The following is a 120,433-nucleotide window of genomic DNA, read 5'->3' as shown; positions in this document are numbered from 1 at the left end:
TGCTACTGATATCATTAAGTGTGAAGTAGTTTCCTGTGTGGTTGCAGTCATTTCTATTCATTTGAATATTGGCTTCAATGCTGTGTGTCATTTGCTTAGAGGATTTCTTTATTGTGTCATTGTGGTATAATAGTTTGTATCTAGTTTGCATATATATTGTGGTATTTATAATATTGCTATCAGGGATGATGTATTTTGACCTTTAATGAGGTCCAAGTTGCTTCAAAAGTTTCGTAATTTTTTTTCATCTAGAAATTCATAAGGGCTTCTTGATATTAGAATTACACATAGAGAATAAAAATAAAGCTACTAGAAGGAATTGAAAGGAAAGGTCAAAGATTTGGAAGATTGCAAATAATTCAGAGAGAGAAAATCAAATTGATTCTGATTCCACTTCGTAATCGATTCTATTCTGTATCACTTTCAGTATGGTGTAAAATTTCCTAAGCCATATTTCTTTGTTTCTGAGTTAAATTCAAAAGTTTAGCTTTCTTCTCTGAGCTTAGTTGTCCCATAAATCACCTTAATTCAAAGAAACATATTACCTCTACACATCTTACTGCCCATGCACAATTAAGGGAGATCTGTTATCTGGCTAAAGTCTTGTAAGATGCAGATGGACACCAGGAAGTCTATTATCTCTGCAATGCTGGCTGTCCATCAAGAAAGTCTAGACCAGGGGTGGGAAACCTTCAGCCTTCCATGTTTTACAGAATAAATCCTTTTATTAAGGGAATTTGTTCTGTGAAGTTTGGATTCAGTCAAAGGACTGCACCCAAGGACCTAGAGGGCCACATGTGGCCTGGAGGTCAAAGGTTCCCCACTCCTGGTCTGGACTATTGTCTCTATGACTCTAACCAACCATGCAGATAGATAGCACTAATGGATTTTCCATAGCAACAAGATAGAAGGCGAGGTTGCTAATAGTTTTGCATTCCTGACTTCCACGCAATCATATCATTTTCCATCATCTATAATGCTTCAGACTTTGTTTTATGCTTCCTATTCTTTGTTGCCTTGGACTTCTCAGAACTATAGGAAGGTAATAAGCCCTACCTCATGGTCTTTTAGCTGACTGAGGAGACAAGGGAAATGTTTTATTGGTAATTGCTAGCCTTACCAATAAATTGAATGTGTTCAGAACTTTGTGCTTCAGTTTACCCTATTTTGACCATAATAGTATCAAGGTTAGAGCTGGGGAAAACAAACATTCAGCTAGTACTCAGTGATAGAGAGAGGTGAAAGGCCTGAAATAGCAAAAACAGGAAGACCAGACTGAGTACACAGTGGCTTGATGCCCCACAAAATGAAAACATAATTGGATAGCCAAGAACTTTGACAGCATGCACCGGATTTTGAAGTTGATAAAATCAGGGCATGTAACAGAGGGCAATTTCTAAAGCTGCTAAGAAGGATTTTCTGTGGGAAGTCCTATCAACAACCAGCTTGAGAACATATTGGGCTATGGGGGAAAAAAAGCAATATACTAGAGATGCAGGGTCAAAAGAAGAAACTTTCTGGAAACCTCATGAAAGAAGGAATCTCAAACAAAACCTCTCTAATGGGAAAGGTCATCTCAAGGGAATGGAGACCAGGACAGCCTGATACACGAACATCACTATCAGGAGACAAACAGAAAGTTGTTCTGTAACAATGGTGGGTAAGATGGCCACATGAGGGGTGGATGCCCTCGTGAGGAGCATGCAGCTTTGGTGCTGCAGAAGCAAAGGTCTCTAGGAGTGGCATTGGGAAAAGGAAACAGAACCAGAAAAGGTTACCCAGACTGCATAGGTACGGTAGTAAGCATGACCTAATCATCAGCTCCTTATGGGTTTATTCTATCTAGACTCATAGTACCTTTCTGAGAGGTGCTGGTGAAGACTGAAGATGTGGAATGCACTGATTACAAGTCGTGATCATATTCTAATGCTTCATCAAAGATATCTTGGGGAAAAAACCAACCTTTTTTAGCTTGAAAAGACAGACTTAGAAGAAAGAGTAACAAAAAATAGTCATATCTGGGATACACACAGCAGAGTAATCCTGAAACTTTCTGCAGGTTGTTGTTGTCAACAGGACAAAGAAGAGACTGACAAAGTGTTGGGTTGGCTAAGAGGAAAAAGGCCTGAAGCTTTCGAAAGAAAGTCCCAGTACTGCAGAGACTCTGTTAAATATGTGATTCATGCAGTGTATTTCTTGGCTGAGATAACAACAGAAAGAAACTGACCATCCAGCCACAACTTCATCTCAGAACTCCGACAGAAACAAATGATGGTGGGGTGCCAGAGTTCATTGTCAAGGCGACAGGAATCTGCTGAGGAATCCTGGCGTTCAAGAGCTGGGCACTCAAATGAGCAAAGTCTTGGAAAGCTACTCCATACCTGATGAGAAGAGCCTGGACAATGTGCTCGTTAACTGAATAAGCTGAGCTGAGGGGGCGGGGCGGAAGGAGGGCCGGGCCTTGCCCTCCCCAAAGGGCAATCCCTGCCCCCTCCCCCTCCCCCTCCTCCCACCCTTCACCCTTTCCTTTTTGTCCCCCCCTTCCCTCTCCCCCATTCCCATCCTTCCCTCCATCCTTTCTCCTTCTTCCCTGCCTCAGCCTAGAAGATGCCGTGGTGGAGCCGGCGGGCTGTGTCGGGACGAGCTCTCCAAAATGGCCCGGAACCTGACGGGCTTAAAGTATCTAGAGATAAAGGATATTGCAGTAAACATTCGCAGAAACCTAAAGGACTTAAGCCAGAAATAGGCAGCGCTTCAGCCTCATCTGGATCAGATCACTTTAACTGAGGAGCGGGTAGCAGCTCTTGAGAGGGCAGCCTCAAAGAAACTAGAAGCAAAGTACAAGAAGTTGGAGAGGCTATGAAAGAATTCTTTAGTACAAAGACTTTCACTACAAGAATGTTTCCTAAGAGCTGAGATAAGTGGGATGGAACTTACCACCATGCTTCAATTTCTAAAAGGCAGCGGTGCTGCTCATCCAAGGAGAATCCCAGCTCCCACCTCTGGTTGGACGTGTAACTTTGGCCGTCCCTTGATGTTTCCTAAACCTGTAGCCCCTGGAACCTCATCTTATCGTGGGCTTCATTGTGTGCCCTGGACCAAGGCTCAGAGATCAGGATCAGCCCGGTCTAGAGCAGACACAGAGGAGAGGCTCTCCTCTCCCTGTCTCCTCCCTTCTCCCCTCTCCCCTAGGGCTCCACCTTGGACTCTCTGTCATGAATGTGCCCCCCACCCCCTTCATAACCAGTTCTTCAACTTAAATAATAAATGTCGACTTATGACTCTCAAAAAAAAAAAAAATACCACCAGAGACCAATGGGGGCCCAGGAAAGACAATTCACTGCAACCACCTATTGCCCATAGGTGAATGGACTGCCTAATGAACGAGAAGATCAGTGACTACCAGCAAAAGTGACCGCCTTCCAGTTGTGCAAACACTCTCTGAACTAGGCAATGGCTCAAAAAAAAAAAAGATATTTTAAAATTTTTAGTTATTTATTTTTATAAACATTTCTATCTTTCCTACTTTTCTTCCCATCCTCTCACTGAACAATAAAAAGAAAGAAAGAAAGAAGGAAGGAAGGAAAGAAAGAAAGAGACTCTCATAATCAATATGCATAGGCCAGCAAGACAAATTTTCACTTTGGTCATGTCCAAAAATGTATGTCTCTGTCCCCTAAGTCTATCGCCTCTCTTTCAGGAGCTCAGTGGCATGCTTCAGCTATGGACTCATGGCTTACCATTGCATTGAACAGTCCTAATGTCTTTCAAAGTTGCTTTTAAAAATGATGTTGTTCTATGCCCAAAGGGCTATACAAATGTCTATATCCTTTGACCCAGCAATAACACTTCTAGGGCTATATCCCAGAGAAATCATACAAATGGGGAAAGGACTCACATATACAAAAATATTTATAGCAGCTCTTTTTGTGGTGGCAAAGAATTGGAAATTGAAGGGATACCCATCAATTGGGGAATGGCTGCACAAGGTGTGGTATATGAATGTAATGGAATACTATTGTGCTCTAAGAAATGATGAACAGGCTGACTTCAGAAAAACCTGGAAAGACTTGTATGGTCTGATGCTGAGTGAAGTGAGCAGAATCAGGAGAACACTGTACACAGTAACAGCCATGTTGTGCAATGACTAATATTGATAGACTTAATCCTTCTCAGCAATACAAGGATCTAAGACATCTCCAAAGGCCTCATGATGGAAAATGCTATCCACATCCAGAGAAAGAACTATGGAGTTTGAATGCAGATTGAAGCATACTATTTGCTATTTTTTTTTCATCTGTTGTGTTTTGTTTCCTCTTTCTGGTGGTTCCTCCTACTGGTTCTAATTCTTACTAACAACATCACTAATGTGAAAATATGTTGAATAGGAATGTATATGGATAGCCTGTGTTAAATTGCACACCATCTTGGGGAGGGAGGTTGGGAGGGAAGGGGAGAAAAATTTAAAACTCAAAAGCTTATGGAAGTGATTGTTGATAATTCAAAATAAATTAATTTAAAAAATTTTTTAAAAATAATGTTGTTGTCATTGCATAAATTGAGAGACATTTCAATTAAAGAAAAAGTACACCGTAGTAACCCAACAACCAGTTCTGATAGATTGTTGTTGTTGTTGTTTGTCCTTCAATCTCAAAGAAGACCATGACATCAGGGAGGTGATGCAGTGAATGCATGACATGCAATGAACTGGATTTAAGTAAGGCAGGGCTGTGTGAAGTCACCAGCCTCACATTCTCCTCCAGAGCCATTGGGGTCCAGTGGCCAGATATAGATCAGGACAACTAGAGATGGCCCAGGATGCAGTAGGGGACGTTGACTTTTTCAAGCTAAGGTCTTCTGACTGAACCCCTAGACAATGCTTTGCCTGCCTAGAACATCAGCTGTACTGACTCCAAAGATGAAAAAACACTTACACAGAGCATAGGAACACTGCTGGCCAGCCCAGTTCTCCCCATGCTCAAATTTAAGAGTAAGATCGCAGTTCTCAGGAGGACTCTGTTCAACCCATACTAAAAATGAATTTGGGTATAGAGAAGGTGATGAATGATGAGCCTTGGATCTCTATCCTTAGGTGAGCTCAGAAAAAACAGGATCTTCTCAAACATACTTCATGACCTCAGAGTCCAGCTCTGGTGAAATCCTTGTAGCTGCAGTCACTTCCTTGATTCCCTAAGGGGCTGCTTTAAATCTATGATTTACAGGGACTAGACTTTGCCTAATTAGCTAACCCGTCCTAAGGGAGGAGGAAGAAGACAGAAGCCACACACCTGGGAATGTGCACCAAAGTGAGCAGGAGTATATGAGAGAAGTCACAGAGGATGTGACATACCAGGTACAGCCCCACAAGTAACAGACTAGGAGCCTAGGAAGATAGAAACTTCGTAGAGCAATCATCTTGGAAGCAGGAGCAGAATTACAAGGAAGTCATTATAGCTGGATTTCTAGGTTACAAGCAATTCCTAGTTTTGCTAAGTTCACTCAAAAGGACAGATGCAGGGCTGGTGATTCTTCACTCCCCTTCTCCTTTTCTTCCTGCCTCTCCATTCTCTTATAATTTATTTCTTTAAAGTTTGTTCCCTCTCACCTTGTCTTTAAAGATGGTTTTACGATATATGCAACCATTATATTATTTATGTGTTTCATTACTCAAAAGAGAGAGAGAGAGAAAGAGAGAGAGAGAGAGAATGCCTAGAAAGAATGCAAAATAGATTTTACAACTGTGATATACATTCACCTGGACAGTTTTCCTGGATGAAGTCTCAGAATTGTAAAAAGAAGAATGATCGCTTCTGTTTCCAGCTTTCCAGAGTAAACAGAGAAACTTAAACCCAGAGCTTTCCAGCAAATGAGTCATCAGCTCTGGTTGAAGAAGGTTATGATGACCTTGGCCCTTGTTCATTTGTTTTCCCATTGCTCACCCATTTCTTTTTTTTTTTTTTTAGGCAACTGGGGTTAAGTGACTTGCCCAGGGTCACACAGCTAGTAAGTGTCAAGTGTCTGTTCTGAGGCCGGATTTGAACTCAGGTCCTCCTGACTTCAGGGCCCATGCTCTATCTGCTGCACCACCTAGCTGCCCCAAAACTATGATTCTTTTTTTTTTTCCTTTTCAGGCAGTTGGGGTTAAGTGACTTGCCCAGGGTCACACAGCTAGTAAGTGTCAAGTGTTTGGTCTGAGGTTGGATTTGAACTCAGGTCCTCCTGACTCCAGGGCCAGTATTCTATCCACTGCGCCACCTAGCTGCCCCCAAATTATAATCTCCAAGTAGCCATGCTACTTTGTAGATTTTTATTTTTTTTTGGTTAGGCAATGGCATTAAGTGACTTGCCCAGGGTCACACAGCTAAGTGGGTGTTATGTGTCTGAGGCCGGATTTGAACTCAGGTCCTCCTGACTTCAGGGCTGGTGCTCTATCCACTGTGCCACCTAGCTGCACCCTGCTTACCCCTTTTTTAAGTGTCTTCCCCATTCCTCCCTGCCCACCCTACCCCTCCATGGTCATTTTGAAAGAAAAATAAATTTCTCCCAGAAGGGAAGGGTTAAGGGAGTGGCTAGAGAGAAAGTCATTCTTGAGGAGAGAAGCCAAGGAAGTAGCTACGAAGGAGTAGCACCACCTTATCACTACCAATATTGCTAGAACTAAAGACCGTAATTAAGAAAATGTTCTTCTTAGAGCATATATGCTTTTAGGATGGAATGAAGCTTATTCCGCCACTCAAGAAGACTCTGAAGAGTCACAAAGACTTTGTAACCAGGTACCATTAACCACCAATATTCCACGAGGTGCCAAACTCACTATATAAGAGAACTTCTCCTAGCTGTGTGACCCTGGGCAAGTCACTTAACCCCAGTTGCCTCACTTTAAAAAAAAAAAGGTTAAGAGAACTTCTCCTATGGAATTTGAAGCAAAAGAGTGAGATAACCTTTCCCCTGCCAAAGAAGTGGGTTGGTTACTCCAGAGTGATGAAGCCATTCTTTATGATAGGTGTCTATCACCTCTGAAATAGAAAGTCTGTACGTTAAGTTCTTATGAGTGCCTTTCTGGAGCAAGCGTAAAAGACTTGGCTAGGAATCTAGTGGAATCTAGGTTCATTTTACAGTGTGGTTGGTATTGGGAAGTCTATGGGATGTGGAGGAGAGCAATTCTTGAGGGAATATAGTCTATGCTTACATATTAAGAGCACAGGAGGACTAGTCGGGTGCTCCTTTTGAGTCTTACATTCCCCCCTCCCCATTAGACTGTAAGCTCCTTGACTGCAGGGTCTATCCTTTTTATTAATTTGTATAGCACTTAGCACCATGCCTGGCACACGGTAGGTGCTTAATATATGTCTATTGGATTGGATAGGATTGGCAGTCAACTGACATACCCTCTCCATGGTAACATTGACTTACTCTTTCTAGAGTTAGAAGTGGAAAGGGGGAAGATGGCCAGAGTGAAACCTGATGGATCTAGGCCACAGGGGTCGCCTAGGTCCTCAAGTGAAGCCCTTTGACTGAATCCAAACTTCACAACAAATTCCCTTAATAAAAGGATTTGTTCTGTAAAACTTGGAGTCAGTCAAAAGGCCACACCCAAGGACCTAGAAGGCCACACTTGGCCTCCAGGCCGCAGGTTCCCCACCCCTGATAGGATCAGTCAGAAATGGTGAACCAGTCAGAATGTCCAAGGGAATAAATTAGAGAACTGGATCCTAAGCTCTGGTTGGGATTTCCTGTCAGGAATTTGAAGGACTAGAGACTGGAATATATCACAATATGGAGAATCCAGTCAGTTATTCTAGGAGACACCCAACCCCATTTTATAATTTAAAAAGCAAAGATCAATTGAGCTTAGCTAGTTCTTTTATTAACCTAATCACAGAGAGAGGATGTGTGTCTGTTATTTACCTCTGGGAAGACTGACTTTTTTCAAGTATATGTCAACATTACTGTACTATTCACCTGGCAGAATAAAAAAGAAACCCTAAACTGATCTAAACAAGCAGTTAGGTGGCTCAGTGGATAGAGCACTAAGCCTAGAATCAGGAAGACCTGAGTTCAAATCTAGCTACAGACACTTATTAGCTGTGTGACCCTGAGCAAGTAAGTCACTTAATCTCTATTTGCCTTGTTGTTTGTCCTTTATTTCAAAGAGGACAAGTATGTCACTGGATGATATCTTGACTCATGTGTGTGTGTGTGAATTGGATATAAGAGAAGCAGACTTGCAAAAAAGTCATCATCTCTTCCAGTGCCATCAAAGTCCAGTGGCAAGACAAAAGTGAGGACAACTGTCAATGGCCCAGGATGCAGCAGATGACCTTGACATCTTCGATGTCTGACCAAGCTCTAAACGCTCCACAGCACCTGCTTCAGCCCCCTTCATGGGCTTGGGAACAAATTGTTCCCATCCTCCTACTCCACCAGGGAAAGTCTTTACATTCTTGAGTTAGACATGTCCCCATCTCACTGAGGTGTTTGAAGCCTATAGATTAACCTCACCCTGGTTTAGCCGGTCTTAGCCTGGTTTACTGGGGTGTGGACACTGTGCGTGCTACAGCTTCTTGGAGCCACATGTGAGAGCTGGGTGAGGTGAACACCAAGAATGGATGAGTAAAGCCTTCATATCAGAGGCTAATTCTCCCTGACTATCCACATCTATTTGCCTTAATCCACTGGAGAAGGAAATGGCAAACCATTCCAGTATCTCTGCCAAGAAAAACCTATAATTATGGGACTTGACTGGACATGACAGAATTGGACAGAATTGGACATGACAATAACAACAAAACTGATCTGTGTACATTTGTGACTGAGAGTTTCTGCTATTTCACAGTTACTATAAAATGTGAGATGTAAATTATTTGGTCAGAAAATTATCCATTACATTTTCCCTCCAAGTTGAAACATAAATATTATTGAATGTCTATGACAGATGTTAGTTTAAAAAAACTCTTAGTGGCTTCCTTTCTCCACACCCACTAGGCTATTCCAATTGAAACCTGGAAGACTCCAAAAAGCTAGTAGAATGGGTGGTTAAGCTCTGATTATACAAAGATGATGCCTGTCAGAGGAGAAGAGCAGGGATGAGTGTATCATAAACTAATCAAATAACACCACAAAAGAAAAGCAAAATGTCAAAAAGTAAGCTTCTGTGCATAGGAACACAAGATTTACAGTATCAGATCCAATCCCCTTCATTTTCAAATGGGGGAAACTAAGACCTAATAGGTGGGAGAAATGACTTGTCCAAGGTCATACAGGTTATCATTGATAGTGCTAAAAGTAGAATTCATGTCTTCCTGAATGTGGAGCTTAAAGATGTGAGTTGTTCCCACTAATACACCTGGTTCTCTGCTCAGTAGGTCAAGAAAATCTTTTACATCTTTAAAAGCCTAAATATAGAAAAAAAAACCTTTGAAACCCAATTTATTCCAACAAGCACTGAATAGCTACCATAAGAAAGGCCTCCCACACAGTGCTAATTAGAGTGATTAAAAGACACTCCCTCTTTTCAACAAAGGTCCACTGATAGTGAGGGGGAAAGGAGGGAAGAAGTGTTATGAACATTAATAATAATGATAATGATGTTATCTCACAGTTCTCTATCACATTAAGGTTGATTTAGTACATTCCTCACAACTCTTTGAGGGAGGTTATATAAGTTAGCCCGTCCCTGGTTGCAGATTTAGAAAAAAAAAACAAACAAACAACAACCTAAAACTTAAAAATTAAGTGACTGGGCCATGGTTACACAGTTACTAAGTGGATTTGAACCCAAATCTCTATTAACTTCCATTCCAATGTGGTTTTCTTTACGTCGCTAGCTATATAAGAGTTTTTTTATTACTGACATAATAGAGATCAAAATAATTTGGGGGATAGAGGTTGGCTCTCACAAAATATCTCTGTGGGCCATAAAAGAGACCCTGGAAACCTTGCATTTGACTCACTTTGCTCCCTTCAAAGGTCTTCAGATCTCCCTATAAATGCCAATATTTTAAAAGGGCATTAAATACAGAAGAAGTTTTATTTGACCTGGTAATTGATCCAGACAGCACTGGCTTTCAAGCCTTTAGTAAAGCAGTTCAGAGTTCCTGCCAATGGGCATCCTCCCCCTAAACACTCCCCTCCCTTAATCTGCCCACCACAGTCTCTACAACGCTGGATTGGCTGAAGTCCAGCTACATGGAAGATTTCAGGCTATATCTCTTTTCTGTGACTCTGGGATAGATGGGACTGGACCTGCTGCTTTCCTCTTCTGGCTTTTGCATTTGTCCCTGAGCCCATTTCCTTTTTAAGAGGTTTTGCCCAAAAAGAAAGGAAGAGGAAGGATAGAAAGAAGGGGGAGGAGACAGGTGAAAGGGTGCTCTTGTAATAGACAATTTTCTGAGCAACAATTTACACCTTACATTTTACAATAACTGTGAAGCAACAGAAACACTCAGCCACAAATGTACATAGATCAGTTTAGGATTTCTTTTTTATTCTCCCAAGTGAACAGCACAGTAATGTTGACGTTTTCCTGAACAAGATCAGAATTCCCTGAAGAATTGCAGAATCGGGGTCTTATCTAACACTATTCTTTCCCTTTGCGATGTGCATGGATCTGGTGATCTGTGGAACTGGAGGCCGCCGGGGGGGGGGGGGGGGCACAGGTGCAGAGAAATACATGCAAATAGCTTTCTCAGGGCACCTGAAGGTTACCTGGCCCCACTGCAGGAAAGCACAAGTCGGCCAGGCTCCTCCTTAACAGACAGAAATTGGAAAGGCCAGGAAGATCTCAATCTTAGTCGGAGCTGTTTGTGTGGATTTGTTCTCCACTCAGCAAGACGTTTGTTATTGGAGATTGATGGCCAGGACTCTGGAGGAGAGCCCATGGGAAAAATCTGTATCAAAGAACATGAAATATCTGTTCGGGCCCTCCATCTTCCAGGGTTCATCATGAGGTTTACCTTAGACATATGCAGAATTCATACTTTTCCTCTTCCCATTTCTGTCCTTCTCTTCTCTCTGTTCCCTCCAGCTCCCTTCCCCATTGTCTCCTCTCTCTACCTTCCTCTATCTTCCTCCTTTCTCCTCTCTTCACCTCCCTGCCTCTCCACCCTTCTCCCTCCTCCTCTCTACCTACCCTCTCTTCCTTTCCAACCCTCCCCCTCCCTCTTTTCTTTGGCTCCCCCCCCCACCTTTCTTTCTCCTTCTCTTCCTCCTTGATTGTTCCCTCTTGCCCTCACTTCTCCACTACCTTACTGGTCCCCTCCATGAACCCAGAACCAAGGGTCTGCCCAGGTTGCGTACTCTGACAGACTATCAAGTCTGCGGCCACCCACTGAAAACCTGGCAGAGTAGGGGGAGGAGGTGGACAGCAATTGTTTTCTTTTCAGACAAAATCTCTCAGCAGGGGAGTCGGCTGAAGGACAGATGCAAAGGTCAGAAGGGGAAAATAACAAGGTGTGGTCCTATCTATCTTGGAGTCACAGGGCAGAAATAGAGAAAAAAATGAGAAGGAAGAGAACAAAGGGCTGCCAAGAGCAGATGCCCTCGATAAGGGTGCAGACACAGCCAAATCGAGGGAGCAAGGGACTTGGGCTCTGCGGGGTTCCCAGGCTGAGGGAAGTGTCCAGCCCCGCAAGCCTCCCTCCCTCCAACGTTAGCAGCTGCCAGTCAGACTTACACAGGAACTCAGAGCTTTCCTTTACCTCCACTGAAATTGTCAGTGGGCAGATCTGATGCCAGGCTTGAACTGTAAGACTCTGTCAGAGTCCTTACCTTACCTACTCTAAAATGAGGAGGTGGGTCAGATGATTCCTAAGGTTCCCTCTAGATTTGCCACTCTGCTGAATGCCATGATCCCAAAAGGCCAGCTTCCTAAAGCCTGGGAATAGACAGAGGGGAATACACTCCCACTCTCCCTCCAGAGATGACTGCTTTTCCCCTAGCTGTCCATCATGAAGGTCCCGATTAAGCCCAGAGCCAGGAACTTTGGGTGCTCAGTATCCTGGCTGAATTGGGTAGGAGAGGAACACCTTGCACCTTGCAACCCAGCCCTGCTCCGCTCACCTTTAAAAGCTGCCAATTCCAGCATATTCCAAACCTTTGGAGGACTCATCCTAAGACGTCTCTGCTTTAGCAGCTGAGGGCCAGTGGCTTAGATCAGCCTCTGTGTTCTGAAGTTGTAAAGAAAGGAAGACCTGCTTATGAAGACCTTTGCCTTACATTCACCACCTGGCTGCCTAAGGAGACAGCTGACAGGCAGGTGGCAGGCTTGCTTCTGATTTGCCAAAGACAGAATTAGCCAGCCCTCCAGAATCAATCTGGGAGCTAAGATACCTGGATTCTTTTTTCATTTCTGCCCTGGTGCTTCCGAGGATCCTGAACCAGTCTTTCATCTCTTGGTGCTTGTTTTCTCCTCAGTGGAACACTTAATGGCCCATTCACTAGCAATGAACAGCAGGACAAGCTGCTGGACAGGACCAGAGTAGCTGTGTGACCAGGAGCACATTACTTAACTTTCTGACTCCTAATCTGTTCATTTGTAATATAGCAACAATACCTATAGTACCTACAGTGCTGGGCTTTTGTGAGGCTGAAACGAAATCACATATTTTCTGAAGTCTAAGTAATGAGTGCCAGGTTTTTTCAAGGACCTCTGGCACGTCCAGCCAGTGTAATCAGCCAGGACACTCTGTGCAAGGCAACATATCTAGCTCATTTCTAATCACTGCCCTTCCAGGCCTTAAGTCCCAGATCATGGTCAGAGAAGCACTTCTGAAGGCTCCAGGAATCTTTTTTTTTTTTTTTTAATATCATTAATTTATTTATTTTTAGTTTTCAACACTCACTTCCACAATATTTTGAGCTCCAAATTTCCTCCCCATCTCATCCCTCCCCCCTCCCCAAGATGGCATGCATTCTGAATACCCCTTCCCCTAATCTGCCCTCCCTTCTTTCTCCTCCCCTCTTCTCTTATTCCTTTCCCCTTCAATTTTCCTGTGGGGCAGGATAGATTTCTATACCTCATTTCCTATATGCCTTATTTCCCAGTTGCATGTGAAAACAATTTTTTTTTAATATTTGTTTTTAAAACTTTGGGTTCCAAATTTTCTCCCTTCTTCCCTCCCCACCTACCCTCATTGAGAAGGCAAACAACTCAATACAGGTTATACATGTGTAGTCATGCAAAACACTTTTATAGTAGTCATGTTGTGAAAAACTAACTCTATTTCCCTTAATCCTATCCCACCCCCATTTATTCTATTCTCTCTTTTGACCCTGTCACTCCTCAGAAGTGTTTGTTTTTGATTACCCCCTCCCCAATCTGCCCTCCCCTCTATCATCCCCTTTCTCTCTTGTCCTCTTCTTCCCCCGCCCCCGCCTCATTTTCCTGTAGAGTAAGATAGATTTCCATACCCAATTGAGTGTGTATTTTATTCCCTCCTTAAGCCAAATCCAATGAGAATAAAATTCACTCATTCCCTCTCACCTTCCCCTGTTTCCCCTCCACTGTAAAAGCCTTTTCTTGTCTGTTTTATGTGAGATAATTTGCCCCATTCTACCTCTCCCTTTCTCCTCCCAGTATAATTCTCTTTCACCCTTTAATTTTCTTCTTCAGATATCACCCCTTCAACTTCAACTCACCCTGTGCCTTCTATTTATCTATCTATCTATCTATCCATATAGATAGATACATACATACATACATATAATTTTTTCCCTCCAACTACTCTAATACTGACAAAAATCTCATGAGTTACAAATATCACCTTTCCATGCAGGAATATAAACAGTTCAACCTTAATAAGTCCCTTATGATTTCTCTTTCCTGTTTACCTCTTCATGTTTCTCTTGGGTCGTATTTAAAAGTCAAATTTTCTAATCAGCTCTGGTCTTTTCATCAAGAATGCTTAAAAGTCTTCTATTTTACTGAATATCCATTTTTCCCCTGAAGGATTACACTCAATTTTGCTTGCTAGGTAATTCTTGGCTCTAATCCTATCTCCTTTGTCCTCCAGAATATTATATTCCAAGCCCTCTGGTCCCTTAATGTAGAAGCTGCTAAATCTTGTGTTATCCTGATTGTGTTTCCACGATACTGAATTGTTTCTTTCTGGCTGCTTGCAATATTTTCTCCTTGACCCGGGAACTCTGGAGTTTGGCTACAATATTCTTAGGAGTTTTCCTTTGGGGAGCTCTTTCAGGAGGGCTCTTTTTTTGATCATGGCTTTCAGATAGTCCAATAATTTTAAAATTATCTCTCCTGGATCTATTTTCCAGGTCAGTGGTTTTTCCAATGAGATATTTCACATTGTCTTCTATTTTTTGATTCTTTTGATTTTGTTTTGCAATGTCTTGATTTCTCATAAAGTCACTAGCTTCCATTTGCTCCATACTAATTTTTAAGGAAGTATTTTCTTTTTTTTTTTCAAATTTTTAAAAGATTTTATTTTTTTTGAGGGCAGATCAAGAAAGGAATGATACATGAGAAAAAAAATTTAAATAAATTTATTTTTAGTTAATGGATTATGTGAGTTTTACTTTTCTTGGATTCATGATAAACTAAATCTCATATGTATTTAAACTTTCCTGGTTCTAATAGTTTACATTTCTTTAGTTTTTGGAATCAAGAAATTATCCCACAGACTCTGATGCTGTTCTAAATTAAACAAATTTTTCCTGACTTCCTGACTCTCACACTTTCTGTCTAACCTTACAATGGTATCGATACACATAAAAGAAGGGGGAAGAAAAAAAAGTAAGTATGCTCTGTCTTTTTATTGTTCCTTTTGGAACAATATGGGCCTAATCAAGTAATTAACATTTATTAAGTGGCTAATACATGCCAGGAACCATGCTAAGCACTGAGGATACAAAAAGAACAAAAAAAAAAATCCTTACCTGTGAGGGACTGTCTGATGTTGGCTACTGCCAAGTGGAGGCTGTGGCAAGATGGGGTAGGAACTGGGTATTAGGAAGTAACCAGAGCTCACGCTCCTAAGGCAGTGGGCAGTGCTATGTGGAGCTGTGATAAGCTGGGGAAGGAACAGAATACAAGGAAGTAGCCGGAGCATGTGCTCCTGAGGCAGGGGGCTGTGCCACGTGGGAGTGGGACGGCAGAGAACAAGTTCCTTTGTCTAGCCCCCTCCCTAGGTACAACGTCAACCCTGGACACCTCCTTCCTGTGTCCTTCCTGACTTCCTGGGTCACGTACTTTCCCTTTGTGTAGCACTGACCCCAGACGCTTCCTCCCAGTATCTGGGCCTGACTTCCTAGGTCACGTACTCTCTCTTTGTCTATGCACTAATCCCAGAAACCTCCTTCCTGTATCCGGTCCTAGCCTCCTGCGTCACTTCCTCTCCCTTGGTGCACTAAACTCAGACATCCCCTTCCGGTATCTGACCCTACAATCATTGACTAGTACGCGGGCTGAGGAGGAGGGGCGAAGTAGGTACTTAAGGAACGGGGTCGTGGTCGGAGCTCACTCTCTCTTTGCTCCTGCTCTCTTGCTATGGCCTTCCTGCTTGGCCTTGCTGTGATGGTCTCTGAATAAAGCTCGGGTGTTGGCACCTCCTGGTTGGCTCGTCTCTGTGTGTTTATCTGGGTAGGCTCCGAAGACTGGTAAGTATGACTCTGGCAGCCTGCTCCTTATAGGAGGAGAGTGCACGGTGAGGCCAGCACACTTACCCTCAAGGCACTTAAACCTAATGGCCATGCAAACAAATATATGCAGAGCAATCTATATGCAGGATAAATAATCAAGAGGGAAGGCACTGGGATTAACAGGGTTTGGTAAAGGCTTCCTATAAAAGATGGGATTTTATTTGGGACATAAAGGAAGCCAGTAAAGTCAGTAGGGAGAATTGAGGAGGTAGAGCATTACAGGCATGGGGGACAGCTACAGAAAAAGCCAAAAGCCAAGGGACAGAGTGTCTTGTTCGTGAAACAATCAGGAAGCCAGATTACTGAATTGAAGAGTACTTGGGGTGAGGGGCAGGGGGGGAAAGGAGGTGTAAAGTATAAGAAGATCAGAAAGGTAGGAGAGGGTTGGGTTACAAAGGGCTTCAAATGCCACTTTGTATTTGAACCTGAAAGAGATATGGAACCACTGGAGTTCACTGATTAGGGGAATGATGGTTAGGCCTGTATTAGGAAATCACTTTAGTGGCTAAATGGAGAATGGACTTGAAGGGGAAGGAAGTATTTTCTTCAGTGAGCTTTTGGACTTCCTTTTCCATCTGGCCAATTCTTCTTTTTAAGGCATTCTTCTCTTCAGTGGCTTTTTGGACCCCTTTTACCATTTGAGTTAGGCTATTTTAGTGTTATTTTCTTCAGTATTTTTTTGGGGGGGGTCTCCTTTAGCAAGCTGTTGACTTGTTTTTCATGATTTTCTTGCATCACTCTCATTTCTCTTCCCAGTTTTTCCTCTACTTCTCTTACTTGCTTCTCAAAATCCTTTTTGAGCTCTTCCATGGCCTGGGATCAATTCATATTTTTCTTGGAGGCTTTGGATGAGGAGCTTTGACTTTGTTGTCTTCTTCTGGTTGTATGTTTTTATCTTCTTTGTCACCAAAGAAAGATTCTATGGTCTGACTCTTTTTGTGCTGCTTGCTCATGATCCCAGCCAATTTCTTGAGTTATAAACTCTTTGTTAAGGTAGGGGTCTGCTTCCAGTGTGGAGAATGTACTGTCCCAAGCTTCAGGGGTTTTGTGCAGTTGTTTTCAGAGATATTTCTAGGGACCCGTAAATTTTCAGTTCTTCCAAGGTGGTATGATCAAGGGGCAAGGTGTTTACTTCTTTGCTGGCCTGTGCTCTGGTCTATGAGTGACCACAAGCACTCTTTTCTGCCTTGGAACTGTGAGGAGGATTCCCTATCTACCACCACTACAAGCTCCACCATGCCAGCACTCCTCCTTGCCCCAGGACCACCACCCAGATTTGACCCAGATCCAAGCATGGGCAAAGCAAGAGAATTCTGCCTCAGCACCAGCAAAGAGATCTCTGCAAACCCCCTCTGATCAGCCACTCAATTCCCCCTCAGTCTGTGGGCCAGAAACTCAGGAAGCAGCCACCACCCTGGGGCTGCGCACATGGGGACTGATGCTGGGACTTATCTTCTCTCTTACCGCAGAAACAGACTTTTCCTACTGACTTTCTAAGTTGTCTGTGGCATTTGTGGGTTGAGAAGTCTGGAAACTGCCACAGCTTCCCATGATTCATTCCTCTAAGGGCTGCTCCAGGTTCATTGAGGCCTGGTCTTTGCCTGCGTGCCCATGCCAAACTGCGTTCCTCTCCCAGCCCAGCACAATAGACCTTTCCAATCAGCTATCCAGGTTGTCTTGGACTAGAAATTTGTTTCATTCTGTCTTTTTGTGAGTTCTGCTGCTATAGAATTTGTTTAGAGCCATTTTTTACAGGTTTTGGAAGGGTTTGGGGGACAGCTCAAGCAAGTCTCTGCTTTCACTCCTTCATCTTGGCTCGGCCCCCTGCATTCCACATTCTTAACATCAGGAAGGTGATGCCATAACTTGCAAGCAAATTGGATTTAAGTGAGGGAGGGCTATGCAAAGTCACCAGCAATCACTTTTAGGATTTCAGTAAATTATGTTTAAAATATATATTACCATTGTAAAAGCTATTTGTATAAATAATGTTGGTCAATCAGTCATTAACCAGCTTTAGTCCAAGAGTAAGGTCAGATAAGCATTTGGTTAGTCATTTCCACCCACCTTTCAGGATTATCTATAGGAAGCCATATTAAATCTAACACTTTATAAATATTGGATATGGTAAGAAAAAAATTTGCTATTGTGATCTGTGACTATTGTATAGGACCTTAAATGTTTCCTTGTACTGTTCAAATTGAGAATTACTTAACTCCTTCTGTGAAAGCTCTGGAGAAACTGGCCACACCTTGCCAGAAACCCCATAGAGCCATCTGCCTGAGCCAAGACCAGCCTAGAATTTTATATTTTAGCCTAGCATACTTTAAGCTAACCTAATGATAACAGGTGTGAATTCAAACTGTTTGTAAAACTTTATATGTATTTCTAAAATATATATTATATATGTAAGAATTTATGGATAATAATCTTTTTTCTTTTGAATTGTTAACAGTAGCTGGACCTTGGAGATTTAAATGTTACCATTAGTGATTATAAATCTGGATTTGATTTGATTTAAGCCAAAATCTGTCCTGAAGTAAATCAGAATGTGGTCTGAGTGTGTTCTCCTATCAGAATAACTATGGTAAACCAGAACCTAATATAAAAGACATTTTCTATTTGGCATTAAGAAATTTATTAGCTGTATGACCTCAAGTAAGTTACCTTATGTCTGTTTACCTAAGTTTACTATTCTGTAAGGGGATAATATAGCACCCACCTCCCAGGATGCTTGTTGAGATCACATGATTATAACATGCTTAACACAATGCCTAGTATAAAACAAGTACCACATTGATGTTAACTGTTTTTTTTTAAATTATTATTTCCTTCATTAGATGTAATTGCTTTATATTCGATAATTTTATATGGGTTTTTAGATGTGATCAGCATACAATGCCAATGGTGATGAGATGAATGATTTTCTGTGTAAGGTAATTTGGAGATGTAGTCAACTGAATTGAGGCCCCTTAATTGGTAATGGGGTTTGTTTCAAGTTTCAAATATTGTTTATGGTATTGTTATATTTCTAAATTTTCTTATATTTGGTAAAAATTGTACCAACTATGCTCTTAGGAAAGTAACTTTTCATAATTTAGATGTTGTTAAATTATGAATTATACTCTTAAAAGAAGGTAGGAAAAAATGTCTGAAAACTGTTATGTTATTTTATTAGCCCTGCTGACTCTGTGTTGTAATATTCTGAAGTACTGGTAATTAAGAATTTATGAGCTTCCAGATTTGCTTATATTTAAGAGAAAGTTTCATCTAAAATTATTTGGCTCTTATCTAAATTATGAGATTGTTAATTGAGTTATTTAGAGGTTTACAGCAACTGGCCAGCATTTTTCTAGGTGTTTAAGTGAACCAGCATATATTCACTATCTATGTGGGATTCCAGAATGTAATTGTTTTCTTGATTTCTAGTAATATGTTTTATACCAGGATGAGTTTCTATTCTACGAAAAGATGAAAGGAAGAAAAGGATATTAAGCAAATTTTTAAAAGCCTGATAAACTTTGTTATCACAATAAGGCTAATTTAATTGGGTATATTTTTGTCATTGCTTGCTTCACTTAGAAAAACTGAATCTCCTCCCTATTGCAAACACTTTTTTTACTAGAGGGGGCTGGTAATTAGGAATTTGTGGTAATTAAAATTTTATTTTTGTTTTTATGATACTTTGGAGATTTGTTCATGATATTTAAAAACATTTTGTACCAACTTAGTTTTGATAAATTCCAATTTTAAGAATTTATTTTTGCTTTAAGGTTGAATAAGAGACATGTAAGTTTGAAGGTTTCCAACTAATTTACTTCATGAGGTTCTAATGACTGCCTTTTAGCATCGAGGTAAATTTTAAGCTGTTTTTAAGAAAGAGAAATACCTGTAGGAAAGAATGTTTAAGTAAAAAAAAATTTTCTGTAAATGTTTAAGTAAAAAACTTGTGTGTGATTTTAGAAGGCCTGACAAATTATATTTGTAAGTTACTTTATTGCAATAATTTGATGGTATTGGTAACAATTGCGTCCAATCCTACTGTGATTACTGAGACTTTACTGTTTGAGGAGAAAGCTTTTTTGGGACCCTGAATATTCTGAGAGGTTGAGACCCCTCAAAGACTGGAGTACTGGACGGGGTTGTCTGGAATGAATTCACAGACTCAAGCATTCTTTAAGTCAAGGTGGCAAAGATTTATTGTTACGCTTTTCGGCGGGTAAGGATTCTTAAGGAACCTGCAAGAGACTGAGGATAGAGCTAGGGTTTATATGGAAAAGGGCATGGGAAAGGAATGCCAGAGACACTGATGAAGTAATCTAAAGTTCCAGGTGTCTTTGGGAGCTTTGGATGAGAAAGTACAGGGATTATACCGGACAGGGAGGGAGATGACAGAGGTATGGATCTTGGGAGTCTGGCAGGAGGAAGAGTCCTTGGGCTGGCCAAGGACAAAACTCCTTGGGCTGGGCAAGGCACCCCTCTCCTTCTGTCTTGATGAGAGAATGCTCTGCAACAAGGGAAACTTTCTCACAAGACGGGAACTTACTAAGAAATTTGGAGGCTTCCAAAGACAGGATCTGAGGGCTGGAGCCTGAGCAGCCCAGCACTCTCTCACCCACCCAGCTTTGTGTGTGTAGCTGCACCAGGGAGAGAGATAAGGGTCAAGCTGGGGCCCACGCATGAATAACTGCTAGGCACAGTGTCCCTGGGCTGGGGAGTGGTTGTCAGAGACAGAGTTTCTGAGACTAACGAGAAATTGGGGTCCAAGTACAAGCACAAGCACCCAAGCACCCCATCAGCTTCTCTGGTTCAGGTCACTTGTAGAGAACTTCTATGCTACTAAAAAATCTCGTATAAAATTGGACTTAACACAATTTTAAATTTACTTTGCCAATGATCAAATAGTAAAAGTTAGCACAAACCTTGTGTCTCTACTATTAGAAAATCAAATTTGGAGCCTTTTGGATCAGAGAATTTACATTTTTAGGTTAGCCAGTTGTCATGTTGATATATCCAAGAAACTCAGACACAAATCGAAAAATCAGAAAACTCTGAACCTGATTTTTATACTTGGCATTATTCATTCCCCCATTAGGAGAATGAGATTTTGCTAAGAACTAATAACAGAATACTTTCTATAAGAAAATGAAGTCTAATGAATTCTCTGAAAAGTTGCCATATTACCTCCAATTATAACAAAAGATGTTGGGATGGGATGTATAAATATATAATTTAAGAACAGCACTTATTAAATAAGTAGTTTATAATAAAACGTTTTCCATTTCTAGCCATGTTCAAATGAATAACCCTTAATATAAGTGGCTAGATAGACCAAAAGCTATTTTTCACTAATTGTGCTATTATTTTTTTTAGTAACACAGAAATGAGACAGTTATGATATTAACTTCACTAAATAACAGAATTATATCCTGGTTTCACAAATCTTTACATCATTGTCTAATTGTCCTCATACCACTATAAGAAATTAAAGGACTTTATCTTATACCTCAATATGTAATTAATAACAGCAGATGACAAAGCTAAATACTTATTTACTTAGTTGTTAGGAATATAGAAAGGACTAAAATTCTAGGCCAAATAGCTCAAATCTCCTACCTGCATCTGTGCCTCAGTTTCCCCATTAGTAAAATGAGGGGGTAGGATTAGATGCTAAGACATTTTCCAGTGCTAGCAATCTAAGAATCTAGATGATCTCTCTAAGATTTTAATATTTTATATTTTAATAATATTTTTTAAAAAAATCTGAAAATCTGTTATTAGGTCCTTGTCATCTCAGGTCACAGAATATTAAGACTAGAAGGAACCTTCATTTTATGTTTCAAAAATGTGTGTGTGCCCCTTCACATGTTGTACTATGAAAGTCCCTTACCAGTTCTAATTATTTGTATAATTTATTTAATGAATGGTTAATGGTTAATCCCAGGCTTTCAGGTAGGATCTGCTCCTGGTATGCTCAGGCCCTGTAAAGTCAACTAATGCTTAACATGATTGATGATTTTATCATTGTATCTGGGGAATGGCTTCCCTACCTCAGGTGGGGAGTGGCAGGAAGAGGAGGGGTGGCATTGTCTAGTTCCAATGCCAACTCCTCTATGAAGCCCAGAGAAATAAAAGAGAAGGAAATATAAACAAGACTCTGCCTTAAACATGGGTGGAGAGAGGGAGGACACCAGCTGGGAAGACTTTCAACCCTAATGTGGGTGACAATAGTTACCCAGCCAGGGAACAAAAAATAGAGAGCCCAGAATAGATTTAAGAGATGCTGTGAAGACAGACTTAGTAAGACTTGGCAGCTGGATGGATGAGTATGATGTCAGCATCCATACTTCCTGCTTCAGAGGACTGTTCTAAGGAAAGTAAACCTTGAAACAGTTTATAAATGGGAGTGGCCCGACTATTTCCCAGAGGAGATAGCTAAGCTCCTGACCAGGGGTACTGAACCCTTTGGTCAATCATTCCCCCATGTCTAAGAGCTTTTAGCAATAGATCCCAAAGCCAAATTGTGAACTGAGGGAAATAGAAGATCATGAGAATCTTAGAATGAGAAGAAACCAGTTGCTATTTTGTCTCAGCAAGACTGTGAGAGAATCACTGAGTCAGTTAGTAGGTTCTAGGAGTACTGGATCTCATCAATTTTTCTCCGTCTTCTCCTACCCATGCTGCTACGGCCTCACCATATCACAGTAGCAGATTTTGGAAGACTTCGCCAATCCCATGAAAGCAGGTGTATTTCTCAAATATAGGCACTCAAATGGGAATCTGTGTATCAAAGTGACAAATGATTTATTTTGTCTGGTATACAGGACAGACCAAGCTAAAGATGTTGAAAAAGAAAAAAAGACTGAGAAATTCCATAGTCAGATAATGCAATTTATAGTAGCTAAAGAACCCCAAAGTGTAGCTATTGAAACAGACTGAAAGGCGTGAAATGAAAGCGTTTCCTTTTAAGGAAGAACATATTATTTGAATTCCAGAAAAAGTTGAGACAGAAAAGGCTTTATATAACTCAGTAGGCTTTTAAAAGGCCCAGGGGCCTTTTCCTTTCCATGTAGCTTTAAAAAAAAAATCTGACTTTAGATAGCTATAAATGTATAAGCTTACCATTGAAAGCTTCTATTAATTTTTTAAATTTAAAATAATGCATCTACCATGAAAAGTTTTTATAGGTTATTATTTGATGTTGGGTGAAATGTGTAATATTATGTCTTATAAAAAGGATAACTATAATTTGAAAAGGAGAGATATGCTGTTTATTCTTTTGCAAAATTGATCTAGCCTTAAAAGAAAATTAAATACTGTTTTGTTTTGCTTTTAAACTCTTAAGTTAAACTTTAAGGTCATTTCTTAAATTGAATATTTTTTCTAGGTATATATTTTTCTGACAAAACAAAACACATTTCTGACCAATAAATATAAGATACAGTAACTGAAATTAGTTTTGTACCGTAACGGTCATTCTTCATAGAAATGTTACATGCCTTCTTTGAAGCCATACCTCAAATATAGGTGTGCTTTCCAGATTTTTTTTAACTCCGTATTTTTAACCCTAATGTATTCTAATTGAACTATAATAACTTGTCAGTGATCAGAAACTATCAGGCTGGTTTGTTTTTTTTTTCACAGCAAACACTGGCATTTAATAGACCATGTGATTGTAAGGAGAAGAGATAGACAGAATATGAGAGTGATAAAGGCAACATGCCGTGCAGAGTGCTAGATTGATCACACACATCCTCTCCAAATTAAATATTCACATTCAACAAAAGCCATAGCTCCAAGGCAAAATGACTACCAGAAGAATCAATGTCGACATATTAGAACACTTCTCTAAGCAGGAACAGTTTGTTGCTAAGTTGGAGGGAAAGTTGAGCCAACACACTGTTGGCAACAGAAGAGCAGAGAAAAGGAGTGGGCAGCTTTTAGAGATCTGGTGCATAGCACTGCATTTACTCATCTGGGTCAGAACACTCACAAACATCGAGACTGGTGTGACAAAAATGATGGGAAAATTCAGAAGCTGCTAAATGAAAAATAAGAACTCCACCGGGTTCTGTCTCCTTTTACTTCTGGTATACACTTCTTGATGACAATTTCTGGGCTCTCTTTCTTTCTTTCTTCCTTCCTTCCTTTCTTTTCTTTCTTTCTTCCTTTCCTTCTTTCTTTCTTTTTTTCTTTCTTTCTTTCAGGCAATTGGGGTTAAGTGACTATTCCAGGGTCACACAGCTAGTAAGTGTCAAGTGTTTGGTCTGAGGCTGGATTTGACTTCCTGACTTCAGGGCTGGTGCTCTATCCACTCCGCCACCTAAGCCAAGGAAGATTTAAGTTGTATAGCTTTCTCACAAGTATCTCTTGTTATCACTATCACCCCCATCAACCCTGAAACATGATCTTCACTGTTCTCTGATCTTGCCTCCAAGCTAGGTTTTTAAAATCTTTTTGTAGCATTTATCACCAGAACAAATTCTATCAGGCTTTGTTGTTTCTCCATTACTCTTTTTTATATTGCTCTGTTTCTTTTTTTATTCATCCTCAATTAATGGTAATTAAAACCTTTTTATTCTTATGATTATTTATGCTTCAAGTCAATTGGCTATTAAAAATCATATAAATCTCAAATGCAAGTCTTCTGATACACAACCTAGTCTTCTTTTCTTTGTACTTTCCTGTCTCTTAACTCTCTAGTTTAATTCACTTTAACACAGCATATACGCTCAAAAAGCAGTTACAAAACAAGAACTTGAGTCTTAAACTCTTACTATACATTAGACAAAAAGATATGATGTATCAGGGTAGCAGGAGGAAGAAACATTCATACCAAAAGGGATTCTTTTTATCCTTCCTCCTCCAGTCTAAGGAAGGAGGGCCACCCTTTAAATAGAAAAATCTATTTTCTAGCACTCCCACTTCTCCCTCCACACTGGGGGGGAAAAAGATAGGCAAAATTCTTGTAGTAACAATTCACAGACAAACAAAACAAATTCTCACATTGGCCACATCCAAAATATGAGGAAAGCTGAGTGCCACAGAATGGATGCTTTCGAATCGTGGTGATGGAGAATTCTTTTAAGAGTTCCTTGGGGGGGCAGCTAGGTGGTGCAGTGGATAGAGCATGGGCCCTGAACTCAGGAGGACCTGAGTTCAAATCCAGCCTCAGACCCAACACCTGACACGTACTAGTGTGACCTTGGGCAAGTCACTTAACCCCAATTGCCTCACTCAAAAAAAAAAAAGAGTTCCTTGGAAAGCAAAGAAGTCAAATCTGTCAATATTTAAAGAAATTATTCAGATTATTCACTGGAAGTCCAAATGTAAAAGTCAATCACATAAATGTCAGAAGTTGGGTAGCATATTTCATCATGAATCCTCTTGAAAAAAAATTGTTGGTTTTTAAATCTTTCAAAGTTGTTTGTCTTTACAATATTGCCATTGGATAAATTTTTCTCCTGCTCTGCTTACTTCATTCTGCAGTGATTCATACGAGTCTTCCTTGGATTCTATGAAAAAATTCCTTTTGTGATTTCTTATATTGCAATATTTTTCTATCACCTTTGTATACCATAACATGTTCAGCCATTCTACAAATGATGGGAATCTTCTCAGTTTCCAATTCTTTGCCACCACAAAAAGAGCGGCTATCAATATTTTCGTACATATGGGTCATTCCTCTTTCTTTGATCCCTTTGCCCCTAGTAGTAGTATTGCTGGGCCAAAGAGTAGGTGCACAGTTTAGTAATTTTCTCAGCGTTATTCCAAATTGCTTTCAAGAATGGCTGGTCCAAGTTGTAGCTCCATCAATAGCAGGGGCCATTTCCAGTCTTCCTGATCTATATCTTGCCACTGGATTCAAATGGCTCCTTTTGGGGCCTGGTTGTCAGTACAGGAGCCATTCCCTCTTCCTCAAGACTCCCATTTATTGGGGCAGAGCAGAGGTCATAGAAGATATAGCATGTCACACTTCAGTTCAGGACAGAGAAGGGGAAGCTGCCACCAGTAAGCACAGAAAAGGCTGAGACTCAGGCTGCTTTTTAAGAAACAAATGAATAAGATTTTATTTTTTCCTCAATTACGTGTTAACACAATTTTTAATATTTTTTAAAAAAGTTTTGAGTTCCATGGGAAAACTGGAAAACAGTATGGCAGAAACTGGGTATAGACCAACATTTCATACCATATACCAAGACAGGGTTGAAATGGGTACATAATTTACATATAAAAGGTAATACCATAAGCATATTAGGAGAGCATGGAATAGTTTGCTATCAGATCTATGGATAAGAAAAGAATTTAGGACCAAACAAGATAGAGGTATAGAGATCATTACAAAATGTAAAATAGATAATTTTGATTATATAACATTAAAAAGGTTTTGCACAAACAAAACCAATGTGCCCCAAATTAGAAGGAAAGCAGAAAACTGCGGAAAATTTTTGCAGCAAGTATCTCTGATAAAGGCCTTATTTCTCAATTATATAGAGAACTGAGTCAAATTTATAAGAATACAAGTCATACCCCAATTAATAAATGGTCCAAGGATATGAACAGACTGTTTTCAGATGAAGAAATCAAAACTATCTATAGTCATTTGAAGAAATGCTCTAAATCACTATAGATGAATATGAATAACAAATATCCACTCTGGGCTCTTTATCCCAGCTCCCAATCACACTGTGAATTGGGTTCCCAGAGCACAGCTGACTATACCTCTTGACACCTCATGGTTCCAGAAGTAGCCATAATGGTTTGGAGGGAGGTGTCTTTCTAATGCTATTGGCTTGAGCTCCTATTCTAGTATATTTCCTCAAAATCATTTGCCAGTTATTTCTTCAATATTGCTGATACTATTGATTAGTGCCCCAGTACCATTTAACTAATTAATATCAATTAGCATTTACAAAAGGGATATTTACTTCAAAGATTTATTAAGAAGAGGTTACAAACACATCATTCCAGAACCAGAGGGCATAGTCTCCCTTAAAGTACCTTGATTCCTCAGAACAATACACTTATATTTAAGGTGGTAACTATAAAGTAATTGTCCCCACTAAGTTCATTTCTGAATGTGGCATAAGTCAATTGACAGAGCCATTCCTTTGCTCACTAAAACCAGCATCTTGGTGTACACCCATTCCTTGGCTAGAGTAAGCATGTCACTCAGAGCTTCATTCCTCACTGGGTTCATATACTTGTAAACTCTGTCTAGCACTCCATTTTCCAGAACTTGGGTACTGTCCTAGCCTTTATGAGCTCACTAGGTCACAGCCTAATCCATTCTGTCTCCTATACTCCTTCATCTAAGAACAGGAAAGAGGCAAAGAAAAAGAGGCACTACCACATTCATGACTACTTGAGGCCTTCAGCAATTATTTCCATCTCAAAGACAGCCTGGGAGGAAAGAGAACAAGGTCCAGTTTTGGGAGGCCTTTGATATGCGTGTTTAGTTCTGGCCCAGAAGCCAAATTAAAAGTTTTTCCTCAGGTACAGCTAGGTGGTGCAGTGGATAGAGCACCAGCCCTGGAGTCAGGAGGACCTGAGCTCAAATTCATCCTCAGACACTAGTTGGGCCCTGGGCAAGTCACTTAACCTGAACTGCCTCAAAAAGAAAAAAAGTTTTTCCTCCATCATTCAGTAAACAGTTCTAGAATGTCTTCCCAGGCTCTAAATCAAAAAGCTCAGCCCCTCAATTCCAAGTCATCAGGCACTTCCAGAAATGGGCTCAGCAAATGTTCCAAGGAAAGGGCCCTCATTGACCAAACCCCAGTTGCACTTAGAAGAATCTTAAATTTGTCTCTTTGCAACTTCTACCCAATGTTCATAGTTCTCCCTCTGGGGACAAAAAAGAAAATTTCAAATACTTCCCTTCTATGAATCAGACCTTCAAATACTTGAAAACAGCTTTCATGTTCCTGCTGTCTTCTCATTCAAGAAAGAATAGCTCTGAGAGGCAGAGCCAAGGTGGCAGAGTAAAGGGAACATTTTTACCAAGCTCTCTCAACATTCCCCTCTAAAGTAATTTTTTTAAAAAACATGTCAAGTTGAATTCTAAGTAGTGTAACCAACAAGAAGTCAGAGTGAATCACTTTTCTGGCCCAGAACAGCTGAGAGGGACAGAAAGAGAAGTCTGTGGCACTAAAGTGAGAGCTGGCTAGGACTGATACAGAAGAGAGACCAGCTGCGGGCTTTGAATGTGGTAGCTATGGTACCAGAAGCTGTCAGTGCTCAGAAATCATAAGGGGATTGAACAACTGACCAGAAAGAGATTACAGGGGGCACCTGTGCTAGCACTGGGTACAGAACTGGGTGCCATTTAGCAATTCTATTGCCCATTACCCAATTCCCTGTCACAATTCCAGGGCACAGAGGAGTTGTGGTCTTAGAGAGCAGGGTTCTACCAGGGTAAAGACCAGAGCACAAATCAGGAGAATAGTGAGCACACTTCTCCTGAGATCATATCACCCCTTGGAAATACTGACAACCTACAGAACTAGCTGTGAAAACAGCTATGATATAAAAGCGTGAAGCCCAGGACAGTTCCCTGACCCTTCTCTGCCTAAGGTAAGTAGATCTCAACTCTAAAATAAAGTGTCCCCCCCAAGAGGTAAGAATGAAAAAAGTGGAAGAAAATATGAAATATCTTCTAGGAAAAAACAACTGACCTGGAAAATAGATCAAAGAGAGATAATTTAAGAATTACTGAACTAGTAAGGATATCAACTGTGAAAGACTTAGCTACTGTGATCAAGGGCCTTTGATGAAAAACACTATCCATCTCCAAAGAGAAAACTGGTGAATTCTGAGAGCAGATTGAAGCATAGTTGTTTTTTTTTAGTTTCTTTATTTTTCTTGGGGTATGTGTGTGTGTGTATGTGTGTATGTATGTGTTTTCTTTAGAAACATGGTTAATATGGAAATATGTTTTGCATGACTTCATATGTATAATCAATATCATATTGCTTCCTTCTCAAGGATGAAGGAGGGAAAAGTGGGAGGGAGAGAATCTGGAATTCAAAAATTTTTAAATGAGTGTTAAAAATTTTTACATGTAATTAGAAATATTTAAAGAAATAAATAAAAGGTGTTTTAAAAAAAGAATTATTAGAAGATGGCACAGTAGGTCAGAAAACTTTTGACTCTCCAAATTTCCTCCACAGAAAAAGACAGAACATTGCCTCAGAGGGAATGTAGAGGAGGGAAATAAACAAAAATCAGGGTAAAGCAGTTGTTCTCCTAAGACAGCCTAGAAGATCTCAGCCTAAAAGATCTGAACTCCTGGGGCAAAGGTTCAGCCAGAATGAAATGCACACACCTCCAAGCCAACTCTGCAGAATCAACAAACGACAAGCCCTGGGGGGCAGCTGGGGTTGAGAGGCAGCCTCAGCCTTAGAAACTTTCATCCCACTGACAGTGTGGGGGTCTGATGGCTGAACAGAAGACTGAAGGACCTTCCACTGTCAAAGGATGCCAAGCACAGCCATGCTGACCAGACACATCCCAGGCTGTGGCTACAGGGAGAAGGGGCTAGCACGCACCTGGTGAGTGTAGTAGCAGAGGGGTGGGGACCCTGCCGGTTGTGGGCACTTGCAGGAGAGCAGAGTCCTTGGTTTCAGTTCCAGGACAGAGAGGTCAGCTGTAGTTTGCAGCCACCAGAGGGACCGCAGGGAGCAAGATCATTTGAGGGACAGTGTGGCTGGGGACCCTCTCTGTGGCTTAGGAGTAGAGAGGAAAGCCCAAGATTGGGCCCCAAGACAGACCTCAGAAAACAACAGCAAGAAGGACCTGAGGCTACCTGGGGACTACAACTTGATTACATTAATAGCTGCTAAAAACAAAACAAAACAAAAATAAATAAAAGTGCATAAGCAAAGGCAGAAGAACCCAACCATAGATAGTTACTATGGGGATAGAGAAGATCTGGGTTCATATTCAGAGGAAGATAATGGAGCCAAAAAAAAAAAAACAACCCACTCCTTTTTCAATGAAAAACATCAAATGGTCCCAAGCACAAAAAGAGTTCTTGGAAGAACTTAAAAAGCACTTTAAAAATCAAATAAGAGAGATCAAGGAAAAACTAGAAAAAAAATCAGAGCAATCCAAGAAAATTAAGAAAATTATGAAAAGAAAGCCAACCAACTTGAAATAGAGAATCAAAAACTTGAAGAAGAAAAAAATTCCTTGAAAACTAGAATTGGGCAAAGGGAAGCTAATGACATTCTAAGACACCAAGAAATAATAAAACAAAACAAAAGAATGAAACAAATTGAAGATAATGTGAAACATCTCATCAGAAAAACAATTGATCTGGAGAACAGATCGAGGAGAAATAATATAAGAATAGTCAGACTACCTGAAAATTATGATTTAAAAAAAATTGATACAATATTACAAGAAATTATCAAGGAAAAATTGCCCTGAAGTTCTAGAACAAGAAAGCAAAACCTAATGGATTTGCAAGCAAATTCTACCAAACATTTAAAGAATAATTCCAATACTGCATAAACTGTTTGAGGGAAAAAGGTAAAGAAGAAGTCCTACCAAATTCTTTCTATAATACAAACATGGTTTTGATACCTAAACCAGGGAGAGCAAAAACAGAAAAAGAAAATTATAGATCAATTTCCCTAATGAATGTTGATGAAAATTTTTAAAGTAAAATACCAGCAAGAAGACTACAGCAATATATCACAAAGATTAGATACCAGGCTAGATTTATGTAATAAAGGGCCAGTTCAATATTAGCAAAACTATAAACATATTAATAATAAAACAAAACTATATCAGTAACAAAAACAACAAAATGGTGATTATAAAATACAGGAAAAGCTTTTTTTTTTCTTGGTGAGGCAATTGGGGTTAAGTGACTTGCCCAGGGTCACACAGCTAGTAAGTGTCAAGCATTTGGTCTGAGGTCAGATTTGAACTCAGGTCCTCCTGACTTCAGGGTTGGTGCTCTATCCATTGTGCCACCTAGCTGCCCCAAGGAAAAGCTTTTGACAAGATATGACATCCATTCCTGTCAAAAATACTAGAAAGCTTAAGAAAAATTATAACCTTTCTTAAAATGATAAGTAGTATCTATGTAAAACCAGGAGCAAGCATTATCTGTAATAGGGATACACTAGAAGCTTTTCCATCAAGAACAGATGTAAAGCAAAGATATCCATTATCCTCATTATTATTCAATATTGTTGTACTTAAAATTGTATCTATAGCAAAAATACAAGAAAAAAATTGAAGGAATAAGAATAGAAAATGAGGAAACAAAACTATTATTTTTGTACAGATGATATGATGGTATACTTAGAGAACCCAAGAAAATCAACTGAAAAACAAGTTGAAACAACAGCTTTAGCACAGTTGCAGGATATAAAATAAACTCACACAAATCATCAGCATTTTTACATATTACCAGCAAAACTCAACAGGAAGAGAGAGAGGAATTCCATTTAAAAAACTATAGATAGTATAAAATACTCGAGAGTCTACCTGCCAACATGTAGGAACTATCTGAACATGATTACAAGATATTCTTCATGCACATAAATACATCTCAATAACTGGAGAAATATTAATTGCTCATAGGAACTCTGAGTCAATATAATAAAAATGGCAATACTACCTATATTAATTGATTTGTTCAATGCTATATCAATCAAACTACCAAAAGATTATTTTATAGATCTAGGGAAAAAATAATACAAAAATTCATCAGGAGAAACAAAAGGTCAAGAATATCAAGGAAATCAATGAAAAAAAGTGAAGAAAGGTGACCTAGCAGATCTCAAATTATACTATAAAGTGGTAATCATTAAAACAATATGGCACTGGATAAAAAAATAGAGTGGTTGATCAATGAAAGAGATTAGATACACAATACACAGAAATAAATGATCACAGTAGCCTAGTGTTTGATAAACCCAAAGATCCAAGCTATTGGGAAAAGAACTCACTATTCAACGAAAACTGGAAAGCAGCCTGGCAGAAACTAGACATAGACCAACACCTCACATTGCATACCAACATAACTTCAAAATGGGTACGTGATTTAGACATAAGCAAATTCACAGAACATGGAGAAAATTACTTGTCAGATCTATGGATAATTGAAGAGTTCACAATCACACAAGAGATAAAGAGGATCATGAGAGGTAAAATTGGTATTTTTTATTACATTAGTTTTTGCTCAAACAAAACCAATGCAGCCAAAATCAGAAGGAAAGCAGCAAAATGATGGAAAGTTTTTACAGCTAGTTTTTCTGATAAAAGTCTTATTTCTCAAATATATAGGGAAAAGAGCCAAACTTGTAAGAATAAGAGCCATTTCCCAAATGGTAAATGGTCAAAGTAGATGAACAGGCAGTTTTCAGAGGAAGAAATAAAAGTTATCCATAGTCATATGAAAAAAATGCTCTAAATCACTGGTAATTAGAGAAATGCAAATTAAAACAACTCTGAGGTAGCACCTCATACCCCTCAGATTGGCTAACATGATAGAAAAGGAAATTAAAGGGGCAGCTAGGTAGCACAGTGGATAGAGCTCCAGCCTTGGAGTCAGAGGACCTGAATTCAAATGCAGCCTCAAACACTTGACACTTATTAGCTGTGTGACCCTGGGCAAGTCACTTAACCCCAACTGTCTCACCAAAAAAGAAAAAAAGAAAATTAACATATGCTAGAGGAGATATAGAAAAATAGGTACACTAATATACTACTGGTGGAGCTGTGAAGTGATCCAACCATTCTGGAGGATAATTTGGAACTACACCTAAAGGGCTAGAAAACTGTGCACATATCTTTTGACCCAGCAATTCCACTACTAGGTCTGAATCCCAAAGAGATCAAAGAAAAGAGAAAAAGACATATCTCTTTTTGTTGTGCCAAAGATCTGGAAATCAAGGTGATACCCATCACTTGAGGTATGGCTGAACAACTTGTACATGATTACAATGGAATACTATTGTGTATAAAAAATGATGAAGGGGTTGGTTTTAGAAAAACCTAGAAAGACTTATAGGAACTGATGCAAAGTAAAGTGAGCAGAACTAGGAGAATACTATATACAATAACAGCAATATTGTCATGACGATCAGCTGTGCTACTACGTGCTACTACGATCAATACAATGATCCATAAGAATTCCAAAGGCTTCATGATGAAAAATGCTATATGCTTCCAGAGAGAGAACTGATGAATTCAGAGGGCAGATTGAAGCTTATTTTTTCGCTTTTTTTTCCTACAACATGGCTAACGTGGAAATATATTTTGCATGACTTCATATGTATAATGGATATGATATTTCTTGCCTTCTCAATGACAGAGGAATTGGCAGAGGGATGAAGAAAATTTGGAATTCAAAATTTAAAAACAAAAATCTTAAATTAAAAAAAATTAACTTCATTTTTCATTTATAGTATACTTTGTGCTTACAAAATCCAAAATGTTAGAAATGGAAGAGATCTTAAAGACCACCTAGCCTAATCTCTTCATTTTGTAGATGATAAAACTAAGGCCCAGAGAGAGGAAATGACTTCCACAAAGTTGCAGAACTAGTTAGTGGCAGAACAAGCAGTAAAACCCACATATAATTTCTAACTCAATTCCCTACCACACCAAGCTGTCTCTGTATTATTAGGTATATGGTGATCTTCTATCCTTGCATCCCACATCTCTCTTTCCTTCAAGGGTTCTTAACTTTCAGTCTTCATCTCTCCCAAAATTATGAATCCACCTATTTTTTGCTCTTTCTTCACAAGTTAGCCTATTCTATACCCTCATTACTTCAGATGCCCATCCCCACCTTAGTCCCAACTTAGCCAAGATTCATCAGGAAAAACAAAATTAAACTAAAACTCCATGAAATTCTAGATACAGAAATACTATAGGTTTTAGAGAGTTAGAGTTGAACCCTGTTCCACTAAGTTCCCCTCCAATGCCACCATTGAAGCATGCTACAGCAAAGTAGTTTAGTGCTGCAGAAAGAACACTAGCTCTAGAGTCAGAAGAATTGGGTTCAGATCCTATAGCTGTTGCTTACTGTCTTTGTGATTTTGGGTAAATCCATCATCAACCTCCCTGGGGCTCAGTTTCCTGTAAAATGAGGAAGTTGGATTAAATTGTCTTTGAAGTCCCTCATATCTCTAGATTTTTGACCCTAATGACCCTCACCAAGGTGTGGTGATGAACTCAGCTTCCTGAAGACTATATTGGTGGGACAAAGCTCTAACAGGTCCTATATTAAGGTGGAAAGAAGCAACCATATGACCTGCCATGTGAGAGACCATAGTGGATAAAAGTGCTGGCTGGTAATTTCATAGGTAGAATTCAAATTATGCAGCTTGGCTAGTCTGTGAATCATGCCATTTGAGACCCAAGCTAAGCAGATAATCCTATACTCAGAATCATGGGACTACAGCCATACAAAATGGTATGAGAAATTGAAGGTACAAGGATGGACTATCCAAGAGCAACTACTATGAAGCCAAGACCAATGGTGGAATTTGGAAGTGGTGGCCAATAAAATCCCTACTAGGGTAGGCCATGTTAATGCAAATCACTCAGAAGAAAGCCCATGAGCACCATGAAATTTGAGAGTAAATGTCCTTATCAAGTTGGAAACAGTTTCAAAGCAGTTCTATATTGATTCAAGCCATGGCAGAGGGAATTCCATGATCCACTGGGCACATGAACATGTTTCCCTTGCCTAAAGATGGTACCACCATAGTAGCTACTGCCTGAATGTAACAACAAGTTTTAAAACCATTACAGATATATATCCAGAGAATATTATCATCCAGGATTGGCAAATGGATTGCATCAGTCTCCTTCTCATGACTTATGGAAAATGATACACCCTAACAGTTGTCCAACCTACTCCAGTTACAGAATAGACATACTGAGTAAAGTGGTTATAGCAGTTACTGCCATCACTACCCTCACCAATCGCACTATCCCCTCATACATACAACCATACTTGTTGGCTTCAGATCAAGGTATGTTTCCATTCCATAAATGTGAAAATTGGGCAAAGTCTTACTGTATAACTTGGATCTATCATTTCCCATATCACCTGTGTGGTTTGGGCCTGACTCAGGTCAATCTTCTGGTAGTTTAGGTTCAATACTGAAACAAAATGAGATACTTCTAGGTCATTCAACAGTTAACAAAAGGAGATTTTTCTTTGTCATAGTGGGAAGACATTCAACAAGGACAGGCACAGAAGACCCCCAGCGTTAATTCAGCTGAGTGAGGTTCCCTAATCTGAGTTGTCCATTGTCATCCACCAGTCTGTGAGGGCACTTGGCGTTCCTTATGGCTGTTTTATACTCAAACAGGAAGAAATGTCAAAACTCGAGCCTTTAGTCCTCCAGTGGCAACCCATGATTGGTTTTAAGATGTTTTTAAAGACAAACTATCTGAATCTGCATTAGGGTGAACATTAGGAGTGGTCTTAATGATAACCCTCTGTGACTTCACATTCAATTTTGGGACAAAATGGGGCACTGAAAAGTCAGTTAACAGTTAATAAAAAAAAAAATTCAATTTGCTTTTATGCAGCAAGAGTACACAACAAAAATACCGAGGCATTTAGCTTCTGGAGTTTCTGTCCCTCTAAACTCCACATAGAAATGCATCTGGTTAGCAGGGAAAGGGTATAACAGTCTTCAGACATCCACCAAGTCAGAGGGACTGGAACACCAGGGGGGTGGAACTTTTAATGACTAAGGTGACCAGAAAGCTGTGTCAAGGGTGGTAGGGTCCAATCAGGTCCTGGGGACAGCTTTGTTGCCTTTTAGGGAAAACTAATCCCTATCGTGGGATAAACTAAAACCAAAACATAGCCAAAAAATAAACAATGTAAACAGTTCCCTAAAGGAATGATTGAATCAGGAAGGACCAAGTTCAAGAACAAAACTGTCAACCTGGAAAAATTCAAACCAATTAAGTGATCAGTAAATAAAATGAGGTATTTATTCAGGGTCAAAGAATTGCAATTCATGACAACATGCTGCCGTATTCAGACAGGGATGCTTGGAGAGAAAGGACAGAAGAGGATTATTATGGGACGTGATCAAGAGAATGAGAAGAAGGCACATAGTCTGGATACACAGAACAGCTGAGCTGCAGGAAAGGCGTGTTGAAGGTGTTGAGGGGTTAGAAAGACAAGGTCATAGATATGTCCTTGCAATTATCTCTGCCAGGGAACAGAGGCAGTTAGGAACTGCTGGGGCATGTGGAGGTCTTCTTGAGGGCAGTTAGAAACTGTTGGACAGAGCAGGGTAGGGGCCCAAGTTTCCTAGGGATTGACAAAACAATCAGGTCCATGAAGTGGGTGACAAATCTTTACAATTCACAGTGGGTTTCTCAATGTAAAAAGGTACCTATAAGCAGGAGTGGTAACAGGATCATCAGGGCTTCGGGAAAAATGTGATACTTTCTGCATTCCCTGACTTCACCATAGGTCAGGAAGCATTGCCCTGGACCACCACCCACTTAGTGTTCCCTAGTCCACCAGCCAAAGCCATCCACTGCCTGGGAACCCTATGAGAATAGAGGGAAAAGTACAAAATCTTCGCCCCATGTGAGATCTACAAGGGGCTGCCTCTCTTCTTTTGTGGGGACTGGTTTTGATGGCATTGGGATCTGGGCCCCAGAAAGGAAAAACCCTGGACTTTCCCCACATGGCCAAATCTCTGGCATTAGCCTGAGGCTATAATCCCATCAACTGGCCTTTCATTGTGGCTACACCCAATCTCTCCTCCATTGTCTTACCCCCAGGCCCCAGGCCATTTCCCACCTTTAATCCTAGCTAGGTTCCACTCTCCCTTGGCCACATGGACCAGGTCCCAGATATTCTGTTCACCCCAGCCTACTGGCCACTCCCATTCAGATGTTCCTTAAATCCCTCTTCCAGTCACCCCAAACTACTTGGCCCCTCCTAGATCCCTCCCACAGTCTTTCTGTATATAAGGTCCATCATGTCTTCATTAAGGTGCTCAGATTCCTAAAATGTAGCCACTGCTCTGATTCTTAGAACCTAGCCAATACCTCACAGACTCAGATTTCTCAAGAGTCTGGCTAACATGGCTAATCTTTAATAAGCCTTGTCTTTGGCCGAAAGAAGGGTTGGGTCAAATTCTTTTGGGCAGGAACCGTGTATCGTGATCTCAGGGTCCCAGTACCCCTCAACCTCTAGACCTCATCAAGCTCCTTGAGTGCAGGGACTGGTTCTTTACTGGGGTGTTTTGTTTTGTTTTTGGCCTTTTTCTGAATTCCCAGTACTTAGTATAGAAGCTGCCACCTAGTAGGGACTTAGAACCAGTGTGAGCTAACAGCTTGGTGACCCTGTATCATTCTTCAGTGTCCACAGTTCTGAGAATATACCAAGGACTTCTTCGTAGTAAAAATGTCCCTATATAGCCAATTTACTAGGAACATGCTGGCTATACTTCTCTTTCTAAAATTTTACCTCTTTTTTTTTGTTGTTGTTGGGAGGCAATCAGGATTAAGTGACTTGCCCAGGGTCATATAGCTAGTAAGTGTCTAAGGCCACATTTGAACTCAGATCCTCCTGATTCCAGGGCCAGTACTTTATCCACTGCACCACCTAGCTGCCCCTAATTTTACTTTTTTTTTTTCCTAATTTTACTTTTAAGAAAATTAACAAAGAAATGATAATCAATAACCAATGATTTGGGAAGATCCAGAGTTCTCCCCATTTTTCTGAAGTCCTGATTTCAAGGCTTAGCCTCTGAAAGACAGGACTGAACATAGCAGATAGTATTAACATTCTCTTTAATGTAAGTATTGCTATCCCACCCAACCTCACTAGGAATTTAACCTAAGGTGAAACTCCTGGTCCATTGTGTTCTGTTCTGGCATGGGTGGGAGATATAGATCCTTTGTCTAGACTTCCTCAAGGCTGAGGGTGATTTGGAAGTAAATGGCTAGTAAATGATCAAAGTTACATCCTGCCCCCCCCCCCCAGCCCCTTATTGGAATAGGTCCACCTCTCATTGTAATATCCATTCTCTCATTAATTGTTAACCAATCAGAGCTGATTGCTACACTCGAGGCCACCCACTCTTCCAAGGGCATTTAAGCTGTGAGCTCACTACCATGATTCCTCTTTGGTATTTGAGTGTCATTGACTGACCCATTTTATTGGTAATATGATAGCATTATTAATGAAATGATTAACTCCCCAGAAATTATGTTTCTCAAACCTTTTAAATGTCACAATTCTTTAGGCACTTGAATCAGTTTCTGAAAATATTTTGGAAGTCCCACTCATTTCTGCTTCTCTTCTTCCACCTAGCTCTCCTCTCTTACCCTCCCCACTTCTTCTCTACTCTCCATGCTCAACTATCTACATGAAATTCCACTCTCTCCTAGCCACATAAGAACTACAAATCTCAGGATCCCACGGATGAATAAGGACTTCCAGTTTCCACACCTCCTGCCTGGCCTATCTCATACTACTCAAAGTGGCGTAATTCCCTATTATATTCTCAGGTCTCTATACGGACCAATTTTCAGCCTTTATAGTCTTAATTTTGGCTGCCTAGGAATGTCTCTCCCATTTATAAAATTGTTGCTATGGAAACAACTGGCCCCCTATGATGACTTTGATTTTTCTCAAGTTGTGTTTTATGGAAACAGCATCTTTTGCAGTCTTTATTCTTTGCATCCTTCAGGGGTCTCTTCACAGAATCTGATAGCATACAGAAGCCTCCATGAATATTGATAAATTTCTTTTTTTTTCATCAGAAAAGATGCTTGTCACCTGGTTACAGATTTGAACAGGTTTGTATCATAGGTTGATAGCTATATGTAACTGTCATTAGCACTTTGAAACTGTATCACAGGGACTTCAACAGATAACTATTTTGCTTAAAATCTAATTGTTCTACAACAGCAGTTCTCAAACTATGCTCTGAACCTCAGGATGCCAAAGGGCAATGTAAAGAGTTCTATGATGAGAAATGTTGTGATGAAGGAACAGCATAGCAAAGCCATAGCAAACTCACAGTAAACCCATCTACTTTGCCTTCTCTGTTTTCAGCCCCTGGTGAGAACTATCAAAGACTGGTCAAAATCAATCATGTGATAGAAGTTGGCTTTTTGTTGTCCTGAAATCAATCATCAAACACACACAAAAAAATGTCTGAAGCACAATAACGTAGTTGTCTCTCCTCCTCTCATATATATAAAATAATCAGGTCTATTTATTTTCTTAGCGTTCAGAGGTTGGGGTATAGGGGTGGAAGGCTGAGTTACTATCAATTTTTGTGCCAATGCCCATTATTCATAACTGGGAAAACTGTACGTATAGAAAAGTATTCATAACCATGCCACTGATGAGAAAACAGACATTGATGAACCTAGTTTGGATATCAATAGCAGAAGAAATGCAAATTTGAAAATGGTTATCATTACTGTTCATTCCGTTCTCATGATCCTGAAACAATTAGGTTACCACACACTGAAAATGACAATAATAATAATAATCCATGATTCTGGGAAAATTACAGAGGCATTTATTTCTAAACAAAACAGATCAAATTTTAAAATGAAATGCTTGAATTTTTTAACCACAAAAGTGTAGAATGAAAATAATCACTCCAAAGTATGGCTAATGTAAAAAAGAAAATGACAATTGTCATAAACACATTACAAGGTGACATACTACATCAATTCCTGTTCCCAATTATAAAATACCCAATGAGAGCAAATAATCACATCTTTACCAAGTAGTTTATAATACTGCTAGTATTAGAATAAAAAGGTTATGAAAATACAAAAAACAAAGAAAATTAACATTCTTTTTTTAGTAGTTCCAAATTCTCTTCCTCTCTCCTTCTTCTCACCCGTCCACTGAGAAGGCAAACAATACATCAATTATACATGTGAGATCACAAAAAACATATTTCCATATTAGCTACCTTGGAAAAAAAGCAAGAAAAATAAAGAAAGTGAAAAAAGTTTCATTCTGCCAGAGAGTTCATCAGTTCTCTCTCTAGAGGTGGACAGCATTTTTCATTAGGGGTCCTTTGGGATTGTCCTGGATCATCTTGATCAGAGCTGGCTACACTTCCCATAGGATCTTACTGGGCAATGGATTTTGTATGCAGTGACAGAGATAACAAATTTCACAACCTGCTTGGCCCTGGGCTGATTCATCATAGGTGATGTAGAAGAGGACCTCTCTCGGGGGTCCATTGCTGCACTCTTTTCTCATTACCACGACCTGTCTGAACATCAATCTACTGGGCAATAGAGACTATTTGAGCTGTACAGGTCCAGTCAGCTTGCTTATTCCAACATGATTCTTCTGGGAAAAGCCCTTTGTTGTTGAACTTGGGGTGATATTTCTCCACAGTGAGGCTCCCTAGACAGGGGATGACTTGATAATAGATTGCCCTCACATCAAAAGGAAGCTTAAATTTGGCCACAGTCAATCTCATCCCCAGGAGGCAAATTGCAGGGCTATTAAATATCCCTGTGGGAGGACCTTAAAGTGTATTGATGCCTAGCCAAGTAAAGGTCTTGGTCCTCTATCCAAACAGGAATCCAGAAGGATGCATTAGCCAAACTGGCCACTGCAGACTAATCTCTGGGAATGGCTACAAATTTCTCTGTAATGGTCACCATATCAAGGACTGATGGAGCGATAAAGTCAACTTCCCTATTCAGGTGCCAGTAATCTCTGATCAGACTCTGTGTCACTGACCTTGTATACCAGCCAGACAAGGCTCTTGGAATTGAGAAATGGTACCCTTGAGGACTCCAGGGTCCAGCAGTTACTGAGTTAGCACAGTTGTTATCTCCTTCAGCAGCCCCACATTTGATATTATGAAAATGTATCACCCACTGGGATGGGGACAACACATGAACAGTCACCCACTCATTAAGGCTAACATGTGGGCTGTTTCATAGGAGCAGAGCCATCCCAGGTACTTATCTGATCTATTAAGCTTGTGCAACAAGTCATTTCTTATAATTAACTCATCTTTGGGTGATGCCACTATTGTCCCATTTCATTGATTGGAAAGGGCCAACAGCAATGTGTGTAGTGACCTGAGCTAGCCACAGTGTGGCACCAGATCCAAACCTGGACAGTGGAATAAAAGGCAGTGTTGTGGGTTGGAGTTTCCCAGAAATCAGATACCTGGAACTCCAGTGTCTAAAAGTACCAAATAGTAGCAAGTCTCTCCATGTGGTCACCTTATAGTTACAGGGGCATAAAACCTTTGGTGCCCTAGTAAGACAGGTGGATGGACCATCCCCACCCCCAATATATCTCAGTCTCCTTAAAAGGGGTGAGGAGGTCAGGGTAGAAGGTGGAGACCTTGGCATTAGCATCCCCACTTCGTGAACAGGGTAGATGACGTGAAGGCTGTACTCCACCCAGCAGATTAGCTCCTCTGCCTCACCCATTTTCTCAGAGGAACTGCAATGGATAGTATGATCTACTCTAAAAGATACCACCCTATCCACCTTCTCAGGGATTTGTTGTGATTGTTCAGTCGTTTCAGTTGCGTCCAACTCTTAGTAATCCCCCATTTGCGGTTTTCTTGGCAAAGATACTGGAGTGGTTACCCAATATTGCCAGTTCCTGTTCTTAAACTTTGGGGTGATATCCCAGGAATTTCTGTATTTCTGGCACATCATCGAATTTGGAACCCCATCAATATTTTCCCTACGGACTCCATGATATAATAAGAGGAACATCATCTGATCAGGTTGGACCTCGGGTGGAATCCCCAGTCTCTTGTCCTTAGGTTTCCTAGTACATTCTGACTAGGAGAGTAGGCCCCCCTACCCATAGCCATTTCTCTTGTTGATGCCTCCCCCCAGGACCTCCCCCAGTACTTTTTCCTACACTTTTCCTGTCTTCTAACAGAGCCCATTCGGAGCTGCAGACATTTTGTTCCCTGTTTTGAACCCAAGAGTCCAATCTGACCACACACTGGAAAACATCCCCTTCCAGCTATAGCAGAAGGATGAAGGAGTGGCCCACTGAGGGGAACCAGCCAACACCTAGGAGGCTAGTATGTTCCAGGTGATTGGCATATCATCAGGGGAGGTGTTTCCTTCTGTGTTATCTACCCTATAACCATGGAGAACAGCCAGAGCATAGATATTGTCTCCATGAAAATATGACCTCTCAGGGTTAACAGGAAAATTTCTCAGGGTAGGGGAAAGGGGGGTATCAGAGAGGGAGGGAATAGGTGATAATAGCTCCATTTAACCATTGTAGGATGGGTACAACCTCAGTATCTCAGTATTTGAGACCAAGTATCAAAATAGCAACAATGGGAACCCCAATTCTAGCCTAATAAGAGGGACTTTCTTGTTTCTCTGTCAAGCTAGGTAAGTCACTCCTCATTATATTGGTTCCTTTCAATCTGAACCCAGCTACCCTGAGTCTTATTTTCTATAATCACAGGGTAAAGGTACCCAAGGGTCTCTCCTATCAGCTATCTGACCTGGTGGAGTGCTTGTATTTCTGCTAAGAGGCACCCCTTGGGCAATTATCCTTCTCCCTGCCAATCCAAATCCTATGATTCTAAGTCTCCTCTGAGGTAGGTTATTAAAGCAACACATAATATAGAGAAGGATGACAAGAGAATTTCTGGCTCAAGCTTCTTGCTACTATTGTGATAAGAGAAAGACTGTGAGGGGAAAGAAACTCTGGCTCGGACTTCTTGCCACCACTACAATAAGAAGACACTTCACTAGACTCTGTTTTGACCTTCCAGATAGTTACTGGAAGCTAGAACACAAGGTTGGGAAACAAGTTACAACTCCTGTTTTGATCGTCTGACAGGTGTCCTTATCTTCACCTCCCCCTTTCTGGTAATTGTTCCCAGATGTGTCTACCCTTATTTTCCCCTCCTACTTCCTGTGAAATTCCATTTTTCTATACTGCTTATGTATTAGTATTCTTTGTGAGGTTGTTAAGCTGATTCTCTGGGCTCTCTGACTCTGTATACAGAAGAGCCTGTATTCTGAACATAATAAAACCCTGCAGATAAGTATCTTTGCATCACTGATTTGATGAAAAATGCTATCCACCTCCAGAGAGAGATCTGATGAACTCTGAGTGTAGATTGAAGCATACTTTTTTCACTCTATTTTTTTCTTGTTTTTGAAACATGTCTAATATTGAAATATGTTTCACATGACTTTACATGTATAATCAATATCATATTGCTTGCTTTCTCAACGAACAAATTTTTTTACACTATCTTAGATAACTTTAACTTGTCTAACATTTGCTGACCTTCACAGGTTCAGGTGGAGAGAGACGGGGTGGGGGTAGGCGGGAAAAAGAGAGAGAAGAGAGAGAAGGAAGACAGAGAGAGACAGAGAGAGACAAAGAAAGAGAGACAGAAACACAGAGCGACAGACTCAAGGGAATTTAACTGTTTATTCTAAAACCCCCAAACTCAATTATTTCCGTCCTATTTGAGTTCCAAGCAGGTTGGTCCAGCAACTCCTGTGATAACTGGGAGAGGGAAAGGTAGATAAAAGACCTAATGGAATTCTCCATTTGGTTTTCCAATGGGACTATTCAATCCAATTGATGGCCAACATGTCCCCTGGAGGGAAATACTGGAGAAGTTTCCCTCATTCTTAAATCAGTCCTGCATCATGTAACCACCGTTTGTTTTAAAACTTAACCACTACAACTCTAAGTATAACAGAGATTCATGGTTTCATATACGATCCTCTTTTCCTGTTGTTGGTTTTTTTTACATGGAAAATGTTTGTTTGCTGATGCTTGTCCAGTTCACAAAAAAAAGAAAATTTAAAAAAAAAATTTTTTTTTCTAAACCTGTTGGCTTCTCTGGAGTCCAAGAAGTTTAAGACATCCATGAGCTGCCCTATACTCCTGAACCAGCTATGTGAACTTCCTATGGGACTGAAGAACCTACAAGCAGCCCACATACACCATTCAGGGTACTACGTCCTGCTGGGATAGATGTCAGGCTCTTGTGTCACATGGCTCGGGTCCCTAGAGATGGGCTGAGGATTATTGGGAAATGGGGAATGGGGAAGGGATGGAAGGGAGGGAAAACAGGTACCAGAGGCAATCCCACACATAGAAAGCTAGGAGGCTAGCTCTAAGCCAAAGGTTTTATGAAAGACCTGAGCTGTGTCTTAAGAAAGTCCTCGAGGACGGACTGCTTTTTAGTTTCTGTCACTCAATCTCCACTTCCCGGCAGGCGCTTAACACATGCGACTCTCTCCCCGCTGCGTGGGGCAGCCACAGGCGGGAATCCAGAGCCAGGAGAAAAGGCGGTTAGGGAGATGGGTGTCCGGAGTGCTGGGAGAGTCTGCCCGCCCCTCAGTGGAGCCCGGCCTTCTCTAGGTCCTCAGGCAGGATGCGGCCCTTCTTGCGAGCCTTGGCCTTGCGGCGCTCTATCTTGGCCACCTTCTTCTTGCGCAGGTTCCGGCGCCGCTTGTCCTGCCGCTGCTGCATCTTCTCCACCACGTGGGCCGTGCGCTTCTCCCACTGCCGCTTCCTCTGGGCCCGGCGCTTCTCCTTGCGTTTCAGGGCTGCCTTCAGAAGCTCCTCGTTGTCACGGATCTTCACGCCTTCGGCCTTGTACAGAAGGTTCGTCCACTTCATTTTGGTCTCCATCTCCCTCGCCTTCTCCTCATCCTGCTCCTTCAGCTCCTCCAGCCTGTCCTTGCGGGCCTGCACACGCTCCAACAACTGTTTGTAGTTCTTTCCCGTCAGGGGGGTCAGGTTCCCCTTCACACGCTGCCTCTTCTCCTTCTTCTTCTGGGCCTTACTGACTGGCCCCTCGTTTACTTCCAACTTGTTGAACACCAGTTCGGTCAGGCCCTGGGGATCCCCCTTGGGGGGCTCTGGGTTAGCCTCCTGGACTTCAGCTTTGGCTTCCGCTTTGGCTGCCTTCTCCTTGGCCCTGAGTTCCTTGCGTTTCCGCTTCTTCCTCTCCCGTTCCTGTTTCCTCCGCTGCCTCTTCTCCAGCGCTGCAGGAGAGAGGTCTTTGGGGTGGCCCTGGAGGGGTCAAATGAAGATGAGAATTCCAAAAGGGGCAGCAGGAGAGGACCAGGGCCTTACTGATCACCTCTTCTAATCCCTTCCACCCCCCACCTGTATTTTACAGATGGGACAATAAAGCCTAGAGATAAGAAGAGGCTTGCTCAAGCTCACACAGAAAGAGCTGGGTCGAGAATCTAGGTCTCCTGACGCCTAAGTCGGTACTCTTTTCTCCTATATCATGCTGCCTCAGTAAGAGATAGAGGAGAATGAAGAGAACTCTACATATCACATTTACTCACTTTTAAAATTGTCTCCCCCTCCCTTACCCATGAAGCAAAGGAGTATAATCCTGCCTGCCCTGTTGGGTTGCTGTATGCCAATCTCATGTGCAGCCTCTAAAGGCCTAATTAGAGCAGCTAAAGAAAAGTGAATCTACATAGATGCAGAAACATGAACTTACAACTAGTATAGTTAAAGATCTTTTTATTTATGCCAACAAACTATTCCTATTAATCATAATGGCTTACACTTATGAGGACCTGGGTTCCTCTGTCTTTTCATCTCTGTCATTTACTATCTGTGTGACCTTGAGCAAGTCCCCTAAACTGTCTGGACTTCAGTTACCTTATCTGCAAAATGAAAGAAATGGACCCACCCTCCAGCTCTGAATCTGAACTAATACTGCACTTTAAGGTTTGCAAAGTACTTTCCCTACACTGTGTCATTTAATTCTTACTACAACTCTATGAGGCAGAAGCTACTATTATCTCCATTTTACAGATGAGATAGACAGAAAGGGTTAAGTAATTTGCCCAGGATCATAGTCAGTAAGTGTCTGAGATGGGTTCTGAATCTGGCTCTTCCTTGCTCTAAGTCTAGTGCTCTATTCGCTAAGCTAGGCTGCCTTTTGAAACAATGCTAAACACAGTTTACACCTCTTCATCTGCTCTAGTCTAGACTTTTAAAATTCAGGACTGTTGGTATTAACAACTAGCCAAGAGACCTCCTCTTCAGCATCTGAACTGTAAGCTCCTTGACTAGACTCTAAGCTCCCTGAGGGCAAGGAGCTTTCCTATCTTGCATCCCCCTTAGCACCTACATGATACATAGCACAAGAAGTGTTTAATAAATATTAGTTGAAATGTTAAGCAGAAGGAATAAAGACTGAAACAGAATTCTGGATAATTATATTGCCCAAACTTGGCCCTAGAGAAGAGGTGAGAATATGAAAGTCCTTCCCTTCTTCAAGGTGGGAGGTGGGGGGACATCCTATGGGTGTAGAACACTGCATCCAGTCAGACACAGAGGACATGTTGGTTGGTTTTGCCAAAGTGCTTTTCTCTCTCCTTTTTCTCAATCTGTTACAAGGTTGAGGGTGGGTTGGGGGGAGTAAATGAATGTAATAACAAAATATAGCAATAAAAATAAGACCAAAATAATAAAGAACTATTTGTTGAATGAATAAATGAAAGAAAACATAAAAGAAAGGAATACTCAATAAAGATAGCAGTTCTATTTGTAAGACCTGAAGAAGCCCATATTTGATTAGATGAGAGGGTCTGCAGATGATAAACCTACCTGACCACTGGCTTCCTGTATTTTCTCGTGCAGCCGCTGGCGCAGAATGTCCATGGCTAGCAAGGAACCTGGCTTGTTTGCAGCAACGACTGTCAGAAGAATTTGGGTCAAGAATTACTTTAGAAAGAGCGTGCACAACGAGACACACGTTTTTGAACGTGGCCAACATGGGAATTTGTTTTGCCTGATTATGCATATTTGTGACAAGGTTTGGTCCTTCTTCTTCCCCTGGTGCTGGGGAAAGAGAAGGGGAAGGAAAGGAAGAAGCAGCAGCAGATGTGTTGATAATTGGAAAATGTTTAAATTTAATTTAAAATCCTAAAAAAAAAAAAAGTAAGATGTAAGGCTTAACAGTAATGAAAAGAGGCCTGGAGACATGGGTCCTTCCTAGTCTTGGCTTTGCTACTTAATTCCCTGGCTGATGCTGGGCAAGTCACTTCTCTCTGAAGAATATTTTCCCTGGTCTGCAAAGTAAGGGAACTGAACTAGATGCCCACTGAGGCCCCCCCAGCTCAGACATTCTAGGATACTCATCTGAGAGCTAGGTCAGTCTCTGCTTTCCCTAAAGGGTGTCTCTGTTGCCACCTTGTGTTCTAACCGTAATTAGAGAATCCCAGACTTGGAGGGCAACTACTCTAACCCACACTAGAGCCCAAATCCCCTTCACATGATGCCCAACAAGTTGGCATCCAGTCTTTCCTTGCACATCTCTAGTAAAGGGGAACCCACAGTCTCCAGCGATGGCCCACTCCACTTTCTGATAGCTCTAAATATCAGGAAATTGCACGAAGCCTAAACTTGCCTCTCTGAAACTTCGACCCCTAAGCTCTTAGCTTTGTTTGTGGAAGCCAAGAAGACTATGTCTAACCCTCTCTTCAAATACTTGAAGACTGTTCTCATGTACCCATTAGGTCTTCTCAATCAAGAATCACTGCTCAATCTTTCATTTATAAGGCACCCTATACACACAGAATCACAAAATCTAGAATGTGAGTGCTAAAAGGCTCCTTAAAGACCTAGTCCAGGGGTGGGGAGCCTTCAGTTTCAAGGCCACATGTGGCCCTCTAGGTCTTCAAGTGCAGCCCTTTGACTGAATCCAAACTTCTCAGAACAAACCCCCTTAATAAAAGAATCTGTTCTGTAAAAGTTGGACTCAGTCAAAGGGCTGCACCCAAAGACGTAGAAGTCCACATGTGGCCTCGAGGCTGCAGGTTCCCCATCCCTGGCTAGTCCAACCCTTCCATTCTACACACGGGAAAAGAGACCTAGAGAGAGGAAGTGACGTCCACAAAGTTGAACAACGATCAGAACTCACATATCCTGATTCCTAGTTCCGTGCTGTATCACACCAAGCTGTCTCTGAAATCAAGGGGGTTTGGTGAACAAGTCCACACTTCCCTCCCCTCTCCTTTTCCTTCAAGGGTTCACAACCTGCAACCCTCATTTTCCCTAAAATGAAGACTTCACCTCTTTTGGGTCTATCCTCACAAGTCACCCTCTCCCAAATCCTTGTCATTTCAGGTCCCCTTATCCACCTTGTGACCATCTTGGACAAAGTTCTTCAGCCAAATATCCATGGCATTCTAGATTGAGACACGCTATCAGTTTTAGGCCCTGTTCCACTAAAATCCTCCTCCAATGCCAGTGTGGCAACTTGGTAGAGCAAGGAAAGCTGCTAGAACAGAAAGAACAGTGATTCTGGAGTCAGAGGTTCAAGCCCACCATTGACACTCACTCCTTGGGTAGGTCGCTTCCCTGCTCTGGGTCCTCAGCTTTCACATCTGTAAAGTTAGAGAGCTGGTCTCTAAGCTCACTTTGATCTCTAGACCTATCCTACGATCCTTACCATGGCAAGATGACAATTCCGGGTCCCTGAAGACTATTATGAGGGAGAACAAGCTTCGGCAGGTTCTCCATCAAGCTGAAAAGGTGCGGACGTGTGTCTGGTGAGGGACTAGAATCCTTGTCTTCTGCCTCCCAGTAGAATATGCTGCCATGGCTCTAACACATAATGTAGGCTTGGTACAAGGACAAGAGAATGTTTTCACTTCTGTTTCCTAAATCCTCCTCACCTACCATCACCCTGGAGCCTCTCACCTGTGAAGCCTCCACCGGAGCCGGAACCTGCCTTCCCCGCTGCAACTGCAGGCTTCTTGGCACTAGGAGCTTCAGACTGCTCGCTGTCAGGGGGCTTATTCTGGACCCTCTTGGCCTTTTCATCCTGCTTCTGGGATTTCTTTTTCTGCTCCTTCTTCTCCTTCTTCTTCTTCTTCTTTGGGGGTCCACTGGTTGCTAGATCAGCAGGTTTGGGAGCTAAAACAAAGAAGAGGGAGAAAGGTCATTCTAGTTCCTGTGACATAGCAGGAAACCTAAGACTCCTGGGCCATCCTTAGACAGTAGAAGAGATTGGGTGATGCAGCAGAAAGGACCCTGGGTTTGGAGTAAAAAGACCCAGGCCAATGGGGCAGCTAGGTGGTGCAGTGGATAGAGCACCGGCCCTAAAATCAGGAGGACCCGAGTTCAAATCTGACCTCAGACCAAACACTTGACGCTTATTAGCTGTGTGACCCTGGGCAAGTCACTTAACCCCAAATGCCTAAAAATAATAAAAAAAAAAAAAGACCCAGGCCTGAATTCCAGTTTCATTCCTGGAGACTCTGGTCAAAGCATTTCCCCCCTTTGAGGTGCAACGAGATGAACTCTTCTCTTTCTTTCCATTCAAAATTCTGTGATTAGGATAGAAGGACTCTGAAGGAGTTGGTATACAAATCTCAGCTCTAACCTCCATACTTTTTCACTCCTTCTTTGAATTCCTATAGTACATACTATTTGTACCACACAATTTTAGTTGCTTAATCATTTTCAGCAGTGTCTGACTCTTCATGATCCCATTTGGGGTTTTCTTGGCAAAGATACTGGAGTGATTTACCATTTCCTTCTCCAGCTCATTTTACAGATGAGGAAACTGAGGCAGAGTTAAGTGACTTGCCCAGGGTCACACAGCTAGTAAATGTCTGAGGCCAGATTTGAACTCAGAAGAGGATTCTTTCTGACTCCAGGACTATTGCCTGATAGCAGCAGAACTTCAACACCATGCTTCAGTCCCCGTCTCACCCTGGAGCCTACCTCTACCATCTCAGCTCCCTTCTCCCACTGGATGTCTCTGCCTCACTCCATTTTGGGGAGGGGTCCAGGTTGGCCATCTTTTATTCCCCTGTTGGCCCTTCTTCTGACTCTTCAGGTTTCAACACAAGAACCCAATAACGACTTTTCCCTCTCCTGCCTCCCACTTCAAGTCCTTTTTCTGTGTTGTCTTTCTCCCATTAAAGTGTAAGCTTCTTAAAGGCAGAGACTATCTTCCTTTTTGTTTTCATTCCTATCCCCAGCTTAGCACAGTGCCTGGCACATTCTATAATAAATGCTTGTTATTGGGCAAAGAGCTGGGCTGAGACCAAGTGCCCAATAAATAATACCTGTTGACTGATTATTCTTACAACCTCCCTCTAATTTGTCTGTAGGATCTTGTTGGATGACAAAAAAAAAGACTTCAGATGATGAAAGAATCCATTTGGTAGATAATTGTGCTTTGATTGTAAGTAATAATAATAATAATAATAATAATCCATCACCACCACACTTTTTTGAACTTATGATTACTCTGGTATCAAGAACTCTCAGGTGAAGAAATTCCCCTACTTACTCTGTTCCACAACAAAAGAGTAAACCCTTAGGTGATTTGCAAATAGATTTAAAATACATTTTCTCACTTGACTTTCATAATAGCCCTGTAAAGGAGGTGAGGCAAGGTGTAAACTGAAAGTTAGAAACAAGAAATGTTGTGCCAAGTAAATGACAGACCTGGTCCTAGAACCCAGATCTTCTGTCACTCCAGTGTTCTTTCATTTGGACCACTGTGCCTCTTAACCTAAGAGGAAGGTCAGGGTGATCTAGTGATGAGGCCAGTGCCTGAGGATGGGAAAGAAGAACCACACTGATTTTTTAAAAAATTATTCCAAGAACTATATGAATTACCCCATTTTCGTTTCTGTGGCTCCACAGTCTGCTGGGAACAGATTTTCTTGGCTAGATTCTGCAGATAAGAATCTTTGGCCACCAGTGACGCCATTGGGAAAGGGAAGGAATCACTGAATCCTGTTGGAAAACCTCCGCTGCTCCTTCAGAGGCATATGGTGTCTCTGGAAGAGTTTTTCCACTGTTCCTGGACTGAGGAAAAAAAAAAAAAGAGCTGGTTGAGAAGAAGTCGGGTGCCCAAGAAAACAATTTGTTGTTTCACGAGGATCCCCTTGTATCTAGAGTAGAAGATGCCCTATCCAGCAGTAGAGCACTACTCCTCCCACTCCCAATTACCCTTACCTCTTCCCTACCCCCCTAAAAAAATCTCTAAAAAACAGCTTAACCCACACGTGGGGCAATATATTCTGAAGAACAAAATCCTTTTTTTGGGGGGGAGGGAGGGGCCAGGTTGGGCAGTATTTTTTCTACACAGAAAAGGGCCTCCACACAAACATGCTTGTTTTTGTGTAAATGTCTGTCTGTGTGCATCTGTGTCTACTGATCTGTGTGGCTAAATGTGTATTTGTCTATTTCTGTTTGGGATTGTCTAGACGAATATCTTTGCCTATTGTGTCTACTTTCTTAGACATCTGCATGTCAGTGTCAACCAGTCAATAATCATTTGTTAAGCCCTACTCTGTCAGGCACTGGGCTAAGCTAAGGATACGAAAGGCAAAAAGAGAGTCCCTGCTCTTGAGGACCTCACAGTCTAGGTGTCTGTACCTGTTTATGTCACTCACTATTCCAAGTACATGAAGCAGCATGGAAAGAACTGGTCCTAACAGTAAAACCTCTCTTACCTGGTTTAAAAACAGGGAAGGGGGGAAAGGGTTGGACCAGATCAGGAGTTGTTAACCGTTTCTGTATAATGGAACTCTTCTCAAAATAATGTTTTTAAAAGTATAAAACAAAATAGGATTACAAAGGAAACCAATCTTACGGAAATACAATCATCAAAATATTCTTTAAAAACAAGTCCATGGACCCCAGGCTAGCAATCCCTGGACTAGATACTCTCAAAGGTGGCATCTCTGAATGCTCTGGGTATCTTGTCAGCATCCGTGGGCATGGCTGAGTGAGTGTGTGTGAGTATGTGTGTGTGTGTGTGACAGAAAGAGACACACAGAGACAGAAATCTCCGAAGACGTGTACGTACGTCCCGATCCCTGCGTCTTTGTAGGTCCGCGAGGGCACCCACTGGTGACAGGGATCCTCGTGGGGAGGGCTAGGAGTAAGAGAAGGGAAGATGAGGCGGTCGGGAGAAAGGAGGGCAAGAAGCTGGGAAAGAAGGTAGCGGAGGAGAAGGGCCGGGGCGCGCAGCAGAGAGTCCGGGTGAGCCGGTACCACCCACCGAGTCTGAACACTCTCGGCTACTTACCTGGCCTCGGACAGGCGCACGGTCACTTCTCTCCTGGGAAACCCACATGGGTAGGCAGAACTAGACGACTGCCGAGTCATGGGAGAGCTGTGTTCTATTGGCCGTGTCTAGTAGGCCAGCGACAAAGTGGGAGGGGTGAGGCCTCAAAGGATTGTGGGCTGCTGGACGACTGCCGGAAGGCTCTGAGAGAGGGTATCCAGTCAGAGCCCCTCCCTGGTCGGGGAGGTGGGAGGGGTTTAGAACGTTGGGCGTCTGCGCAGGAAGGAGTGAAGAGCTTAGAGTTGCCTTCAGTCAGCCAGGCAGTCCTCCAGCGTTTATTTAACGCCTTTTAGGTGCTTAGCACAGAACTGATTGGGCACTGAGAATAAAAAGAGGCAAGAGGCCCTGTCCTCAAGGAGCTTAAATTCTAATGGTAGAAAACAAGACAACTATGAACGTTTCAGAGATGAATGTCTCTTAAAATATAAATATATAATATAAAATATAAAACACGTGTACATTTAAAACATCTCTTAAATGTATATTTATCATACATGCACACATATATACAAATATACATTGTGTATATCTCTTAAATGTACGTGTCTATCTTAAAGGTACATAGTTGTCTTCATGTTCTGGAGTTTGAATGTAAACTCCTTGAGGGCAGGGACTGTGTGTACACACACACACACACACACACACACACACACACACACACACGAAGAGCAGATAGATGGAATATTAAATCCCTGATTAATGCCTACATGAAAACTTACTCTTTCCTGAGCCTCCCCACTCTGGTTTTAATATGTCTCCACCACCACACCAACCTCATTATCCTGTGTCTATTTTGTTCATACGTTTTTGGAGGGTACTGAACCTGTAATTACATAGGTATAGGAAAGCTCCTGGTGAGGAACTTTCTTAACTAATGAATTATCTACACTTGCTCTGCAATTTATAACCTAGAATTACCTAGGGGCACAGAGAGAATGACTTGCTTAAGGTCACAGAGCTAGTATGTGTGAGAGACAGGATTAGAAATCCAGGTCTTCCTTCTCTAAGTAACTACCTCTACTTTGTATGCGCCTATATGTTTTGTGTATGATTGAACAGAGTGAGGAGCAACCAGACAGGTGGAGACCTCAGTCACAGAAGGGAGGAGATATTATCTATTAAAAGTGGGTGATCAACAGTATCAAATCCTGCTGGGAGGTTGAGAAGGATATGGATTGAAAAAAGAATGTTTTGGCAAATAAGTGATCAACTGGAAACTCTGGAGAGGACAGTTTTAATTGACTGCCTAGGTCAGAAGTTAGCTGGCAAAGGGTTGAGGAGTGAGAGGAACCAAAATATATTACTAGATAGTTAATAAATTACTTAAGTCAACAAATCAACTAGCAATTATTATATTCCATACACTGGAATATCCTTGACACTTATATCCTTGGGGGTATGTTGTTTTTGGTCCTTCTTTCTGGAAAAGAACCAATGACATCACCAGCATATCATGACTTGCTAATGGATTGAATGAGTGAGGCAGAGCTTAGAAAAGTCATCATCAGTCTCAATCTCTCCTCAAGAGTCATGGAGTCCAGTGGCAAGGTCAAGACAACAGTCGATGGTCCATGAAGCAGAGGATGACCTTGGCCTTTCTAAATTAAGGTATTTCCCAGGTCTCCACAGGACACATAAAACAAACAAACAAACAAAAAAAAACAACAACACAGTTCTCAGGGGAAACAGAATTTCTCTCATCAGTCCTTGCTTTCTAAAGCTGTGGGTTCACAGCATTGTTGAAACAATTATGGAGTCAAAATTAGGGAATCAAATTGTTTAACAATTTGGGTGTTAAATTGTCCAAATTAGGGAGTCAAGACTACTGAAACTGCCAAAATTAAAAAGTCAAAATTGGGAAGCTAAAATTAGGGACTCAATCTGTCTAAATTGAAAAGTCAAAATTTCAATTTTAGGGAGTCAAAATTACAGAGTCAAATTGTCAAAATTAGAAAGTCAAAATTATGATCTCATTGTAATGGGGATTAAAAATTAGGGAATCAAAATGTTAAAAATTAGGAAAAAACTAGGGAGTCAAATTGTCAAAATTAGAAAAACCATTTGTCAAAAAATAGGAAATCAAAATAAGAGAGTCAAATTGTCAAAATTAGAGTAGAATTGTCCAACCCTTTCCAGAGGGGCCAGGTGACTTAGCCTGAGTGGGAAACTATCAATAAATCCCAATTACGTGGGTGGGATGCCCTCTCAGAATTAAAGGTACAGGACACTAATAAACCTTTCAGGGGAAACAATTTCCCCCATCCATTCTTGTAATGGGGACCACTGGCCTGCAATGTGATGGGTAGGTATGGTTGTGTTGAAGAAAAGCCTCATGATTTGCTCTATCATGGAAGGTGGTGGTTCACATACCCCTTAGAAGCAAGGTATGGTCACCACTTGGGAGCCCATTGCCTTCAAGACTCCTTAGCCTGGTTATGTATGTGTCAAATGATTAATACTCTTTCTCCTTTATTGTCAGACTAACAGAATGTAAGCTTGAGGAGACTGAAAACCTTGATTTTGTATTTGTATCCCCAGTGCCTAACAGTGTCTGGCACACAGGTGGTACTTCATAAATGCTTGTTAAATACCTAAGAGGTAGATCACAGACCTGATTTTCCCTAAGTCTAACATGTTGATTATCTAGGTATTCCTTTTTTTCCTAATTTGAGTATTGGTTAACTTCTTTTAATCAAGCACAAAATTCTTTGTTTATAGTGGTCTGTAGACTGGCTAGTGAGACAAGTCTCATCCACAGAATAAGGGAAACCAATATTGTTCCTTCTTAGAAATTCTAAGATTGCTAGAGCTAGATTCTAGCTGCTACTCACTCAGACAAGTTGTCTGGGTCTCAGTTTGTAAAATAAGGGGTGTGGACCAAATTTAATCACTAGATGAGATCAAGGCTCCTTCTAGTTCAGACGTTTTGTGTTCAATGTTGTTTTTCTTTAGAATCACCTTCTGCTTTACGTTATCCAGTATGTAAGCTCCATGAGACCAGGGACCTTTTAACTTTTGTCTCTGAACCCCGTCCCTCTCAGCATCTGGCACATAGTAGGCACTTATTTATAATGCTTGTTGATTGAGCCTCATCCCTGCAGATGACTAAATTGTGCACTCTTTCTCCACCAGGTGATACAATAGAAAGGAGTTATTTTCTTTTCTGTCCCCCTCCCACGGTCTGGGCCTTGGCTGCATATCCCAATTCCCCAATTGCATCTCTGTTGTTAGGGGACCAGCAGGCTTCCTCTTCAACCTGTGAGTTCATGCATAAGTGGGGACTGAGAAGAGAAATAAATCACCAAAGATTCATGATTTATTTATTTAACAGTCTAGTTACAAAAATAAAGAGAATCACTGTGGGAAATGAATGGTAACAGCGTAATCCAGTCCCTCTGTCCACCTGAGCTCCAAGCAACAGCAACATTTCAAGGAGCCACCTTTAATACAGAAATTCCCATGAAAAAGTGACTCTATGTCAAGTTATTTCTCTTGTGAGATGAAGCTGAACCACGTATGGTTTTGCTCACTTACAGTAGCTAAATCTGCCCCACAAATGCCAGTTTTTAATGTGGCCTCTATGTGTGCTGCTTAAGTTAATACACATTCTTTCTATATCTACTTACACATCCAAGTGTTTATGGCTCCCTCCCCCATCTCTCCACCCACCCACAGTTTTGAGTATAGGATGAAATCCAGAGCTATCTTCCTCCTAGCTCTATTGTCCTCAAATGGGCCAGGGTGGAAGAAGACTTCATGAATAGCAGTTCCCTGGGACAGCTGAGGACGTAGCCTACAGTTTTCCCAACTCCAAGTGTTTGGCTCTGCCTAACAAATTCCCCAATCCCCTCCCATTCTAATTTCAGGAACAGTGACTTTCATCAAAGAAAGGTTAGGCCCAGGAAAAGGAAATGTAGTTTAATGGATGGCCTGGGCACCTGAACTTTATCCCTGAGGCTGAAAGAGAGGGGAACAAGGGGAGGGAAGACCCAGATTGAAATACTAACGTTTGCTCTCCAAGTGATACCCTGTGCCCAAAGGGGCAGCTGTTGGCTGTGGTAGCTGGAGTCAGCAGCAAGCACCTTTGACAGCATCAGAACTGGATCCTGGTCAGGCATGCTCCGTGGGACCTGAGCCAGGCCCGTTGATGTGAGGGAGCACTGGTGTGGTCCCCTGCACCGGGGCCATACCAGGCTCTGCAGGAGACACTAGCAGAGGTGCTGAGAGGCCATCAGGGGAGAATGAAGTGAGGTCCTGCCTCCAGTAGGCTTCACACAGGGGCAGATCAATTGTGTCGCAAAAACTGTAGCTTTTCCATAGCCAAAAAAACCCCAGGAAGAAAGACAGCAGGAGCAGGGAGAGGTGTGAAGGCAGGGGAAAAGGGAATATAAGAAAAAAAAAAAGCAAGACAGAAGCAGAGCATTTAGAAAACAGTACCAATCCTTAAAGAAATCCCTACCCACCCAAACCTAACTGATTGCTTCCTAATTCCCAGCTCTTGGCCTTCGTGAAATTATAAGACATTTAGGATCAGTGCAAAACAGGGCAATTACTTGCTAATAAGAAAAGATTTATTGCAGGATCCTTTAAAGTGACTAGTTCTCCTATGGCCTTGAAAGTAGGAACCCCCTCACAAAGTCAAGTATACACATGCATTCACTCCCTCGAGTCTATCTATCCATTGTTCTGCATGTGTTTGTCAGTTATTTTTAAATATGAGTTTCTGGGTCCTGCAAGGTGAGAAGCAGTGTGATACGATGGAAAGCGCTCCAGGCCCTAGGTTCACGTCCTAACTGGGATACTCACTACCTGTGTAACTTTAAGGGCAAGTCACTGGGCCTCCGTTTCCTCCTCTGTAAAAGGAGGGGGCTGGACTAGGTAGCTTCTTGGGACCCCTTCCTGATCTAGATCTAACACCCTACAATTAAGAGATTCTAATAAGGTTTCTGACTCTAAATCAATGCTCCTATTATTTCTCTGAAAGCAAGGATCACATGGGAGAGGGGGGAGCGTTGTTTTTAAAGACAAGCTCAGCACAGCACAAGACCATTAATGTTACCACAAAAGCAGCTAAAACAATGCCTGTGGTCAACCCCATTGCAAGAAGCCAACAGTTCCACTACAGTTTTGAAGCAGCAAAAACCTGGGTGAGGACAGATGGGAGATTTCAGTGGCACCTCAAAAGGTCCAGTCACAATCCGACACATCCCTCAGGGTTCTTACATCCAAGTACTTGTACCAAACACCTGGGGCAGGTCTGTCAGCCAGATGGCTCAGTGAATAGAGGGCTGGGCCTGGAGTCAGAAAGACCTAAGTCCAAATCTGGCCTTACATACTTACTATCTGTGAGACTGAGCAAGTCACTTAACCTCTGTTTGCCTCTGGAGAAGGAAATGGCAAAGCACTCCAGTATCCTTGCCAAGAAAACCCCATGGATAGAATAGATGTGCTATGTATGGTCCAAGGGGTCAGAAAGAGCAGATACAACTGAACAACAACAACAACAAAGGTCTGTTTGACTTTAGGCAAGTAAAAAACAAAAATAAAAAAAAAAACTTCTCTGGGTCTGTTTCTTTATCTGTTAAATGGGAGGAGAGGGAGCTGAATGATCTCAAGGCCCCTTTCAGCTCTAGGTTCTAGTACTTGCTCCTTTTACCTCAGTTGAGCGAAAGCAGTTTCTTGGTCCTAGTTTTATGATGAGACAGCTCAGTCTATCTCCAAACGATCAATGACTATCATTCACTCAGTTTTGAGAAAATTTTTTATTTTAATTGGCTGTTTTATTGCCCTAAACTCTTAGTCTCCCAGGCATGTCTGGGTGTCTTCACATCGAGCCCTCCAACCTCCGCAAACCTGGTAATTTCTACCAGGTTCTGTCTGACATAACCTTACAATCAGCTAACTGGTAGGAGAAATGAAAGAGGGTGGGGTGTGGGCCAAACCAGGTGCTGCTTCTGAAAAGGTAAATAGCTCATCCCTTTCCCAACCCTGCTTAACTCTTGGATGCTGCTTTCCCTTCCTCTAGACCTCATCTGGCTCCCCAACCCTAGAAGTCCATCACAGACATGGAGCAGTAGGACACTCCAAAGAAAAAAAAGCAGGAGAGTTGGGCTAGGGAAAAAAGCAAACAATAGGGAGAGACGGCAAAGTGGGTGCAAGAGAGCAGGAGGGAAACAGGGAACACAGCAGGGGTGACAGAAACAGCAGTTCATATGGAGAAAAACATTTGGAGAGGTGCTTGGTGTCCCAGTTTGCTTACAGCAAAAACTTTTATTTACATGGGAACAGGGTCAGGGGAATAGAATTGGATAGAGAAGGATAAATTTCAAATACTTAACAGGATGAAGACACAACTGACAGTTTCAAAATCATCATCATCATCAATCTACCCCCTTAGAATTGCTGTGAAGGGCCCTACACACAGGGTACATGGTAGGACATCACTTACAACAGAGGATTATCCCACTTAGCCCAAGCTTACGCTTACCACCACCACCCCAACCACCACAACATTAAGGCACTCTGGGATTTGCAGGAACAGATTTGAGGCATTTACCTACTTCATGGGGGAGGTCATGGAGGATTTCACAGGTTTAAAGCACTTGGGAATTTGAGCTGAGGTCATCTTACTGGGTAGTATGGTGAATATGGGGAAAAGGGATGGTAAATCTGACTGAACGATTAATATGAAGACGAGCAACAGAAAGAACCCTGGTCTACGAGTCTGGAGACCTGGATTCCAGGCTGGGTCCTGCCGCTCACTCGCTATATGAGTCAGTTACTTCTCTGGGGGCCAGTTTCCTCACGTGTGAAATGAGGGAGACATTCCATGTTCTAAAGGTCCCTTCTAGCTCAGGCATTCTATGAGTCTGTGATTTCATGGTCCTCTGAATCCCCTATTCCAGGTCATGGAGTTCTTCCCACAGAGGAAAAGCATCTTCTCTACTCTCAGGAGTTCAATGTAGGAATTTCACCTGCACAAAGCCTGTACAACAGAAAGCATCTGGGAGAAATAAGGACAGAGAGCATCCTATTGGGAGAGCCCCTTCCATCAGGGGAACCAGGTGAAAGGATTAAAACCAGGCAAGGATGCTGAGAATTCAAGAGAGACAGGAATAGGTGGAATAAAAAGCTTGGCATGGGATGACAGCTGTGGTGCCTTTTGCCAAATGATCTCTGGCTCCAAAAGGGCTAAACTTCTCACTTCACATTTCCAGTATTTACAATAGTTCAGGGCAATTAAGAGGTGGGACAAAACTGAGCCTCTTCAGGAAAATAAGTCATAAGGAGGTTCAACTATACATTTTAAATCCATGGCCAGATCTGGCCTGAGGCCCTCTCCAAACAAGTTCACAAGCCTCTTTGGTGCAAAAGTGAGCATTTTAAAGGCACTAGTAGGTCCAAAGGGGGAAAGAAGGCATAAAACCACCTAGAGATAATTCTGAAGATTCATCAGCTTTTCGTCTACTGGGCACAGAGAAACAATTCATATTTTCTCCCTTGGCCTCAGTAAAATAAGATTAAGCCAGATAGTATGTGTGTGTGTTGGGGGGGGGGGGGGGGGATGGGAGGGGGGGGGGGGGAGTGGAAAAGGGCCTTAACCTGGAGTCCATTAACTGTGGAAGTATTTCAGGGGAGGCCCCCCCCAATGAACTTGAGTAGGATAAAATTTACATCTTTATCTTCACTAATCCCAAACTAGAATTTAGCATTTCCTTCTATTGTTTGAAAACATTATTCTGAGGTGTACACAGGCTTCATTAGACTGCCAGGGGGATCCATGACCCCCCAAAAAAGTAAAGAATCCCTCAGCTAGATGTCTTTAAGGCCCTTTCCAGTTCTGACATGCTATGACTTTTAAGTAATATAGAGAATTCTCAAAGTAGATAATCCTAAAGTTATATAGATTGGGCCTTGAAATGCAGTGTGTTTGGAGATTTTTCCACTGTTATTCTCAGTTTCACTCTGAATCCAATCTGTCTCCCTGATTCCATTTAGTTCAGGCTAATGCTAGAATTGGTCTATGTTCCCTGAGCACCTATCTCCTACATGGGAGAAACAAGTGCAGACTGGTTGGCTGAGAGAAATCAGCCTATGATCAAAGAGAAAACTAGCAATTTAAATGCGTAACAGAGTAGCAATTGAAACAGTATAGAATTAGCATGTATTACCTCATCAGAGAGGCTGATGTATAAAGGCAGGTTAGTGTAGTGTGGGCCTCAAGAGACATAGATTTTATTCCTTAGTCACATCTCCTTTCCCTCTGTAGCCTCAGTTTTCCAATCTATAAATAGGTTGTACTAAATGAGGTTGAAAGTCTGTCCCTCCCAGTTCTGACACTTTAAGATTCTATGAGCATTCACAGTGGGATATCACCAGAGCAAAAAAGCAGCTATTCAAAACCTACAGTGGGGTACCATATGTTAGTCCAGATTTCTTTGTTCTGGAGACCAGTTATTCTGGGACAAAGGAGTACCCACGCCCATAGCTCAGTCTCCATTTACTTTGGCATTATTGACTTCCCCAGAGAAAGTGGGTACCTGGGTCACCAAAGAAGAAATGAATTTTTATTTTAGGGGGCCAAGAAGAAACTATTGCCATCTTTACTGGCCTTCACAGAGCTTCCCAGGTAAGAGATCGTCTCAGAGAAAAACCCCACAAAATTCAGGAAGGCCAGTAACCCTGGGAAGCACAGCTGTAGGAAGGAGCAAAGGCTTCCTGCTAAGCCACTGATCTGGCCAGCTCTCCTGCTGCCTGCTCCCTAGGAGAGGTGGATGAAGAAGGAAGAGGATGCAGTTTCACAAGCTTCTGGAGTACAGAGCCCTATTTGTACCTGGACGAGTAATACTCCTCCTCCAGCTCGTACAAGTCAATGGAAATCTCATCCCGCAGGGAAATGAGCTTCTTGTCACACTCATCCTGCAAGCCCCGAAGCTGCTGGTTGCGCTGATCGATGGCTTCATTCACCGAAGGAAAGTCATTGAGGATGAGAAATTGCTTGAGGTCAGACACGAGCTTCATCAGGGACTCCCCAGCACGGACCTAGGAATGTTAATGAGTAAGATGGTAGATGGGGTTTAGGGAGGCCCGGAAAGTACAATTTGGGAAATGGACAGAGATCTGCTTTCAGAATTGTTTCCATAAAGGAGGAGACCAAGTATTACCTTCTATATGAGGCCTTTCCCATTTCCTTCAGCTGCCAGCACCTCCCTCACCAAGGTTACCTGGTTATTTGAGTTTTCAATATACCTATACACACACATATACACATGTGTGTTATGTGAACATGCATTATATATGTATATGTGTGTGTGTGTGTGAGAGAGAGAGAGATTTCTCCCGATAGAGGACACATTCCACCAGGACACAGGTTTTCACTTTTATTTTTCCATCCCCAGTGCCTAGCATCAGCTTAGGTGCTTAACAGAGGCTAGATTGACCACAGATGTGTTTGGTGCCTATGACTTAACCCTCATCTCTTTCCAGCCACCTTACAGCCCCTACCAACAGGGGAAACTGAGGCACCTAGGATGGCCTCCACATGTTTACCCTGCTGTGTGTTAAAGCTGTCTGTCCTCCTTATAACCTTCATGGGGAAAGTGGAGAAGGAAGTTCTGAATAAGGCAATGTTTCTTCACGAGTTTACAGATTTACTATGAAATGATATCCCCTCTTGGCCTCTGACTTTCTAATATCTATAACAGTTTTAATTATTTGAGCCCAGCCTCACAAGGACAGATTCCATACCCTACCCCCCAGCCCCTTCCTAATCTTGCCCCTCTTGGATCACAAAATTTCAGGGTAAAAGGGATCTTGCCAAGCACCAAAGAGGCTTTTAGCACCAGCTACCAAGGAAAGAACGCCCTACCGCAAGGGATCACCACTGCAGCCAGTTTTCATTTGTGAGAGTTTCTGGGAGCAGGGGAAGCACTGAGAAGTGAAACCTGTTTGGATCATGTCACTCAAAGGGTTTCATAGCAACTCACTGTCTACAGGATGATGGCTATTCCTTAGCTGCTGTTCCCTGATGCCTTAAATAACCTGGACACCTTCTACCTACATCTACCTCATCTCCCAAAGACCCAACGAGAACCACTGTCACCTGAGTGTGGGGCCTTGGCTTTCTCATCTAGATGCCTTTGCTCACAACATTTCCAATAATGTCCCTTCCCACCCCCTCAGCCTACCCGAAGCACTCTGTTTTACTTGAAAATTTTTCTAAGATGAACTGAACAAACAAACAATGCCATCTACAAAAACCAGGAGATTATATATGAAATTGAACTGTTACATGCAGTTTTTTTTTAAGTTTAAAATAAAACTTAACACAATAGTAACAAAGTCCCTTTGTGTTTCCCACTTCCTTTAGGAAGCCTTCCCCAACAGCCCTGACCCCCAGGACATGTCTCTCTCTCTCTACCCTGAACTCCTGCAACACTTAACTGTCCATATAGCTCAGGGAACACTAGTATTGATGGTTATTTTTTCATGGGGGGGGCCCTCTCTCTCTGACTAGACTAAGTTCTCTGAGGGCAGGGGCTATGTCTTACTCATCTTTATATCCCTCACAGTATCTAGCACAGAACTCTTTGACCAAAGTAAATGCTCAATAAAGATCTGATTGACTGATGTGAAATTTGGGGATTTTTCTTTCCTATCCTTCACCTGGCCTTTCTCAGCACTGATTGCAAAGGGAAAAAGGATTTTCTATGGACACAATGGGAAGGCTGAGGACAAGAAACTGCATGGCCCAAATTCAGACTCTAGATTGGGAAGTGGAGGGTGATGGAAAAGAGAAAGAACCCAAGATTAGATATGACCTACAGGAAATAAACAGAAAGTGCTGTTGCTGCTGCCTGCCCCTCAACGCAAGACCCAGAAGATGGAGGGAGAAGGAAGAACAAGGCTTACTTACAATATTGGCAGCTCTCACATGCATCTCATAATTGTCCTGCTCACCCTGAGTTGCCCGGGACACCTGAGTTTCATCTTCAATCTAGAGGAAAAACAAGAAGAATGTCCAACAACATGTAAGCCAATGCCTCGTCAGTTCAAGAGCTTGCCACAAACCTCTTGGGACATAACAGGGGTAGGAGGAAGGACGAGGGGAAGGGAACAGGAGGCACTTATAGAGAAAGGGAGACTCATGACTCCCAAGAGGAGTCCTTCCTCTCCACCCCAAGAATTCTGGGTTAAGTAAAAAGTTATCCCCCCTCCCCATCTAATGACACAGGGTTAGACACTGAGCCCCATCTCTCCCACAGAAAGGAGGGGCAGAAAAGAAAGAAAAAGCTGAGCACAGGGGGATTAAAAGATTATGATATGGTCCAAAAAGAGGAAGGGGGAGTGACAGAGAACAGATATAAGATTTTATTTCCTAAGCTGCTGTTCTAATAATGATGATGATGATGATAGCGATGGCAATAACGACAATGATGATTATAAAAAATAATATTCCTGGCACTTTTGATTTGGGGTGAAGATAATTCAGTTTGAATAAAAATTGCCTCCAAAAGGCACTCCTGAGTAGCTCAAACCAGATAAAATGCAATCGGGAAATATTTAACAAAATAAATGGAAATACAATAAAACATAGATAATATTACTATATGGTTTCTAAGTTAATATGCATCCTTATACATGGTTTAGTGGCCCTCACCTCTATTTGATTTTGACACTACTGCTCTTGGAAACTCCCTAGGTCTATAGCTTTCAGAGAAGGTGCTGACCTGCATTGGCAAAGGCATTTTCCTTTCCTGGGAATTCCCAATATATCAATGCAATGACAGGTCCAGTCCCTATCCCTATTATAAAGACCAAAAAAAAAAATTTCACGCTCACCAAATAGTAGGCAACACAAATATGGGAGGAATGGCTATAATGCTGGATGACCAGAAACCACTGAACAACCAAAGAAGAGAAGACTTAGGGAGGTTACTCAGCTGTCATTAGATAGCTAAGAAACTACTATTTGGAAACCAGAATACACTCATTCCATGTGGCTTCCAAGAGCAAAACTAAGAATGAAAGGTAGAAATCACAGGGAGGCAGATTTCAGCTCCATACATGGAAGTACTTTCTAATAACTCTCCAACAACAGAACAGGCTGTCAAGGGAGGTATTAATCTCACTGTCAAGGGTGGTCTAGGGCAGGATGGATGATTCCTTATCAGAAATGTTGCTAGACTAGGGTTGGATTGCCACCTGATTCTAAGGTTTCAAAGATTCTGTCTGTGGTAATTGGGCAGAGATTTAATATTCCTCATGTAGTTGAAAACCCTCAATCTTAAGAGACTAAAATTATGTTCATTCTAGTATTAATACTAAGTACTTTTTTTATCATGTTCTGATTCTTTTAAAAATGGACAACCATCTAAGGCATATATGGCAATTCTTTCTTAACCGAATAGTTACTAATCCAGAATACCACATTCTCCAACCACAACAGGTTTCTGTCCTCCTTACCTTACCTTACCTCCCAGAACTGCCACTTACTATTTGTGAAGTTAAGGCAAATCAGTTCACCTTCCTGGGCTCCACTTCCTCCTCTTTAAAATGAGAGGCTTGGATTAAATGGCCATTAATGTCCCTTCCAGCTCAAAATCCGTGTTCCTAGTGACCATTTATACAGAAAGTAGGCAAGGAAAAGAACCTAGAACAATTCAGTATTCCAAATTCCAACATACCAGATGAACAGCAGTGCTTTAAAATTCAGGATAGGCTCTGGACCAAGTTTTTTTTCCCTGAGACACATAAACAAGATACACCCAGCCCTTGTCCCACCATCTCCTATGAAGATGAGAGAACGTGGGAAGCTAGTTCCCTTACCTCTACTTACCTTAGCTGTCTTTATGATCTCAGTGAAATTATCCATTATTGACTTGATATCATCCTTCAGCCTCTTGTTGTAAGATTGAAGGAGGGTCTCTTTGCTCTGGGGGAGGACTCTTTGTTGGGCCATTGCATTATCCTTAGGAAAGCAAGGCAAAGAAGAGATTAGAGCCATGTGTTATTAGTGGAAGCAGCATGTTTTGTAAATGGAGCACTGCACTCGGAGTCAGTAACACCTGGACTCAAATCCGGCCTCAGAAACATTGTGCGACTCAGAATAAGCTCCTTCCCCACTCTTATAACTTATAGCTCTAAAGTGAAAAAATGGTGCCATAGGAAGAGCACTGGACTTGGAGTCAAAAGAGAGCAGTGGCATTAACAGGTATTCAAAGGTTAAGTCACCTTGTAGCACTCCATCAAAATACTGATTTGACTTGTAGTAATGATTCTATAGGTGACAGCAACTTGGGTGAGAATTCTGCCTCTGATACCTGCTATGAGACTGACTTTAGGCAGGTCTCAAACTTTCTGAACCTTACTTCTTTCATCTGTAAAATGGGGATAATAATACAGGTAGGTGGTGCAGTAGAAAGACTCCAACGTCTGGAGTCAGGAAGACCCGAGCTCAAATCTGTCCTCAGATATTCACTAGCTGTGTGACCTCTGTTTGTTTCCTTATCTGTAAAAGGGAGATAATTGCACCTAGCTCCCAGGGTTGTTTCAAGGATCAAATGAGATAATATTAGTATTATCTTATTATACCATTAGACGATTGTCTGGCAGCCAACAAGTGCTTAATGGCTTGTTCCTTTCCCCCTCAGTTTCTGCATCTGTAAAATGGGGATAAGAACAGTACTTGCACTCCCTACCTTCTCAGGGTTATAGAGAGGAAAGCACTTGGTAAACCTTAAGGAGCTACAGAAATGTGAGTGAGGATGACAAGGTGTAGAGGGTGGGTTGGGGGCACTTCCTTCAACTTCTTGTACTTGAGAGAGTGCTGGACCTGGAGTCACCAGTCCCGGCACAGAGCGCTTAACAAAAGCTTGTCTACACCTCACTTTCCTCCTCTCTAAAACGTGGGGTTGGACTCCGTAAGTCTCTAATGTCAGATTCCAGTTCGGAGTGTAAGGTCACACTCCAATTCAAAATTATTAAGCGCCGGCCTAATACAAGATGCCGCTCTGGGCACAGCGGACACAATGACTGGGGTGGGTGGGGGGAGCCTGGGAGGTACTGCGCCTGCCCTCAGTATATTTACACTTCCCCCTCCCCCCCGCCCGCCCTCAGGCCGCTTACACTTCTCCATCGGGCCGCGCGCCTCCCAGCCCAGCCAGACTAGACCAGCGAGCGGAGCCGAGGCAACACGCATGCGACCAAGGCCGCCTGCGGGCGGGGGAAGGGGAGGAACGGACCGCGTCTAGAGGCAACCCAGGAGGCCGCAGAGCCGGATGGACAAAACGAAAATGATTGTGTGGATGACAGCCGGGACCCTTCCGGGGCCCTTACCTGTCTCCTCTAGGAGTCAGAACTTGGTCTCGCTCAGCCCGGCTCTGCTGCGCTAGCCTGAGAGATATGCGCGGCGGGCCCTTTAAAAACTACGCTGGGAGGGGGGAGAGGAGGAGAGTGTTTCCGCTTTGGCCTTTAAGACCACCTCCTTCCCACAAACCTAAAACCATAAATCCCGCGCATGCGCAAACCCTCGCGAGAGCCGAGGCGTAGTACATATTACCCACAAGTCTCTTTTCTTCCTTTCTCGTTCAGCCGGCAAAGATGGTGAGGCACTCTGCTTTTTCGCGGGATCTCGGGTCTGTTTCAATCCATCTCCATCGACTCCCTTCTCGGGTCCCAGCAGAGCAGCCTCTGCCTCAGGAGGCTTCATGGGGCTCCTTCGCAGGACCTGGAGCTGCGGGATGAGGGAAGGGACGGTGGTGGGGATGGAGGGTCGGCGGGCGGTTCGCGGGGTGAGGGAAGGCCGTGGGGCCTGAGCCGGGATCCCGTGGCAAAGGGAGTTAACCGTTTCGGTGCCGGCACACTGAGGTCCTTTGGCGGCCCTCGAGTCCAGCGGCCAGTGGGATTGCACGACACGCTCTTATCCGGGGCTCAGTCGCCGGGGGACAGGGTTGTTTGGATTTATTGCTCCAGCCTCCCAGAGCATTCGGGGAACTGGCCCTGAGTCATTGCACGTTAGCACTAGGAAGAACTCAAGAAGGTAGACTATCAGGTAGAAGATCATCTAGTTTAATGTTTTACTGGGGGAGAAACTAAGATGTAGAAAGCATAAACTGAATTGCTCAAGTCTCGTGGTTTGCCAGTGGCAAACTAGAGACACCTAGGTGGTCCTGGGCCAGGAGTCAGATCAGGAAGACCCGAGTTTAAAATTCGGCCTCAAACATGGTGTGACTCTGAGCAAGTCACTAATTTAACCTCTGCTTGCCTCACTTCTCAAATCCTAAAAAAAAAAATTGGGGATAATGACAGCACGTACCTCGCAGGGTTTTTGAGTATCAAATGAGATGTTTATAAAGCTTTTAGGCCAGTTCCTAGCATGTAGTGTGTGCTGTGTAAATGCTTATTCACCTCTTTAAAGTGGTTTAGCCAATTTTCTTGTCAAATCAAATCAGAGTTTTTATTAAGCAGCAGGCATTGGTAAGCCTCGAATGAGCCCCAGTATTAGACGCTTTGGGTCAGCTGCTTCCTGGGTAAATTAAGGAGGCAAATTTCTTGAAACTTTGCAAAAGCCCTTACTGCAAGTAGAGGTTAAAACCTTGATATTATGAAATGTCTTACAGATTGGCATCTTATCCCTTACCCATCCACCAGTCTGGTACGTTAGGGGCAGTTTAATGGCCAAAAGTGAGAATAGCATCATAGATCTAAGACTGGGGGGAAGAAATCTCAGAGGCCATCTCTTCCAACTCCTTCGTTTTAAAAATGCAAAAATAGGGCCTAAGGAGGTTGTGATTTTTCACCTGGAATGTTAGTGAGATTTGAACATATGTTTTCTGACCCCAGAATCAAGAATATGTGGGAGAGGGGTACCTTAAGAGTGCTGACCCTTACTAGCAGATTTCTTGTTTTTAAAGCCAAAGGGGAAGAAGGCCAAGGGGAAGAAGGTGGCTCCGGCCCCTGCTGTAGTAAAAAAACAGGAGGCCAAGAAAGTGGTCAATCCTTTGTTTGAGAAGCGGCCGAAGAACTTTGGCATTGGTAAGTGATAGTGGTATGTTGGGTATGTGGGTGGACTGAGAAAGTTTTAATCTTATGTAAAATGTGCTATAGTGTTAATTGGACTATTAACCAAATATTTGAATGACCCACAAATACTATTGGGAATTGGAGAGAAGAATAATAATCTGATAGTTAGCTTTGTTATGAAGAAAGAGGACAGAGGGGGTGCTGGGAACAGACTCCACCAAGAATTAACAGTTGTGCAAATGATGGAAAAGAATATTTGCTATCTTGAATGATGGTGATGACATTTCATAACCACCAAGATCACTGATGCACTCTTTTTATCAGTTAAAACAATCTGAGTTAAAATTGCAAGCTTCACAACATTTTCCTCATTAGGTCAGGACATCCAGCCCAAAAGGGACCTTACTCGATTTGTCAAATGGCCTCGGTACATCAGACTGCAGCGTCAAAGGTCTATCCTTTATAAGCGTTTGAAAGTGCCACCAGCAATTAACCAGTTCACCCAGGCTTTGGATCGTCAGACAGGTAAAGAGAAACTCCTGATTTGTTCTGTTTTCTTAAAAGGCACTATTTTGAAGGGCTGCATTTCTAACACTAGTGTGCCTAAAACTTAGTTTAATTCATGGGAAGAAACAGTTGAGACCTAAGTTATATTCTTGTCTCAGGGTTAACATGACCCTAATTGTTTCTAAGACCTGTTTATTTTATATTGACTTTTAAATGCCATTAATTTCTGGCATAACTGGAGAAATGTGTGCAGATGATGATTACCATATTTGCTATCTGAGTAGCAGTGATTACATACTTAACCACCAAGATCGCTGATGCACAAATTGTAAGGAACACAAAAATAATTGGTTTTGAAGTGAAAACCTTAACCAGCAAACTTGTTTGTGTTCCAGCTACTCAACTGCTTAAACTGGCTCACAAGTACAGACCTGAGACAAAGCAAGATAAGAAGCAAAGGCTGTTAGCTCGGGCTGAACAAAAAGCTTCTGGCAAAGGAGATGTCCCCACTAAGAGACCACCTGTCCTCAGAGCAGGTAAATTAGTTTCTTGTCTGAAATTGGTTGATTGATAGGTGAATATTGGGCAAGCTATTGCAATGATGTATGAATTTCTTCACCTGAAATAATTGTGTAGATCAAATACACGAGCTTTTTAACCCTGAGCCATAGCTGAAGATAAACGGTTTATTGTTATTTTTGACCAAAGTAGGTAAAAGCTAGAAAGCAACAAAGCAGTAATGAAGAGCCCATATAAACTCTGGTTATGTTTTTTAGGTGTTAACACTGTTACTACCCTGGTAGAAAACAAGAAAGCACAGTTGGTAGTGATTGCACATGACGTGGACCCCATTGAGGTAAATTCTCGACTTGGGAAATTTGTAAAGGGGTAGGGTGTGGTACTCATGTCAGGAATAGCAATAAAATACGCTTTTTTTTTTCTTCTTATTTGTGGTCAATCACATTGAATATAATAGAGGTTGTTTAGTTCCCTGGAATGTTTTTAAGGGACTGATCTCCTGTAGCAAATGAGCTTTTGGCTTTTGCAATGATGTATTGAATTTCTTCACCTGAATTAATAGCATGAAGAATAAATATACGAGCTTTTTAACCCTGAGCAAATGCCAAAGACAAGTTTATTTCTTGTGTGATAAGTGCTCTAGACTTAACTATGTGTATATCTTCCAGCTAGTGGTCTTCCTACCTGCCTTGTGCCGAAAAATGGGGGTTCCTTACTGTATTATCAAGGGTAAAGCCAGGCTGGGTCGCTTAGTTCACAGAAAGACATGCACAAGCATTGCCTTCACACAGGTTAACCCGTAAGTATATTTTGTTACTCAATCACTTAACTATTTGAATCCAAAAGGATCTCTGGGAAGAGCTTAAATTTGTTCTATCCTAGAAGAGATGTAACTTGCTGTCTGCTTGTTGTTACATGTTTTACATGTCTGATTACACTATAGCTTAGCAAGGAAAATTGCTAACCTGTAGAATTATGGGAATTGGCTGACAAACTGGGTTAAAAAATATATAATCAGGAGATGAACTCTTATTTTTAACCTTTTGACAATGATGCACAGAATTTCTTCGCCTGAAAAGACCGTGTAGTAATATTGACCCTGAGACAAAAGGTTGTGTGTCTAAAAGTGGTAGATAAGACAAAACTGTTAAGTGAAGGGGTTCTGTGGTGGTAACTTTTCTGATCTTTCTCAACAGTGAAGATAAGGGAGCCTTGGCTAAGCTAGTAGAAGCCATCAAAACCAATTACAACGACAGATATGATGAGGTAAGAACTCATTCAGTTACAGACCAAGTGCATACACTAACCGTTTTCTACCACCAAACTCACTCAATTTAAATGGGTTACCATGTTCATTCATACACACTGCTCATCGTTGATGATAAATAGGAAAACTTTGATGGGCTCTGACATTCTTTCAAATGGGTGGGGAATATATTACCTAAATATAGGTAAAAGTTAACCCATTTTTTTCTTGTCCTTTCAGATCCGTCGTCACTGGGGTGGCAATGTTCTGGGTCCAAAATCAGTGGCTCGTATTGCCAAGCTGGAAAAGGCAAAAGCTAAAGAACTTGCAACCAAATTGGGTTAAGTGTATATTTGATTTTTCCCTATGTAAAAATAAAGATTTAAACAAAATCAAAGTATGAGTGGTTATAGGATATTCTGGGATTGAAGCTACTGTATACTCACAAGGTACACATGCATGAACACGTACAAACAAAATAATTTGGGGAGGGTCCTACCTAGCAAATGGGGGAACCAACCAGTAAGTCAACTAGAATTTTTTTTAATTAAGCTCTAGTGTGCTAGGCACTGTGCTTGCTAATCACTAGGGATATACCCCCATCCCACCCCCAATTCCTTGTTCTGAACTCAGTCTAATGGAGAAAAGGTTCATGAAGAAGATGGTGCATGAAATGGGTCTTGACCAAATCTAAAGCAAATTTCAAGAGGTGAAACAGGTTTGCAAGATAGAGCATATCATATGTGGAAACCTGAGTAGGCCACAGGCTGGAACTCTGAGGAGAAAGTGTTGACATGTAAAACTGGGGAGGCAGTGTCAGGTGGTAAAGAACTTTAAAGTTTATTTGATCTTAGAAGCAGTAGTCAGTCACTGGAGGTGGGGAGAAAGGGATGCCATCAGACCTGGACTAAAGAAAAATCACTTTGGTGCTATGTGGGTGATAGGTGGGAGAGGGGAAAATAGAAGGCAGGAAAACCAAGTAAGATCTTGAAGTAATCCATGTGAGAAGTGATCATGTCCACTGGGGTGGTATTTGTGTTAGTAAAGGGGGATACTTGGGAAAGATGTAGAGAAAGAAACAAAATTTGGCAACTAACGAATCAAATAGAGTAGAACTTAATTAGGCAAAGTGGGAGCCTTTATTTTTTATTTAAAAAAAAACTGATTCTGTTTGTCCAGTTTCTTGCCCCCACTCTCCCTTCATTGCTATCTCCTAGGGTAGTCGAACAAACTTCTTAAACCACATGTAAGATGTTGCTGCAGATAGTCCATACCTGAGGGGAAAAGTAAATTAGTCCTGGGAAATTGGAGGGTAAAACACAAGTTATGTTTAAACTCTGTATGATCTGGTAATTTACCAAGTAATGACGTACTGCATATGTTCATTCCTCAAGGTTACTCTTGTTTGGCCACCAATGGGCCCTCCTGGGACTGTGCTTTCTATAAACAAGAATAATCAAGACAGTTGATATATTTTGTGGCTATTTTTTTCCACTGCCTAGAAAAAAAAAATCTACATACATAATATAGTGATTTTATAAAGTATTTCTGCACATTGGACCTCAACTGGTGAAACAAACTAAGATACTAAGCTATAAGCTATATTGTTATCTGATGACCTCTGGTGATTTATTCTGCGAATTGGAAAAGGACCTTTGACCTCATTTAAACTTAAGTCCCTTACTTTATACAGGTAAAATGAGTTGTCTGAGGACAAGCCATAACTAGCACTAGGGGTGGGGAACCTGAAGCCTCAAGGCCACATATGCCTTCTAGGTTCTTGGGTGTGACCTTTTGACTGAGTCCAAATTTTACAGAGCAAATCCTTTTATTAAGGGGATTTTTGTGAAGTTTGGATTCAGTTAAAAGGCCACATGTGGTCTCAAGTTCCCCACCCCAGCACTAGGATATGATTCTAGTATTTCTATTTCTCCACTAAAAGCAACTAGCCAGCCTGACTATTTTTGCTCCTAGGCTCCCTGCCAATTACTAGGAAAAGTGAAGCATCTAACCCCCAATTATATATTGCCTCCCAACAGAATTTTAATGTAACAGTCAAACTGCCAATGGAAAGGCACTGAGAGTTAAATCTAAGTAAGTGAAAGTTTGGTTGCAGGATGAAGAACAAAAGTCACCACCCACCCCTGGTTCCCAGATCCATTCATAACATACTGAAGTCGGCATCAATGAATATGGGCTCGGCGCCTGTGACCTTTGCCATGGCGTCCAGGTCACGGTAATGCCAGCGGTTCTTCTCTGGCTTATTTTCAGGGACAAAGGGCTTCCGAGTTTCTGTCAATCTCACCATCCCAATGAGGTCAATTTCATCCTCAATCTATTAAAAAAAAAATTTCTATCATTCACATCTTTTTTTTCCTGTTCAGAATTCTTTAACTATCAAGGACCCTCAAAGGACAACTTCAAATAGATAAAATGAAAGCACAGGGATTGAAAACATGAGTTTTCAGTTAAGGCTTTAAAACATTCCTCCACATCTAGAGAAGCCTATCCTTTAATTAAGGATGATTTTCTCAACCCCCGTTTAAACATACAGGTGAGCAACGTGCTCTGAAATAAATTCTCTCCTTCGTGCAGTGAGGATAGACTAATATTCCTTACCTGGCCTTTCTGCCGAGTCTCTGGATTTATTCTTTTCCTGGGAACATATCCTCTATTCACCAGAATTGTGATCCTAGAGTTTTACAGAAGGAAAAAAAAGTACTGTGAAAGGATAAATCTTTGCTTCTAAGTGATCCTGTTTTATACTATGGCGCTGATGAAGTCCAGAAGGCCAGATGCTTCCCTATCTGATCATTCCTTTTTCCAGAACATATATTAGAATAAATTTTAGCTATACTTAGGTGTCCCATATACCATCTACCACCTACTTTCCCAAGCACTGGGAAGCTGGCTCTCCATTATCTCAGATGTTCTAGTCATGACTAAGGGAGCAGTGGGGAATACCCAGGTTAAAGTCCTTGTTCTGTTTCTAACATGGGCACTTCATTTTCTACCTCAAACAGGTTTGGATAAAATTACCTCTATTCCTTTGCAGCTCTGATTGTTTTTTGTTGTGACAAAAAGTGAGCCAAAAGTCTATCTACAATACAGTACAGTTTAGAGACAAATCAGCCTCAAAAAAAAAATCAAAACAATCTTTGGATTATTCTCTTAACTGTTTCCCCTTTGTTAGTGATGACTGGAATTACAAGTTAGTGGACTTCATATGTCAGGGTCATTTAGAAACTGCCATCAGGCCTACAGCAAATAGAACAATGGTGCTTGTGGGTAGAAGTGTGCTGCTTCCAGGTTAATGAGTATAAACTTTCTGGTTATATATCATAGGATTCTAAAATGGGAGGCTCACACATAGGTTAATATCACAAGACTGGGGAAGTTAATTACAAGTGCACCTATAACTTCAGCCTGTTCCCAACTGGTTCAACTCACCCCAAATCAGTACAGTGGAAAGGAGTGACAACATTAGCACCACTTTCCACTGTGGAGGACATCCGGCCTGAATCCCAGGACTCTCGTGCGGGGTCCACCATGGTTCGGGGCAAGATATAGAGTTCCTTGGAGTGGTCAAATTGCCCTCTGACTTTCACAGGCCTATACTCCAAGTCCTTCAGCTCCATGAGACTGTAGGGAAGGCAATAAAATGCTTATAAGGGGTGGCTTCAGGCAAAACTGCCTTCCAAGGAATTGTGTGGACATCATTCCCCTTTACATGAAGATCCTTGAGCCTCATTTTTTTTTTTTTTGAGGCAATCGGGGTTAAGTGGCTTACCCAGGATCACACAGCTAGTAAGTAAGGAAAGAATGAAATAAAACTCCTCATAGAGAAAAGTGACTTGTTAACATTAAGCCATCTAAACCATAACCTCAGTGAATGGTTTCCATTAGTCAGTATAACAGAAGGATTAACTGAAAGTGGAGTTGGGAAGGCTGTGTGTCTTTACTTCATCCTTCTGGAGCTGAGTTTTTCCATCTGTAAAACAGGGGTGTGGGACTAGGTAACTATGAACCTTCTTGCTCTGAAACTCTATGGGTTAGCACAGGCCACAGTCTCAACATGTAATGGAACATAAGTTACTCAGGCAGGGCTGATCAAGACCCAGAAGCAAGAGGAGATGGGCGACTAACTCACTCTGCAGGCAGAGGGATGGGCTCAGCTGTAACTCTGGATTCCAGCTCTTCAATTAGCTTCAGCTTCCACTTCCGACGCTGGACCTATGTGAGTAACCAACCCACGTATACCCACATGAGCCAAAAGCAGTGGAGCCAAGAGCTTCAGTACTTTAAAGAAAGACATGTTGGTCATTACCTGCCATGTTCCCAGGCCAAAGGTGGTCACAGGGATGAGCAACAGGAACCACTTGTAAAACAAGTCTTCCTCTGACTTAGCAGTAGCTGCTGCTGTAGAGATGCTACATCTGCTTGAATTCCAAACAGCCTCTGGAAGAAGCCAACAGATGATAGCAAATTAAATTTGTCATGTTATCTTTCCTGGTCTTGGACTGTAACCTATAAATATCTCCACCACTCCTACCTTCAACCTCTTCCCAATCTGGGGGTCTGTGATATTTAGGAAACAAACTATAACCTTACTAATTGCTCTGAAAGGGCAAAATGGAGTAAAGCTGAACTAGGCGGAAGCCTGAGGTCTAATCTTGACTGTCACTGACTAAAACTAGATACATAATATAATCTTCTCCATGGCTCATTTCTTCCATCTGTGAGGATATAATACCTATTCTCTCCCTTGATAAGTATATGGATAGAAGCTAAACCTGTGATTTCATTCATACAGGAAGCTCCCCAAAGAGGAAATTCTCACTACTAGAATTGGTCAGCACTTTCTGTTTAATGTATATGATCTTAAAGGAGTTGATGCCTAGGAGGAGGCAGCTAGGTGGTGCAGTACATAGAGCACTGACCCTGGAGTCAGGAAAACCTGAGTTCAAATCAGGCCTGAGACACAACACTCACTAGCTGTGTGACTCTGGGCAAGTCATTTAACCCCAACTGCCTCACCAAACAGGAAAAAAAAAAGTTGCCTAGGTCAGAGGTGTCAAACTCTTGCATGTGGTCTCCCAATGCAGCCAAAAACAAATTAAAGTGTAATTGGGAACTATCTAGCAAAAAAAAAAAAAATAGCAATACAAGACAGAATGTTAATTTATGGTCTTCCAAGTCACTATGCAGCCTGCAGGGATCATTTCTATTTGAGTTTTACACCAGTGCCCTGGGCCACTGGGCTTGGGTGATTTGCCCAGGGTCACACAGCCAGTATCATAGCTGAGACTTACTGAGAATAAATGTTTTATATTCTTAAAGTATAGTGCTAATTACTACTATTGTTGTTGACAGTGGATGTGAAAGTACCTTTAAGTTCTTAGGGAATAGAGCATACTCAAAGTATGCTTGTTTTAACAGTTAAACGCAAACCTGGTTTCAAGGCCAAAATTAATGGCAACACCAATATTCCTTTAGATTAATGGTAACACTCATAATTTCCTTACATTAATATAACCATCTATCTTCCCCAAGTTCCTAGCAAGTGCCCTACACATGGCCAGTAATTTATAAGTTTCATGAAACTAAATTAAACAACGACTGACAGGAAGAAAGAGTCGCAAAGCCGAGTCAAGAGTCAAAACATTTTGATGCAAGCAGGAGGGAACTTTAGCTCTCTCCCATGGTCCAACCCTTTTATTTTAAAGCTGTGCAAACTGAATTTCAGAGAAGGGCAGCCCCAAGGTGGCACTGCTAGTGACGGCTAGTCAGATGTTTAATTCAGCTTTCCTAACTACCAACAGAGAACTTCCCTTGCACCAAACTCCCTCCTCACCTGGGAGCCACTGGCCCAGGGGAGAGGCACCAAGGAAGCTACTTCGGAAAGGGCTAATCAGATCCTGCGGGGAAAGGGGACACAAAGAAGGCAGAGAAAGATCAGCTCCTTCCGCAGATCCGGGGGAACAACATACATGACTCCAACAACGTCAAAGAAAAGAATCGAAATGAAACTCAGAGGAAGCAGCTCCCTCTTTCCGGGAGACCTGGGGGGAACTACGGGCGCGGAACGCGGCATACAGTGGCAGCCTGGGGTCACGTGTTGGGAGGCTGTCTTTCACCGTTTCCCATAAAGATCCGGCCCCCGGCCTCGGGACGCTCGGCCACTGCCCCGGTCCAAGCCCTCCCTGTCCCAAAGCGCGCAGGGCTCCTCCTCCTCCTCTCCCCTTTCTCCTTGGTTCTGCTCCTCGTCTTCCCCAGCTCGAACTCGGCCTCAGCCCCGCCTCACCGCGGCCTGGGGCACGCGCCGCTGCGGGACCCTCTTCAGATAGAACACCCCACCGAACATCAGCCTGGCGGCCATGACAGCTGCACCGACCACTTCCGGGGTCATTGAGCGCGGGGGTGGGGGAAAGAGACGCACTTCCGATAGGCGTAAGACGCCGCCCGGCGCGGGCCCCGCCCTCTTCCGGGTTTCCACGTGGTGTGTCCTAGAGGTGGCTGGGCCGTGACTCCCTTCCCCGTCCCCGGAGCCATGGGTAGCACGGACGGCCAGGTGCCGCCTGATGTGCAGGAGTTCCTCCTGGGCCACCCCGGGCTGCAGTTGTGCCCTGGCGGGGCCAAGGTCAGCTGGGAAGGGGCTGGGCCCCGGGTTTACGGAGAGGGAAACTGAGGCCCAGGGAGGGAAATGTGAATGACACATCCAGGCAGAGCTGGGGCTCCTCTCTCCCGAGGCGGGGGAGCTTTCCTCCTCAGGAGTCAGCGTGACGCTCTCTGAAAGAGAACGGAGTCACGGGACCCGAGTTTGGATCCCAGCTCCTCCTCCTGTGTGACCCTGGCTGAGTCACTGAACCTCTCGGGGGCTTAGTTTCCCCATTAGTAAAATGAAGGGGTTGGCCTAGATGACTAGTCTCTCCGAAGTGGATAAGTGATCCGTAATTCAGCCCCACCTCCTCACCCACCTCTACCTTTCCTTATGGCTCCTTGCCTGAATTAGGTAGAGGGAGTGCCACTTACCCAAGGCAATACATTCCCTATGACATTGCCAGGAGTCCTAGGCCTATCTCACAGGATTGTTGTGGGGGGTGAAATTTGGTAAATATTTGTAAAGACCTTTTTAGAACGCTGTATAAATGCTAGCTATTGTTGTTAGCACTCTTTGCAGGGCCTGATCCACTAGATGAAAGGTTCTTAACTGGAGTTCGTGGACTTTTTTAAAAAAAATATTTTGATAACTGTATTTCAGTATGACATTTCTTACCTTGTTATCCTTTGTAGTTCATTTTATGACTTTAAAAGCATTCTGAGTAGGAGCCCATAGGCTACACCTGAGTGCCAAAGGAGTCTGTGACACAAGAAAGTTTAAGAACCCCTGCACTAAATCATGTTTTTTCTCTTTCATTTTCCCCCACTCTCTTCCTTGGGGATCCTCTAGTTTTAAAGAAAAGGAAATTGAGGCTTTAGAGTAATGCCTTGCCCTGTGGTGCAGTGAGTCAGTGAGTGAACTCCAAACAAAACTCAGGTGTCAACCTTTGTCTTTCTATTAAATCCTTTCAATGCTCTTTCCTCTCTCTTCCCCTTTTTTTTGTCCTTTAGAAGTATTGTGGTTTACCAGAAAGAGGACTTTGGATTTAGAGTCAAAGGAAACTTGGATTTCCATCTTGGTTCTGCTATTTATCTCATAACCTTAGCAAAGTTCATTTTCCCTCTCTAGATTTTTGTTTCCCCTTTTGTAAGATACAGGGGCTGGGCAAAATAGTGCATAGCTTTTTATCTTTTGGTCTTTATCATTAAAAACAGCTGCCGTAGGGCAAAATCTTCAGTCTTCCTCTCTGGAAGGGCCTTCAGGTACTGAGGTTCCAGCTTTGGAAGAACCCTGGACTGGGAGCCAGGAGATCTCTCTTCTGGTCCTCCCTCTGCCACTGACTTACTCTGTAGCTATAAATCATGGGATTATAGATTTACATCAGGAAGGGAGATATGAAGTCATTTCCTCTACCCCCTTCATTTTATAGTTGACAAGAGATGCCCAGAAAAGTTAAGTGACTTGCCCACAGTCACACATCACAGATATAGTATATATATATATATATATATATATATATATATATATATATCAGGGGTAGGATTTAAATCCAAGTAATCCTTTTACATCTTTGGGCCATAGCTTCCTCTCCAGCAAAATAGAGATAACAGTGTTTGTACTGCCTACCTGACATGTTGTGAAGAAGTGTTTTGCAAAACTAAATGCCATAGAAATAAGAGTTGCTACAGTTATCTCTGCCACGTCACAACTTTCCCTATCAGTTTCAATATATCATGGGTCAGCATAAGAAATTGAAAACTTTTGGGGAGTTTGTGGAAGCCACAGATGACAGAAAAAGTTTAGAAATTTAGAAATGCATAAAATATATGCATAGTATTGTATAATATCAACATATTTTATCTTTTAATACCGTAATAATTCAGATTTCTTCTCTGATATGAAGGGAAGGCCAAAAATTTTTATTCAGATTTTCCAGATTTTGGGGACACTAAGCTCCTAACTCCTTCGATGTGGAAGGGATAACTGTATTCTGTTTAGGTATTTTTCTTTCAGAATGAGGTCCTGAAAGGAAATTGGCCCTTATGACCAGCCACCCTTACACAGGGACAGGATTCTGAGATTGGCAAGTACGTGCACACTCATTCTTCCTCCTTTCCCTACCCTTCAGGTAAGGTGCAGACTGACAGGCCATGAATTGCCCAGTCGACTTTCAGACCTCCAGGCCTATACCAGCGGTAAGAAGTATCAGCGGCTGATGCGCACCACTGAGACCTTTGACTATGAAGACTTTGAGCCACACATCGTTCCCAGCACCAAGAATCCGTATGTCCCCAATGGAGAGGTCCCTGACAGCCATGAGAGTCATAAGAACAAACACAGAAGAAAATTCCTGGGGATAGCTGGGTTTGGGCAAGGGAATGTTTTGATGATGGATGTTAAAATAGCCTGAACAGGTATAGTGGACTGAGCCTTGCTTTTCATGGACGGGCTCCAAAAGTGGCTACAGCAATGCCAAAAGTAGAGAAAGGAGATAAGATTTAGAACTGGAACCAAGGACCTTAGAGATCATTTAGCCCAATTCTCTCCCCCTTATTTAACAACTAAGGAAACTGAGACTTGAGTAGTTAAGTGACTTACTCAAGGTTATACAGATTTTGTGGTAGAACCAATTCCATTACTTGATTCCAAATCTAGTGTTCTCTCCTCTCACTATAATGACTTGGCTCCCAGTTCTTTCTACTGGGAAATAACCAGGCAAGTCTGCAGTAGTATACTGATCCACGACTCTTCAGTGTTTAGGATACCTGTATAGAGCCCCTCCTTATTAGCCCAGACTGCACAGTGGGATTCCCAGGTGGTGGAAGAAGAGAAACTGTTTTCTAGGGTCGTTGGAACTTGAGTGAAGAAAGCTCATTCTACTCCCAAGGCACACGCTAAGCACCTGCTCAACTGTCAGCAGGTAGACATGTTTTCTGGCCATACCCTGTGGATATTAGGATAGCCATGTTGTTCTCCAGTTTTCCCTTAACTGAAAAATCAAAGGAATCAGAAAGGGGGGAAGAAGGCTCTTTTCCTTTTCCTTGCCAAGGAAACACGTTAGTTGGCACAAATTGATTGTGTAGTAGAGTGGAAAGACGATGGTATTTTAAGTCAGAGGACCTGGGTTCAAATCCTGGTTCCATTACTACTTACTACTCATTTTAAGCAAGTTATCTTTCTTCTGTGTCTTATCAGTAACATGATGGGGTTAGACTAGATGACCTGTAAAGTCACATCCAGCTCTAAATCAATCTCTGATTCTATAATCTTAAAATTAAGGTGTAACCCAACATTTAATCCTTCTACTCCTCAGGCACCAAATGTTCTGCAAACTCACCCTTCGGCATATCAACAAGCTTCCAGAGCACATCCTACGTCACGTTCAGGGCCATCGCTACCAAAAGGCTCTGCACAAATGTAAGTACCTAGACACCCCACTTTTTGAACTCTGGATGGATTTTTGACTCTCTCATTTCCAGAGCTATTTACCTGGGGCAGGGACCCTCTGTCAGAGGGGCAAGACCTTAGAACATTGAATGTTAATAGCTGGGAGAGACCTGGGAGAAAATGTCGTCAAATCCCTCATTTCCTCAAACAGACTGACAAATGACTTGCCTAAAGTCATAATGTTAGTGACAATCTCTTGATTCCATCTCCAGGGCTCATTTTTCTTCTGCTACTATGTATTAGCCCCTTCTGATGTGAGCAGGTGTACTCATTATTTATTATAATCCTTGAAAAAAATACAGTCCTTGATGCTCTTCCTAGTAGGGTATCATAGTCCAGATGCCTTGTGGCTCCTGCTTGTCACCTGTCTTTATCTGTTCTGGCTTCGATTTGAGAAGGCATTGGGCCAATTGGCACTCATCCTTGAAGCCCTGTCATAAGCCTCTACTCGCTTTCTTTCTAGGCCAGGATTGAAACACACTCAATCCTAGCTAATCTAGGAACCAGACTGATTCCCTCCTCACCTCTGACATAAACAACCCAGGTGCCACGTAGCTGAGATTGAAGGTGTTCTCAATTCCTTGTACGTAGTAGGCACTTAACATTTGTGGAATAGAACTGAATTTTCTCAGTGTCAGTCCATGCATTTTCTCACATTTGCATGTCTCCACTATTTGCTACTTCTCCACCTGCAGCTTCCACTTCTTGGCCATCACATATGACCATACTTTCAGCAGTAGGAGAGGTGAAGGTCCAAAGTGACAGCAAACTGTCCCTCCATAAGAGCTAGATTGGTTTTACTGATCCTGTTTCTGGTCCTAGTTTAGTTCAGTGGGATGGAATTTTTTTCTCTGAGTAACCTAGGGGCCAGGGCAACACTCCATGGCTCACTTGGACCCTGGGGGACTTAGCTGGTTAAACTAAGTTATAGTGTATGTTGGGAGAGCTGTGGCATTCAGCTGGCCTGTTTTCCTCAGATGAGGAGTGTCAGAAGCAGGGTGTGGAGTATGTTCCTGCCTGCTTGCTGCAAAAGAGGAGGAGACAGGAAGACTTGATTGATGGTGACCAGCAGCCCCGAAAAAAGGAGGATTTCTGGAAGCCTGAATCCAGTGATGAAGACCACCAGAGTGATGACAGCATGAGTGACTTATACCCATGTGAGCAGGACAAAGTCCTCTTTCACTTCTAACATTTAACATGTCTAAACTAGGCCCATTATTCTTTTTCTGTCCGTTCTGTGGGTTGGCTTTTTAAATGTTTTTCTGGTTATCCCAACTCTTTGCTGCATCATAAATCAGTTTGGAAGTAATTCACTTAATTTTGTTTTTATTTTTTTTTTTTGCCAGTATCAAAGTAAAAAAATCAATATTCCACCCCTGGATCCCAACAAAATCTTATATGCAGTACTTAATGTATACACACCACAGTGTGTGGCTGATGCTGTCAATGACACTTGGGGGCCAAAACCCTGCAGGTAGCACATCGGGGAAACTCTTAACACCACACTCCAAGGTGCACATACTTTTATTAACCAGGGATGTAATTGGAGTCCTCTTGTTACAGCTGAGCTGTTCACTGAAAAGAACCCAGGTGAGAATGGAGATGTCACAAGGAACTACTTGACAGACACTGAAGACAGCAATACACAGCTTTCAAGGGAGAATGACATCATGAGTAGAGGAGAGAAGATGGATGTGGACTGGCCAACATGCACTAAAAGGACAAAGGTGAAAGTGCAGCAGTCACAGCAAGTAGCTATCAGTACATTAGCAGTTTAAGTCTTAACGGAAGGCAGCGTATAGACCACTGTACCTAGAATTGAGTGATTAGTTACTGTTTCGCCTTTGCCACAGATGAGCTCTGTGATGTAGTGGAAATCCCTTAACTGGCCAGGACCAGGCTTCACCAGAGTGGAAAAAAAATCTTAGAATCACAGATTTAGAGGTAGAAGCGACCTCAGGTCAGCCAGCCCAACCCCCATAATTTACATTTGTAGAAACTGAAGTGTAGAGAGTCTCTTCAGTGACTTGCACAAGGTCACTCAGACAGTCAGTAATTGGCAAAGTCAAGCATCAAACCAAGGTTCTCAAAGTCCAATGCTGTTTCCTCTGTACTACTTTTGTCAGTGAGCATTTATTAAGCGCCTACTATGTGCTAAATACTGAGGATAAAAAGAAAGGCAAAAGACAGTTTCTCTCAAGTTTACAGATTAATAATGAGGGAGACAACAGGCAAGAAAACTATATACAGGATAAATAGGAAATAAGAGAGGGAAAACATTAGAATCAAGAGGGTTTGGGAGAAACTTTCTGTAGAAGGTGGAATCTTCATTGAGGCTTAAAGGAAGCCAGAAGGGAGAGTATTCTACACATGGTGGGCAAATCAGTGAAAATGTCTCCAGTCAGGAAATGAATGTCTTATTCAAAGAAGAGCAAGGAGACCAGTGTCATTAGATGGAAGAGTGTGGGAGGTGAGGGACACAGTGTACAGAAGGTACGTAAGGACAGAGGTGTAAGAAGACAGGAAAGGAATGGGAAAGGTTAGGTAGTGAAGGGCTTTAAAGGTCAAATGGGATTTTACATTTGATCTGGAGATGACAGGGAGCTATTAGAGTTTATTGATTGTTGGGGAGAGGGGACATAATCAGACCTGTGCTTTAGGAAAATCTCTTAGAGTACAGGATGAACTGAAGTGGGGAAACTTGATGAAGGGAAGCCAACCAAAAAGCAGTTGTAGTGGTCAGAGATGAGGACCTGCACTTGGGTAGTAGCAACATCAGAGGAGAGAAGGGAATGTATTCTAGAGATGTTAGGAAGGTAAAATTGACAGGTTTTTGCAAGTACCTGGAAAGATACTGGTGCTATTTTGTAACTAGTAAGTGAAAGTAATAGGGAATTTTGGAAGGAGGAAAGAGTTTTGGAGGAAAGATAAGTTGTTTGGGGCATGTTGAGTTTAAGATGTCTAGGAGATATCCAGTTCAAGATGGCTAATAGGCATTGGGAGATGTGTGACCACAAGTCAGCAGAAAGTTAAGGCTGGATAAGGAGATTTGAGAATCATGGGTTAATTGATTTCATGGGAGTTGAGATCACAAAGTGATAAGAGTACAGAGAGAGCAAAGAGGACCAGGATGAAACTTTTGACACCCATGGTTAAGTAGCAGGCATAATCTGGCTGAAGATGCAGCAAAAGAGACTGAGAAGGAATGGGTCAGATATTTAGGAGAACCAGGAGAGCAGTATCCTAAAAACCCAGAGAGAAAAAAAAAATATTAAGAAGAAGGTAATAGACAGAGGCTGCAGAGGTCAAGGATGAGGACTGAGAAAAGAGCATTAGATTTGGCAATTCTAAGAGATACCTGCAGGCAGCTAGGTGGGGCTGTGGATAGAATGCCAGTCAGAAAGACAAGCTAGCAGTATGACCCTGGTTGCCTCAGTTTCCTTATATGTAAAATGATCCGGAGAAAGAAATGGCAAACCACTACAATATCTTTGCCAAGAAAACTCCAAAATGGGTCACGAAGAGTCAGATACAACTGAAATGACTGAACAACAAAGATATCCTTGGTAACGTTGGAGAGAGCAGTTTCAGTGGAATGATGAGGCCGAACTTTAGAGAATGAGAAAATAAAATCTATTGTAAACTGCCTTGTCAGGGAGGTTAGCCACAAAAGGGAGGAAGGAGATGGGATAGATCAACTTGGGGGTTTTTGAGGATGGGGAGACGTGGATGTGTTTGTAAGCAGTGGGAAAGCACCCCATAGATAATGGGAGAGAGTGAAGATAAAGTCAGTCAGGGTGATAAAGAGGATAGTCTGCTGAAGAAGATGGGATGGAATAGGATCACTTTTGCAGAAGCTATTTGTAACTAAAATGTTGCCTTTTACAACATTACAAGGATTAAAATCTAAACCAAGAGCTGGAAGGGAATCACAAACAGGCACTGTTAAGTAATAAGATTGGGAGTAAAAACCTGATTTTAAATCCTAGCTCTGCTATTTTATCTACTTGCAGGTCATGGAGCAGCTAATCAACCAATGATCATTTATTTATTATTATATTAGGCCTGTGTGTCAGGCCTAATCGGGGCAGCTAGGTGGTGTAGTGGATAGAACACTGAACCTGGAGTCAGAAAGGTCTGAGTTCAAATTCAGCCTCGGACATTTGCTGGTGGTGTGACCCTGGGCAAGTCACTTGACCCATATTTGCCTCAGTTCCTCATATGTAAAATAGGAATACAGTGGAGAAGGAAATGGCAAACCACTCTAGTATCCTTGCCAAGAAAACCCTATGGACTTCACAGTGGGGTTACATGTAGTCAGACATGAGTGAACAGCTGAACAACATCAACAATGTATCAGGCAGCCTAAATTCTATCAGGGAAAATGTACCTGTATATATATTTTATATATCTATATAATCAACTAAATGTAAGGTAATTTGGGGGTAAGACACTAGCAACTAGCATAGGAATCAGGAAAGGCTGTGTGTAGGGAGTAGCATTAATCTTTCTGGGCTTTCCTTTGTTTCTCATCTCTAGAATGACTCCTTGGCGCTATTTTAGGTGAAAAGAAGGCAAAAAGCTGTGTTTAGCCCCAAGATTCAAGTATCTTCCTTATGTCACAAGAATAGAAAATCCAGTCTAATTTTCAGATTTGACACTGATTTTTGATTATTTGCATTTCTATCATAGAAGTCAGCTTCGATGAAGAAGTTCAAGAACCACCACCAAAAACCTAAGCGCTTCAAAAGAGGAACAGAAACAAAATAAAGTTTTTGGTAATTGAAATAATAAAGTTGATGAAGAAAGTAGTAGTATCTTTGAAGGCCAAAGGAAAAGGGAGGGGTGCATGGCCCATTCTGAGCTACCTGTAGAGCGGTGGCTATGTAAACGCCTGTTAGGGTTCTCCCATGGCTACCGATCGTATTACACCTCTGTCTCCAAACAAGTGATAATGCCTTGTGGCTAAGGCTGAGATGCAGATGTACGGTCTATGTGAGGATTAACTACAACAGGATATGTCTTCAAGCAACCCATGTGGTAATCATCACAGCTTTTACCTCTTTGGCCTCACGTTTATTTCCTAATCTCATTTTGGACATTCCATTGACTATGTGGTCACACTAGATACAACAAATGCCATTATTTTATTTTGATGTTTGTTTCCAAAATCAAAACATTTTCAAATACAACTAAGATATAAAATACAGCATAAAATGAGATTTATATCTATTCTTTCCCACATGAAGCAAAAAAAAAAAAAATTCAGAAGACTTTTGCCAAAGCCAATTGTTGGTAAATACAAGTTTCTGTCCCTGCCCCAGGCTCTGGACCACTAAAATCACAGAGTGGAGAAGAGAAGCAGCAGAGCTGAAGGGGCGCTGCGATCGTGGGGGAGGATCACTGAAGGCAGCACTGTTTCAGGTGTTCGAGTCAGTCCCACTTCTCCAACAGTAAAAAGCCAGTCTGTGGAAGAGTGGGGCTAAAGAAAACAGGCTGCCTTGGCAAAGACGTTGCTTACAAGGAAAAATCTTAACTTGTGAGTAGCAGTTGATGGGCTTGCTGTGCTAGATGGCATTAGTGAGAAGGGAATAAATGGGACGTGGAACCAAAACAATTGCCTTTCTTTGGCTAAAACACTGTTTACAAACCACTCTTTCTTAAAATGAGTATCTCGATAATTAATCAAGGGAATATTGAACTTATTTAGCTTAATCTTACAAATACTTGAGGAAATAGGGAGGAGGTCACTGTTTTGCTAGCTGGCTTGGTAGGGACAAAATCCTCCCAGCTGCACCGTGGGTCCGGTGTGCAATGAGAGGGTAGAAAGGAAAACTCTGTCACAGAGCTTGACATAATACTTTGAGAAATAGCAAGCAGAAATTCCACCCCTTCTCCTTAGGTACAAGTAATTAGAAAAAGGTTTCCATTCTTCATCCTTGGCAATTTCCAAGAGTCTAAAACAGTCCCATTAATAAGTAAAAGGGACAAGCATAAATAAAGTATAGACTTGGGATTCTTGGCCCAAAGACAGTTGACAGGCCCTGCCTTACACGCCTTCGTTACAGGGAAGGGCTTACAGTAGGAAAGGAACTACTATCTGAAAAAGTTCAGGATGCTGTGATCCTGGAAACTCCCAAATGGAACTAAATTTCCAGTATTAAATATCCCCTCAAGATCAAAAAGAAGCCACTTCGCCCACTGTTACCAGAGTAACGTCAATTTGGCTGCACAGAAAGGATCTGAGGAATAGGGGAGGCACTGCAAGAGAGGTTCTAACTATCCCTCTGTAGCTTTAGACTACAATAGAAAACACAGGGACACTCTTAAATACAGGATTGCAACAACTAATATACTGCCCCCCGAAAAAGAGAAACACAGCATAAGGCAATGTTAGAAAACTTTAAATACAGGATCAAGATCAAATCAGTAAGGCATCACACATTTTTTTAAAAATTCAATTTGGCTGTGTACGGTATAGCAAAAGAAAAAAAAAATCAAAAATTGAACAACAAAGCAACAGCCTCCTGAAATGGTAGACCCTGGGATAAAACCCAGTTTCTGGCCATAGCCTGGGAAAAATCCCTTAACATAAGGAAAAGTCTGGTGATGGGAGTTGCTTAAAACCCATTCAGAACCCCAAACAGGGCTTCACAGTAAGCTAAGATCTTGCTCTGTGAGAAAAGAATGGGAGGCATTGGTTTGAAAGCCTAACTTTCTCCCACCTCCAAATGGTGCTAGGAGAAAGCTTTTAGAAAAAGCCACTATCATCCTACCTGAGATGCTACATTCCAACAGCATCCACCACTTACCATGTCAATTGTATCAATGAGGTCTGGTTCACTGCCCGTGAACCCACTCAGGGCAACTGCCCTGCTCTTATATTCCAAAAGGCCCTGGTGCCTTGCTGCAGTCAGTGCCTAAAACAAAGTCTTCAACCGGCTCTCTTTCCCTATCTTAAGCCACCAAAGCTAAATCAGTGCAACTTTAGTGATGTGGGGGAAACACTGTACAAGACTTAGACCAGTCCAAAGAGCTGTGCTGATGTGTCTTTTTGCTACCCTTTACGTGGCTGCCTAATGGGGGCCCCACTGTGTCAGTTCTAGTAGAGTGTTAATACTGTATTTCTTTGGGCTTTTGTTTGTCTTATTTTAAATCATTTTTCCTACAAAATGTGAAAAATAATATTGAAGCCACTATAGGAGAGAATTCTTTTTATAAGGAAGTTTTAAAATAATGTAATGTTTGGCCAGGGCATCTCAAATCAGTTAGTAGTTCTAGCTAAAAATGTAAACAAAAAAACAGAGACCACCACATTGAATGATACAGTTGTGTATCTGCTCACAGTACAATTTGAAGGTTCGTTTCTCCCCCCTCCCCCCCAAAAAAATAAAAATATAAACAAAGGCCAGGATCAGCCAAGCTGCCCATGCAGAAGAATTTCAAGAGCCCTTGGCTAAAGGGTGATATATTAACTGTTCAGGCTGGTCAGCCTAAAAAAAATACTAAAATTTGGGACTGAGCATGCCTCCAAAGCAGATTTAACCATCAATTTCAGATTGTGTCACTGTAAATAAAGTTCTCAAAACATCTGTGCCTTTACCAGGGGAAGGGAGTCAGGTACGCAAATGCTGGCAGTTTTGTTGAATCCACACTGTCCTTGATAGCCACTGGTTTTTCACAGGGCAGGGACATGGGGGGCTGTTACCACTCCTTCTTCTTCTCATCCATGGAGACACCACCAGGGCCCAAGGCAACCACAAGAAGCAAGCCTCCAATCACTGACATGGTTTGGAAGAAGTCATACTTGAGGAAGTCATGCATGGGCTTATACACTGGGACGGTCCAGAAAGCGTTGAAATAGACATTGATGCCAAACAACCAGATGACCAGAGTCAAGGCAGCTAGCTTGGTTTTGAAACCAATGGCCACTAAAATGATCAAACCAGTGCCCACGATGTTCTGAAGAATCTGTATTGGTTCAAAATAAAGAAAATTCAAGATTAATGTAGGGGAGAGAATGATGGAATCTTAGAGGCTACCTGCTCCAACTCACACCTCAAAAAGAACTGCCTCTATAATATACATAGTTGGTCACCTAGCCCTTGCTTGATGGTTTGTAATGTTATGTTTAAAGTAGATATTTATACCCTGTCAAGGCGGAGAGATCTGCTGCTGAAACAAACATAATATGGTTAATGCTTGTTATCTAGCAAGAGAACAAGGGTTTCTACCAAATACAATATAAGATGAGAACTTTCAAGATTAAAGAATAAATGAACTAGATAGAAAAGACAAAAGCAGGACCTGAACACTTCCATGAATAAAGGGGAAAAAATCCCTAGAGGCAGTAAGAAATACCAGCTGGAAGACCTCATAAAGACTAATTCTTCCACCTGTCCACTTAATCCCATTCTTTTTTGCCTTCTCCAAGATCTTACTTCAGCTATCACCTTGTTTCATGCATCTTCCATTCGTTTCTCTTCATGGGCTCTTCTCCATCTGCCTACAAACATGCTCAGGTCTCACTAATTCTAAAAGTCTTCGCTTAACCATTCTAACAGTCCACCCAGTTACTCTCTTCCCCATATCTCCTTTCACTTTCCTGCTAGCTAAACTATTCCAATGTCAGCACCTCCACCACTCCAACAAGACTGCTTTTCCACAAGGTGACTGGCCTACTCATCACCAAGCCTAGTGACCAATGCTATTTTTTTTTTTGGCTAGGCAATGGGGTTAAGTGACTTGCCCAGGGTCACACAGCTAGTAAGTGTTATGTGTCTGAGGCCGGATTTGAACTCAGATCCTCCTGAATCCAGGTCCAGGGCTCTATCCACTGTGCCACCTACCTGCCCCAACCAATGCTGTTTTTGACCCATCTGGCTGACCATTTATGCCTCCTAGATACTCTCTCCTTTCTTGGATTCACTATACTACTCTGGCTCTCCTATTATCTCTCCAATTACTCTTCTCTTTCCTTCATTCACTCCTTGTGACCTCTCTACTTGGCTATAATCCTAAGGATTTTCCCTTGACACTCTCCTCTCTCACCTGTGGCAATCTTAATCACCTCTCTCTCTCTCTCTTTTTTTGCTTTTTTTATGGTGAGGCAATTGAGGTTAAGTGACTTGCCCAGGGTCACACAGCTAGTAAGTGTCAAGTGTCTAAGGCTGAATATGAACTCAGATCCTCCTGACTCCAGGGCTGGTGCTCTATCCACTGCACCATCCAACTGCCCCTTAATCATCTCTATTTGATAACTCCTCTGTATTTAGCCCTAACATCTCTAAGCCCCACACCTGCTCCTCCTTATGGGAGGGATATTTCTGTCTACAAGTCTATAGTTTGAAACCAAGGGTCACTTTCCCCTAAGGCTGTTCTTCCTTCTAAAGTCACTAGTCTTCCAAGCTTATAACCTCAGGTTGACCTTTGACTCCTCTTTCACTTCCCTGTCTAATCAATTAGATACCAAGTTCTACAAATTCTGTTTCTGCAATACTCTGCACCCTTTATTCTCAAGGACCTTCCTCTACTCACTTCTTAGCATTTTAGCATGGGCCTTCATTACCAAGAGCAACAGTCTAACAGGTCTTCCTGTTACCACACTTTCCCTAGCCCAAACCATCCTTCACATTAGTATCAAAATAATCATTCTAACACATTCTAATTGTGATTCTAATCATGTCACTCCTCTGCTCAAAATTTTGAGTCCTTGCTGCTGTCTTTCAAGTAAAATTCAAAGTCCTTAGTCCCACATTCGAGGCCCTCCATAATGAGATACCATTTCATTCTTCCAGCCTTATGCCACATTATTAAATGCAGCCCACTCTATTGCTCCTAGCCAAATTGATCTACTCTGTTCCCCAAAATGTGCCCTATACCTCCAATGTCCTTGCTCACAATGACCCCTATAAATGGAATGCTTGCTCTCCTCTACTTCTTTTTTTGCCTGTCCTTTAAAGACAAATTCAAAGTATCACTTCCTCCACAAAGCCTTCTTGGATTACCTTGGGCCGCAGTAACTCTCAGGTGTCACTCAACACTTTATATTATACCTCTCTAATACACATTGCCTAGGTTTGTGCTAGAACCCCCAAGCCAGTAATCTCAGTATCTGATCTAAACTTTGTATTTATGCCAGTATCAACATAATGCCTCACCTAATAGATAGTCAAACTGGTTATCATTACAAGTTGCCTTCACACTGATGCTTCACGAAAGTCTATTTGAATGACTATCAAAAATATGTGACACTCCCTTCCTTGTACCAACCTTCCCCATTATCTGCAGGCTTCACAGAAATGAAAAGCAGCCCTTTATAAAAAAAAATATTAGGGTGATGAGTCTCAGATCTCATTCAACTAAGGACTCTGATATCTGCCTAAATTATGTGTATTCCTCCCTGCCTCATTAAAAAAAAAAAAACACATACATACACTTATTTACATTTTTAGTGAAGACTCCCTAGGGAGCCAACTCCAAAGACAAGGCAAATGCTTGACTTTGCTCCTACAGGAAAGGCTACACTACACTAGCTGCACCAAGTGCTCAAACCTATGTGCAGGTATCAATTCTTTATGGGCTCAGAAGCTCTACTACCTTCCTCACTCACCAGTAGTTGAGACAGACAACATATAGAAGGTAAATCCCCATTCCAATGCCTTGTACCCAGGAAAATAAGTCAGGACCAAGATATTAAGTGGCTACCAAGAAATCAATGGAAACATCCTGTTTTGAAGAATACCGGCGGATTTTTTTGAGGAGATTAAAAGCACTTACAGAAAAGAAGCTGGCATCAAAGTGAAGAAGGGTCATGAACATCAGGACCAGCAACACCCTCCCACCAAGTTGCATGTACTGTTTGGGTGAGCTCTCTCGCATGGTGGGGACGCCCGCAAACATGCTCTTCCCTTCGGATCGGGACTCAGCCAAGAGCAGCAGCAATCCTCCTCCTAAGGCCAGGTTCCTGGAGAGCAAGAGGAGTGGAAACAAAAATATCAAAAACTATTTGCCAAAAATCAAAACCCACTGGGCCTTGAAAAAGCCAACTAATACTAAACCAGATAGGGAAATCTCTTCATCAGTTTAAGGACTGTAACTCTTTTTCTTTTCTTTAGCTCTCTAAGTAGGCAGAGAGCATTGGGTCTGCTATCAGGAAAACCTGAGCTCAAATCTGGCCTCTGACACTTACTAGCTATGTGACCTAGGCAAGTCACTAAACCTCTCTGTGCTCCAGTTTTCTCAACTACAAAATGGGGATAATAACCCTAACTTGAAGAGCTGTTGTGAGAATCAAATCAGATTATACCGTTAAGTGCTCAACACAGCTTGTCTGGCACACAGTAGATGTTTAATAAATGTTTCCCTCTTCCCTACGTGCTCAAAGACGAGCAAACCATCAAAGTTGCTGTATAACCAAAACTCCCTACAAGCTACACCATCCTAGATGAGGCAATTAACAAATAGGTCTGCACAGTACAGTAGAAAGATCATGGAAATAAAACACCTGGGTTCCAATCTGAGTTCTGCTACTAACTCACTGACGGATCCAGAACACATTTCTTTGAAACCTTAGCTTCCACAGCTATTAAGTGAGAAAACTGGACCAAGTGATGCTTTAAGCCCCTTCCAGCTCTAACATTCTGAAGCTGTCTAGAAGTCTTGTCTGTAAGTGGCACCGATGAGATTACGCCAAACATTTATGAACCTATCTGTCCTGGAAAAGGGAGTCTACTCCTACCATTTCACTCTAAGCTCTTACAGTGCCTGACTGTAGGGACACCAAAAAAGCAACCAACCTTTATCCATCTTAACAATCACAATGAACATACCTCATCAAAAATTTGAGATCCCATAAAATGCTGTATGCAATTGTCTGTTGAAGAAAACCAAGAAGGAGTAGTATTAGTCTTGGAATTCTCAAACTCTTGTTTGTCTATCCCCCCAGAAGAACTATTCAAATTACTTTTACAAGATACCAGAAGTTGTTTAATGGAATACAGAGGAAGTCTGTAATTACCATGCTTTAGCTTAAAGACATGATTGCACATTGGCTCTGGTGATTTATAGTGTCATTACATAAGACAGTTAAAGGAACAAGTATTCTTGATACAGTTAAATGTCAAGAAAATTTGGCCTATAAATTCACCTCAATATTACCCATGTAGCAACTGAAACTTAGCAAAATGGTAAAAGAGAAAAAGGGCATAGTAGGTACCCAGGCATTTGAGAAGTATTTTAAGAGAAAGAATTCAAAGGCACTTTTCAGCTAACTGGGCTCTTTTAATGCTGTTTCTAGAAAAATCTTATGTATCTTCAGAGGGGGAGGGGTGACTAGCAGTCAAATAGCAAATTTGTGGGTGATAGGCAGACATCAAAAATAGTTTTTCAAAAAGCCTTACTGCACTAGACCACAAAAAGCAAGACGAAGATTCCAACTTACCTGTAATGCTATAATTCCAAAGAGTCCAAAGCAGGCATACTGTACAAAGTTTCTGCTCAATACCAAGATACAGCCAGCTGAGAAGTGGGATAGGAGGGTAAGAATTAATGACTACTAAGAAAATAAGTAACTACCATTTTCAAGAGGTACTGTAATTTTTCCTTATAATTATGGCAGAAAAACACTCCCCCCAACTAAAAACAACCACTAGGAGCTTTTAGTATTGTAAAAATAAGACAGCACCAAGGATGAGTTCATGGGATCTTAGTTATTAAGCGTGCTGGTCCAAGTAGGGGACCACATGAGGGCTTACAGAATGAATAATTTTAAAAGGCCAATTATCTAGTAATAAACATAGTCAATTACTTCACTATGTAGAATTTTAACTTCCTCCATGATAAATTTCTTTATTTCTCTGCCTGACAAACTTAATCTATATTTGAATCCCTATAGCACATTACACTTCTCATTTTTTCACAATTAAATTATATACTATCTTATTATGGCTAGCTATTTCACCTGGTCTATCCAACCCTTAAGGCTAAGCTCCCCTTAGAGCTGGGCTAGGGCCTAATTCTTCTTTGTTATTTTCTACAATGCCAACACAGACTTATGTGTTTGCTAATAATGAAGAAATTTCATAGAGAACAGAAGCCTTTAAAGCCTCAGGAACTCAATATGATCTCCATTTTCTGACTGTGATGGAGTTCTAATACAATATAAATGAAAGGACAAAAACACCCACTTTTCCCTACTGACTTTGTTAGCCAGACAACCAAGTATGAAACCTAAGCAGATCTTTCTAGTCACTTACTCAACTGCCCAAGCAAGTTTAGGAACACAAAGATGGAGGCGAGGATATAGCCACAGTTCCAGGTTGCATCAATATAGTCTCTCTGTTCACTCCACTGGAACCACATTCGGATGCCATCTTCCAGGAAGGTGCTAATAAGACACAGGCGTGCCACATGTGGGAGGTACTGCTTTGTGACTCGAAGAAACTATTGAGACAACAAAAACCAAGACAGTGAAAGATTAGTAACGGAGAAGCTGGGAACCCCAAACTGCCAGCCAAAGTCATGCATGTCCTCCAGCTATGGATAAGCGAGCATTCATCTGCTGTATTCTTTATTAGTTTCTTGATAGTAGTCATTTTACAAGCACTTCAACTGTTCTTATTTCAGTGAGCAATTCTGTAAGAGTCTATCTACATATCTATGGAAATGAATGACTGTACTACAAACACAGAGCAGGGGCAAGCTCTGCTGAAATCCTTTCCCATAAGCCTTCGAGAATGACCCACTCCCTAGTTCTAGCAACTCTATCTAGGTGGTGATTAAAGAACTACACCTGTAAGTCCATAAGACAGTAAGTACAGCTTTGGTTGTACAAAGAATCAATCTAACTACATCCAATGTAACTGTTAATATGCTGAGCTCTTCACAGTATCGAGTTCTGCTGGAGACTACATGAATTCCTAACTCTGGGGAAACTGAACTGGATGAACCCAGGCCGCTGGCTGGGTCCATCAGAAAATCTGATGGAATGATTTGCTCTCTTACTCCATTCCAAATCTCAGGTGCAACAATGACAAAACTCAGACACCAAAGAGAATTACTCTGTAGTCTATTAATCAAAATGGATATTCCTAAGGATCTAAAGCTAAAAAGGATCTGTGTAGGTTATTTTGCGTCATCTGCTATATACTTGAGTGAAAATGTGAACATGAGATTTTTTAAGGACTATAAACATGATGTTTAATAATTCGGAATGTTATAATAAAAACAAAACCACCTATGACACTCTGCTCTGATGACCTCCTACATCAGAGAAAGTTTTGTTGTTGCTGTTTTGTATTTTTTTAATCAGATAGGAAGGTGAATTAGTAAAATAACTATCAGGTGCCACAAAGGAAAAACATGATTATGACTGCCTTTGGTGCAATGCTTATATGAGCATTTGGGCTGTGAGACACGTGTACACTGTAAAATAGCATGCAAAGCTGTCATTACGTACAACACACACTACTCTTACTAGTCATGCTTAAGATCCAAATCAAAGAGAGGATAGAAGGTGTAGAGGGGGATACCTAACATAATAAACATCAAGAAGAGACAGTGGGATAACCACTCACGTAAGTGGTTTGGCAGAAAGCAACACAAGGGATATGCCAAGTAGTTTGAATCTAAAGGGTGGGTACCTGTAAACAAACTCAAGGATTCTCTTCCAGGGCTAATACCACTGTTGGAATAGTGGGGAATGTGGAAAGAGGAGCTTCTTTTATGTGTCTTTCCTAGACACCAAGGTGTATAAAGTTCTAGAAGCTTCAAACCAAAACAACTGAACAGGAGCCTCTGGTAAACATTGTCTAGTTCAGCTTTTAACAACAAATCAAGTGCAGACTTCTTTCCTAATCAATACTAAAGATAAGCCTCCGCCTTCTACCACAAAAGGAAACATGGGAGATTTTCTCATTCTTGTGGAACGAAAATGGATAAAAGAGATGAAAAAGCAGAATCTGTAGGGAATAGAGGCACTGCCAGTCAACTTTTCCCTCAAAACTATTGATGTATCCCACAACTAAAAGTTTGAAGCACTAAGTTATGATCTTACAGGAGTTTTTGCAAAATCTGTTCCATTGTTTACATTCCTAGTTATGCTATTTTAAAAAAAAGAATAGGAGAAAAGAGGGGAGGAAAAAGACATCATAAAATATGACAAGAGGCTGACAGCCTATGACTCTAAATTGACTCTGTTATATATTCATTATATAAATATGCTCAAAAAATCTAGTACCAGACTGAACAGGAGATATGATAACATTTGAAATTATACACACTTTCTAGTTTCCATCTAATGCCCCAAACACTTAACAAATGCTCAGCAACAGCCTAATCAGCTTCAATCAAGGGAGAACATAAATGGCTTAACAGGTTGGAGATGTGGGTATGGAGGGGGTTACAAGCTCCCATTTTAGTATTAATGACCTTTCCACTGAATTAAGAAGCACCAAGCATATGGTACATGGAGATAGCGGATTATCTGAAAGTTGTAAAACAAAACAAAACTTTCTCTGTCTTAAAAAGATGTTCAGGGAAGACCTTAACAGAAGGGCCCCACAAACCATTTAGAAATAACAATAAAGACCTGACATTTCCAAAGAGCAAAGACAGCAAATACAGGTAAGACCTGTAAGTTAAGAGGCTTTAATATAACCCTAGAAAGCATAATTATAAAAAAATGTTTTGGCTTGATTATATACTAGACATGTCTACTACTGACATGTTTACACATCCACCAGCTTAAGAGATGTTTGCCTACTCAGTAAACAAGCAACACAGCAAGGATTTATAATCCAGACTGCCCTTTGCTGAAAGGAATCTATTCTAATACAGCAAACAACAAAATTCCCAACACTCACAGAGGGCAGGCAGGCAGGCTGCCTTCCTTGACTTCTCTGCTTTGTCTCAATATGAGTGTCTAACAATGACAGCAATAAAAAATTCAAAACAAAAGGCAATGACATTCAGATTAATTGCAGTGACCAATTTTAGTCCTGGAGAACAGATGATTAAAGGCGTTTCTTGGTAGAAGTCTGAGGAACTACAGATACAAACTGCTGAATACATTGTCAGGTATGACTGCTTTGTCAGTTTTGCTTAATTGTTTTGCTTTGTTATTATAAAGAAAGATATTAGGAAATTACTAATGTAAAAAAAATCAATGAAACAAAAAAAAATCCTCATTCAAAATAATAACTTGGGTGTTTAGGTCAAGGACATTAAAATAGAAGTTGGACATTGTTCCTTCCCTCATATAAAGTTCTATACTATACAAAAAAAAAACTGACCCTGCCTTAGAAAAATTAAAAAAAAAAAACTTTTTAAATCCCACAAGCCCAAATTAAAAAAATCAAAAGTTTATCATAATCTTAGAAGCAAGCACTGATAAAGTCTACGCAGTTGCTATAGGTTCCCAGAGCAAACAAGCTGAGTCAGAACACTGTAATAAAAAGAACACTGGCCAAGGAGGTAAGTTTTAAACCCAACTCTGATACTAACTGGCTGTGAAATTTTGAGCAAAATTCTCTGAGTCATTTTCCTTATCTGTATATGAAAGAGCTGAGCTATATATTCTCTAAGTACCCCTTCAATTCTAATATTCTTATAGACATCTAGATTTAGGGACAGTTTAAGTTAGGCTACACATAAATTCACACACATAGTTCTCTTTCTGTTCTGAACAGAAGGCTGAAATTTTGTTCAATAAAAGATGGAACCATCTTTTTCTACCCTTACTCTTTGTTTCACAGGCTGCTGGGGCCAAAGAATCATCGTCTCATGGCAAACTTGATGATGATGCTATTTGACTACGAGTCATATAACCCTTCAGTCTCCAAAGAACCAAAATCCCAGGTGACCCAAAGAGCAATGGTAGGCCCAAGTAAATTGCAGCATATTACCAGTGATGAATTGCATGCGAGAAATAGAAAAAAGATGTCACCCAGGAGATTGGCCACTCATGTATCAAAAGACAGATAGCCCCAGTAACCACAGAATATTAAAGGTCTATAAGGATTTAAAGGTCCTCCAGTTCACTGGTTAGATACTTACGTCGGCTAGTCAGTCAATAAACATTTATTAAGCATCTGCCACGCACTGCCCTTAAGGGAGGATATGAACAAGAATAACACATGATGAAAAGGTGTGGATGATTTGCAGAATGCACCCTTAAATGAAATATCCTCATTGCCAAGATTACCAATTCACTAAGTATTACTTCACCCTTTGCTTTGGGAACCACTTCTTAACTAAGTCTTAGGATATCTTGAACTAGAGTCATTTACTTTGCAAAGGGGAGTCCCAGATCCAGTCATCAAATCAGTCACCGATGACAGCATGAGCTGATAACTAAAAAAAGTTGAACAAAGCCATGTTACTGCCACTCAAACCTACCATGAGCATACAGCACAAGATGTATCAAGCATGTTACAACACCCAAATCACCAGATGCTAACATGCAGCACAAACACTACAAGCACAAGGCTACAAAATCAGGCTGATGCTCAACAGAAAAATGTGAAGGGAAAACTAGGTCTGAAACTAACCGATGAGATCTTGAAAGGAAGGAAGGGAGATAATACAATTAGGTTAACTGTCATAGGGCAAGATTTTCATTAAAAGTTGCCAAGAACTTTACAACCAAGTAACCTATACACACAGAAAAGAGAGTATTTTTAAAAATTAGGGATTTGTTTAAATACGGCACGTTGGTGTATGTTTGTTTGTTTGTTTGGGGGGGGCAGGTATGACAAGTTGCAGTGAAATACATCAAAAGGGATTGTAAAGAGGGTCATGTTTCTATCCAACCTACTGAAGATAAGGTAGATTTTTTAATAGCAAAAGGAAAAGATGAAATTGAAGGAAGTCTCAAATTCTAGTATTAATCAGATCTTCATCCAAAAATGTGACAAGTTAGTTACCTTTTGGTCATTAAAGTTTGGGAATCTCTCTGCAAAGGGGGTATATACACACAAACAAAAATCCACAAAGCCTGGAAAATTAAAGCCTATGGCCAAAAAAAAAAAAAAAATGTTGAGTCAGGATTGGCCCAGGCAGGTGACTCATACAAATCCTGCCAACACAACTGCAGGGTTTCCCTGGGAAGTCTCCCAGCTGAACAACACTCAGCAGGTTTGTGCTAGACCAGAATGCAATTAGAGGTGATCTAGTAGTAATAGTTAGAGACAATAGTTTAGTTTTTTTTCTTTAGTAAATGAACCATAACAATTTGTGAAATAGCCTAACAGTGGAAAATTAACTACAGAAAGAACATAGAAGAAAGCATTATTGTAACTATTTCATTTTCTACAGAAGCCAAACTATTTGGAAGGTCATAACAGCTCAAGCAAAACAAACAAAAAAAAAAACTAAACTAAAAACTAAAAATAAAAATTCTACTACTTCCAGATCAATAGACAAATAAATCAATGTTATTCACAATCTAATTAGGTTACAAAAGTAGTAAATACAAGTCCCATGGGAGGTTTCTTACAAAGGACTTGGGGGAAAGGGAAAGAAATAAAGAAAAGCAGGTACATACCCCTATAATCAAAAACCTATCAACACAAAATAGAAAATATGGACATTAACACACAACCTAAACTTGCTACTTACACAGATGCATATGCATTACTCACTATGTGAACAGTATCATGCTACTGCCAAGGTTATCCAAGACATCTAATATTTGTCTTAAATACATATAATCAAAATTTGTGCTACTGAGGACATGCTCTTCCTAGGCTAGCTTTCTCAGGGCAAACTGAAGGTTTATTGATTAAGAAAGGATCTTAGAAGCTAATTCTTTACCTCAATAAAACTAATCAGAAGTCATTCATTCATTCCTTTCAAAAACACTTAGAAAATATTCTTGTTTGTGAGCATCTATGTGTTTAAAAGTCACATTTTTTTAAACCTTCCAATAGGTTTTTATTAAGTAGACACATTCTGAATTATTCTATCAATCACAAAGATGTCCTATGGGCCTCCGGTGTACCACGTCCTTGGAGTTCTACATTAAAGCCTGTAGCCCCTCAACTCATTCTCCAATGGCTTCTTCCTGAAGCAGCAAACCTCATGAACTTTACAACACATTGTAGGAGCAAAAGAATCCTGATGCTGAATTACTGGGTCAATGAGCTCAGCACCAGACACACAAAATTTACCAAGCTGTCTCCTTGGTAATCCATACATTCTGCACAACCATCAAGGGCTAGGTTAATTCAATTATTCCTCTTTTGACTGAATGTACATACTATTCACCAAAGGAAGACACCACAGCCTAGAGTTAAAACTCTCAGGTAGGACTCCCAGTTGCATCTCTGACTTAAGAGGTCAAACAAACCCGGTCACTTTCAGGTGCTTTTGTTTCCTTAAGGCAAGGTAAGATAAAATGGATTTGTCCTTACATCATCTATAATATTAATTCAGCCTTATTTCTCTGCTCACCTCAAATCAGATTAGAGATTTTTTGGCAGTCATTTATACAATCCATCTTAAAAGCCACATTTAATATAGCATTCCCTGCTATGTAAGATGAGAAATCTAGGGGGTTAGGAAGGGGGGGGGAGAGCAGTCAGCAGGAAACTGTCAGCTGTGTTGTAAGTGCTAGAGATGGAAGGTTCTAAGAAAACTAAAGCCACCCACAAAGAAATGTCATTTTGGCATCACTTACATATCTAATGCTTTCCATCTTACCAGAAGCAATAAAAAGCTCCTTCCCTTTATTCTTTAAAAGAGATAGAGAACTTGACTCTACTGAACTTACACAAGGTGTTAAAAGGACAGTTATAAGGACTCACCTTAAACTAGTAAAGTGACATCAGTTCTCTGTGGACTGAAGATGCTCAAGCATTAATCAGTAATAAACCTGTAACACATATTCTAGCCCTGTCCAATATATAATTTACAATAGCCAATATACACTAGGCTACTGTCTTACTCTAATTTATTACTGACAATTTTTTCTTAATTTCTGCCTCTGAAGGAAAAGGAAGAAAAAGAGAAAAAAGGAATCACATGAGGACCTGATATATTCCTAATGGCTTACTTCATTAAAAATTTCTTTAAAAAACATAGAAAATAAAACAAAAAAAATTACATAAAGCAGTAAATTAAATAAAATTTCCTTTTTTTTTTTGAGTAGCAGAATGAAACAGTTTCATCTAGGCAATAGCTAGAAGAGACTTTGTTATGAAATGAAATTTCACTTGCAAAACAGTTGTTCTACAGGCTGAAAGTTGATGGTATACGGGTCCCATAGCTCTAAAAGGAGCAAATTCTTTTAGCAAGTTGATATTTGGGAAACAAAATGGTGCCACTAAAAAGGTCTTTTTTTCTGACAGATCTGGGGCAAAAATACATGTAATTTAGGCAGAGACCAATTCTTTATGTTAGTATGCATACTTTTCTGCCCCAAAACGACAGTACATAAGGAAGGCGAATTATACAAACCTAATAATGAGGATACAAACCCAGGGATGAAGAATGACTGGAAGGTTTCCCCAATTATAAAATTCATACTCCATAACTAATTTGGAAAGCAGAGATACTAATATTAACCCCACAATTAAAATTCCTCCAAGCAAAACTAGCACTTATAGTCTAACCTTGGCTCAATATGCCTAAGGAGAAAAAACTTTAATTAACCCACCTATTTACTACTTTTTACTCTGGCAAAACTCCATATGTGTTCAGAGGATTTGGGAAAGTGCAAGTAATGGGAACAGGGTTGGGCCAATATCTGCTTACACAGATTTTAAACTACTTTTCAATTTGTAAATATATCAGACTACTACTGCATTCAAGTCATTATTGTGCTAATTTTGCCAAATGGGTGATACTGGCAGCTTTGCCAGCCCTCCCCTTCAGGATTTGATCTTGCTGATCTTGTTTTAAGGACTTTTAACAATTGCTCAATTATCTATTTGTTTCAAGGTTTTCCCAGGATTGCCACCTGTACACTTCTTGAAAAGGAGGGGAAAAAGGAAGACTGGCCTAGCACACTCTTCAGCAGGCACACATAGCAATTGCCTGTTTAAATGGATGAAGGGCAGTCCACCCAACACATACAATCAGAGAGACCCTTTTGTTCAGAGCTCATCTAGCAGAGAGTGGATGCTTGTTAGATATTTCAAAAGAGGTGCAAGGCAGGGTTGAGGCCTGGTTTCCTTTTGATTTTGGTTTAAGAGTATAAATCTGATCCCCTATGACCTACAATCTGACTGAACATGTTCTAGATCAAACCTCCTGGGCCTTCCAGAGGCATAACCTAGATCCAAGGGAAATGATAAAGGGACAGAACATCTTGCTCACTCTGGAATCAGATTGCCCCCGACCTTTTAGCCCTTTCCCTAACAGTATCACCTCTAGTCCAGCGGATTTTTTCCCTTCTGGGAAGGGAATGGGATGGGATGGGGAAGAACAGAGTACCCAGACAGACCCAGACAGTACCCAGGAGTAGGTAGAAAAGGAGTAGAAGGAGCCATATCCTTTAATCCTGAAATGACCAAACCCCAAAGAATCTCAAAGATTTGACTAACTAGCTCTTAGAAGAGTAGAGTCAGAAAGTTGAGCCACCCTATGTACTGCCCCATCCCCCAAACCTAAGCCTTTCAGCCTACCTGCTCTGAAGCTGAGGTCCCGTTTCACCAGAGCCCTTCTGCTCAAATAATAGTAGGGTTGGAATACAAGAGTAAAAACCCAGAGAAACTCGGGGAAATGTGGAGGCCTAGCTCCAGTCGCAATTTACTGAGCAAGTGTACATTGTTAGGGGAGTACTAAGAACAGAAAAAAGGCCTTAGGGGCAAAGAACATTACAGTAAGGAACAGGGAGAACTTTATATAAGGGGTTTGAGGCAGAGGCATTATAAAAAAGGGATTGTTATCCAAAGATATTAGAGAGACCTTAGGGAAATATTATAGAACAAAAATATTAGAGACCCTGAGGGAAGGTGGGGGGCTGGTGGGGGGGCAACAGAAAGGGCTAGGAAAAAGAACTGGGAGTAAGGGACACATATTAAGGCCTGGGGAAATGAAATAGAAATGAAAGGCTTACAGAGACCTGGATTAAGAATAATATAGAAAGGCTGAGGTCAGGGGGGCATTCTAGAAATGGTTCACAGCTCTGGAGATAGGACATAAAGTACAGAAAACACTGAGAACTGGAATAGCATTATTTAAATAGGTGAAGGAAAAGGGCAAGACCCAGAATATAAAGGCCTGGGGGGCATGGTAGGCATTATTGGAAGCAGAGTTGGTTCACAGAGAGGGGAGAAATCTCTAGGGAGTAAGGGGGGTGTGTGCCTCCCAAGAGGGCAGAACTGGTGGTAAAGGCACTGGGGGGCACAATGTAGACCAGGAGGGCTCATAAGTTGGAGGGCAATAGGTAGCGGTGAGATGAAGGAGCTCTATGGAAAGGGGGCTGGTACAGTTCTGGGGGCTGGAGGATCAGTGTTGAGAGTAAATCCAGGGTAGCAGTAGAGAGCCCTGGGGAGGGGTGGCAGGGCAGAAGAAGGGGCTCTCTCAGTACAGCATAAAAGGAGGTAATGTTGGGGGGGCCACAGATATTAAAGGAAGCTAACAGGGAGGGGGCAGGAGGATTTTGGAGGTGGGGGACAAAGCATTAATGGAAGGCAGAACAGTCTGGGGTGAAAGCAGAGATCAGGAAGAACACAGGAGCAAAGTCTGGGGGCACCGCAGAGAGTTTTGGGGGTGAGGCACACAATATCAAGTGAAGCACAATAGGGAGCTCTGGGGGTGGGGGCACAGTAGAAAGATTTGGAAGTGGGGGCACAGTAGTAGGGGCACACTATGGGGGTACAGTGGGGAGTTCTGGGGTGGAGGCGAAGCAGGGACCTCTGGGGATGGGGAAGTGGTAGGGAGCGCTGGAGTGGGGGGCGCAGTACGGAGCAATGAGGGTACAAAGGGGAGTTCTGAGGGTGGGGGGGCAGTGTGTGAGAACAGCTGAGAGTTCTGGGGGGCACGGCGGGGGTTGGGGGGGTCAGGAGGTGGGGGCCCAGGATCGGGGCCCTCGTGGGCAGGGGGCGCGCCCCGGGGGGCCCGGGTTGGGGCGGGGCCCCGCGGGTTGGGGGAGGCGCGGCCCGGGCCCCCCCGCCCCCGGCCCCGCCGCCCCTCCCGCCCGGCCCCGCACCTGGTCCGCGAAGTCCTCGGCGGTGCCCATCAGGTCGTTCTGGCCCATGGCGGCGGCGGCGGCGGCGGCGGCGGGAGGGCTCGGCTCCGGCTCCCTCCCGTGTGGCGCTGGCGGCGGCTCCTCCTCCTCCCGCTCCCGCTGCGGCCTCCACAGGAAGTGGCCTCGGCCTCCTCGGCGGCGGCGGCGGCGGCGGCTCCTGCTTCTGCCACGTAGGCCAAGTCTTAAAGGGGCCGCAGCGCGGCCCGGCGCCTGGCCTGGGGGAGGGGGCGCCCTTAAAGGGCCCGCGGCGGACTCGGGCTCCCAAGCTACCCGGGGCGAGGCCGGGGCGGCTGAGCTGGCGGCGGAAGGTTCTTCCCCCGACCCTTCCAAGTATTTGGTCCAAGAAGGGCTGCCCCTTCCTTTCACAGAAACCTCAGCCTAGAGAGAAGAAGTCACTTGCCCAAGGTCACATAGCTAGTAAACGGCCAGACGGGGATTCGAAACCAGGTCTTCTGACCACTACTCTTTCCAGTCTCATCATTCTAGGCCACTCCTCTCTCTTTACAGATGGGGAAACTGAGGCCCCAAAAGAAATTTGCACAAATGAGTGGCGGAGCTGGGATGAGGACTCTGGCCCTTGACTCCAAATTCTGGGCAATTTACACTCTACCGCTATGGGGGAGGGATAGTGATATGAGGTGTTCAGTCTTTATGGAATGAATGAATGAATGAATGGAGGTAGCAAGTTATAAAGCGAGGCTCACAGGGAGGAAACATTGGGCCGGCACAGATATTAAAGGGAGCTAATAGGGACGGGGAAGTAGTGTTTGAGGGTGAGGGACACAGCATTAATGGGAAATAGAACGCTATACAGATAGGAAACTGAGGCCCCAAAAGAAAAGTATCCAAATTTACACCAGTGACAGAGTTGAGATTCGTATCCTGGCCCTTGATTCCTGGGCAGTTTGCACTGTACCAGACTGGGAAAGGGATAGTAATGTGAAGTATTCAGTCCTTATGAAATGATTGAATGAATGAACGAATGAATGAATGAAAAACATTTCTTCAGCTCTTGCTATGTGCAAAGCATTGTGCTAAGTGCTGGAGATACAAATAGAAAAGCAACCCCAGCTTTCAAGGAACTCACTTTCTAATGAAGAGAGAATGCCTGGGGATGGACAAATAAACGGTCCTGGGGCAGCAAGGATGCCACGCCCCTCACGCGTACCTGAGACAGGACTCAGATTAACAGCCAGGCTGGCTTTGCCCATCTCCTCTCTCCACGTGTCAGACCCAAGGATTCCTGAGCCGAGACGTGGTGCCCCTGGGGAAGTCTGACTCAGGCTTGAGAGCAGAATGACCCGGAGAAGGTCAGAGACAGCTAGGACAGGCTGACAGATCCAGCCTGAGTGCCGCAGAGGAGGCCCGAGGACTTAGAACTGCCTGCGTGTAGACGAGGTTTGGGTCGGACCATAGCTGAGCTAGCGGGCGGGATGCGCCTCTAAGCACTCACGGTTGCTGGGCGTCAGATGGAAAGGAGCCCACCTCCCCAGCTCGGGACTGGGCGCACAGGAGGAGGCTAGAGCTGAGTGCCTGGGGCAAGACAGGCTAGAGGGCTGGCAAGTGGGAGAGGAGCCAGCAGCCGACGGACCTCGCTTGAGCATCTGTGAATGTGGATGGAATCAGACAGATAAGTTCAGGTAGACGTAGGGTGGGAAACACGGGGGAGCTGGGGAGGGGGTGTGCCTGGGCTTGCTCCTCGCGGGGAGAGCCTCAGACGGAAGGGGATCGAACCCTCCTCGCCGCCCCCTCCCCCCTCCGGCAGCCCTCTGCCGACCCCAAGTGAAGGAGGAAAGTCGAGTCTTACACTAGAAATTATAATGGAAAAGTATAAGGTGAGGAATTTAGTCCCCCAACCCCTTCCTCTCTGGAGTCTCTAGGAGGTAGGAAGAAGGGGAAGACAGTTTGACGAGGGAGTAGCGCTCCCAGAAACTTCTGATGGCCCCCAACTTTAACTGCCATAACGCCATGTAGCCCCCCAGGACGCCAGCCTTCCCAAGCCCCTTCCCAGCACTCGAGGTCATTTTTAACACTTGTACTGAAGGAAGGTTTTGCAACATTTAAAGTGCTACAGAAATATGATGAACTCTGAAGCTTGTCCCTTGAACAAATATATACCTAAGAAATTTTACAGAGTATCCACAGGAGAGGAGAGAAAAGGAATGACAGTTGGAGGCAGGCTGAAAAAAAAAATCTCTCAGTGTTGTATCTGGGATGACACTTTTTATCACCATGTTTACCACAACAATATCTGGATAACCATCCACCTAATTCTCTCTCTCAGTTTACCCACCACACTACCAAAAGACCCTTCTATTCTCCAACCTCTCAGAATGCCCTGAAAACATGTTCCTCATCTGTCCCTCCTGTTAAGTTCCTCCTTCTCTGGGGCCTGGGCTTACCTCCTTGTTTCAGGTTTTAAGGTGGGGAAAATGAAGAATTATATGCTTAGAATCAGTTTCTGTATTTTTCTTATTTTTCCCCCTTCAGTTTCAAGAAACCAGACTGGTTGTCCACCCTCAGTCTACTGCTTGAATGAAAGGAAATGGACCACCAGGATTTAGAATCACACAGCTAGATTTCAGATTCTGACTCTGCTACTAAATACCTGTGTGATCTTGGCAGAGTTAACTTTTTCCTAACCAAAGTTTCTTCTCTGTGAAATAAGGGGATTGAGCTATTTGATATCTAAGGTTCTTTCTAGCTCTAAATCTTATGATTTAGACAGACAACCTAACTAGGGGACAGTATTGTTGTTCAGATGTGTCCAACTCTGCATGACACGTGGACCATAGCACTCCAGGTCCTTCTGTCCTCCACTGTCTCCAGAAATCTGTCCCAGCAGGACACCATCCAAACCTGACGGGCTCCTCTTCCAATGCCATATCTTTTAGCGCTTTAATAGTAACCATGGGGTTTTTTTGGCAAAGATACTGGAGTAGTTTGTCCTCCATTTCCTTCTCCAGTGGATCACCTTTTCTCAGAGCTCTCCATTATGACCTGGCTGTCTTGGGTAACCCTGCATGGCATAGCTCATAGTTTCATTGAGCTGCTCAAGCCCCTCCAGCTCCACAAGGCAGTAATCCAGGAGGGGAGGAGATAGGATACCTGAGTTCTCCAAGCTGTGCTGCTGACTAACTCTTTGACATGGAATCCTTCACCTACCAGGCCACAGTTTCTTCTGAGAAAATTTCCTCCATTCGTAAAATGAAAGGATAATGTATTTCCTGCCTACACTCCGCAGGACTGTTGTGAGGAAAGGTATAGTTAATAGGGGTGGGGAACCTGTGGCCTCAAGGCCACATGTGGACCTCTAGGTCCTCAAGTTCAGCCCTTTGACCGAATCCAAGCTTCACAGAACAAATCCACTTAATGAAAAGATTTGTTCTGTGAAGTTTGGATTCAATCAAAAGGCCACTCTTGAGGACTTAGAAGGCTACATGTGGTCTTGAGGCCACAGGTTCCCCACCCCTGGTCTAGTACATGGAATCAACAGACCTGGGTGCCAATTAACTCTGACACTAGTTATGTGACCTTGGGCAAATTTCTTCACTTCTGTAACCTTTAGTTTCTCCAATTTAAACTGGAGATAATAATACTTGCCCTACCTACTTCACAGGGTTGTTGTGAACTTTAAAACATATGAAAATGGGAGCTACCACCTCTCTCCTGCATAGGTTGGCACCTGGGTATGTAATATTGCCATGCTATCAGATCAAATAAATGTATGAGTTGGTTTTGTGGAACTGTTTTCTTTCTCTTTTATCATTGGTTACAAGGGATAACTGGTTAGGGAGGAGAGGGAAGAAGGGATGTATTTGGAAATAATGAGCATGCAAAAACAAAAGATTTCAAAAAAAATTAAAGAAAGAAAACAAAAAAGGACAGCAATAAAAAACAAAGAAGTCTGACTTATTAGTAAATAAGATTATGGATGGGAAAACAAATTTTTATCCCTTCCCAAAGTGAAAGGGATATATTGATCATGTCATCCCTTTGGCTAACAGGTTATACAAACATTGAAGCATGGTGCCTTGGGGGTGAATGTAGTGGTGGTAGAAAGACACAAATTGAAATCTACTAAGCCTGTAAGACTCCTGATAAAGAAGGTAAGTGGAAGTTTCCATAGCCACAGATGCAAAAGATGCTTGTATAGTTAGAACTTTCCAAGTTAGGTACTCTTTCAGTATGGGGAAAGCACAGACAAAAGGAAGGATGAAGGCTACCCTTTTGCTTATACCTCTCTCAACCAGAAACTCCATTTACAGATCTACGAAATGGAGATAATAACACTCATATTTCCTACTGCCTTCTCTTATGAAGAAAGTGCTTTGTAACCCTTAAAGCACTGTAGAAATGTCAGGGAGAAATATGGGCATTCAATCCTTTCCTTTCTTCTATCCCAAGTAATTCATAATGACATCAGCATTATAGCATAGCAGAGAGAAAACTGACTTTGAAGCCATGAAAAACTGAGTTCATCTCTCACCTGTGACACATACTGGTTGTGTAACCTTGGACATATCCAATCACCTCTCAGTGCTCTAAGTCAAACTCAAATAGAAATGAAGTCATTAAACCTTATATAAGGATCCCTACTGGCACATACTGACTTTTCTCTTTTGCATTTGACAGCTCTTCAAACCCTTGAAGATAGCTACTATATCCCCCTTCTACAGGTTAAACCACCCCAGTTCCTTCAACAGATCCCCACATATCAGTCAATAGTCAACAAGTATTTATGTGGCAGGCACTATGGCACATGGCATGTACTTTAGGCCCTGGAGCTTCCTGGTTACCCTCTTCCCGACAGTCTTCAACTTAACATTGTCTTTCCTAAAACGTGGCACTTCAGAACTGAATACATAATTCCTGACAGGGGTTGAACAAGGCCGAATGCTGTAGTGCTACTACCACAAACCTTAGTCCTGGACACGCTCTGTGCCTTTCTGAATGCAACCAAAAGTTGAAATAGCTTTCTTGGATGCCTTATTATATAATCAGTTCATATTGAGCTTAAAGTCCACCAAAACCTCCAGGTAGATTTCAAAAAAATTGCTACCTAGACATACCTGTAGCTTTTTGAACCCAAGCATGCGATTTTACATTTATCACAATTAAATGCCATCTTGCTAGATTTGGCCCAGTGTTCTAGCCTGTCCAGATCTTTTAGGATCCTGACTTTTCTAACTGGTGTGTCAGCTCTCCCTCCAAACTGCATATTTGATAAACATTCCATTTATGCCTTTATGCAAGTCACTGGAAAAAATATTGGGCAAGGCAAGGCCAAACAGAGATCCATAGGAAAGTACTCAGGAGACTTTCTTCCAGATTGCCTACAAACCATTATTAATGACTCTTCTTTCTTTGGGTCCAGTCATTCAACCTGTTCCAAACTCCCCTAACTGTATTCATGTCTGGCTCCCATTTGTATTTTTTTCCACAAGAGTGCCAGGGGATACTTTGCCAAATGTTTTGTAGAAATGGAGGTAAACTTTATTGGCAACAGTCCCCTGATATACTTTAGTACTCAACTAGATTTACAGCTTCATGAATTCAGATATTCCTATCTATGGCACAGATCGAAATCAATCCATGCCTGCTTATCTTGTGCAAATCTTGACCATATCTTCCCATATGTTTGTCACAGCAAGGTCCACTTAACATGCTGGGGGACTTTCAAAATTTCTTCTGCTATCAGGAGGCTCCTGGGGAGCACTTGGGTGGTCCACCTGCCATCATCCCTCACCCTTAACCCATCCCATCTTCTTTTTCTATTGTACATTTCCCTGATGACATCTTTTACTACTGTTCTTCAAAGTTCATAATTTTTGATATGTTGAAACCAGATCACACCCATTATATGATTCTCCATTGCTTTCTATTTGATACTTATTTCAAATTCTTGGGAATTTTTTGTGTTTCACATCCAGTACAGGCCTGACCGTAACATTCTCTTACTTAGTAAACTCCAGTGGCATTTAAAACCTTTCATAATCTGCCTCCAATCTACCCATACCAGTCTACCAGTAGAATACTGGTATTAAGAAGATGGACTTTTTTGTTTTCTGGGAAAAGGTTGGGGCAGCTAGGTGGTATGGTGGATATAGCGCTGGTCCTGGAGTCAGGAAGATCTGAGTTCCAATCTGGCTTCAGGAACTTACTAGCTGTGTGACTTTGGACAATCACTTAACCTTGGTTTCTTCAACTGTAAAATGGGGATAATGATAGCACCTACCTCCCAGGGTTGCTGTGAGAAACAAATGAGAATATATTTGTAAAGTGTTTAGCATGGTGCCTGGTACATAGTAAGTGCTATAGAAGTGCCAGCTATTATCATGATTATTGTTATTAATTTGCTCAAGGCAATCCAGCCTGCTGCTCTCCTCCTATTTAATTCTGGACACAGCTTGTTGTCCATTTGTACTGTCTGTCCAGTTTACATATACTGATAGACTAGTTCCATCCAAATAGATATCCTTCATCCACTTGTTTCCTGTGTGGATGTAACCATCCCAAACTCTTTTGAGTGGTTTTGCATGTCTTCTAGTTGGATTTGCAATATTTTGGCTTTTTTTGTTGCCAACATAATGTCATTCACCAAGGGGAGTACCAGGAGGATCTCACCACCCATCAGAAATCCCTCTTCAACTGGGTTTCTTTGATGAATATCTTCCATCCCTGTGCCAAACAGTTAGGGGAACCTGCATCTCCCTGTTCTATCCCTAACCTGATGTTTATGATCAGAAAGTGATTGAACAAAGTTATCTCTGTTGTTGTATCTTTCAAGGAGCCTTGAATGATTTGATGTATGGATGGGAGACAACTTGTTGCCCTTAAAGTGGCTTTTTGCTCCTTCATTCCAAAAGCCTTTTTGTTATAAATGCACAAAAAGCATAGCAAAATCTTATATTCTCCACATCTTTTAGTCAAGATAACTGGGGATTCTAAGATGTGGGGGTGAGGAGAAGTGCATTCCAAAAAATAGGGTGTAGCCTGTGCAAGAGCACAGAGGCAAGATTGAATGTCACTTGTGAGAAATCCCAAAGAGTCTAATTCAGCTGGATTGTAGAGCAGTAAGGTATAATAAGGCTGGAGGGGTAGATTGGAGACAGATTATGAAAGGTTTTAAATACAACTGGAGTTTACTAAGCAAGAGAATGATAAGGTCAGGTCTGTACTAGAGGAATATGATTTTTGGCTACTGTATAGAATGGTTTAGAAAGGGAGACTTGAGTCAGGGAGACTAATTAGGAGGCTACTGCAATAGTCCAGGCAGCAGTGGTGAAACTCACAACTCTGAACTCAGCTGGTGGCTGTGCAAATGGAGAGAAAGGATGGATGTGAGAGATGTCATGGAAGTAAAATCCAAAAGACCTGGCAACTGATGGGATATGTAGGGTGAGGGAGAGTGAAGAGGCAAGGAAAACATCAAGGTTGGGAACCTGGGTGACTAGAAGGATGCTAGTGTCCTGGACAGAAATAGGGAAGGTTAGAGGAAGGGTGAGTTTGAGGAGAAAGTTAATGAATTCTGTTTTGGACCTCTTGAGTTAGATATGCATATATTACATCCATTTGGCTATGATCCATTTGGCTGTAGTTCAATGGAGGGGACAGGGCAATAGAAAGATAGGTAGGTCAATAGATAGGAAGGAAGGAAGGTAGGAAGGAAGAAAGAAAAAGAAAAAGAAAGGAAAGAAGGAAGGAGGGAGAGAGAGAGAAAGAGAGAAACTCAGAGGTTCAGTGACTTACTCAAGATCACATTGGCCTGTTCTCAGTAAAGTAATGTGTCTTTGGGATTACTGCTTCCTTTTTTACAAATTTACTAACCATCTGTCTTAAACCTTACTTGCTTTGCCCAGTCCTTGGGCCCAAAGGGGCTAATTAGGTCATAGGACATCAATGATTTAAAGGGGGGTGGGAGAATGTCCTTAGTCTACATATCTTGATTAGTGTTAGCACTAAAAGCACCAAGACCCACTTTTTGGCTTTTTCTGATTGAATCAGTATTGAAGAGGTTTACTATTTACAACCTGATATATATCTTATTCCCCTATCTGCTGTTGTGATCAACCTGTGTGGGCAGGGAGCTGGAGAGCTGTACTTGTCAATGCATAACTTTGCTCAATGTTTGTATGTAGTAAAAGAGGATTCAGTGTTTTATTTATTATTATTATTATTATTTGCCTCATTGATTAAGTCTCTTCAGATTTTGACTTTGCACCTGTCTTGAAACACTATCCTTTTAATAATTCTTTTATAGAGGAATTATGTTCCTCTATAAAATCAGTCAACATATTAAGCACTTACCTGCAAAAGTCCTATACTAGATCATTTTATAGTGGAAAGAACCCCGACTTGGAGTCAGAAGATCTAGATCTGTGTCCAGTTTCACTTATTTTGGCCTCAGTTTCCTTATCTGTACAATGATGGGATTGGACCAGATGACCCCTAGTGCCCCTGTGGGGATTAAAATTATTTAACCTACAATAAAAGAGACTAAGGCAGAGCCCTGAGTCAATGGCATTTTATTAAAGGTTCCATGATCTCCTTTAATGAAGTGGATCTCAGATCTCCCTCGCCATCTGAGATGTCCCCTTCTTCCAGGGCCTTATTTTTTTTTTCCAGCCAAAGACAAGGTTTATTAGAACATCCATCATATTGGGCAGACTCTTACGGAGTCTGAACATGGGTAAGCAGTGGCTAGATTATAAGAATCTGAGCAGTGGCTAGATTTTAAGAATCTAATCACCTTAATGGTGACAAGATGGACCCTATATGCAGAAAGACTGTGGGAGAGATCTAGGAGGGGCCAAGCAGTTTGGGGTGACTGGAGGAGGGGTCGAAGGAGGATCTGGATGGAAGTGGCCAGTAAACTGGAGTGAGCAGAACTCCTGGGACCTGGATTTCATGGCCAGGGCCTTATTTTTATAACTAAATATATACACACACACACATATATATATATATATTTGATAAATACCAGATTTGATACCTAAACATTCTAAAGAGGCTATACAAAGTACATAAACCCATTGGTTGATAGATATTGTTTCGCAGGCCAAAAAATGATGCATCAGCTAGAAATAGTATGTCAGCAGAGGGGTCTCAGGCAAAGCATGGGGCATCTCCACTGACTAAGTGGTCATAAGATGGTCACTTGCTCATGTTGGACAAGAGAGAGAGGTCCAAAGGTACAAAAATAAATTGGAGGACTTTCCATGTAATTGAGTCAACTCCACCATACTGGACTTGGTCACCTTAACAAGGAAAAACAAGGAAAACAAGGCCTCTAGTTAGCTTCCTGTGATTAAGGAAGTGAACTTACAAGCTACAGCTCATAGCTCTGGAGCTCAATATACAGAACTTATGATCACTGCCCCTGTGGAATCTTATCAAACTGATTAACACTGATTGAAATAGAGTAGGGGTCCAAATGAAGTATTTTTCATACCCTTTCCATCTTTAAATCTTATGATCTTTTGATCCTAATTCTTATACTGTCTCACCATGGGCGTATTACTTCAACTTTAAAAGCTTTAGTTTCCTAATCTAGAAAATTGTTATAACAATGTTTTCACTACTCACCCCAGAATGTTATTGTAAGGAGAGTACTTTGCAAACTAAGACTCAGAGAAATGAAATGATTTTCACAGCTTCCCATAACTAATAAGTGGAGGGGGCCTGAGTGAAAGATTCATCCAAGTTTGCCAATGTTACCAGAACCCCAGTATCACCAGGGACATCTTGCCTTTGTTATGAGATACTATTTGTGATGTATTTATTATTGTTCAATTGTTTCAGTCATTTCAATCATATCCCACTCTTCATGACCCTATTTGGGTATCTTGGCAAAGATACTGGAGTGGTTTGCCACTTCCTTTTCCAGCTCATTTTACATATAAGGAAACTGAGGCAAACAAGATTAAGTGACTTGCCCAGGGTCACACAGCTAGTCAGTGTCTGAGGCCAGATTTGAACTCAGGAAGATTCATCTTCCTGACTCCAGGCCCAGTACTCGATCCCCTGTGCCAAGTATTTCTCTATAGTTAGGTGCTCCAACTTAGGAAGGACCCTGGCAAGCTAGAAAGAAGGAAGGAAGGAAAGTAGCATTGATTAAATGCCTATTATGTGCCAAGCACTGTGCTAAGTGCTTTAACTTATTTGATCTTCACAACAGTAGGAGGGGGATGCTATTATTATTTCCATTTTACACACAAGGAAACTGAGGCAAACAGAAGTTAGTGACGTGCCTAGGGTCACACAGGCAGTAAGTGTTGGAGGTCAAATTTGAACTCAAGTCTTTCTGACAGCAGATCCAGAGGATGCTGAGCAAGATGGTGAGAGGATTAGATACTATGCCAACAATTGGTTGAAAGAACTAGGAAAATGTAGCCCAGGTTGTGGTTTGTCCTTCATTCTCGAAGAAGACCATGACATCAGGAAGATGATGCCATGACTTGCAATTGAACTGGATTTAAGTGAGGGAGGACTGTGCAAAGTCACCAGTCTTACTTTCTCCTTCAGAACCATCTGGGTCTAGTGGCCATATATAGATCAGGACAACTGGAGATGGCCCAGCTTTAGTCGGGATAAAAGACTTGGAAAACACATAATAGATGAATGAGTTCAAATAGCTGAAGAATTGTCATGTGGAAGAGGGATTCAATGAATTCAATTTGTTCTTGGTCCTAGAGGGTAAAACTAATAGTAGTGAGTAGAAATTTCAAAGAGGCTGGTTTAGGTTTGACATTAGGAAGTACTTACCAATCATGAAAGCTGCCCAGTAGTGGAGTGAGCTGTCTTGGAATTTAGTTTCTTTTCAATAGAGATCTTCAGATAAAGGCAGAATGACTACTTCTCAGAGATGTTGTAAAGATTTCTTTTAGCTATGGTTCTGGCTAGGTAATGGGAATAACAATAACAATAACTAGCATTTATGTAATGCTTTAAGGTTTGCAAAGCAATTTACCTATATTATCTAATTCATCCTTACTACAATCCCATGAGGAAGGTGCTATTATTATCCATATTTTGCAGATGAGGAAACTGAGGCTGAGAAGGCTAAGTGACTTGCCCAGGGTCATACAGCTAGTATCTGAGGCAGGATTGGAACTCAAGTCTTCCTGACTCCTAGTTCAGTCCTCTAACTAATGTCTGATGACTTTTGGGTTCTCTTCCAACTTTGTCAATCTGTGATTCTCTTTTCTATTTGCAAGTGAGACTTGAACTTTTGGGCTCTCTTCCCATGGAAGTATGCATGTAAACTACTAAAAGGGAATGCACAAATATAAGTAATATACATATCATCCTTTTGTCCCAAAGGGTATCAAATTACTTCCTTCCTTGTTCTAAGATAGTCTTCAAATGACTCCTCCAGTGATCCCCTGGGGCTATCCAATCACATCAAGAGCTAAGAGCATTTTATTTGAAGTCATTCCAGGAAAGATGCTAAGTAAATGTTACTGGTTATTCCCCCTTATAGAATGGATCCTAAGTCATTGCCAGTAAACAAATCATAGATTAGGGGCTTTTCCAGCCTACCTCTCAACCCTCTGAAAATGGGAAAAATAAAAGAACATGAAAAATGAAATCACAGCATTCACGTGTGAAATATAAGAAATAGAGATCCCTGAAAACAGTGTTGCATAATGACACTGTTTTCCCAGAACATCCAAGGGGAGATTAAAAAAAAATAATGAGGAGGCTTTCTTTTTTTAATAAACAGATCAGAACTGTGCCCACTCTTTCCTTGTCACATACCGCCTCCAGCAACCAATTATTTTCTTTTCTGTTTTAAGATGCTCTTAAAATGGAGCCTTGAGTAATCCCACAGTTTCCATTATAGTATCCAATAACAAAATTGCGTTAATTCAATTCATTTCAAAAAGCATTTATTAAGCACCTACTCTGGAGCAGGCACTGGGCTAATTGTTGGGGATTCAAAGATTAAAAAAAAATTATTGCCTTTAAGGAGCTTATATTTTACAGGAAAGCATCAGTGCTCCTGCCCTACCATTACTGAAAACATTTCTAGAATTCAGGGCCAGGAGAGCCCTTAGGGACTGCTTAATCTAACTTCCTCATTTGACAGATGAGGAAACTAAAACCCAGAATGTCAGAGGTAGGACTTGAACTGAGGTCTTCTAATTCTTTTTTTCTTTTTTTTTTACTTGCCAATATTATGATTTATTTAAATCAGCAAACTTTTTTTACATTTTAAAAAAAGAGGATTTCACATAAAATTGCAAATCAACTATGTACAACCTGCTATTCCTTTTAAATATATAATAAAATTATCATGTAACTTTCTTTTTTCCCTTTTTTCTTCCCTTCTCTCTCCTTTCCCACCCCAGACAGCTACCATTAGACAGAAATATATATACATAATATATATATTATATGTGTAATATATATAATGTATACATATATATGTAAAGTCATTATAAACATACTTCTATTTATCAGTTCTTTCTCTGGATGTTTGCATCTTCCTTCATAGGTCCTTTGTAATTAATTTGGATATTTATTTTAGTCTAAATGACTTAATCACTCAAAGTCATTCTTAAAGCAAAATTGCTGTTACTGCATACAGCGTTCTCTGGGTTCTGCTCATTTTGCTCTTCATGAGGTCTTCTAATTCTAAATTTGGTGACCTGTTAATACTACGGCACACTGCGTACTCTAGTCATCTTTGTGAATGGCCTTCAGATAGTTCTTTGGACAGAATTAGTCTCATGATTTTATAATCAAATTATGTTTGTCTATGCATGTACATGTGTGTGATGGATTTTTGTTTTGATTGGTTGGTTTCTGACTCCAAATAATATGAGCCAGCAATTCGTTATCACATTCACCAGTCAGGAATTTGGCCTATTGCTCCTAAACAAATTCCATCACTGAAGATTTGCCACCAGAGAGAAGATGTGAAACAACATGGGAGAGGCCCCGAAGGTCATGCCACAAGAAGGTCCCAAAGTATTTTAAGCAATGTTCTTAGTAATGTTGGAGAGATAAAGAGACTCCTAAAGTGGCTACTTTGAAGAGGGCAGTTTTTGTCATATCAATGTGAACCTGGAATCAGGAAGGCTTGTCTCAGAAACTTAGTAGGCTGCTAATGCCTTCCCTTTGAAATTATCTTCCATTTACGCCGTACGTGTCTTGTATGTAAAGTCTTTTACATGTTGTCTCCCCATTAGAAGAATGTCAGCCCCTTGAGGACAGGAACCATAGTTTGTTTTTCTTTCGTATCCCTGGCACTTAGCTTAGTGCTTGACACACTTGTGAGCTTAAGTGTTTAATGACTGGCTGACTAACCCTGTCAGACTAGGTTTGTTCTTCTGTAAAGAGGACCAATAAAAGCAGTTGTCTCATGGGGTTGTTGGGAAGGTCAAATGAGCCTCAGTAGTTTTAAACTGCATAAGTATTTTTGGGACACTCCATATATGTGAAGCATTTGGCAAGATTTCGAGCGCTACATGTGTTGTTGTATTTATAACTTCTAGTTTCTGGAATCAGTTTACTGGGGCTCCAAAGAGTGGGCACCTCTGAGATCAGGGCACCTCTGAAGTCAGAAATTGTCACCCAATGAAATGGAAGTCAGTAGTAACCCACCAGAATGAATGGGGTCAGCTAGCCAAAACACGAAGAACATCATCACACCCATCCACTACCAAAAAATGGTTTGTAACTGGGGTCTTTGAGGGTAAGATTAAGGGTGTATATGTCTTTATGTATAAATATATATTATATACATGTATAATATATATAATGTGTATATATGTATGTATGTGCATATGTGTGAGTGTGTGTCTGTGTGTGCCTGTGTATGTGTGTGTGTGTGTGTGTGTATCCTTTTAAGGCATCCATTTAAAATGAATTTAACAGGGGCATAGGGACCGTAGTCTTGAAAACCAAAATACTCTGGCTTGAGGAAGTGTTGTAACAGCAAAAGTTTGGGGTGGCCAATAAAGAATAGTGACAAAGGAGAATAGAGAGTTGAGGTGGTATCAGACAGAGTTTGTCCAGCACCATCCAGCGGGGAGTGAGAGCCTTTTACCAGTCAACATCAGCAGTGGAGACGAAGGCATTGACAGCCAAGATACCTCTTAAAGTCATCTAACTCTGTTGTGGATCTCACCAAGCCACTTACTGATATTAATTTGGTTTTCCCAACTGGACTTTGTGCTGATCAATAGGTGTAAGTTTTTTAGGCCAACTGGCAATTCTACAGGAACAGCTAGAGTTCAGTGGAAACAATACTGCAGTTGGAGTTGGAGGACCTGTATTCAAATCCTGACTCTGCCTCTTACTATTTTTCTGACCATGTCATCTAACTTCTCTTGGTCTGTAAAATGAGGGAATTGAATGTGATGGCCTCAAGGTCCTTTCTAACTCTAAATTTATGATTTCCATGATGTGTAAAGTGAAGGGTTGGACTAGACATCCCCTACAATCCTTTCTAGCTCTAAATTTCTGATCTTCTTTGCATAAATTAATGTAAGAATGGGAGATTTGATTTCCCCACAGCTCCTCAATGGCTTCCGGTGGCCTTCTTTATTCAGCTCCCTATATCTTCTAGTCGTCTTAGGAGCTGGGTTCTTCTTGGAATCTGCCTTCCACCTAGATGGATTTTTCAAGATTATAAGGGGTCATGCCCGTCATCGTTTGTCTTGTGTTGCTCCCGTCTGCCTGCTCAGAGGGCCTGTTCTACACCTGGCCTGGATGCACCTTTACAGTTCATGTAATGCCCTCTCCTCCATGATGACATTCCTTGACTAAATCGACTGACATTAATTCGTTGGCATTCTCACTCATCAGCCGGTGTCTTTGGTGCCTCGTGAGTTTTTGTTGGGGTGAAGCAGGGCCTGATTCACCTCCAGGTGGACTGATGATAAGAAGTTTCTGTGCTTTCAGAGCTGATGACCAGACGCTGGAGCTTATGGTATCCCTACCAAGATGCAGGAACCTTATGAAATTCATCCAGTGGGTCACTTTGTCTCTTCTTTTCATTGCTCACTCCAATTTCCAAAACAATTTTGGTAAAATATCAGCCTCCCTGTTTCCAAGCCATTGCTTGCATTACCATCTTCTGTGAATTAATAAATTAATATCTAGAAATTTAATAACTTATATAATTTAATAATATGATAATAAATAATAAATTAATAAACAAGATATACTCCCTGGACCTCAGTTGAATCCTGAGTCTGCCAGTCATTCTACCTGTGTGACTTTGGACAAGTTACTTCCTCTCTCTGGGCCTTAGTTTCTTCTATAAAATAAAGAACTCAGACTGGATGATCAACAAAGTCCCTTTCAATCCTAAATCCTATGACCTATGACCCATTGACAGCACTGAGGAGAAAGAAGATACACATTTTGTGATTCTCTCCATCCAGATCCTAGCCCAGAATCACAGAGGTAGTCAGGACTGGGTGATGTTGACCAGTGGTAATAATACTATCAATTGCTTTTTTGCCATTTGTTTAGGTGGAGTGTATTGATGAACAGCATGCAAATGATGCCCTGGAGGAGGTAACTATGTTTATGACCTTTTAATTTTGGGGGGGGGGGGTGAGGAGTGGTGCTGAGGGGAAAAGGGCAAACAAAATAGGAAGCATAGGTGCTGTACTTTTAAGGATGAGACAGGTAATGCTTTAGAAGAAATGATAAGAGGAGGGAGAGAATTTGGAACTCAAAAAATTTTTTAAAAGAATGTTTTAATTTTTTACATATAGTTGGGAAATATTTAACAAAACAAATAAAAATATATTAAAATTAATGGTCCCATTAAAATCTAGTAACTAGTGGAACAAAGATATGTTTATGGGAGGATTATTTTTATAGGTGAAATTAATTTCCAAAAATCAAGTGAGATTTTAATAATTTAAATTAAATTAACATGAAATATTTAATAATTTGTTCAGTGAATTTTATTTTCAGCAAAAATCTACTAAGTTTATTTTGTTTGTCCAAAACCAACATAGCTACACTGAGGGTTTTTTTTTGGGGGGGATGTTGTTTTTTGCATTTTTTGACAAAGTGAAACTAAAATAAAAATGGAACATAGATATATAAAATCTCATTTGGGGTGGAGGAAGACAAGACGATGTAATTTAATACTTTTTTCTTTCATGCATTTATTCATTCATTTGTTCCTTCAAATGTTTATTTAATGTATGAGAACAAATTTTAAAAAAAGAAGCTTGACAATTCTTCAAATAAAAGGTATCTTAAAATCTCATTACGTGATGGGATTAACATGGTTCTGTGATTTCATTGCTTATGCTTAGCAACATGCCTGGCACATCAACAGCTAAATACATGCTTATCCCATTTTCCTTACTTTCCCTTGATCTTATGGAAGAACTCCTTTTGTGCAATTTTATAGATTTAGAGTTTATTAGAGCATTGAGATATTAAGGGCCTTGCCCAGGGTCAAAATGCCTGGATGGGTCAGAGGAAGGTACAGCTTTCTATCCACTATACTAGGTCACTGCCTTTTTATGAGGCAAAAAATTATTAAATTACATTGCCTTTGACATGACAACCCTTCACATACTAGAAGAGAATAACCACATTTGCGTAAGCTTTCTCTTTGTAAGTCCTGTTTTTTCAAATGATCCACATAGGGCATGAACTCTAGTTTCCTCACTGCCCATGGTCCTCTACTTTGAATTTGTCAATGTCCTTTCTGCAATGTGGCATCCAGAAATGGATGTCATGTTCTGATGGTCTGCTCTGGAACGAGAAAAAGACTACTGCCCATCTTACTCTAAATACTGTGACTCCCTATTAATGGAGACCAAGACTCCATTGGGGTAGAGAAGGATAGGTATCCCAGGACATGGGCTATCTGTTAACCCTCATCACCTCTTTGTAAAAGAATACAGGAGAACTAAGAGCAGTTCTCCCCTGCGGGCTTTGGAGGAAAGAGCTTCAGATCAAATCTCTCTTTGCATCTCTTCTTATGTACAGGTCATTTGGGTGCAGGTCAAGGGTTCATAAGCAAGAGAGACTGTATTTCTAAAGTGCCCTTCTGAATCTTCATTTCCCTTTCCTGTCTATCTCTGTCTCTCTTTTTCTCCCCAGTCTATTTTAATCTCTCTGTCTCTCCTCTCTGTGCCTCTCTT

General features: G+C 41.7%; 6 protein-coding genes and 5 non-coding genes across 15 annotated transcripts; 7 read left to right on the top strand and 4 right to left on the bottom strand.

The window, feature by feature from the left end:
- Positions 1-43,086: 43,086 nt before the first annotated feature.
- Positions 43,087-51,796, bottom strand: SURF6 (surfeit 6). 2 transcript variants are annotated; one of them, XM_027869536.1, is made up of 6 exons: positions 51,723-51,757; positions 51,501-51,569; positions 50,303-50,494; positions 48,368-48,583; positions 46,271-46,359; positions 43,087-44,707 (listed from the first exon to the last, which is right to left on the bottom strand). In XM_027869536.1, exons 3-6 carry the CDS (start codon positions 50,394-50,396, stop codon positions 44,027-44,029), a joined length of 1,080 nt encoding a protein of 359 aa, XP_027725337.1. In that variant the 5' UTR covers positions 50,397-50,494; positions 51,501-51,569; positions 51,723-51,757; the 3' UTR covers positions 43,087-44,026. The 2 variants fall into 2 exon arrangements, with proteins under 2 accessions (XP_027725337.1, XP_027725336.1); XM_027869535.1 differs by lacking the exon at positions 51,501-51,569 and having other exon boundaries at positions 51,723-51,796.
- Positions 51,797-57,999: 6,203 nt separating this feature from the next.
- Positions 58,000-66,188, bottom strand: MED22 (mediator complex subunit 22). 2 transcript variants are annotated; one of them, XM_027869750.1, is made up of 4 exons: positions 66,099-66,188; positions 64,600-64,731; positions 62,677-62,757; positions 58,000-60,803 (listed from the first exon to the last, which is right to left on the bottom strand). In XM_027869750.1, exons 2-4 carry the CDS (start codon positions 64,720-64,722, stop codon positions 60,585-60,587), a joined length of 423 nt encoding a protein of 140 aa, XP_027725551.1. In that variant the 5' UTR covers positions 64,723-64,731; positions 66,099-66,188; the 3' UTR covers positions 58,000-60,584. The 2 variants fall into 2 exon arrangements, with proteins under 2 accessions (XP_027725551.1, XP_027725552.1); XM_027869751.1 differs by having other exon boundaries at positions 65,889-66,169.
- Positions 66,189-66,276: 88 nt separating this feature from the next.
- Positions 66,277-70,453, top strand: RPL7A (ribosomal protein L7a). The gene is made up of 8 exons (XM_027869746.1): positions 66,277-66,365; positions 67,676-67,796; positions 68,160-68,309; positions 68,687-68,827; positions 69,068-69,147; positions 69,479-69,609; positions 70,007-70,076; positions 70,297-70,453. Exons 1-8 carry the CDS (start codon positions 66,363-66,365, stop codon positions 70,399-70,401), a joined length of 801 nt encoding a protein of 266 aa, XP_027725547.1. The 5' UTR covers positions 66,277-66,362; the 3' UTR covers positions 70,402-70,453.
- Positions 68,019-68,095, top strand: LOC114048722. Its single transcript, XR_003569788.1, has one exon. It is a non-coding gene; the product is annotated as a small nucleolar RNA SNORD24 (small nucleolar RNA).
- LOC114048723 lies at positions 68,540-68,613 on the top strand. Its single transcript, XR_003569789.1, has one exon. It is a non-coding gene; the product is annotated as a small nucleolar RNA SNORD24 (small nucleolar RNA).
- Positions 68,885-68,960, top strand: LOC114048720. The gene has a single exon (XR_003569786.1). It is a non-coding gene; the product is annotated as a small nucleolar RNA SNORD36 (small nucleolar RNA).
- Positions 69,334-69,412, top strand: LOC114048734. Its single transcript, XR_003569798.1, has one exon. It is a non-coding gene; the product is annotated as a small nucleolar RNA SNORD36 (small nucleolar RNA).
- LOC114048721 lies at positions 69,855-69,918 on the top strand. Its single transcript, XR_003569787.1, has one exon. It is a non-coding gene; the product is annotated as a small nucleolar RNA SNORD36 (small nucleolar RNA).
- Positions 70,454-71,172: 719 nt separating the features above from the next.
- LOC114048672 (surfeit locus protein 1) lies at positions 71,173-76,468 on the bottom strand. 2 transcript variants are annotated; one of them, XM_027869743.1, is made up of 9 exons: positions 76,361-76,468; positions 75,911-75,974; positions 74,384-74,514; positions 74,207-74,289; positions 73,507-73,698; positions 72,676-72,748; positions 72,229-72,391; positions 71,415-71,496; positions 71,173-71,330 (listed from the first exon to the last, which is right to left on the bottom strand). In XM_027869743.1, exons 1-9 carry the CDS (start codon positions 76,463-76,465, stop codon positions 71,270-71,272), a joined length of 954 nt encoding a protein of 317 aa, XP_027725544.1. In that variant the 5' UTR covers positions 76,466-76,468; the 3' UTR covers positions 71,173-71,269. The 2 variants fall into 2 exon arrangements, with proteins under 2 accessions (XP_027725544.1, XP_027725545.1); XM_027869744.1 differs by lacking the exon at positions 76,361-76,468 and adding an exon at positions 76,119-76,324.
- Positions 76,469-76,538: 70 nt separating this feature from the next.
- SURF2 (surfeit 2) lies at positions 76,539-85,517 on the top strand. Of its 2 annotated transcripts, XM_027869749.1 has the most exons (7): positions 76,539-76,696; positions 78,786-78,940; positions 79,971-80,074; positions 81,082-81,261; positions 81,668-81,831; positions 84,797-84,882; positions 85,429-85,517. In XM_027869749.1, exons 1-6 carry the CDS (start codon positions 76,607-76,609, stop codon positions 84,872-84,874), a joined length of 771 nt encoding a protein of 256 aa, XP_027725550.1. In that variant the 5' UTR covers positions 76,539-76,606; the 3' UTR covers positions 84,875-84,882; positions 85,429-85,517. The 2 variants fall into 2 exon arrangements, with proteins under 2 accessions (XP_027725550.1, XP_027725549.1); XM_027869748.1 differs by lacking the exon at positions 85,429-85,517 and having other exon boundaries at positions 84,797-84,912.
- A 1,903-nt stretch (positions 85,518-87,420) lies between these two features.
- Positions 87,421-103,367, bottom strand: SURF4 (surfeit 4). Its single transcript, XM_027869745.1, has 6 exons — positions 103,260-103,367; positions 93,361-93,547; positions 92,547-92,623; positions 91,936-91,979; positions 90,884-91,070; positions 87,421-88,075 (listed from the first exon to the last, which is right to left on the bottom strand). Exons 1-6 carry the CDS (start codon positions 103,305-103,307, stop codon positions 87,809-87,811), a joined length of 810 nt encoding a protein of 269 aa, XP_027725546.1. The 5' UTR covers positions 103,308-103,367; the 3' UTR covers positions 87,421-87,808.
- Between the last annotated feature and the right edge of the window lie 17,066 nt (positions 103,368-120,433).

The sequence above is a fragment of the Vombatus ursinus genome, unplaced genomic scaffold (assembly GCF_900497805.2).
Source record: "Vombatus ursinus unplaced genomic scaffold, bare-nosed wombat genome assembly UNPS02014793.1, whole genome shotgun sequence".
Taxonomy (NCBI): Eukaryota; Metazoa; Chordata; class Mammalia; order Diprotodontia; family Vombatidae; genus Vombatus; species Vombatus ursinus.
This window is presented reverse-complemented; position numbering and strand designations above follow the sequence as displayed.

Coding starts and splice junctions, on each gene's coding strand:
- SURF6 (XM_027869535.1), bottom strand. CDS start 50,396: ATGGCGTCACTGGTGGCCAAAGATTCTTATCTGCAGAATCTAGCCAAG. Junction 48,584..50,302: donor GCCACAGAAACGAAAATGGG/GTAATTCATATA, acceptor TCTTTGTTTTAG/CTCCCAAACCTGCTGATCTA. Junction 44,708..46,270: donor TACAGGAAGCCAGTGGTCAG/GTAGGTTTATCA, acceptor TGACCCCTCCAG/GGCCACCCCAAAGACCTCTC.
- MED22 (XM_027869750.1), bottom strand. CDS start 64,722: ATGGCCCAACAAAGAGTCCTCCCCCAGAGCAAAGAGACCCTCCTTCAA. Junction 62,758..64,599: donor AGATCATAAAGACAGCTAAG/GTAAGTAGAGGT, acceptor TTTTTCCTCTAG/ATTGAAGATGAAACTCAGGT. Junction 60,804..62,676: donor ATGTGAGAGCTGCCAATATT/GTAAGTAAGCCT, acceptor TAACATTCCTAG/GTCCGTGCTGGGGAGTCCCT.
- RPL7A (XM_027869746.1), top strand. Junction 69,610..70,006: donor GCCTTCACACAGGTTAACCC/GTAAGTATATTT, acceptor CTTTCTCAACAG/TGAAGATAAGGGAGCCTTGG. Junction 70,077..70,296: donor ACAACGACAGATATGATGAG/GTAAGAACTCAT, acceptor TTGTCCTTTCAG/ATCCGTCGTCACTGGGGTGG.
- LOC114048672 (XM_027869743.1), bottom strand. CDS start 76,465: ATGACCCCGGAAGTGGTCGGTGCAGCTGTCATGGCCGCCAGGCTGATG. Junction 71,497..72,228: donor ATTCATTGATGCCGACTTCA/GTATGTTATGAA, acceptor TCTTGTTTATAG/AAAGCACAGTCCCAGGAGGG. Junction 71,331..71,414: donor ATGCAGTACGTCATTACTTG/GTAAATTACCAG, acceptor TTTTCCCCTCAG/GTATGGACTATCTGCAGCAA.
- SURF2 (XM_027869749.1), top strand. CDS start 76,607: ATGGGTAGCACGGACGGCCAGGTGCCGCCTGATGTGCAGGAGTTCCTC. Junction 76,697..78,785: donor TGTGCCCTGGCGGGGCCAAG/GTCAGCTGGGAA, acceptor CCTACCCTTCAG/GTAAGGTGCAGACTGACAGG. Junction 81,832..84,796: donor CATGCACTAAAAGGACAAAG/GTGAAAGTGCAG, acceptor TTTCTATCATAG/AAGTCAGCTTCGATGAAGAA.
- SURF4 (XM_027869745.1), bottom strand. CDS start 103,307: ATGGGCCAGAACGACCTGATGGGCACCGCCGAGGACTTCGCGGACCAG. Junction 92,624..93,360: donor AAACTTGCTTGGGCAGTTGA/GTAAGTGACTAG, acceptor CCCACTTCTCAG/CTGGCTGTATCTTGGTATTG. Junction 88,076..90,883: donor TTGATGCCAGCTTCTTTTCT/GTAAGTGCTTTT, acceptor GAACCAATACAG/ATTCTTCAGAACATCGTGGG.